Genomic DNA, 118,619 nt, shown 5'->3' on the forward strand with positions numbered 1-118,619 from the left:
GACCATCTTCAGTCATAAGGAACACCTGCTTCACACCTGCATCAAGTGGGAGGCAGTGCCCTTAGGAGAGCAAATTGGGTAACAGGGGAAAGTGAAAAAGGAACCAATGAGCAGAGGTTTACATTAAGAGCAATGATTTTTCCTCCAAAGCTGCAGGGAGTGTTTACCAATGATTTTTCCTCCAAAGCTGCAGGGAGTGTTTACCATAGTCTTTATATTTCCCCCTAGTTATCTGCCATCAGCTACTATCCACCTTGAAAATACATAGGAGAAAAGCAAGCAGACATATCCTAATAATAAGTCCTCACCCAAAACAGACACCTTGGGAGCAGGGATCAAACACAGAGAACAACAGATGGTGTGTGGAGTGGAAAGGCTGAGGGTCACAACTTTCAGAGGCAGCAACTTGAGGAGAAGGAAGAGAGAAAATAGGAAGAAAGAAGAAAATACCTGATCATTATTCAGCAGCACTAAACAGCAACCAACTGTTTCTGAAGGCATCCAGGGGTCCACGAGCTCCCCCCAAGAATGACAAGTGCTGCCACAAGCCAGTAGACATGAAATCTGACCAGGTACTTGTGCATTGATGGAGGTGTCTGGAGCCCCTTCCCTGCTTGCAGACAATTAACAAAACAAGAAGGTTTAATGGCAACAGCCTGCATCTGGAAATGCTTTGCCTGATCATCACCCTCAGCCTGTGGCACTGGGCCATACAGGGCAGTCTTTGGGAGGAAAGCATGCATCGCTTTCCTCATAAATACTCACTGTGTGCTTTACAGAGATAGACCACCATTTTTTTGGGCTCTATCCTTACCTCTACACCCTTCACTTCAATGAAGCTGAGATAACTTATTATATCCATAGCTCTATAGAAAGCTTCTTTTGCAATACTCTAACTTCTCTTTTGGGTAGATTTCCCACCACCGGATATCTATAGCCCATTGCCAGAGAAGAATACGTCATCACGACTGATAGAGCTTGACCTACCCTTCTTACCCATTTACTATTTCATTCTTTGGAATGAATCTTTTAAAAAAAAGATGGATATCACACTCCTGTTGTATACTCTACTGTTTACAGTGTGCCAAGCAACAAGAAGCTCATGTTGAATTTATGACAGTATAATTGGCTGCAGTTTCAAATTTGTGAGGATAAGTAACCTAGCTATAACATCATAACAGCTGCAGGAAAGTAGAGTTACACTGACTAGGAATCATCCTTCTCAAACTAAGTCCTGCGCATAGACAACTGACTGTAAATAGCTGTCTGTTGATTTTGGTTTTGATGAAAAATTGACAGCTGCTAGTCTGTAGAGTAAGGCTCGACAATTTCATTTTTCAAAGATGCAAGATTTTGCTTAGTTCAGACTCCTGAGTCTTTCCTCCCCACCTCCATCCTGCCCATTTCCCCCCAGCAGGGATAGGTTTGAGTACCAGTCTGCACAACTCCCCTGCATATTGATAGCTGGCAGGGCTGGGTTCAAGACCAGAGTATATTTCTGACCAAACAGCCAAAACAGGGATTTATACTTCATTTTTTGTGCTTACACCTCCCCACAAATGCATTTTGCTATCATGGCAAGCTGGGTGTATCCTTATTTTATTCAACATTAAGAGATAACAATAGGATCCTTAGTTGGTCATAACTGATGCAGTTCTGAAGATAATCTTGGCTCTGCACTAACAGTGTCAGGCTAAAGCTGTTTTTAAAAAAGAAAAATCATAAAATAATTGTAAAGGTCTGGTCTAGCCCCTTTTAAAGTTGGGGAAAGTCCCTTGCTCACATCAGCCATTTTAGAAATAGTTCCTACTGTGAAGACAGTAAGGAGACTAACCAGAGTACAGTGAGGGTTTAACTGTATGATCTAAAGTTCAACTGACTTTGAACACAAGTTTAAACAAGTTTTCTTGTTATAAACAGCACATCAAACCAGTTGTTAAAGAACATCTGCCCAGATTTGCAGTTCCACGATGCTGGAGTCCTGCTATGATCTGTACAGCAGTGCAATGCAGAAGAAAGTGCAGCCCCATGCTTCCAACTACGTGCTCTCAGACAGGCTTTCCAGAGCACGGCTTACTGCAGCTATCTTGCATAACACACTTCTGGAAGGGAGCCAGTGCTGCAAACCGATGTAGATTTTTATTAACACACAGATCTCAAACAAGAATCATGTGAAACAAAACTAGCTGGTTTTGTTACTGATTAGAACTTAGAAAACAAATTATGAGATCCAACTAAGTTACTAGATTTTGGGAGGTTTCATTTTTTAATATCAGATCCTAGACAGTTAGGAATTTACTGTTGGAGATGCAGAAGAGTACCAGGTATTGAACAAAAAAAATGAGAACAAATAAAGCATTCCCAACTTTGGAGCCATTATACTACTAGTGAAAAGAACTTTCAGCTGCTCAAGCAAAAAAGAGGTTAAAGAAACTTGTATCTTAGGAAACTGAAAACAATTTTTACTCTGTGATTTTCCACAGTACTGTATTAATGCAGGAAACCAGTTCCCAAATGCTTTAGATTTTTGTTGGAAGTCTTTGGGCTCAGTTCATTGGGGTATCCAAGACACTTGCCTAAGGTTGCATATTTAATCAGACTTTATGGGACCTGTACCCTCCTGGAACAGCAGCTAGAGGCAAGGCAGGAATAACCGAATAATAACAGCCTGGTGCTGTTTGAATTATCCTATGTTATCAGGCAAATGAACTGAGGACTTTCTGGCAAGATTATCTGAAGAGGGAAAAAAAAAAAACAAACCAAACACACATACACACAAAAAAAACAACCCCACAAAAAAAAAAAAAAACTACAAAACAAAACAACACAACACTTTTCTGCAACAGAGCCTTGCAGTTTCTTTCCCTAATAGTTCCACAACTGGCTGAAGTGTACTCCTACCAAATGGACTGTTTCTTTTTGTGCAGATTTTATTCTTCCACAGCTGCTTTCAAGGATGTAATCAGGATTTTTAAGTTCATCAGGCCATAGCTCAAAAAATTGATGCGTAGCAGATGCAGAGAATACAGTATAGTTACATACAGACTCCTCATGGTGAATTATTTGTACCTAAAGGTTTTACCTTTCTGACTTTCACAGCCTCAGCCATTTCTTTTTAAGACATCCCATGCTGTTAAAACTACCCTGCATTTTGGCATTCATGAGGAAACAATATACACCCCATGCCAAATATGTAACAAATTAGCCACTATCGTGACTATTTATACAAGGTTGTGTATGTGCTAGTATATGTGCAAGCATTTAGACTATGAATATGCTAATCTACTTCAAATTCAATTACTTGGCGACTTTGCAAATTGCTGCAGTGCTTATCAGGCATTAATACTTCCTTATTCTTGCTTTAACACCTGCGTCATAGCTTATAAAATAGCCAGCTGAGCCAGTGAAAGTGAGAGTCACCGAGGGTTGCAAAAGTCCTGTGGGACTACTTGGTAAGACTTCAGTCTTCGTCCCAAAGCAGGGTTTGCTTAGCTTTAAGAGATCCCTCAAACATTTGAAATACCACAGGGGCTTTCCTAATTAACACTTGGTTGTACAATTACACATAAAAAGCTCCTGAAGGCTGTGTTTCTCTAATTCAGACACCTTCAGGGAGACCTAAACTCCATTTCTTTCTTTCCAGAGCTGCTGGCAGATACTAGATAATGGCTCCTCTCATCAGACTCTTCTAGGACTCACCAAGAGTGAGCTGCTACTTTGCAATCCTAACAGGTCTCTTACAACAGCACAACACAGCCACAGGGCCAGGGGAGAAAGGAAAAAAGAACTAGAAAGGACTGTTTATGAAGTGTTTTGTTTGGGGTTTTGGCTTTTTGGGTTTTTTTTGTGGGGTTTGTTTCCCCCCCGAAGGTGACATCCCAATGCCTTTATGAGACAGAAATGCATGGGAAATAGAGTCCTGGAGCTACCTGTGCCACAGACTAAAACCAGCTAATTAAACCCGATAGAACTGTGGTTATACCCTCTAAACATCCTGTCTGATAGGATTTTACTTATTGCATTTGCAGCCTCTGATCTCCCTCAAGAATATCTTATTTTTGGCCGAAAGAAAAAAAAAAAAACACACACAAAAAACCACAACCTAACAAAAACAGACCAAAACACACAGAGCAGAAGAGGCTCTGGTTACAGCTGAAGACAATGAAAGACTACTGATGGCCTCTAGAAGAAGATGCCACCCCCACCCTTAGTGGGCAGAGTTTCAATGAGACAAAGCTACCAGGCAGAGAAACCGGACAGTGTTCCAGATACAAACAGCTCTGCTCCTTGCTAAGAAAACCTCCTAACTAAAGACAAAGCCTCAGTTTTCTGGAAGTTAATCAAACAAGTTTAGAGTTGCATGTTTAGAGAAGCAAAAGTTACTTTTCTTGTCAGGATTAGGGAAAGCATTAGTACAATCAAGGCTGATCATGAGGGTGGTAAAACAGCTGCAATGCCATGAACTCAGGGATATCACTGCATGAAGACCAGTCAAAACTCGTTCTCTCTCACTGGAGTAATGCCTGAGAGGAAAAGAATTGGATTGTATGTCAGCAGCATGAGCAGGTGGAAGCAATGAGGTACATTCCTAACAGTAAAACTTTACATCAACTAAACACCTTTCATCCAAAGCATCTTACAAAAGGAAGAAAGCATTACCCTCATTTTACAGAGGACCAAGGAATGCACACTTGGTATAACTCCCTTGGATGTCAGACGGGGATCTGTTTGCACGGCACACTGTGGGCTTCTGCCAAGCAGATGAAAGTTTTTTCAGTTCAGTGCCACGTTGGAAAAAACAAATGTCTGTGTGAGCATGTTAGGACAGCACCAAGCCCAACTTAGCAGAGAAAGCCTTTCACCATGACTTTGTAGCCTCAGGCATGGCACTACCTCAGCTAACACGGTCATCTGGTTTCAAAGCAAAACGTATAGGCAGATATATGCTCAAATCTGCCTCTGTGTCAGAGGCTGGACAAAAAAAAAAAAAAATATTCATGAGCCTGACTCTATAGAAATTAACAAGACCTTGGCTACTAACTCAGCTAAAGCCAGTTGTTTACCACAAAGCTCCGACTTGCATTAGCGCTACCCAAAGTCACTTTGTGGTATAACATGCAATGGGCAGAGACAAATTTCCCAGTGCACAGCCTAGACCACACCAGAGCCCAAGAGTAACTTAGATGTTAGTCCTCTAGCATAAAAAATTGGAAGTGGCAAGGATCCATCTCAGTTTTGTTCAAGACCCAACAAATTTGCACCTGCACTGTCATACCAGCAAGGCTATTTTAATTTAGAAAGCCAACTGGTGCTAAAAATGGGAAAACCCACTCAGAATGCCACGTGCAGACCAAGCTTGTAGAGTAAACATAATGTACTCTAAGAGAAGAGCTTTCTGAGAGAAACCCCTGGGTAATTATCAAGGGAGGTAGCTGTTCTGTTGGTCAGAAAGCCCAGTCCACTATTAAAAAAAAAAAAAAGCCCACTAAACATAATTAAAGCCTATTGTGAAAAGCTCTATATAAAAATAAAATGAAAACAACAGGTCACAGGGTGGGAGGAGTGGCTACACCACCTGGTCCCTACTAGGAATGCTATTTCCTAAGAATTTGCAACTACCTACTCCAACAGAAGATGATGTTCAGATGAACTGCCCTTTATTTGACGACATTCTGATACAGTTTGAAGAATTCAAATTAATTTCTTCCTACACCTCCCTTCACATCATCAACATATTTTTGTTGTTGCATTGGACTGTATCACAAAAATATCCAATTAAAAAAAAAACACAATTGGTCAAAGAGTAGCTGTGCGTAAGGTTTTGGCATCAGTGCTCAACTTTGATTTGTACTGACCCCCAGGAAGAGCTCAAAGCTGCTCTAACGCAATTTACAAACAAGAATACGGTGCTGGTTAACTCATTGTGTGAAAAGAGGCTGTGCTCATAAAACGAATAATGTTATCTGAGAGAGAAGTATGGTGACACAGCACAAAACTAACACACAATCAGACAGACATTGCTAATTGCAAGAACTTTCAGCTAAGCTGCAGCAACATGACAAGTATGTCCCTACTGGATCCACAATATTTTTGAGCCATCTTCCCCCAATATGAACATGAGCAAAAAGCATTTCTATCCCAATAAAGGGGGGGAATTAGATAATTATTTACCTACTGAATCTTTCATACTCCAAATTAGTTACAGACTGTAAAAACAAGCCCATGCTTTTAGGAAGCAAAGACAATATGCACTACTGCTGCTCTGTAACCTTGCCAAGGAGAGTGTTTATGATTCAGAGGGCAACAAAACTTTGGTGTCTGAGCACCATTTCAGGATGTGTGCTATTCAGAACGGCACATTTCAGAGCAGTTCAGAGATGCCATGGTCCGTCATGTCACCCTGAGTCACTGTGACATTTCTGAGATTATGCATCATTGAGATGATAGCCTCAGGGCTATAAACCTTCTTTTTAATACATTATTAATGATAATAGCTGTTACAGACTGCATAGTCTTAACACCTCATTTTTCTCTCAGAAATCTAACCAAGACTATTGTGTGCACTTAGCACAATAATATCTTCCAGGTCTAGATTAGATTTTTCAGGATCACAGAAGATCTGAGAGAGACTCAAGTGTCTTAGCATTAGCTAGTGCCTGCACAAGAAAGTGTAGACTGGGTCCCCAGTTCACTCCCTTGCTCTATGAACCAAAGGACACAGGAACTACAAAGGCACCAATAGCCTTACATATCATCTAACACATATCTTAGATGTAAGATTGTTGTTTCAGGTAGCCCTGCAGTTAGCCTAAGTTGCCCCAACAGTTGTGGCGAAAAAATCAACATACCTGTTCTATACCTAGAAGAAAATGTTTGCCTAGCTCTCAAATTGTACACAGAACTGAAGAGTAACATTAGTAGACTATAAAGGAGACTACACTGAAGGCTGCCTTGAGTGTATCGGGCACACCTTAGCTAGGTTAAAAAAAAAAAAAAAAAATATCCTGTAGCCGTGGGTGGTTTCCAGGAGCAGAGAGACACCATGCAGCTGTAGAGCTTCATGTTCTTGGTACCAAAAAAGAGCTCTGAACAGGTCATCTGATTTTTCCACCTCCCATTGGCTTAAAGCATGTCTTTCAAGGGCTGCGTCCACCTAAGGAGGGCAAGGCTGTGTAGTTTATCCTAAAAATTTAGTGAGCTGGTCCTATTCCCACCTGGGGTTGTGCCCACACACACCACCCCAATCCTATTGGTGGGGGAAAAAAAGCAGCTTACAAATACCCTCTTCCCCTTTGTAATAAAAACAACAGTATTGCTGTTTACTCCTCCAGGTCTTTTTAGTCCACCATGGTTTCCTCCCTCCTCTGTTCACAAGGAAAAAACCTTCTCAGAAGAGCACTAGCTAAATTCCTGCTGCTTGCATGTGCCTTGCTTAGTTGTGGGCAGTGATACAAGTCTGTCTGATGTGGAACCTCCTCTTCTTTTACCTGCCTAATTACATACAGAAGTACAGCTGGGTGGTTTGTTTTTTTTTTTTTTTTTTTTTTAGAAAGACATCGTAAATAAAGGTCAGAAATTTCATATACACCCCTTTTTCTCAGTGGGTTAGTGCAGCCTACATGTTACAAGCAGAAGTGCCTGGCTGAAAGTCTTCCATTATCTCTTGAAAGTCAGCGCTATCTGAATATTAACAACATTACATGGATATTCATCTCATGGTCTGATAAAATTGTTATCTCCCAAGCTCTTGGCTGTAGAAACAGGCTGCTCATACTCCCGCTCAGCTTTGCACATCAAAGGAAAAGCGACAATATCACAGCTTTGAAAAATGCCTCAAACTGGCCAAGTACAGCATTCATAAGCAGACAGAGCGTTCTGTTTATGTGGCAGGCGGGTGCGGCCCCGGCACGCCGTAAGCGCCCAGCCACGAAGGCAGCTGCCAGGAACACCCCTGCGCTGCTCTGACTCAGCGGAAAGCGGCGGGAAAGGAAACGCGCGCTTCGATTTCCTAACCCCACCAAAGGCACGCTCGCCCTCCTCGATGCTGTCATCGCAAAAGAGGAAAGGGGCTCTGCCAGTTTGGTAAAAAAAAAAAAAAAAAAAAAAGATTAGACAAGATCAGGGAGGAGGAAGGAAAAAAAAAAAAGGCACTTGGAAGAAAAAAACACCATATGGCATCAATGCACTTGACTCTTTCTTTGACCTCATGCCGATGCTCATCTTGTACAAGTCAGGAGGAGCAAATAGAGCCACACACCTTCCCCGCCCCAGCAGGAACCTCGGCAGGGCCACAGCAACCCAGTGCTGGCACTGGGAACCGCTCCGCCTCGGTGCTCTCGGCAGCTGAACGACACGGGGGTCAAGGAGGGGGGGGATGAGGGGCAGCCACATAAACACAAAAAAAACCCAAATATGTATGTATTTGCATATGCATGTATACATACCATCATTAAAAAATTGCTTTTGAAGAGCTCTGAGCCACTCACACCATGGGCTCATTCCTGCAGTATGTTTTATACAGCTGACAAGAGTTCAGGAATACGAGGTCAAAATATTTCCACCTTCTCCTATCTTATTCCACAAAATCTCATTTCACTTTTAGACAGATTTTCAGATGTTCAGCTATGTTTTTTCTACACTAATATACAGTATTTTTGATACGTGTTATGCAAGCAGACAAAAAGGCATGACTTTGCAGGAGATGAAGAAACACAGGATAATGAAATAAGAGCAACATAACCGCGCATTTTCTTCTGCCTGCATTTGTTTTGCTCAGCAGAACACCACTTTTCAGGTCCAGCTAATCAGCATTCATCAGTAAAACAAGATATCAGGGAGCAGCGAGAGCCCTAGAGGTGTTTATCTTCCTCTTCTCTGAATCATGAAACTTTACAGTGGGTATTTTCACAAGACAAGAGGATTGTTCATGAGCGTCTTGTAGATCAGCAGCGTGACTTCAGAGTGATTGTTGAAAAGCAGAAATTACAATAGAAATGCTGCATCTCTCGGGAGCCTCTAGCCTTTCCCTATCTGTCTCTTTCTAGATATTTGTGATCTTTTTTATCCCATATCAAAAAGAAACGCCTGTTAATAGGTACCTGGAGATCTAGAAAGATTTTTGTAAAGCTATGAATAGCCAGAGAGGTTCTCTGGCCAGCAAAAGCAGCCCTGTGTTTATACCCAGAGAATGTAGACAGAAGAAGATAATGGTTTGTTTTGTTTAAGGTGGAATGACTTTGGCATAGAACAGTTGTATTGTTACTATTTTTTATACAGTTAAATACAACAACAAAATCTTAAGTGTACATTTCAAGACAGTTACAACACAGACTTAAAGATATCTGAAACAGGTCTTGTATATGCAATCATCAGCATGAATATGTAGACAGAGTCACAGTGATGACAACACTGACAGGGGTGGTTTTTTTTATTATTTGCTTATTTTTGCAGGGGCACACCACTGTACGGTAGTACTCTGAACCTTGTATTCATACAAGAATCTTGCAGAGCTGGGTTGGAGCTGCATGTTGCACATACTTGCACTACAGTAACATTACCTCCTTCAGAAGTCTGCTCCTGCGTAACGCCCCGCTTCCTCTCCTCCAAACCGCTCTCTTGTTTTCATCCAGTCACCCGTCCACAGCTGCTTGGCACAGTTTCAATTCTCCTCCCCATTCTTTTTTTTTTATTATTATTATTATTTTATTTTTACTTTTTTATTTGGAATAGGCTTTGTCAAGTCCATTCCTAAATCTTCCTGTTCATTTTGTTTCAGGGTCATATTTGAGGTGGTTTAATTTAAACAAAAGAAAACCCAGGAGTTACAGGTCAGTTGTTTTCAGGTAAGGCTTACTCATGAAGTCAGCAGCAAGGAGTTACAGCTCAGCTAACAGTGCACATTGCCACATGAGCTACACCAGTTCTCTCACTGCAACTCCAGCACTTCCTGCCATAGCCTCAACTTTGAGATTCAACCTGACTAGCTCTGCAGTGTGCAGCATGTTTAAGGGCCTATAAAGAATGGTTGCCATAATATTGCAGTACAATACTCTAGAGAAGGCATGAAAAACACCACCACCCCCCCAAAATAAACAAAAAGTCTGTGGCCAGAAACAGCCCATAATGAAATACAGTTCAGTAATTCACCCCTGAACTGCTGGTGTTGTGAGACAGCATCTGCTCTCTGGGGCAGTGCCTGCATGCCCCACAGGGATTAGCTAAATCCGTCAGGCTGTGCAAGCCTCCTGCCACCCAGCCCAACCCTAGGCACGTGCTACGGATCCAGTCTCAGTGATCAGGTGCCCCCTATCCCACTTGACTTCCACCCACCAAGCCACATATGCTGATTTCCTACTCCAGCAGAGTACAGTGTCATCTGACTAACATAATGCTTTACATTAGCCCCGAAATTATGTTTAGACTCAATTCCTTCAATCCATTTTATACCAGACCATATTATTCAGAGGGATTCCACCAAGACAGATAAAGAGACCTAAATAGAAGAGTGAGGGGAAAAAAAAAGGAATATAGATATACACATGCACTTAATATTTTCCAAGACGGTGTCCCTGTTAAAAACAGGAGCATAAGCTACACCTTGCCTTGATATGTGTATATGCATAGGTGTGTGTAGTTATTGAAATATATATTCAGGAATACATACCCTGATTAGCTAGAGCACCTCTAGTTAGAAAGCTATGTCAGCCAACTTCACTGGGGTCAGCTTGGTTAGCTTTGCAGGGAGACAAGGCACATTAGTCGAGGAATAGCATCAGGCTAATGTAGCTATGCTGTTTGTCACTGAAGCCAACGTGGCTCGTACTGTGCCATGTGGACATAGCCACCTCAAAGCCAAATAAGGACTCTGAACTTCACTCAGAAGAGTGGATACACCCATATGTTTGCAAAGAATTCCTGTTTGCAATTGATAAGAGCAAAGTACATGCAGGCAGTTAAACTCTCTACAGAAAGGCTTCGGAAACCGTCAAGCTTTTCCACTACAGTTACAAATTGTAGAGGGTACTTAATAAGTAAAATAAAATCACATGACTAAGAAAAAAAAAATCTTCAACCTCATATGGATTAGTGTGTATTAAATCTCAATCTGCAATGGCTTAAGTCAGAGTCATTGTTTATACATACACACACTCCCCCACACCTGCCCCTCCAGCCCCTTACTCAAATCCATTTCCCACCATTCACAAGTACACTGGTCAGAAGAACAATGATAAGACCATGTTTTGGCTTTATTAAACTAGCTTAGACACCACTATGAAAATAAAAAGGTAGAAAAAAAGAATAAGCAAAAACCAAGGTTGGTGGCATCTAAGGCCAAAATGTGATCTATGTTTTTTTGAAAAAAAACAAAAACAAAAAAAACCCAAACAACTCACCAAAAAAAGCCCTACCAACCAGCAAGCTCTGGGAAATGAATTTTCTGTTTGGGGAATCTTTAACCAAGCATTCCTCTTTGGTTTTGACAGGTCACAGGGCTGAGCCTTGAATTACCCCTTCCCTATGTATTACACCAACAGAAATTTGTACTCTTACTCTAGGGCTTCTAGTTTGTCATCCCTGCTGTCATCCCTACCAGGTCACCACCTATGACTAAAAGCAGCACAGAGGGTGTTAGACATAATGCACTCCTGGCTAGAACCTGCCATAAATCGAAGTAACAGACAAATACAACTGGGCACATGCCAACATGTAATAAAATTGTTGCTTCAACAGTGGAAAGTACAAAGCTAACTAACACGACTTCCTAAGGACAGGCAAAGCCATGCACTGCAGAGACTACCACTCTAGCTCATATGACATTGGTAAAGTTCATGTGAGCATTTGCAGTTGTCTCATCCATTCCACATTGGAGTAATATCACTTTGAAGGCAGGTTAATTATAGCAGGATGTGACAAGGTAAAAAAAGGACAGAAGACAACTGTGTGAGCATAAAGCAATTTAAGCCAAACACCACCCACCTACACATTGCAAAGAGGCCTGTGTAGACAAGAACTCATGGAGCCAGACCTCAGATAGAAGTCCAGGAAAATATGCCATTTTAGAACAAGTTTGACTTCATACATTTATTTTAGGTCCAAGTTAACAGCGGTCACTACATTGTGGGTGACCTGTTCATTACTGCATGCTATTTATTTTTCAGAATTAACATGAAATGGGAAGATTCTCCCACAGGCCCAGTAGCCATGTGGTGCTATTGGTGTACTTCATGAAAAATTCATTGCCATTTTATCATAGTGGGTTATTTCAGAGATTGTAGTGATTTATGTTTTATAAGCATAATATTTTCTTCACTTTTGATGTTTGCAAATCTGCTTCAGCATCACAGCTCAACAGATTATGTTCTTTCTGGCTTCATCTTGTGGATTACTAGCAGCCTTGAAGGCAGCAGCAGATGAAAAAAAATCAGTTTTAGTAATAGCTTTATAAAATGGATGTCACAGAGTAGTCTGTTTTCCCAAGCTAAATAAAGCAAAAATCATCAGTGCCAGCGAAACATGTCCAGACATTAAGAGCCACATTACAGCTCCAAACCCTCATTCAGCCACTCAACTCCAACAGAGCTATCTGTCAAGTAACACACAGCTTAGTTTGATGTTCATTATAGCTCAGAGAAATTTTACATTTCTGTCATGTTCTACTTGCAGGAGATTCTGCACCCAGAAGTGTTTTAGCAAGCTGTACAGAGACCAAAATGAAGTTAGTGGGTTAAGGAGTGCTCAGGCTAAATCCCTTCTCATGAGTGCTGGGGGAAGCATCAGCAGTGCAGTAAGTGACTGGGCTTTTAGCTATGTCACGGTTTAAAGCTGGGCCGGCTATTAAACCTGTGGCAGACGCTCTCTGTTAACCCTCCCCCCCCACCCGAAGGGAAAGGGAAAGGGAAAAGGGAAAAGGGAGAGAGACTTAGGGGTTGGAAAGTTAAAACAGTTTTAATAAACTATAGTAATGAAAAAGAGTATAGTAAGAATAATAGAAATAATCAAATATATACAAATATATACAAAACCAAGATCGAGAGCTTGGAAATCCTCCTCAGGCAGAGTTGCTCCCCCAGCACGGGCAGAGGGGAAAATGCAGTAGCTCCCCCTGCCATCACACCTGCAGGCTTTTAACTGGAGATTTGGCAAAGCTGGTACCAATCAGTGGGAGACAGGAGGGCCCCTCCCTCCTGGGCCCCACCTCCAGGAGGCAGTGGGTTAGTGATAAATAGGAAAGTGAGAATGACATGTATGGGATGGAATACCTCGTTGGTCAATCTTGGGCCACCTGCCCTGTCTGCTCCTCCCTGCAGGTGCAACCCCCCTTCGGCTCTTCACTCGTAAGCAGTAAGGAATTTAGCAGTGACCTTGGTTTCTCTAAGACTAATTGGCCTGGTTTGGGCCAAACCAGGACAAGCTAGTAGTCAGAAGCTTGGCTATAACACCTACCCTGATGCTGTCCTGTACCACACCAGTATGAGCTGCCTGTGCTGTGGCTTTTGACTTGGAGCACTTGACTTTTTCTTTCCCCTCCTTCAGGCTAATATGAATAAGGCCGAAAGAATTCGGGTAATATAGCCAGGCAATTCCTTTAATCAGGATGAGAGTGCTTGTGAGAGTTGGCAACACCTGAAGAGTGGGTGTAGAATATGTCCCCAACAATTCAATACTCAACAGGCTGCAATAGGAAGGAGCTACTAAAATTGAGAAGGAAATGAGTGAATATTCATAAGTTCTCATCAAAACCAACATCACCTTTAGCAGTCCCTTTTCATATCTGCAAGTACTTTAATCAGCCCACACAAGACTTCAGTCTCAAGCTCTGCAAGTTACCTCAACCACCAGTATTCATATATGCTAGTAGGGTACACTTTTTTTTCTTAAGTCTTAAAAATATTGCCTTTACCCAAGCAAAATCCCAAGGCAGGTATTTTATTTTGTTAGTTAAAGAAACTAAACAAATTATGTTATAGCCCTGCATGAGTTGATGAGATATCACAAAAGCATGCAGAAACTAGAAGGATGAAAGAAAACAGGAACAGTGCCTGGGTATATAGGGATGGTCCTAGAGAGGCTGAAGCTCCCCTGGAGCCAAAATTAGTAAATAATGCAAGAGGCAACAACAAGGGCTTCTCCTGGTACAGAGCCAGCAACAGCAATTTTAAATAAAACATGGTTCTTTTGCTGTATGGGCTGGGGCACTTGGTGGTAACAGAAGCAGCAAAGGCCTTTACTGGTAAGGTTTGCTCTCAGGCCTTTTTGGTGCCTCTGCCTAATGAAAGAGTCTGGGAGAGCAGACTGAATATTTGTCTAGTCCTATGGGCTCATGTGTCAAATGAGGGCAATGAGCCTGCTGGCCAGCACCATTGAGATGCCACTCAACCACCTTCAAAAGGTCATGGCCATTTCAGGAGGGCCCTGATAACTATAGAAAGGCAAAAGTGTCACATTCCTCTTAAAGAAGAATGATCTTGAGAAACCACAGACTTAATCACAGTCCCTGGAAAGACTGTGGAGCAAGTCTTCAAAGCCATTTCTACGCACAGTAAGGATGAGAAGGTCATGGGGAACAGGCAACAGGGAGTTATCAAAAACAAATAGTGCTCAACTGACCTGATCTCCTTCTATGAAGAGAAAAGTGACTTTGAACAAAGGAAGAGCAGCGGATATCATTTACCTTGACTCTAGCAAAGCTTTCAACAGTCTCCCTCAGTATCCAGATCAGCCAAGTCATAGAGATATGGGTGACGTATAAGGGAATTAGAGAACTGTCTGGACCATTAGGCTGAAAAGGTCAGTCATTAAAAGCCCTTGGCTCCCTTGGAGGAGGGGGATCAAAATAAGGATAACCAAATACTAGACCAGGCTGCCCACGGAGGTTGTAGAATCTCAGTCCTTTGAGATATTCACAACTTGACGGCGCAAGGCTCTGAGCAACTGTACTCACCTTCAGAGCTGGTCCTGCTTTGAGCAGGGAGTTGGACCAGGCCTCCTGCAAGAGTTTGATTGAAAGATCTTGAGTACCAAGACCTAGGCTGTTCTTGTCCAGGAAAGAAGATACTCAAGTACAACCTCACATGAAGTTTCTTTCACCTAAAGGAAGGAAAAAACAACTTGAAGTATGATTTTCAGAGGCACCCACTTCCTCCTACTTCCTTTTTTTTTTTTTTTTTTTTAAGGTGGAAAATTCCAATCTTTTGGAGATTCTGAGCAGAATCCACAAGCAGGCAGATGAGTTCATAAACTGCCAAGTTTGAAAGAGTAAACTATGCAAACTGCAGAACAGCCTGAACTGTTTGCTTTCCTGCACTACAGATGTCTGCATGCTCTAGTTGCTCAGTTGAGCTAGCTTTGCAGGGAGTACCTACACAGCTAAACAATAACAGCAGGAGAGGTAAGAGCCCTCCTACCCTATCATTTCAATAAGATCACCTCAAGATGGTCTCAGGATCATTTACGTGCAAGCCAGTCAGTCAAACAAATCCTTGACTTCAAAAAAACAGTTTCAAGGAGCAGGGAAGAGACTTTCTGCTTTCAATAGTTCTTTCCTGCTTAGGATAGAAAGAGACCATGGCCTCTCTTCACCTGTAGCAATCTTCACAGAGTAACATTATTACCAACTGCTGTGGCATAAGGCAGGTGGCTGGTTTTTGTTAGTTACTGCTTTAAGCTTCTGACAGATCATTTCCCAGGGGAGAGAACGGCGCCATTGCACCTGCATGAATTCTCACAGACTGCTAGCACCTCTTTCCAAAGTCAGCAGCATTAGCATTCAGCTAACAGAAGTGAGAATAATCCCCCTACTTCCTTCCAGTACGTCCTCTGGAACTGCCTTACCCATTCCAGTCTCCAAGGGAATAAAAACTATGAGAGGCTTCAGCACAGTTTTCTAAGGCAGTTTAAGTTTACAGTTCAAAAAAAATCACTATAGTATTCAAAGCACAGTATTTCTATTGGAATGGGTCTAATTTAGATGACAGCACTAGCAAACCTCAGAAGCCAGAGTTGCCCCCATGTTTTGTTTCATTACCAGTATGCTATAGTTGCATCCCAGTTCTGAAGGATGCTGGTCTTACATGAGGCCACATAGCACACCAGCATCTGGTCACTACTTTCTTAGGTTCCTCCCACTTCCCATCACCCTGTATTCCCATCATTCTTATTCCTCTCATTTAAATTATAAAGCTGAGTATTGACATTTTGGGCTGTGTTTGCATAGCCCTTTGCACAATCATGTGCAGGCACATAAGTAGGTCTTAAGCACAACATTCATACAAATTAGACCATTTATATCTACTAACTGGGAGAGAACTGCTCCCATTACAAGTTCTAACATACTTTCTTTAGTGCTTCAGTCACTCTAGTTTATTGTATAACAAGAGCAATCCAAGTGCTGTCCCAATTCTGAGAACAGAGTCACCAGCAATTTGCAATAAAATAATATTCCCACACTCTGCAACTGAACTCCTCTCTCCAAAAAAGGTAAACAGGCTGGCTTGGAAAATTAAGCAATTCAGTCAGTGGTAACCAAGGACAAGAGATTTCAGAGTCAAAAATCCCTTCCAAGGAAAGCTAGAAAGCCTTCGCTAACCTGAGAGTCCTTCTGTTTAACTGTCTCCATCAGTGTCAACCACGATTGCTCATTAGTATTCCCAGTGCTCGACAAGTTTGGTTAACAGCCTAAAGCTCCATCTGTGATAGGCAGCATTTACTTAACAAGGAGATAGCCCACAGGCTTCAGTGGGATTGCGTATTTCTGCTCATGCTGTAGCAGGCCCCAGACACTTTGTACTGATGGAAAGGAAGGAGATAGGATCTGGTCCTCCTTAGCTTACATGAGAGTGTCTTTCTGCTAAGAGGGAACGGAACAAGAATCTAAGTCAACACTCACTGAAATCAGTGGGAAGTCTCCCACCCTTTTCTACCCACTTTTTTTCCCATCTCTCCCCATTTAAAATTCAAGGCTTGATCCAAGCATATGCAAGAAAGAGATATGTTTTACTTCTGGCTACATACATTGAATCAGACCCAGACCTTCAGTTTTGGCTTCTTCAATTTAGTTCATTTTGTTTTCTCAACCAGAGCGAGATGACAATCAGTTTAATAGCTTTTATTGCTTGCAGTAAGTAGATATTTCAGACACCTAGCTCATTTTTAAAAAAAAAAAAAACAACATTCTTCAAACAACAAGCCCTCTACACACATACACACACAATTTGTTAATATTTCCAAGTTTGTTGCAAGAAAGCATCTTCCAGTGCAATAAATTTAAACTTTCACTTTTAAAGGGTCTTAGCTAAATCAAGACTGTTCACAAAAAGATAAATATAGTTTTTATGATAAACACATTCTTACTACAACATTCAATTACAGTGTTACTGTGGTAATACTAGTACATACTTGTACCTCATCACAGCTAAGAAAAAATAAGAGGCTGACTGCCATGCAAGTGCTGAAGCAAAGTTCTTGGATCACATCCAAAAAGAAGTGGTCACATCAGCTGAGGTGGCATTAGGCAATGTGACTGATATTTCAATGACTCACTTTGGTTTTCATTAAGCAAGGAATGCTGATTCATATAAATCCAGCTGTCAGGTTTAGCCAGCTAAGCTGCTGTACAATCATTTCCTCAACCTAAAACTGCCTGTGCACACAGTACTGGACACCATTAGCAGTCATTTGCATCAGGCAGAGCAAGTAGGAGTCCAAGGCTCCTACTACAGGGAGTCCAGAGACTATTGCCCTTTGAGATGTACAGAAAAGACAGATTTCCCCAGAAGTCAATTTAAGTTCAGCAGCAAAGAGACGATACACTTTTACCTGTCTTTCTGAAGGAAAGAGTAACCAAAATTAACTATTTTAAGTGCACTGACCAAGGAAGGGTGCAAAGACCACAGTTTTCCTAAAATCCAGCTGCATTACCTAGTTTCATTCAGGCTCCTTACTGCTTTTGAAACATGCAGTGCTTGCCCTTTGTAGAGAAGACCTGGGCTATTACAGCTGCTTGAGCCAGTCCTGGGATAACTGCTGAAAGGACTTTGCCTCCACTGTGCCCTGGCATGTGCCAAGAAGTTTATATGGCATGGGGGCAGTTAGCCACCCTTTCCTCCCAGGTTTGTCAGAGCCACCCCAAGAGCATTCCAGAGGGTGATAGTAGACTTGGTCAGCAAATGAGACTCTGAGACAAGCCCCAAGTCCACTGTACACAGCCAGGGAGGCAAGTGGTCACAGTGGAGCCATAACATCAAGATGATAATAGCTCAAGGAAGCAAATCTTTGTAGTCACCATGGCAGACAACAGGTTAAGGATGTTGGAAAGGAAAGAGCTAACTTCTTAGGCATCGACAAAGACTTCTCCATACATGCAAGCAGCTATAGCTGTGCTAACAGATGCACCAGCATTGGTCTCATATGCCTTCAAACTGTAGAAGGAAAGAGTCTTCAAGGTGAGCATTTTGTTTCAAGCAGAAGTGACAATCTGTTATTTGAAGTTAATCTTTTCTAACTGTTTATCACCATTAGTTTATATGATCAAATTCATACTAGGTAGGATGAGAAAGACCCACTAAGATCACAGACATACCCAAGACAGACTAGTAAAACTGGAAGGTCCTTCCTTATCTTCAACTTCACATTATGAGCAAAAGCATTTGTTGTGGTATAATGCCTGCCTCACGAGCATAATTATATCAGCACAAGCATTTATTCTGTTGCGATCAAGTCTACAACACCAGTACATGTAACAACATTGCCAGGGTGTCATCCTGCATCAATGCTTTGCCAGGTAAAAAGTTTCAAAGATGGAATCACAAAGCCCAGCACATAAAAGGAGAAACAATAGATACAGAGATACAACTACATCCTTGTTGGATCTGCCTTTTTAATACCCCCTACCCCCCACCAAAGAATTATTGCTGCAAAAAAAGATTACAAAAACAACGGGTGTATGAAAGTACTAACAGTACAACGGTAAGACTAACAGCTGGGGACGGCAAATAGACAAGTCTCCCACGAGAAGGAGCGAGGGAAATGTTCCCAAAGGCAGTACTGATCCCTTACATCTGATCTTATCCCCACATTGTTTTTTGGCAAGATGACAGGTAGATGGAGAACAAGTTAACTTCTCTATCAGTGGTATGGTTTGGCATGGTACAAGAGTCACATATTCTTACAACTACAAAGTGTCAGAAGGCTGAGCAGAACTACCCTGTTTACTTAACAAAGTGACATAAGCCACACAACCACGCAAGCATAGCCTTTGTTCTTTCCTCCAGCTACCCTTGTTTTTCCTCAATGCCCTCCCACTAATTTCAAGTCTAGCAAAGTAGACTGTAAACCCTAAAGCAGCTGCTGCATCTCTTTAATGTCCAAGAATGGTCTGAGTATGCACCAAGAGAGTACCTAATCATGATAAACCTGAATATCATTGTTGGCAATTAGAATGTTTCTAGAAATTCCGTTTTTATATATATATTTTACCATTAATAAATTCTGCTTTAGGAAGTCGAGTGCTTTGAAGAGATGGTCATGCTTCACAAAGTATATATGGACATCTCTTTATACTGAGGAGTTACCAAACAATTAACAGATGGTGTTATACTATCATAAGTTAAATTCTTTATAGTCATGTACATAAAGATGGTGAAGCCTTCTATTGATGCACTTAAGGCATGATACTCACATGTGTAACAAGATTATGGCATCTATTAATCAGTTCTATTGAGGATAAATTCCTGATTTATTAAGTGTGACAGAAAAAACAATTACCTAATACAATAGCAGACTAAGTGGAACATAGCTCAATTGAACTGGAAGATATTTGCCTGTACATCACAAGACAGGCAATTAGGATAATAAAGAGAATCATACCAGTTTTTATTAATATATTTTAAGTCTCAGCAGGCTTGTTTTCAGTCATTACAAGATCATTTCACTACCCAAAGTGACACAGAGATGGCCACAATAGAGTTGGCCAGATTTAAAGGCAGCTCACATCCCTCAGCTAAGACTGTTTTCACTTTAGGTAATGGAGCAGAATGTCATAATCTATCTATTTTTGTCTAAATAAATATACAAAAAGCAAGACTAGACATGAGGCCGTGGGGAACCAAACACAAGTTGTGATTGTTTCCATTTATTACATTATTACTATTTTCCACGTATCAGCCCAGGTTTATGACCTGATGCAAGCAGCGCCACAGCATGCAATGGGGTGAGCCCCAAGTCAGAGTCTGGCTGTGAAGGGGAAAGAGGGACACTGTGGGCTGCAAGCAGTTCCCCTGGCTGGCAGCACTGCCAGGGAGGCTGGGGAACCTGCAGCATCCATCGGGGACAGCCCAAGCTCTAGTGCAGTCACAACAAGGTGTTAATTTAGAAGGGAGTGAAGAAGAGGCTGAAACTTCCTTAAGTACACACACCCACCCCTTTACACCTTAATAAATCACACACAGGAAGCGAGACGATGGTTTACCATGAAAGAGGGAGCTTGTCTGTGTAAGTTCTAGTTTACATAGTCACCAGAGTTGGAGAGTCCTCAGCAGCGAGTCATCAGTTCCCATGGGTCAGAGGTGACCAGCAAGTCAGACAGATGCTCTCTGCCATAGCACCTCCTCATGCCATAGGGAGAGCACTCAAACCATTCAAGGCACCTTGCAGAAAGTGGCACCTTAAAGGCAGCCATTTGGCCTGTCCAGAAGCCCAGGTGCAGTAGCCTTCCAGTACACAGACATTTCCCAGCCCCAGGAACAGCCACTGCTGCCCCTTGCCTCATGGGCTACCCAGCCAGAAAGGGAAGGGAGGGAATGGCAAGGCTGTTGTGCCAGGGGAGATCAATTGCATCCTCCTCCCCAGTGTTATTAGGTAATCTAATTACTAATCTAGGCATTCAACAGACTTACAGTAGCCAATCCTGCCACTACTCCACCTTTTAAAGAGTTATTTATAAACATCTCAAAAGGAGCTACATCTCACCTCCTTCCAAAAGTAAAATAAACACTGTCTGAGCCAACCAAATAGTGTCTCACTTCAAACATTCAGTTCAAAAACATAATGAAACTGGAAGTAAAAGTGACACTTGCTTCTTTATCATCGCAAGCTTTCATACATGTCTAAAATTCTCTAGCCAAGAACCGAGTTGACCAAGATGATTTGAGAAGCTGTCCGCAGACAATATCACTTCAGAAGCTGAACATGAAATTTGAAGACAAAGAATTTAACATCACAATGTAAGATGCAATATTGCTTAATACTCAAGTCAGGTATTGTGTACATTGAACAACCCCACACTAATTGAAGAAACAAAGGTTAAAGATAGGTACCTAGGAATTATGCAAGCACGACATTTCTAAGGTATCATATTTTTTCCCTAGAGCATTGTTGGGAGGAACAAGAAGAAGGAAGGGAAGCATAGGTACCATTAAGATCAATGCCGGCCTTTCTTATGCACCACATCAAGAAATAGTCAAGCAGGCTAAGGTACTGTAGAATGATTTGTCAGAACACACAGTTCCTTGTCCTGAGCCACCATGAGGTCCCTAGGCTTTGTTTGCCAGCCTTCATAGAAGGATTAAGTTCTTATCCTTCTGTCCTTGCAAGTTGTGGGGGAGGGGAAATAACACAAAAACTACAAGAAACAAACACACATCACCACAAAAAAAAAAAAAAAAAGAAAAAAAAAGCCACAGAAACCGTTTTCCAACTCTGACAGTCATCACATCTTGTAATTGACCTCACATACTTCCTGGCACCCCAGAAATTATCAAACATAATAAGAGTTTTCACCCTCCGATTTAATTCTTTTTACTTTCCAGATAGTTATTTTGAAGCTTCAAGCAGGCTTATAACATTATAACCCACTAAATTTCCGTTTTGCAGAAACAAGCTTGTATTTTGATCAATGAATCAGAGTGTGAATCACTATAAATAAGTATAGCAATAGCATACTTACAAAATTTCAGAAACTTAAAATCGTTGAGACTGAAAAAGTGCCATCAGTACACTGTGTTAGAAAATACCAAAACCGCAATCATAAGAAGCCTTTGTAGATTAAGGCTGATACTGTTAGGAATTGAGGTTCACCTCTTTCTTCTGCTTAAAGCAATTTCAGCTCTGTATTTTGGTGATGGCAGCCAGTGAGACCAGTGAAACCTATCTAGGAATCCTTTCGAGTCTGTAATATTTTTTCCAGCTTTTCAAAACAAATGAAGTACCATTTTATTGAATTATATTTTTTATTACATTACTTTGCAAACATCAAGGCTCTAATTCACAATCCAGAATTCTTCAGCAGCAACAGCACTAGTTTAAGGTATTGCCACCATTCAGCCCCATCTTTTGAATCTCTTCATGGCCCCCTCCAGTTGTGCTGCCATAGAGTCCAGCCAGCTGCAGTTTAAACTGATAAACTGGAAGATAACCCAGAGATTTTACTGAAGCCAGATCAGCTCACTGTAAGGGCCATAATACAGCTGCACAGGCAACTGTGCCAGCACAACTACAGGATGCAAGGCAACATTTTTACTGAATACTTTATACCATAAAGATATGGCCAAATAATCCAGCCGTTTACATTTTTAAAAATTTTTTGAACTCTTCTGCCTCATCCTATGAGTATATAGAAGTCAGAGATTCCACTTTAAAAAAAAAAATATCCAGCCTTAATATTGGAAGAGAGCTTAATAAATAGACTGTAATCAAAAGGTTGAATAAGAACCCCAAGTTACTTTTAAGGATCATTAAAAAAAACTGATAAGGAAAAGCTAATACTGGAAATAACATTCTTAAAAGACTGCAAACTTTGGCTACAGGAAAGCCTTTATCCAGACAACAGTCCCCTGGGAGACGCACACTCCACTGGATTATATCCCTTTCACTTCATCACCGTGAAGAAATTTAGAAGCTGTTAATATTTGGAAGCCACAGAAGAGTTTCTAAGAGGAGACACTGAAGGAGCTTGCCATAACAAGACCAGGCACACACTAGAAACCACAGAAATAGCAGTGTGTTTTGTCAAAGCACTAGGAGAAGGTGTCACGTGCATACTGCCTGGACCAGACCCCACCACATGCCTTGGACAGGCAGTGAGGAACAGCAGACCTATCTCCACTTCTCTTCCACAGAATCCTGAGGCAACTTCACATCAGCTATTGTGTCCAGGGCTTGCAGAACAGGAGGCAGCAGCCCCCCATGGGGCTGCACAGTGGAAGTGTTTCAGAGCCACAAGCTGCAATGGGACCCACTGTTCAGGGCAAGGCTCAGGCTTGGCCCACCTCTGCATGGAGCTGGTCTCCAGCCCTGCCTACCAAGACTGGGCAGAAACATTACACAAGACATCCGACTCATCCCCAGCTCATTGCAGACCCTCACACCCATCAGGCTCTCGAGATAAGACTGCCGAGGACCGAGTACACAGGCTGAGCTCTCCCACCCCTCCCAAGGCATGACTGCTGTACAGGAGCAGAGGACTTTGAACCACAGTGGCACCTCCTCAAGCTGTTGCATACCAAGGCTGCACACCGGGTATGTTGGCACAGGACTGCCAGGAGACCTGAGGCCTTGCTGAGTAGAGGGAAGGCATGAGAGCCTGGTGACACTGGTGTTACTGGGATATACCCTGGGACAGGGCAGCACCTCCAGTCCAGCCACCCAGAGGCAGTGGCTTCCCAAGGGTCCCTGCTCTGCACTCCTTTTCCCTGGAGGAGGGCATACACCCATTTGTACCTCTCCAAACATGGCCCAAGAGTTACCAGTGAAAGCATCCAAACAGTAATCATGAGACATTCACTGCTTTTTCCATGACAACTTCAGCAAAAGATGGAGCATTTCACCAAACCAGCACACACTGAAACAGAGCATCACGGTGCACAGAAAGGCAAGTATTGGCACCTACCACCAGCAGCGACAACCACCCCACCACCAGCCCTTCGGAGAGACAGAAATATTACTTTGTTCAACTCTTATCATTGTGCAATAGCCTATGTCAGAGTGACTTTAACTGCTTTCCCCAGGAGAGATTTTGAGCAGTGCAGCACATTTTGGAGTCCACAGAGGTCAGAGGAAGCCTCTGGCTGGTCAGGCAGAGGAGGGCGATGTGGATGGCATTGCTCTGCAGGCCCAGAGACACCAACGCTGACAGTTTCTAGCTCTAGACACCACTGACAACTGACCAATGAAACACAGCAAAGGGCTCTTCAAACACAGTAACAACAAATTAGTCATTAGTCTCCCTATCAAAACATTTCTCAAGAGATCCTATCCTGTTTTTACATTCCTTATGGAAGAGTAGCAAGGTTACTGCAATACCCTCAGTGTTCTCTTTGAGCTCTTTTAAAGGCAAGAAAGAGGGAGAAAATTCAGCAGCCTGCTTGGATACAGTATTATTTGATCCACATCAGGATTTAAAATGAGCTTTTCAGAATCACAGTACAGGACACAGATGGAAACATGTTAGAGTCCAACACCATCACTGCTAGGGACAGGAGTCCAAGGTGTAAGGGGGAATACAGAAACCCGATCCTCATTCACACTGAACTGCTGTTGGCACTATAAGAGCTTTTTACTGCATTGAACACACACTGTTTGGGGCATTCCCACCATCGAGCTGGGTAAGGCAGACTCCCAGAGCTCAAGCAAGTCTAGAGCTTGTCAAAATGAGGGTTCTTAGCTGCTAGCACACAAACCCTGGCTTTGCGACAAAAGTAACCTAACACCCACACATTGACTCAGCAAGCTGAATAAAAGGAGCTCTCCCATGTTTGCTGCCCAGTTCACCAGCCCTGTTACAGAGGGCATCCATGGAGGTTTACTGCTGAAGGCCACTGAACTGAATAGCTTGATCGAAGGAGTACCACTGTAGTCCACTTTGCACGAAAACAAAACACCACACCAAAAACCGCGCACACACCACTCTATAAAGTATTACTGTTACCGAACAAATCCTGGAGTCCCTTGTTTACTGAAGTTCATTTACTAGAAGGCAGTTATTAGGGCCAAATAAACAGATATAAGAAAAGTTTCTATAAGTAAATTTAACTTATTGCCTACCAACTAGTGTTTCCAACCATGTTCAATAGCTTTTTTTTTTTTTTTTTTTTATAATAGCTTCCAAGCATTGTCATATCTTCTTGCAGACTGATTTTGGGGGCGGGGGGTGTGTGTGTGTGTGTGTGTGTGTTTGTTTTTGTTCACACATCTCTACATTTCAATTTGTAATAATAATTACAGCAGGCTCAAAAAAACCCAAAAAGTTAATGGCCCAACAAACAACATTACTACACATAGTAAAAATGAGCCTCACACTTGCTGGATTCCCATCCTAGGAACAGGGAAACTCCTAATCACTCCACCCAAAACATCCAAGTGTAGCCTTGCTGGTCCTCTAGTCCTCTGCAGGAGCATACCCCTAGACCACTCTCCTCTTCTTCAGGACTGAAGACTCTCTGAATCCCAGCAAATTCAGCACTAGTAAGTGGTTGCACTATGTTATGCATTATTAATTCACTGCCACGGGCCTCAGAAGCAAGAGGTAAATGCTTTTCATGCACATCTACAGTGGAAGAGAGAAAGCAAGCTAACAAGCACAATGCAGCTTTTCAGCAGAAGTCTGTTTCAGCTTAGATGCCTTCACAGCCCCGTTTTAATCCACACAATACACAGAGCGAACAGGATGTTTACAGAAGCAGATAGTATCTGCTTTGGAGTCTATGTACAGTTATTTTCTCACTAGAGATAACTGATAGGACATCATAGCACCTGGTCTCACATCAGAGATAACAAGCCTTCAGGAGGTACACCCTTACTGCGCCTTCACATGATGATATGGTGATTTAGGGCATGCAGATCTCCCATTAAGCCTACACAACAGCTTTCTTTTTACGATCAAGCAAGTACCTCAACAAAACAAAAGTCTCACACTTTTTCCCAAAGCTACAGAAATGCACAAAATGCTCACTTTAGTCTTTCACTAAACACCAAAGCTCATAGCACCATACCCTAAATTTTCTACTTTCTAAGTCTCTTCCTTCATTTACTACACCTCCCAGCATTTCAGTTTGGACTCCTAAAGAAATGAGGTATATGTAATTTCAGAGCATTTGCTGTAGGGGCTTTTGAACCCTTTAACCAACAAGATGTTTAACCATAATAGATACTTAAGAAAGTATTAAATTATTACAATTTTCACAACACAGGAACAAGGGAAACCCTTTTTCTTACCCCACCCCCCCTCCCCCCGCCATCAGAAAGGCTATCAGTTACCCATACCTTGTTAGACAAAAGTAGACCCAGAGACACCAGAGCAGTTCATCATTTCCTTTGCTTACTAAGCTCCTTACTCGCATCTAGTTTCTCCACTCAGGTCACCCCTAAATACCAGCTAGCAAACTTTATTTTAACAAATCCCTCTCATCCACTAGCAATTTCAGCCTGATTGCTGGTAGCCTTCCTGTAGTCACACCAGAGCAATTGCAACTCCCAACACATGCAGAAGCAGGCACAGGTGTTGCTAGACTCAATTACAGTATCAACGAGTAGGTAGGGATTTACTTCCATTTCCAAAAAAAAGAAACATAAAGTTTAATATCTAAAAGCTTTTATAGATGGCAGTTTTGTTGCACAATTCTACAGCCTTATCTTGCTCCCAGGAAATTCAATGAAAAAGCTACCTTTGCATACACAAGCAGTTTGACTGAGCCATAAAACACTGTAAGAGGAAGTAATTTGGTTTACTGATTTCTCTAGTGAGAATATCTGGACTGTGAAACGTAGTGTTCACTGTAAATAGAAGCTTTCACTTCACTTCTTCTTAATATATATTATTTAATATACCACTCTTCATATATTTCCTTCTACAAACAGTGTGGTCGTTGACCAGCACCCAGAAGCACTGGGGTGGCTTTGCTAAGGAAAAGCACTGCAAGAGCCTCTCAGCTGTTGCAGATTGACACAGATTTCAAATGTCAGACACCTGCATTTTCCAGCAGAGTAGCTGCACAGATTTGGGGCTATCATTTAGGATACAAGTATAGACAGTTGGTGTAAAAGGCAGGTGTCTGTATTCTAGTTAATCAGCTTATGCTTTCTGTAGAGCAGCGAGAGAAACAAGCTACACCAGAGGGTGATTTATCTGGCCTGCCATAGATACCCCTCCTGAACTAAGATGAATTATACTCTCGACAAACATGTTTCTTCCCTTGAAGTGTAAAAGGATCTAGAGGTGCCTAAATCGGACAAGAATGCCTGATTTTTAGAGGTCTAATATTAGGTAAAATGAATCCTGACTGTTGTGCCTGTATTATACTGAAAACCCACAGCACTGCTCCTGGGAGGGCATTAAAGATGTGGTAAACTTTCCTTAGGGTGGAAAAGAAGAAAGGGCAATCAGGTTGGGTACTCTAAACTTGACCCAAAGCGCTTGAAGTGAGTAAGGATTTTCCAACACAAAATATATAATTATGACCATCCCACTGAATGTGGGAGCTGATATTTGAAAGGAAGCAAGGAGGAAAAAAAAAGTGCGCTTTCTTTTTTTTTTTTTTTTGGACTACATAGGGTTTGTGCTCTCTATAAAATTGGCAGGGCATAGTAAGAGTGAAGACCATGTCTAGTCTTCTGAGCAGATCAACACTCCCTGGTAAGGAAGCGCAAGAGCTGCTCTGTGAAGGTATGTACGCACAGCAAAAATGAATGCAAAGGGAGGATAAAGTATTGCAGATTCAAAGAGCCAGATTCTACACCCCCTGTGCAGAGGCTTAAATGAATCTATAAGGAAAAAGCCAGAAGTGATTTAGGTCAGACTAAAGCCATCATTAATACAGGATCCCTGTAATAGTTCTACCTTTAAGAAAAAATGCTCTTCCATGCAAGAAGATACTATGCCTGTGCAAGTTATGCCCTTAATAACCCTCAGGATAATCTCAGGGTTATCTAGATGGGGTAAGCAAACATCAAAAGATTCAGCATTTCTACTGAGACTAGAGCCTTCTCCAAATTTTTTTTTTTTTGTTATGGTTTAGAAAACAGTCTGGAAATTTTACAAGCACAGGCTTTTCCACAAGACAGAGAAAACCCTACATTTGGTTTACTTTTACACATCACCAGTGCTAAGAAAACGTACTTAGCGAATGAGAGGACTTGAAATTATACATTAAACTAAGGAAAGACATCTCTGTGTTTCTGTTCTCTGTGTATGTCCAACCCTACAATTGTTACTGCATAGGAATAGCTCTACTGACACTGATGAGAGGATTTCACTCACTGTGAGTGAGCTCCACAAGTTTGTGTGATGTGTGTAGGCCTGATTTGCACACACTAACAACTGAAACTTTTAATTTAAGAAAAAATTTTCAGAGGTTTCAGTTTGGAACTGTGAGTTCACACCATTTCTTTTCAATAAACAAAATTAACTTTGATATAGAAAAGGCAGCAAAACACAATAAGCTTATTTGTTGTTTATTTACGTTCCCTTCTAATATACATTTTTATTTAATGTGGTAAAAGGCCAAATTAATACTCCGTGCCAAGTTTCAGACAAGTGTGAAATTTCAAGGCTTGTTAGGTTATTAAGCTTCTGAAATGAGGATTTATATTTACAAAAGAAGTGCTGACACAATCTGAACTCTGAACAGTGGTTGTGCCACCACAACAGCATGGTTCATATGCAGTGTGAATAGCCCAGATTACCTTATCCTAATAAAACGAAAGATTTAAAACAGAGGAAATTATTTCAAACAATCATTTCTAGTGCTCTCATGTTTGCAGTCACATTTGGGTTTAAAAGATGGGAAAACATGAATCTATTTATATATTCTCGTTACACCCACAAAACAGGGTCCCAGAGAAATTCTCACAAACAGGGCTTGCAAGAATACAGCAGAAGTGTGTGTAGGTAGATGTGTGTGCCTAGATGGATTATGTATGTAATCAACATGTAAAGCTCCATAATTCTGAAAATAATAAATTGTTGTGAATGTGTAAGGGTGGAAAGTGCATTTTACATGGATTATCTGCCCTAGTTCCTGTTCTTATTTTTGGAAAGCAATCAGCTCTTCGTGAGAACTCAGCACCACGCTGAGCCACCCTGGGGCTTTTCATGGCCCAGCCCTTCACTTTGCATTATCATCTGTTAGCAGCCACATCCTGTGCAGACTGATTCATTACAGCCAAGAAAGGCAGCGAGAACAGGAGACCCTCTGAATCCTGAGGTCTGAAATCACTCTAACATATTCTCTCACTGTACTATATAAAATAAAGCTATCTTTTCAAAGGAATTTCCAGCCATTTTTGTTACTATTCCAAATAAAAGCTTATTTTAAGATAATGTGTTATTTCAACTCAAGATCTTTGCAAGTCACCTTCACTTGAAAACTTTCATATGCCTGATTTGGAAGACCATATATTTATCCCAATTTAATTCAAACATAAAGCTGAATAATTTTGACTACTTTTGCTTAATAGCCATAGTCAAGTGCAAACAAAAATCAGGTACAGGTGATCCAGTTTATGAATATTTATTCGCTGATGAATATGAAATACATTATTCTTTTCAACTATGGTAATATTTTTGTTTTCTGTGAAGCTGAAGTTCATGTGGTCAGAGATAATACAGTATGTTGAACTTGTATTTTTAAACTCTCAAATGCATTACTTTTGAAATGGTACAATTTCCTGATGCCTAACTATTGAACACAAATATGTTACAAGTCAATCGCAAAATCCAAATTACTGTTACAGTCTTTCTATTACTTTCCATTACTCTGTAGTTCTGTAATATCTTAATATCTCACAGCACTTTCAAGCGTGAATTTAAATGTAAAAGCAACTATAAGATTCTTGATTTACACATAGATGAAGAAATTTCAGGGATAAAATGACCACCGCTCAGTGGCTTGGCTAGACGTACTAATCTTCAGTCTTAAACTTCCAGCTTTCAGTAGTAACTCCAGTACTTCAAATTGCGTAGTTTGATGTATTTGTTTTAAAGTTGCAAAGTACAGCTGAGTCTTTGTACAGAATTTTTTCAAATAGTCCCCTATCATGATTACAGCAATAGCAGGACATAAGCAAACGTTGTATATAAACAAGTTATATGACAGAGTGGAAGAGATACAGTTACTGAACCATATAGAAATACAGTTTGCTGGTACCAGTGCTACCATAGCACACAGTGAGGGATGTATATTGATGTGGCAATAGCAGATCTGTCAAAAAGCATCTGCATGGGCTCAGTCCATGAATCCCATTTGTCTCCAGCATAACATGACTGATTACAGCTGAATTACAGTGACTTTAAACATACAAGTGAATTTTCTAAGCTAATTAAAATCAGGGAGGCTAGTATTTCTAAGGTTAGCACAATTCAGCTCCTACACAAAGTACAGTATAATCAAGAAAAATGGTATATATCTCTCTGATTCAAATGGGAAGTCAACAGCTGGAGTTCAAGCGGAATAGTGCTACTAATGATCTGTAGGTTGCCATTTCACTGTATCACTTATAACAGGAACTAAATAGGAATAAACTATGTTTGCAAAGACATTGATACATTAATCTACATTTCACAAAGAATCAAATTTCTCTGAGAAACTAACTTAATCAAAAGAAACACCTCAAATAGACAGCTAAAAACATGCATCATGGATATATAAACTCAGTATTATGATGGAAACCTTACACTCATGGTCTGCAAACGGTTGAAGGTATCTGAGAGATAATCATGCAATTGCTGTCAAAAAAACAGCAGCAGCCCATGCCTACAACAGCATCCAATAATTATAAGACCATCAGAGTTCAGCTAATGTTAGAAACAAGAAGATAATTTTAGAAAATTTCCCTCTTTTAGGTCATCTTTGTCCATGTTAAGCCAGCTTTACAAACAGACTGGTTTTAGCTAACCAAGTCACTGCAAAGGTGAACACTCTTTCCTGACCCTCTTCACTCACGAACTCATCCTTGTGACACCCAAATCAATGATGTTCCAATATCAAAACTTGGTAAAGCTTTCAGGGCAAATGACATTGGAACAGGAAAGGGATGAAAATGTTATGCTCCCAAGGAAATTATTCTTATTTATCATTCATAAGGTGGTAACAGAAGATAAGCAGTTATAGGGTTGGTGGTACCTCTGGACTTTGTGCGGTGTTTGAGGTATCAGGCTTCACACCTTTACCTCGCCTGACCTAAATTCTACCATTCTGCTATTTTTAGAAAAGACCTTGAAATACAGCAGCTTGTGAGCCGGCCAGGAGCCCTCAGCGCATTTAGCAAGGCTCAACACCCCTGCTAACCTTCTCCCTTCTCCGTGCACTCGGAGATTAACGCGGTGATTAGGTGTCTTTCTTAAATGAGGTATTGTTTCATTTCAGCAATAGGAAAACTACAGTGTATAAAACAATGAAGATTTTAAACCAATTAAGCAGCCTCAAAGCATATCTGTTCCCCTTAGGGATCAATGTGTCTTGGAAAGCTATGAAAACCCAACAGCTTCAAATCTTCTCTCCCTCCACACGCCCCACAGCCAACAACTGTACTCGACCTTCTCCTTTCTAACAGTTCTGTCATCTTTAGCTCTTAATTCTGGCGGAGCAGCTGTGTAAATATAGCTGGAACTAAGAAATCATAATCTTCACAGCTCAGGGATTTATCATCTCTTATCCTCCTGAGCTGTCTGCAAGCAGGCATTTAGTCTGGAAGCACCGTCTGGCCTCCCCTGCCTACTTTTTCTCCTTAGATTTTGGGTTTCCATTTGAGTAAAATCAGTACGTGAATACTGGGTGACAGCCATTCGCTAGGCCCGGGGCGAGCAGGGGCCTGCAGGCAGCATTGCCCAGCCACCGCACAGGGGCCTCAGGTCACTCACAGCCCCCGCCAATACAACAGGACACTGACAGGGAGGAAACTCAAGTCCTTAATTTGCTGTTTGGGGTTTTTTTTTCAGCTAGATCTTTGAAACTGCATGTTTTGCTTCTTTACAGCTGGTTTAAGACAACTAACTAATGCTTTAAAGAAGGGCAAGGTACCAGCTGCATATCACCCCTTTATTTTGTTCTCAGACAGGCAGGGTGGCTGTGGGAGGCCCTACAACAACCCCAGGCATCACCCTGCTGCAAAGTCAGGCTGTGCATTTCCCTTCAGTTTAAAGACACATGCAAGAGTTTATCCACACAGCTCCACAGTCTTGTACTGCTCCTAAAAATAAGCACAGCCTGCAGAGCAGCGTGAGAGGGGCAGGCCTTCACATATCTATGTCACTCAGGATTAAAAAAAAAAAAAAAAAAAAAAAAAAAAAAGCAGCTTTCCTCTAGACAAACAGGAGACGATGCCCATTCATAGCTCCCTACACATCCCTTCCAGCAGCAACAAGAGTTGTTTTGGCTCAGGGACAGCTGTGACCCTCTCAAAAGAGGAGTGACTGAACAGCAAAGTCAAAACACTGATCCAAAAACACCAAGTCATGCCTATATTTCTCTCTCAAAAGAAGTTAAAGAAAGATAGCATTATGAGCACACATTTACTAGCCTTCATGCATTGCAATCTGCACAGATGAATCACGATTGCACGTTAGGGTCAGTGCCCTATGTATAGAGTATCCAGATTGCCTACATTTTCCACACACTGCCTTACGAAAACCTTCTTTGTAGTGTCAATGCAGTATCTAAATCCTCCTCCAATGCTAAGAATGACAGTCTCCTCTCAACAAAAAATTTCAGCCAGACACTAATTAACACCCCGCTATCTGTAAACGACTGATCCAAGATGCAGATAACCCCCTAAGAAGGCAGAGCTGCCTTCACGCAGACCTGCTGGGGTGCAGAAGGGCCTGCTAGCCCCCGGTTGACCAGACTGCTTTCAGCTCCTTGCTGCTCTGTGACCACTGTGTCCCAGGTAATAAACTCCTGCAGGACCAAAGTGCTGCGTAAGGTGGTACAGAAGCACCTCTCTAAGTCAGGCTGGGAACCGTGGGCTGGCTGTGGGTACTGCTTTCCACACAAAGGACCAACCAGGTCTCAATAAAACATGAAAATTTGAAGAGATAAAGGTTTCACTTATCATCTGGCTGAAAACCAATACTTTTTTTTTTCTTTTTCAAATGTAAATGCACATTCAGTACAACACAACTTAAAAGCGATGTCAAGAACTTGGAGGAGTCTCACTGCCCTACAGTATCTTTTCTAGCTGAAATGTTCATAAGCTAATACACAGCTAGGTAACAGAGACCAGATCCTGAAGGCTGGTTAACTTTAAATGATTGCATGTGCATAAACAGCTGAGGCAATGCCATACCAACTTTTGTAAGCTAAGACAACAGCGATAAGGTTACAAGACCTTGTGGCTTGTTCATTTTTAACAGCACTGCACCGATTTAAATGCAATTCCATACCTCCTTAAAGTAGCAGCAGTTTAAGATACTTACCTAGCGTCTTGAAGAACAGTGTCATTTGTAGCCCATTTTACCAAAATTTGTTTTAAAATTTAAGTAGGTAGCTCCAGCATTGTAACTAAGTTACACCTGCTTATTCAGCTCCTCTAAACACGATCTTACACAGACCAGCATTTAGGCCAGAACTGTCAATTCATTGTATGGAAAAACAGTGATCCCAGGCTGATAGAACTATGCCAGTTCTAAGCTGGCAGCTAAGTCAGCTAAGATACCAAATGCTCTACTGCAATCATCATTTTGTTCAAGACTTTATCACAGTAATACAAAACACAGTTTTGGAGATACAGCTACATTTGTGTATTTTACTTAGAACAGTTACTGTAATATTCCAGAAAAACAGTTCTAGTACAGATAAAGGTATAGCTTGAACATAAAACTCATCCCCCACTTAAAATTTTCTACTTCCAAGTCAGTATCATATGGTAACAACCACAACATTTTAGAAACACTACTCTCCACCTTCTCTCACTTCTTCCTCCAGAGTGCTAGAGTACAGATCAGTCATGTCTTTGTATTTAAAATCATTCACTGAAGTTTTTATACAGAGAAGAGTTTAGGGAGACTGTCACCAGATAAACACTAGCATGTTTAATATGCAGAAAAAAATACGGTTGACTTTTTCAAGCAGGATGCCTTTTCAACTATTCCCAATAGAAGCCTAGTGAATACTCAAAATGAAGCAATGATTACTTGGTATTGTACAGTTTGTTTACTGGGTGCAAAGAGCCAGCCTGTTATCTCACCTTCCTCATCCTAGTAGCGCTGTGCACCTCATAGAAAGGAAAATGTTAGCCAGATTATACCCATTACACCCCAAATTCATAGGGCTCAGCATCACCAATATAGCCCTTTCTCAAGACTGACTGTTAGTAACCTACATTTTGATGTGCTATCAGTTACATAAACAGAATGAAAATATGAGGTTTTTGAGAGATAGGTTTGGATATTCTTGTTCAAACTTAGCAATTTTGATTTGCAGGCTTCTAAATGAGATTTGTCTTGTCTATGTTTGGGTCCTGAAACTAATCAGAAGCTTCTGTATCTCTTGCCACATTCTACTCACTGCTGTTAAATCCGAGGAGGAAATTCACCCAAGGCTTAAGTACACGTGAATCCCTCGGAGAGCTTCAGATATATGAGCTTGAAGATACTAAATCAAGTACCACCTGTGAGTACATGTGATAAATGCCCAACATCACCTATTACACATTACATGTAACACAAAACAGGTTCAGCTATATAAAAGATTTTTCGAGTTATGCAAGATCCATCGCTTCAGAAAGGAGTCACTGCAGTTAATATTTCTTCTGTGAACATACAGACATGCCATTGATTTAAAGTTTTTAATGAGATACCCGCAATTCATAACACCGTGATGTTTATCAGCCTCACCATGTTTATAAGACTGGTTTTCAACAGAAATAGCTCTACTGTCACTAGAATCAATATGTGCACAGAGGTTGATGAGAACATACTGCTGCAGTACAAGTCAGACACCTTCTCTCTGCAGGGCTTCTTTTGAATTGTTTATTGAGGTTTAAGAAGTCATCCACATTTCTATAAATATAGACATTACTTGAGTAAGTGACTTACAATGTCACCAGTGCAGGTACATATATAACCAACATATAAAAGCTCCACTGGAAGCTACTTCAGTTTATTCAAAAAGGACCAAGATGCCATAAAAAAACAGCTGTCACTTTCAGTTATTGAAGACACTAAAGTGCATTTTTGGTTACCTCCTGGACTAACAGCTGCTAGTTAAAAAGTCTGATTATTTTTTTTAAACCTAAGTTACACTGATTGACATTCAGGTTTATAGCTGTCATCCTCCTGATACATGGCAGCAGGTAAGAAAAATGTATTACTTTGCTGGTTCAGTAAGAGGAGGAAATACATTTTGCCTTTTTTTTACTTTTTTTTTTTTTTAAACTCTGATATTTCCAACAAAAATTTAAAGAGAATCTAACACTTTGATTAATTTTTACAGCACCACTAAAGTTAGTCTTAAAAATCCAGGCTCTGTTTTAGCCCTTTTAATTGCTAGCCAAGTATCTAAAGAGTCACTTGAAGCCCTGTACCAGTAGGAAAAACTACCCTCCCTTTTCCATCAAGCACTATCCTGCCCAGTTAACACTGTTTGCACACTCTGTAAACATGAACAGCTTAAAGCATAATTAAAGCAGAACACAGGCCCGTCTTGAAAATCCTCTTCCCCCACTCCCCCCCCCCACCCCACCCGCGGCAGTGTCAAATGTTTGAGTGTATAAAGCATTATTACATTCCTAACCACAAAATACTTTAAAAGTCACGATAAAAAAAGGATACGTTGAAAGTGACATAGCAATACCACTTTAATAAAATGGGGTATTTTTGAGAGATACAGGATGTGCTCTGCTAATTTTAACTCTGTCTTTACTTCATTATAATTTTGTTCTATTGCCAGAAAAGTCATCAGCAGAGCTAAGAATGCTGCACTGGTTAGAACCACAACAGCCAGAGTTGTTCTTTATAGCTCCTTTACTACAATTAATTTACCTTTAACTTGATAGTAGGAGGACATAATACTCATCATTCAGAAATAAATTACTAATTTTGAGTAACAGTTTAAACCTGATTAGCACTGTATAGTGATGAATGGCTACTTCTAAAGAGTAAAAACCTTACATACCAAAAACATCCTATACGTTGGGAAACCACTTTTTCATGCTCCAGCATGTTGTTTACATTTTTTACTTGCCAAAAAGTCTTTCTTTTATCAATTTAAGAATCCACAGCACTTAAGTTTCAAGTATTTGAACTGAACATTATTCAATTTCAAAAAGTGCCAAATAAAAAAACCTACACACGTAGCCAAGCTTTCATAGAAATCCCCAAACAAGATAAAAAACAGCCTCTCGAAATACTGGGTTACTAGCTCCATACATGTTTTTAAAGCTGTATAACGTTCACCTAAGCACTCCACTTACGAGCATTAGAATTTTAAAAACACAGAACACCTTCAATGCAAATTTCTTGCAGAGGGCACCCTCAAACATATGAATACAACACTAAGCAGAAAACGCTCATTTTATTTGGCTATTCAGAGATCCATGTCACATATACCCACCCATCCATTTCCTGATAGTATTACATCATCTATTAGGGCTTCTGAAATAACGCAGAGCCATAAAACTCAGAAGAGACTAGTATTTTTTAAAAAATAAAAAAAAAAGTTCCATAACTGCACAGCCTTCCACACGGCAAGGCTGTGCAACTGATTGTTTAACGTAACTAAGCTTAACGGCATCCAAACAAGCAGGACTGGATTTGGAAGCTGTCTTACGTCAAATTTTGACCACGTAACTACTCTAAAATACAAAGGTCAAAACAGAACTCATCTCTTCTTTTTCTGCTGCCTCAACATTTTCCTTCGCTTAATTATCATATCATGTAGTTTCTCCAGTCCCTCTTTGAGTCCATCTCCAATGATTGCACAGGTAGGCTGCAAATGCCAGGGAGTCGAAGAACTCAACTCACTCATTGCTAACATTTTCTCAATTTCAGAAAGAGAGAGAGAGTTCCTCAAGTCCTGCTTGTTAGCAATGATAAGGACAGGCACTCCTTGATTTTCAGATATCCTAGTAATTTTATGAAGTTCTGTTTTGGCCTCCTCCATTCTCTCAACATCGACAGAGTCCACCACAAACACAATGCCATCGGTGCACCTTGTGTACGACTTCCACAGCGGCCTTAGCTTCTCCTGGCCGCCCACATCCCAGAAGTGGAAAGTGACCGTTTTCGAGTTCCCCAGCGTCACTCTGATCTTCTCCGTATTAAATCCTTTAGTGGGGACAGTGTTGACGAACTCATTGAACTGCAGTCTGTAAAGCACGGTCGTCTTTCCAGCGGAGTCCAGTCCCAAGATGACGATGTGAAAACTCTGGAAAGAAGGCAGGCTGGAGAGGATCGGCGTCTGGTCCGAGAGTCCATTCCCCATTGCCAGAAGGTAAGGTGACAGCAGGCTGCCACGAGCAGGGGCCGGCTCCCACGGCTACGCTCGCCGCCGCGCTGGGCTCCGATCCTGCCAACGACACCAGCGGCGTTAGCCCACGGCTGATCATCCCCCCCCACCACCACCTCCGCCTCGGCCGGGGTTTCGCGGCCACAACGCGCCGGCCAGCGCCACCGCCCCGACTGCGGAGGCGGCCGCAGGCAGCACGACGCGGAACTCCACAGGTCCCCCGCCTGGCCCAGCGGGCTCTGCCGCCCCGCGACGCAGCGGCGGCCGCTACCGACACTGCAGCTCGCCGGGCACCTGCACCTGCGCCCCTCACCGCCACCGCCACCACCCGCCAACCGCCGCCCCGCGCCTACCGCTTGGCCCCACCGGCGAGCACGTCCCTCAGCGCGGGGAGGCGAGAGCAGCTCGCGACCCCATGCCCACGCGCCGCGTCCGCCGCACGCGACACCAGTGCTGCCTCTGCTACTGCTTCAGCTGCCGCGACTCCCCCGCATCTGGCGGCTCGAGGCACCTCCCAGCCCGCGCCTAGCCCCGCGCGCCCCGCCCCGCGCTCCCCATTGGCTCCACCGCACGGCGGGGGCGGGGAGGAAGGAGTGCTCCGCCTCACCTATTGGCCGGCAGCACCGGCCACTCATCGGAGAACTCGATTTCTACTGTCCTCAACCAAACGCTGGGCCGAGTGTGGCCGGGGAAGGGGCCGCGGCCTCCACAACGGCGGGGCGCCCCGCTCTCCGCCCACGCCCTGCCTGAGCGGCCCCGCTCCTCCCTCCGCCCCCCGCGGGGCGGGGTTACTGCCTAACACGGCCCCTTCGGGGACAGCTGCCGCCCCCTCCGCCCACGGCGCGCAGGCCCGTGCGCCAACGGGCGGCCGGCACCGGCGGCCTCTCACCCCCTGCGGAGAGCAGGCGGGCGCTAACACCGCGCCGGCCTTAGTGCTCCGCCCCTTCGCCGGAGGCACGTGCATTCATTGGATGTGGGTGCTATCACTCCTGCCCCGCCCCCTAGCAGTCTAGCAGGCGGCTCGGCGGCGCCTCACAGCGCATCTGCGCTACTGCCGGGCTGCGCAGCCCGCGGGGGGGCCGGCGGCAACGCCCTTCTCCGTCCGCCCTTTCCCGCTGAAAGGTGCCCCCGGGAAAGCCTCCCGGCGCGGGGCAGGCACCGCTGAGGCCGCTCCGCTACCCCGGTCTCTGCGTTATTCCTCCCCTACCATCGGCCGCTGGCGCCGCGCGCCCTCCCGTCGCCTAGCAACGGGCTTCAAACCGGCAGCTCGCGGGCCGCCTTCCGCCGGCTGTGCCCACGTGACCCGCCGCGGCCTAGGTGCGGGGCCCCGCCGGACCGCCGAGGGGCTGCCGGCATGGCGGCGCCCTGGGACGGCTCTGGGCAGGCCCGGGTGAAGCGAAGTGCCCCGGACGGCGGGTAGCGCTGTCGGAGCCTCCATAAGTTGCCTTAGAGCTCCTGGTCTGTCGGAGTGACGCAGCAGGTATCCCAGGCGCTACGCCACCGTCGTGCCTCGGCGGCTGCGGAAAAACACCTTGGCTGCCTTGCCCCCGCCACCTGGGACATCTGCAGGCACTGATGCGGGCGAAGTGAGAGGGGAGGGCAGTGCTGTGAGCGGGGTTTCTTGCTGTTGTTGCATAAATAAAGAGTGAGTGGTGCAAGACGCCAGGCCCGGCTGTGTGTTCTTACCGTACTCTTGCCTTTCGCCTGTCCCCCTGAAACAGCAGGCGAACAGTCCGGGAGGAGCAGAGGGTAACTGAGTGGATGAAATCGTCCTGTTAGATGCCTGGTATGTAGAGATAGCAGCAGTGCTCAAGTCTGAATGAACATAAATGTCACCTAGCTTAGTTACAAGGAAGGTTTCCCACAGCACGAGGATATGTTAAATAATTCTGCACTTTAATACCTGAGCCTGATCTGAGCAGTGAAGTCTTTCAAAGTCAGAACTAATTACCAGTGTCTAATAAGACGTTTTTGTATGTTACTGTTTCCAGAGCACACAGGTTCCAGAGGAGGCCTGGAGGAGTATTTTGTCTCAGATGTTCTTGCTGTGTCTCCATTATTATATTCCTTCCTACAACTCTTTTCAGTTACTGCATTTGCTGCTATAGTTTTTATACAGCTGTGGCAATGTACGTGGTTACTCCTGCCTGTGTTGGATGTACACCAACTCAGTGTAAAATACCAATAGCACACAAAAGGATTAGCTATACTGACTTCAGAACAGGGCATACTAGAAAAGTCTTCATCTATAACCCTTAGTTAGATAAAAATTAAATAAATCAATCTTTTTTGATAAAAGGATATGTTTAACTGCTAGTTAAAGTCACTGTGCTGCTTCAGTCTAGCATTCCAAGTGTATGTTTTCTTTACTTTGTACCACAGTCATCCAACTCTTTGACCAGTTGGGCTCCAGTAAAAGAGAAAAGGTGACATTTTCAATATTAACGTTGCATTTTTTTTGTAGAGGACTTTCAAATTTCTTGATGGGGCTGCTGAAAAAGGATGAATTTTTAAGAATATTCTGGCAATCATTTGCTTTTCCCTTGAAAGCATTGTACTTTATATTTTAAACCACAAAGAATTATGATGTATAAAAGAAGTAACTTCATAGTAAAAGGACATTGTACAGCAACAAAAATTCCATAGTGTGCTGTAGGCAAGTTTTCATGTTATTAAAGTGTTAAGATACCCATTATAGTCCTACTAAAAATAGCAAAATTCTCATTTGCTTACATCTGAGATTAATATTTCACTGCTTTTATCTCTATTAGTTACTTACATCCTGATCTTGCAGATGACTGTCTTTGGAGGAAGTGGCCTGTTTGTATAGGAAAGTGATTTTACATCTATGGAAAAGTAGGGGTAAGTTACTACCCCTAAGGCCAACTAGTAAGGTTTCTGATTTGGCAGTATTTTACACTACTTTTGCATAGCATGAAGAACTGCACAGCATACAATGTAATAGAAGGGCATTTATAGTGACAGTAAAAGTGGATCTTAATTATTTCATGGGTGGTTTTTTAGTAATTTAAAATTGGTGGAAACCAGATAGAAGTACCTTGTTAAGGAATATTATTCGAGATAATAGATTTATTCATAAAACTTGACAAGCTAAAATAAATCAAATTGACCTTTATCTCCACCTACAAAATTATGTATTCCCTATTTTTAATGGAAAAATAAGCCTATTAGATATTACAGACTTTTAAACTTTAATGTCTGATTGTTACCAAGATCTGTTCACACTTTAACACAGCTTTACAGTAACATGTTTTACAATTAATTCCACAAGGAGGGATATGGGCCAGCTCCTACTTTCATTGCAGGTATTTTAATTTTAAACATAAAATGCAGAAAGATTGCCTTTATCTCTTGCTCTGCTGAAAATAATCCATAATAATGGATTTTGGTGCCCTTGAAAAGGGAGAGATACAGAACTGATGATTTTCTAGAGTATAGCATATCCAACACACTAGGTGGAGAAGGAATCTCGTAGGTCATGTGTGTCTTTGGAAGAAGAGTTTTATGACATCAGGGAGATCATTTTAAGATTAGAGAGAGATTAACGTCTTCAGCAAAATGAGCATATCTGTATTTGTAAATATGTACATGAAAGTGATCCACACTGTCCAGAACATGCTTGGAGAAGTAGATTGTTCAACTTCTCTTTCCCTCCCTACAGTTAATTTATCTCATCCACCTTGTAACTTCCTATAAAGTGAATTATGAACTCTCTGGGGCAGGGAGTATTTTTCATTGTAAGTCTTCTTAGTGTTCAGCACCTTGATCTTCATTAATGCCTGTAGGCATTTCTGCAAAACAGCTATTAAATAACAATCCCAAGTTGATCAACTCCTCCCATGCACTTCATGCTACTTTAGAAGTCAAACGTGCAGAGTGGGCAGGTGTTCCAGGTGTTATGAAGGGAGTAATGGTGTCTAAATTAGTGGGAGTGTAAGAAAGCTGACACATTCCACCTCTGATAATTGAAGGTAAGGGTGAAGCAAGGCTTTGATTATCCTGTAGAAGTCTTGAATGAAGGAGGTATACAGCAGGAAGTATTCTTACTTTCTTTTCAAATGTCTAGCTAAATGAGGTGGAGTGGGCTGTTCTTAGATGACAGGTGAAAATAACTGCAAGATGTATGAGGAAACAATGGAAAAAGGCTGGAGCCATGTGCAGACTTTGTAATGCAAAATAAGGAGGTGCCTAATTTCTGTGTTGGGGTCATTTCACATACTGATACTTTTCTCACTTCCTATCTAACTAACTTGTCTACGTCTCTGAGTTCTTTCTGGCTCAGCATTTCTTAGCTCATGAAAACAACTGCAACTTCAGCTTCTCTGGGCTAAAAACCTTCTCCGCTTTCTTTGATACCAATTTACCAGGGTAAATGGTAATATATTATTTTCTATGTATGTGTCATACATATAGTCTACATATATTTTTCACACAGAAAAGGTAGCCTGGGGCAAACCTTTGTGTTTCAAGAAAAAGAAGCAGCACCTTCATAACATGCAGCTTCTTCACTGTGATAAAATAGGATTGTTTTTTTAATTCCTAAATGGTCCAGGGATAATTTTGGTTCAAGTCAGGTTTGGGAGGGCCAGGCCTCCAATGCTGCATCTATTAACTGCCTCTGTGAAACTTAGTCCTTATTAGGGATATGGATGATGAAACAGGTTGAAACATTGCCAAGAAAGAATTGGCATAGCATGAAAAGAGAAGACTCTTGGAAATTTTAATATCACTACCCCGCAGAGACTTAGGTTACCTTTTAATACGCATCACCTCATGCGCTGCAGGAGCTATCTCACAGTGCCCAGGTAACAACAGAAACGCAAAGGATCATCAAACATCCACTTGCAAGGCTGCACGTGTACTTCACAAGAAGCCATCTTTCATATGGAAATAGCAACTCATGGAAATTAAAAGCTAGCAGTTCGTGAGAGGTTCCCTGTAGCAAGACATTACATCAGAGCTTTCACGTAGTTCTGGTCATTTTAGAGGTGAATTCCATTTAAGTAGATATGACTGTTGTTACACAACCACATCTAGTGACACAGTAGATGAGAAATTCTTTCCAAAGCAAAGCCAGTGGGCTTGAATTTCCAGATAAGCACAATATTCCTTTTGTTTTGATTAAATATCATCATTCTGTAGAACAGCCTAATGACATTTATTATCCAGTTCAATAGCTAATCACCTTAGCAGTTATTTTTTAATAACACCATGTGTTGTGAGCAGCATGCAAATCAAATGAAAAGTGAAACATAAGACAAATGACCTGAATCCCATCGACTGCAGATGCAGAGGGATACAGCCAGAACTATAGAGCAGTAAAGGACAGAAGCAGATATGAGCAAATGCAGAAGGAGGGAGAGGAAGAAACCAGCTGCATCATGGAGCTAAATTAGTTGTAAAACACAGAGGAATGAAGTCATGAGGAGTATGAAATTATTGCAAGGACTATGCACTGCCAGCTACGGGTAGCTGGCATATAGCGATGGGATCCCAGCACCTCTGTCTTCATGAAAGAGGCATGTTAGCCACCTCACACCACCAATTCTTGCTGCTCCATGTGGGAACCAAGCAGGTATCTCAGTGTGTATAAAAAAGAAAATCAATTGCATTTCAGCACAATGACATGGCAGGCCTCGGCTAGGGTAATATATATTAATGTATATGTAATAACAATAAGAATAATAGTAAGTAGTAGTATTACAGTAACCAACTGTAGCTTGGTTGTACATTTAAAAATTGAAGTTCCTCCTCTTCAGCTATACCCTAGATGTAAGATTAGAGCTAAAAAAGTACGGCTTTGAGATGACATTATATGGTTCTAAAAGAATATCAAGTTCCCACGTAAAATACTACAGCAGTTTCAACATGGATTTTGAGAACCCCCTTGAAAATAAGCAGTAACAATGAAATCGCTGACAAATCGCAGCACATGAAGTTTTGCTCTTAGACTGTCTCTTAAATAGACATACAAAATGTTTTGCACAAAGAAGCCTTTTATCATCTTTGCTATGTCTGCTGAGTTCTTTTATGGTAACTTACATGCTGCACGAATTGTTTTGCTTTGATTGTTAAACAGTAGTCGGTGGTAGAAAATCTGATTTATTTCCTCACAATAAATACCAAAGCTTAGAGCAGTAGGAGACGGAGTCACTGTGTGTTACTGTTTAAGTTACCACTCTGATTAGACCAGTTAATTAAACCTATTCTCATTTCATATGTAGCTTCACATGAAATCTAACATTTACATTTTACTGCTTTCATTTTCATAAATAAACATGATGCCACATAGCAGGCTAACAAACAAAAAGCCTTGTTCTTTGATACTGACAGTCACCCTGAGTTTTACCCTCAGTGCTGCTTAGGTGTGTTAACTGAAAAAATGCTAGCTCGTAAATGTTCTTAGTCTTACTGAACAAGTGTTGTCTCAGGGTGACTAAAATTAACAGTCTTCACCTTCCAAGTTCTGTGAATCTTGGTTGCTTCATCCTCTGATAGGATGGCTGTAACGGCAGGGACTCCAGGTTTGCAGGGCACAGGGAACAGCCTGACCGCTCTCTGTACGCGTGGTTGTGCGAGTAGCACACCTTCTTCCTGCGGGCAGACGGAACAGCAGATCGGCTGTCCCCAACAGCATCTCTGTGTTAAGGACTTGCATCGCAAAACTCTCTACCATACTGATTGTTCATTTAATAGCAGCATGTAATTAATAAAGGTTAAGCATAGATCCTGTCTTCATATTATATAACGTTTATAGGCACAAAATCCAAACCCAGACATACAACTAGTTACGGGGCAGTTTTAAAGAGTAGAAGAAAGCATTGTTGCAAGTACCCCTGGTTTCCAGTCTCCTTACCCCTGCTTCACTAAGCAGCTGGTGCTAAAAGAAACAGCAAAGATATTTCTTTAATAAATTGAAAGATACCTCACAAACTGAAGGACTAAGGTGGGAGGTAAGACTGCCGCACTATGAAAAATTCAGAAGTGTTCAATGTGTGATTGCGTATTTTCTTCAATGGTTTTGTACTGATCATCTGTACTTATATTCACCACAGCAACAGGTTCCCCACCCCGAGTTTCTGATACTATTTTTTCTGACACTATTTTTGTTTTTTTTTTCTAGAACTACTGACTTGAGTCAAACACACTTTTGCTGAGAATGCTGGGCTACTCAATGCTGCTATTTGAAAATCTTTCCAGTTACAGCACTGATTTCAAGAGCATTTTTCCCAATATTTTTTCCCCACAAAAGCCAAGCTTTTTTCTATGCCAGAGTTATTCTAAATAATTTAAAATTCTATCAAGATGAGATTTCAGTATCAGCTAAAATGACCTCACAATGCTTCTTTTGAAGAGGGTTGCACAATTTTTAAGTGTTATCACTTTTCTTTTAATACAATGGAAGCAGTTTGCAAGCATATTAAAAGTACGCAATTTCAAATACAAGGCCAGCATCTGTTTTATTTTGTCCCTGCATAGCTAGATTTAATACATGAAGGTATTTTCCTTACTCTGGAATAATAATGGAAGTAGTAGTAGTATATCAGATACTGCTGTTTGCTTGCGATATTGCTAGCACAGAGTAATGATGAAGAAAAGAGAAAAATACAATTACATTTTTGCTTTTCTAAAGAACTTTCTAAGTATTATATAAGTATTTAACATTTATAAGGGTGCTGGGATTTGCTGGAATTAGAAAAGATCAGATAAACACACCTTGAACATCAGAACTAAGGAGGCTTAGTTTTTGATGAATTTGTATCTCAGTTGATTGAGTGTAGGGGAAGAAGACATACAAATTCTGACTGAGGCTTATGACTAAGTGTTTGTGAGAGGAAACATTAATTTAAGCCAGTTATTTCATAATAATCCAAGCGCTTGCAACAGTTCCTATTTAAAAGCTATGCTTTGTCTTTCAGGTACTGCATCTGTCCAAAAGGAAGTGCAAGGACCGAAGCAGTGTATAGACTAGGAGTTTTGAGCTAAGACTTATGTGTTTTTTCCCCTCTTCCAAGCCAACAGCATTCCAAGGTGCAGCACACACAAACCATGATGTAGTAGCAGCTGTGCAGGTCTACAGCTTTTCCAGGTGTGTGGCAGTCGCATCCAGCCCCTGAACATGTTTGGATTTTGACCAATACATTCAATTCTGCTTTGGATCAGAAAGGTGTTAAAAAAAATCAGCTTTACAGGAGGGAGTGGGAAGAGCAAATACTCCTTTGTTTTGATTTCTAGTATTAAAAGTAGACTTCAGTCAGCAGAATGTGAACCAGAGCTAAGCATTCTAGATTGGATTTTCCTCAAGCCTAAACAGAGTTGTTTGGCTGTAGGTGATAAGAACTACAAAGTTTCAGTGCAAGCAGAGGAATTCTTTCCCCCAGGGTCGTGGACAGTTTCACCAGCTACCCTAATTGCTGCATGAAGGTTTCAGTCTCTCACATGGACACACAATGGGCAATGATACTTGTGTAGTACTGGGTATTTGTTCCAGTTTTTAAAACTTCAGAAAAAAAAAAATTATTATTCTCAGTCACAATACTTAAGAGTTTCAGTGAGAAATCTGAGGCTATTATTGTGTGCTATGTGAACACAGCAAAAGGAAAACCAGCCCTTATCCTAGGGAACTCACAAGCTTGCATTATGGTTAGGTGAAAAAAAGGAGGAAGAAACAAACCAAAGGAGAGAAGGATGAAAGAACAAGGTTTCAGGGAAGACAAACATTGTGTGGGTGGGGAGCAGTAATTTCAGCTCATTGCTCAGCTATAGGCTAGAATTTTTAAGTCTTACCAGCTCACCATGTCTTCTTTTTAAGTTAACAGTAAATCTCAAAATTACTTCAGTGAATGCAAGATTAGGCCTATGTTTGCTGAAGTGTAAAAGCTAAGTCAATTGAAAACTGATTTGAAAGCTGATCATGAGTGTGCTAGGCAGAAAGCTTGCTTTCACGCTCCTAGGTTTCAATTCTTGGATGGAAACAACAGTAAACTCACTTTGAAGACCTTATAAAAGCTGTCTCTGCAAAATCGGTTTTGCTTTCATCTCACAGAGAACACGATTCAAACAAACCATATTACACATTCCAGTTTCATAATATTGAAAAAGAGTAGAGCTCTTTCAGAGAATCTGGCACCTAACAGCTGTTCCCACTAGAGTTGTAAACTCTACTTATGTAAAAACCTGACAAAGTATTATTTTTTAAATACTTACATAGCCTTAAGTTGACATCACAGCTTTTTATCAGAATATAGGTTTCCGCTGTTCTGGCTCTCCTGGCCACACCACACTACTTAGCAGGCTTTAAACAAAGTAAGGAAGGCGGATAAACAAACTCAGGGTGGAACAGATTGTTTAGCTGAGATTTTTATCGCATCACTTAACTCCAGTGAATGGAGACAATACTGCAAGAGCCAGTAGTTCTGAGTTCTGCAAGGGTAAGCTCTGCAGTTTTCATCTCGTCTTTGAAGGCCTTCCTCTACACCTCTACCAGGACAGGACACAGAAAGAAGATTAAGGAAGAGTCCAGGCAGGACTCTAGGAAGCAGAAGCAGGATACTATAAACATAATCTTATTTTTTTTCCAATTTGCTTATTCCATTCAAAGCCTCTCTACTGCTGGGATATAAGAGGAAAATAAAACAAATAATGCCCCTTTATGTAAGGAAAAAATAAGCATGGACATACTGTAAGCAGAAAGGGACTATTTAGGGAATTATTCATGATTTGAAGTCTTTGGATTTCAGATGGCAAGTAATATGGTAGATACATGACGCATACAGCTCATGAGTACATGCAACCCCAATCTGAATCTTCAAAGGAGGCACCAGAAAGCTTTAAAGAGGACAAATGATTGCATCCCTTCCTCCTAATTTAATGATGGAAGGCCTCTGAAACCATAGGTCATTCTGTGAAAGCCTGTTACTAAGTCTCAAGAGATCCTACCTGCTGAGTATCCCTTTGGGATGTTACACAAGGATGCACAGACAACAAGGAATGCAGGTTGCCAGATTCCTTGTTTGCTGCTTTAAATACAGGACAAATTTCCATCACCTTTCCTCATAAAATCTTAAAAACCATCAGTTCAAGCTTTGGAAACTCACATGTGGGATATTTAGTTAGTGGATGCTGGAGTGCATCTGCAAATGCTAGGATGGGACAGAGTCTGGCAGCAGAAGGTGCATGAGATAGCTACTGTTGACTGGGACTATCTAGCAAGAAAGTAGGGGATTGTTAGAGTGGACTTCTTACCTGTTGTTCTTGCTGATAGGATGTTCCCTGCCACTCTTGTCTCTTCTCCCTGCTACAACAATGAACTTCTTACCGAAGTCCAGTAGGAGAGCAGCTGGTTAGTGATGGGAAGGACAGCAGTGTTTGGCACCAGCAAAGATACCTACAGCCCCACTCAGCTGGTTAAACGGGGACTCAGCTGTGCTGTGGTGCCTGTTACAGGAAACCTGTGACCTTTCTGAGCCATCTCTGTAGCAATCTAAGCCCAGAGGGAAATTTGTCTTATGTTCCTCCTAGCAACAGTCTATTTTAATCAGGACTGTTGCCGTAGCTGGTTCTTCTGTAGGAAGGGCACCAGACAACACAAAGCACAGTGAACTGTCAGGTAAATGATGTTAAAATCACCTGATTGCATTCAGCCTTGATGGTAATATTGCCAACTGCTGTGAAATCACCCTGAGTCACCTCTGTGAAGTCTGTTAAAGAAAGAGTGGCAGGGAGAGCTGTGCTCTTGTAGCACTGGTCAAGAGGCTTTGTTAGAATAATCCAAGCGTTATTGCTGCTAAAGCAAACGTGCCTATCTCTGGGCCTCGCGGTGGGATACCGTTCACATTGTCCCAGCCTCAATGCTTGGTTTACTGATACGTTCCCAAAGAAACATTGCACGTACCTTCACTGGCCCACTTGTCCTCATCCAGGTAATTTTCTGAGCAAATGATCTGTAGTCTGCCAAACAATAAAAATTAGTTCGTTTTCACTAGATGCTTTCATTTCATGTGCGCGGAGGCCCACATTTCACTGCTGACTGATGAAATGTGGTGGTAGAAGGTACAATCTTGTGGATCTCAGTACACTGATAGCATCCTTTTGAGGAGAGAGCACGTGCAGGATGTAGATGTGGATGCATTTAAGAAAAAGCTTGGTACAGGCTGATTTCCCTTCTGTCTGCTCCCCTGGCATAACTTGGTTTGCTATTATTTAGAAGAAAAATAAAAATCAGCTTACATGTTCTGTTCTGTAGGGACACTTATTTTTTTCCTGTAATGCAAATATGCTTTAATCTCCAAAGGAAAATGACATGCAGGGGGAGGAGAGCCTGAACAGTCATTGACTGATTTTATGGCATGGTGGGCCTCCCAGTTCCCATTGGTCTGCCCTTCTCCCTTGAAGTGAGTGTAGTTTATTGATTTTTAGCATAAGGTAACGTGTTAATAGTCAGAGGAGGTCAAAGTAACTTTAGGCCAGCCTACAGAGGATACAATGAGACGTTAATCACAGAATCACAGAATGTTAGGGATTGGAAGGGACCTCGAAAGATCATCTAGTCCAATCCCCCTGCCGGAGCAGGATTGCCTAGACCACATCACACAGGAACGCGTTAAGGATGTGTAGTAGATTAAAGATCTGATTGTGTTTTCAATGAAATCAGAAGTTACTTTGATTTTAACAGCAAAAGTCCTAGCCATAAGAAGGGAAAAGTGTACTGTGTCTAAAGACAAAATTATTGTCTTTAAAAAAGAAAAAGCAAGGATTTGGAAAGTCAGCACACTAAAGTATTATCTAACTTTGGTTTATGAGATATTTTTTTTTTGTCTTATGTACTTACATTTGGCACAACTTCAGTGGGATGCTTAGGAGGCAGTTGTATTCTAAAGCAAAGTTTGAAGGTTTTTTTCAAGCTTTCCCATAGAGAAGCGGACTCTGAAGAGCAACTTCAGTCCATGGAAGATAATAGGCTTGTTTTGGCTTATTTTTTTTTTAGCGTTTTTAGATCCAGTAAAAATGAAGACTACAAGAGATCGCAACATTTATAACAAGTGTTCCTGTAGCCTATAGAGGTGTCTGCGAGCATCTCGTGCTATAGTCCTGTGAGCAATATATTTTCTGTATGATTCCTTCGTTCTCCTGTGAGGGATAGTACCACAATCCCACTGTCGACCATCTTCATCATTTCCTTGTTGTTGCAGGTCAAGCCTACGTGAGTCTGAACTGGCAAGAGATCAAACTGTTCAACTGAAATGAGATACATTTAACATAATAATTTATAGCAGATCTGATGCTATATAGCACTATGTGCTATGGTCAAAATGGATATTTAGAGCAGTGATTCCAGAGGCTGGCTCCTCTCCTGTGTACAATCTGTAGTTATATTCTAAGATTATGCTATTTTATGTAAACTACCAATACTATATAGTATTACGAAGTCCTGTTGGCTCTAGGGATTCCTAACATCTTTCTGTTGCAATGAAATTCTATAAAACAAAGATGAAAAATGATGCTGTATTTACAACCAATAGAACGTATGAATACTTGCTGTTTGGTGGCACAATGAAACTGCTAACTCAGGGTCTAATTTTGCCATTACAAATAAAGTGAACATACTATTACTGTGTGATAATAATGCAATATATAGCTTATTCTTGACTGAACTTGACTCTGTCGTATATATCTGCACAATTTTTTCTATTTATTCTGAAAACAAGGCAGATAGGTTTGCTATGTGTATTCATAAAGTTATGTACTTAAATATTTTTTTGAAAACAGCTTAATCTTTAATATTTCCAAGCGCTCATAGTCCATCCTGTCTGCCCTCCCTCTCTCTCTCTTCTTCTTCAGAGGGACAGAGAAAGAAATACATCTTTGTGTGTACTGCACATGTACGTATGAAAAATAAACTTCCTCACTAGCAAGAACAATGTTGGTAGCAGCTGTCGTGCTTAAAGCCCAGTTGAGAACACTGTTCCGTTATGAGCTCTCAATGCTCTTCTTAACATCAGTAATCAATGTGCCAGGACAATGTATTGTAAACCCAAATGCCCAGTCCAGGAGACCACAAAAGCTCCTCTGTCCTGTGCAAGGGAACTGAAAAGAGGCTTTCACAGTGCTGCAGAATATGCTGGCAGACTGCGCCAGGTTCAGAGCCCTCAGTGTTCTGGAAGATATTTATGCACAAGGAGGGCAAATCTTGTCTAATCCTTGGTTAAGAAGCTACTATAACTGTTATTTTTAAAAAATGAGAAGAATCATATGTATGTATCGAAGACAACCATTGGATAATTACAGGCTGCTCAGTGGCTGTATGAAGTGCAGTAGCTGAGGAACTGAAAAGGTCTTTGTGCTCCTTCCAGCAGGAGAAGGACATCTCATCTACTCTCACAAATGAAAAGCAAGACCTATCCTTTAAAAACAAACATACACCTATTTCCTCCTATTTTATAAAATAGTAATTTCTATAGTCAATCATTTTTGCAAACAGAAAAGCCAGAGTTTGATAACAACAATGGTAGTTTTTCTTAAAGATGAAATCATAAGCTAATAAGCACCCAGTTCTTTGATTTTCACTTAGGTTTGTAACTTTAAAGGTATCGGGAAGAGTTAGCTTTCCACTGGGTAAAATGGCACCAAAGTAAAACAACAAAAACTTCTCATTGCATTGTCCATCTAAAACAGAACTTACTGGGGTTTTTGGGCAGTTTTGCTAGACATCAGTGGAAGCACTGAGCAACAATACTTCAGAGAGAGGAAGTTCAGCTGCGTTTAAAATACAGGTTTTTGTAATTTTATTTTGAATGAAATTACATTCAGATACAGCCCAGTTATATTAGCAGAGATTTAAAAAAATGTTTAAAGCTAACAAACTCCTATAATTAATCTCTTAGCCTTACAATTCTTTTGTCATTGATATTGATTATGAGCTCAGACTAAATTCACTCTTATCCAGATTCAAAATCACAATTATGTTAAAAAAAATACAAAAATGTCTAAAATTCCACTTCCCAACCTAACTTATAAAAATAATAAAACTGTTGAAATGCCTTCATTAAAAAGCCACATTGACATGATTTACAGCTGTACAAATTGTTGTTTAAAACAAGCATTACAGGATAAGTGTTCAAAGCAGTACTAAAGATTTGAAGCAGATTTCCCCACTGCCCTTACGTAGCCTTTTCTGGCTAAACTACAAATAAAAAACACTTAGAAAATGTACTCTTAAGTTCACCAGAATAAAAATAATCCAAAATAACTGTGTCTGAGAGAAAAGAGAAGGCCATAGTTTGTTGTGTCTGCTCACACTCCAAATTCCCAGAATGTGGAATGTTACTGAAACAAGGGGTTTCCTTGCGCTTGTTGTACTTGATATTTGATGACGACCTGCATAGAAAATGAGTAGAAACACATCCTGCACCTGACAAGGTGAGCAGTACGTATGCTGAAAAAGAAATGAGTACTGCTGAGTAAGGCAACTGAGACAAAGTATGGCTTAAGTACAATCTGGTTAAGGCAGAGTATGTATTTTTGAAGCTGTTACTTCTTCTGCTTCCACTTAAAAGCACTAGTGCACTAGAATGTGTTTAAGAGCTTTGGTTAAAAAGACCAGGTGGAGCTGGAGGTGGTTCACAGAGGTAAATCTAAAGAAATTCATTACAGTGAGCGAGACAGTCCCTCAAAGAAACCGTTGTCGACTTCATATTCCTACAGCCATTCAGTCCGAAGCTCCAAATATATGTACTAACAAGACAAACAAACATGTTAAGCACAGCTTTCTCAAAATACCCATCCCTTATTTGCCTCCTGCAAGACAAAGTCCCCAGTCTGGATCAGGCATCATCTGAAATTTTACGTGAGTGAGCGTGGCAACATTTTGGCCTAGTAAGTAAATCATGTCCAGTCCTACCCTTGTAACAGATGTAGAATTAGCCCTTTATCAGGGCAAATTCTGCACAATATTATGCTGACCTTAATCTAAAGGAATTTCTTTGGCATTTGTTTGGATTTTTAAGTGAAGGCACAATTTGACCCATTTTAGCACATTAAAATAAACTGATCCACAGCTTCTGTTTGAAGAATCAATAGATTAAACAAAGTATTGGTAGCACTTTCCATATATACTACATGAAAAGCCCCACTCACTCTATTTGACCAGTTTACAATTATCATTTATCCTTTCCAGTGCTAAGAATTTCTAGGTTACTCACAGAAATATATCAAAGCTCAGGAAAGTGTAACATCAGATGCATCATATTGTTGCATAAGCTTATGCTTAGAAATACTAGAAAGTAGCTGGGCTCTGATCATTCTTTGGCTTGAAGCTGCAGCCTCCTCGGATAGATCAGTTCTTCCATTTGTTGGAGTCCCAAGCCAGAAACCAGCCTGTGAATGTTGGGGGTTCGTGCCCCTGCTTCACAATTACAACGGGGGTCCCCTTATCTCTGCCAGAAGGATCTGTTTCAATGTAGCGTTTGGCTAAAAACAGAGGGGAAATAAAACATGTAATATATTAGTTCATTCCTTTGGTATAAAAAATACATTAAAAGCCCTAGTGAAAGAACCCAGGGCTATTATAATGCAGTATTAAATTAAATTATTTCAAAGGCATTGAAATGATCAGGTAATTGCTGATTTTTCCCAGCTGCCACTGAAGGAATTTTCCATGAGGTTAAAACAGAGGGATTGTTGCTCTGATCAGTTCGTTGTCATACAGCTGAGTTTTGGCCCTTGACCAGGAGAAAGCATTTGTTGGTGCTGTGCAGATGCACAAGCTTCATTCCCATTTTTCCCACGTAAAAGCCAGTATAGTTTTCCTTGACCTTGCAACGTGACATCAATACAATTGGAAACACAGCTAGGTAACCCTGGCTGCTCCAGGGAAATACGTGCAAGCGTTTTTAGCAAGAACTTTGTCAGAACGGCCCAGCTACATGAAATCACACCAGAGATGACACGTGATTTTTCAAGGAGGGGTGTTCACCGTGACTTGTTTGGTTTGTTCTGCAATTGGAATTTCCTCCTCCAAATTTAACTCAGTGAAGGGTGGCATTGTAAGGACTTGAGGATTTGTTGGCCTTCCTTTGACTGTATACATTAGTGTAGGGTGCAAGTCAGTAGGTATCTCCTTTAAAATTCTCTTTTCAGTGCAGTTTCTTTTCATGGAGCTTTCCTATATGCTCTTTAAAAAGCTCTGCAGCTTAGTTGATTAGTTTTACTCTTCATAATCTTACAGATAAGAAATATACAATGAGCTTTAAATCACATTTAGAAGAGAAAATCATCTCCAGGATTAAATCCTAATAAACTCAATAACCCTTTTGGACACTGTGAACATAACTAGATTTCTTCTACAACATCTTTTTTACTTCTTCAAGTAATATTGATGCTACTCCACTCAGAATTCTGCCAAATTGATTTGATTTACCAGATTTAACGGATTCCTGTCGCTCAGTTTCATTAGCATCCTTCCCAATCCAGACAAAAACCTGCAAACAGAGGAAAGATTTAGCTCCCATGTTGTTATAAGGATGTTGTGTACAGCAGGTAAAGGACAAAATAGTTGATTCCACTAGAAGGAAGAATAGACACTATGAAAAGACTGCAGAGATACCCAGCTCTCAAAAAGCACAATTGTTTGGGTTTTTTTTCCCTTGTGAGAGACTGTAGCTCTGTCCTGTGAAATCTCTCCACTCTCTTGACACTGGAAGGCCGGACTTTTATGCACTCTGATGAAAAGAACTCTAATTATCTTTTCCATGGATATCTTTTACAGTTTGGCAAGGAAATTGTTCTTTAGCTGTGGGTAAAACACTGAACAGGAGCTGTCTCTGGTTTGAGCTCTGCATGCTCATCAACGCTTGTGCCCTGTGATCAGTGCTACCCAGGGTAACTGCTAGATAACCCACTGAATAACCCAACAACCAGAGCCTCAATCTCCCATCCCCACATTTATTTTTTTTCTGTCAAAGATCCTTTTGGAAACCAGCTCCATGTCCCAGACTTCTTTCCTTCTTACCTGAGTCAGTATGTCCCAACTACTTTCCATCCAGCTCTTCCACCCACCCTCCCCTGTCACTCCTTCCCACGCGGACCTTGGACGTTCCTTCTCATTTCCAAAAACCTCAGCCTTTTTTTGCTTAAGGGTTAGGCTGAAGAAGACAAATAAAGCATGGGATCTGTAGCCTCCTCCCCCTTTCTCTCCAAGGGGAGAGGAAGGGTAGAGACAATATACTGTGAGAAACAGATGTGCCCTCCACACCCACAGTAAGTTTGCCTGTCATCCAAAAAGCTCTCCACATTTTCAGTTTTCAGTGAACCTGGGAAAATGATGAAAATTGTTTCTGTCACCCTCCACCCAGTTCTTCTGGAGAAATCTGTGCAAGGGTCTAGTGTTTGTCCCCTTCTCTAGTAATACTTTTTGTAAGTGTTGCTGCTGCTACATGGATTTTGTGGCTTCCGAATACCTTTTATGCAATAACTTTCTTTTTTAAAATTAATAAATTTTAGTGATAAAGTCAAAAACATTATTGGAGAAGAGAAGACTGAGAGGGGATCTTATCAACACTTACAAATACCTTAGGGGTGGGTGTCAAGACAAGGGGGCCAGACTCTTCTCAGTGGTGCCCAGTGACAGGACAAGGGGCAATGGGGCAATGGGCACAAGCTGAAACACGGGAAGTTCCACCTGAATATGAGGAGGAACTTCTTTACTTTGAGGGTGACAGAGCACTGGAACAGGCTGCCCAGGGAGGATGTGGAGTCTCCTTCTCTGGAGATAATCAAAACCCGCCTGGACGCGACCCTGTGCAATATGCTCTAGGTGAACCTGCTTTGGCAGCGGGTTGGACTAGATGATCTCCAGAGGTCCCTTCCAACCCTTAACCATTCTGTGATTCTGTGTTTCTGTGCCTTTCAGAATGCTGCCGGGGCTTATACTCTTGCAGCCTCCATTGGTTTTAATGGGAAGTGCCTGCCGTGATCTCACATTATGCTTGGAAATTCAATCATGTATGTTCACACTAGCACATCATATAGCTCAAAAAATATGGCTGGTATAATTTAAAGAAAAAAAACCCTCTTCCATTCTCACAAAGATGATTTTTCCTCCCATCTTATGATCTAAGTGGTTAAGAATAAATTATCCTTGTTACCACACAAAGCAGTGGTCAAGTACACAGCTTACCTGCTCCCAAGTGTCCAGCAACATGACATCATCTTCAGCCAAATCGTCCTGAGTGAATTCTCCTGGGACCTCCTCAATCTAAAAGGATATTATGTTTTGTGTTTTTTTGGGTTTTAATGATTTATCAAGATATTCTGATTTTGCACAGACCAAAGATATTTTTAAAAGGATAAGTCCAGAAACTGGTGTGCAATTCTTTTTGCTCCTAAAGGGTCAAGCTCTAAAGTGATTTGATGAATGTGTCAAGGGTGTTTCACTGAAAGGAAACAAATCACATAATTGCACGTCCTATAAAATCAGCTCTCAGTTTGTCAGAGTTGATAGGATATCCTCAGGAGAGGCAGAAGTTTACATTGTAATTGTGACTCTACTTTTAAAGGACTGTCACGTGTTTCGCTATGCTTGGTCATGTAGGAATGCTAAAGGGACGATAAGCAGATGGTGCAAAAGACATTTGTTTTCCCCACCCTGTGTTATGGTGGCCAGAAGGTCAGAGTGATCTGACCTACCTCTTCTGGGGAGCTCTAACAGTGGTGATTCTGTTACTACAGAAATGCTACAGGAAAGAGGGGATTTCACAGAATTTGGAGGGAATTTAAAACAAAACCCAAACAAGTGCACAGCTCCCAGCAGACTGTTACAGAGAGGTTGGTTCCTATTACTGTATTTCACAGGAGTGTTTTAGAAGCTTGTTAGAAGAATACACTTTACTACTCTCATGAGATTTTAAAGTCCTTATTAAAGGATCCTGTTTGTTTTATCCATCTCCAAATGAATGAGCTGTGCCTTCAGGAGACTGCAGAGATGGTAGCCAACTATGTCCCCTACCTAAAAATTAGTGCATCCTTGCCAAACAGTGACACAGCGTTGCCCTCACAGAATACGGTAAGTAATTAAGCCTGAATCACAGGCTTAATACCCAGCACACAGCTCTGGGTATTTGTGCTAAGGAAATAGGTCTTCCTACCTCCTTGAGCACAGGCCAATACCTTAGAGGCATAATTACATGTCTTAAATCTCTATGGAAAATTTCAGACTGCTAGGGACTTTTGGCAAGGGACATTTCTTTTTCTCACCACCACTATCAAACACATAAGGGGCAAGGCACTGACCTGGGCTTTCTCAGCGAAATGACAGCAGTCTGGCAATGCTCTGCAAGAACACAGGTGCTTTTGACTGGGCAAACACCTTATCTTTTTGCAACTGCAAGCCTCTAGTCCCAGGCTGGAGCAGGCTCTGCATGCAACCTCTGCAATATTAATTCTTCTGTCCATCCTTTGCATTTGGATTGATTTAAAGCACCAAACCTCAACTCTCTAGCTCTTGCCAAGCATGGCTAACTAAGCCAGAGGCCCAAATTAATTTAATGTCTGCTGATCCCCAAGGCAAAATATACCAGAAACTATATAATTAAACAGAGAGGAAAGTATCCCTCATATACTCACAATAAATCTGCCAGTCTTATTAGAACAACCATACAGGCGAGGGGGATGATCTTCAGCCTTCGTGAAGAGTTGTGATGAAGTCTGATATTTTTTTCTACCTCCAAGTGCTTTCCAGAAATCCTCTGAAATACACAATATATAATTTATTCAGCAGTGGATTTATCATTTGGCATTTTAGCTTGTTAGATACTGTTTCAAGAATCCCCAAACAATATCTTTGCTGTCTCAAAGATGAGTGTGATTTCTTACTGTTCTTCCTGCGGTTTGCCAAAATAACAATAAAAATATCACTTGCAGACCTAGACAGAGCAATGTGCTATGTCTTTCTCCCCTCCTAGGCATTCAGGGTAAAGAAAGGACTGCATTCCTCTGCAGCTCCTGCTACTGTCCTACAGACTTCCAGGGCATGACAGGCTTGTGCATCAGCCAGTTCTGGATGGATCTCCATGGTAAATGTCAGGTTGGATTTTCAAAGGGAGAGAGTGAGCATATGCTTCTGCTTACAAAATATATGATCACAAAAACCATTTAGGCTGTATTTCCATGCAGTGCTGTGTATTTTCAGCTGCCTATTAGCAACCGCATGGCCTCATACTAACCAGGTTCCTGGCCTTCATTAATCTTAGCAGTCTGGCATTTAAGAACGCTGGCAATGTATTGAGCTCCTTGTTCCTCTTCTTTGTTTGCTCCTTTTCCTACCCATGTGTAGCCAGAGTTGTTTGGCAGTTTCAGAACGAAGACATCATTAGAGTTTAGTGACATTGCATCAACATCGACCTAGATCAAAAAAGAAATTGTTTTATTCTTCATATTTTCAAATAAAGTGATCACTGTTTTGCATGGTTATACAAATTGTGTAGATAAATGTTAATCAGCTATGCTTTTTTTTTCTTCAATTTTCACCTAGATTTATACTGATGTAAATTAGAGAAGAACTGAACTTGAGACAGGGAACTGACTTGAAGGGCAAAACTTAGGACCGTTTGGCAGTAGGAAAGACTATCTCGTAAGGGTTGCTGATTTCTTGTCTATTTTTTGTCAGCTGACTGTTTGCTACACATTTTCTTACAGTTTCCTCTGAAAGATGCAGATTTGTTGCAGCCTGTTACAGCATATTCTCTTTGATTTATTAGATGAGTTGGTGACATAGAGCAGTGGATTTGATTTGGAGTTCTGTGTTCCTACCAGATGTGACTACCCAACAAGATTAGTAGGAGAGGCTCGTGGCAGCTCTACCATTTCCCATGCGGAATAGTTGGTTTACTTAGCGGGTGACCTTACCTCCGCAATCCTAGTAATGGCTGCCAGGTTCCTGCGGATTTGGAAGAGTCGTGTGGGTGGAGCAGGTTTCTGACCTTCCTTCTTGGATGTCCCATCCTTGTAGACAATAAACGGTTTGTTTTTGAACAAGCTCAGTAAATGTGCAGGTTCTTTGCCTTGGCTGACTCGGATCTGTACATATGTAAAGAAATGCAATAAAAGAAACAAAAGGACACAAGTAGTTATTTTTGGTCTTTGATGACTAGCATAGGGGAGACAATAACGCTAAGTATGTAACACGAATGAGAAGTGGCAAGCTGAGAAGATCTAAAAATATAATTCCAGACACATTAAAGTTAGAGCATTTGTGAGATTTTTTGTCAATCATGCTGACAAAAAGGCAAGATTCAAACTTCTAAGATAATGTTTAGCTGATTAAAATGGCTGCTATCTACTGTAATATTAAAATTACTCTTTTTTCAAAAGAACTGTCATTTTGTAGAGTTTTACAGTGACTTAATTCCCCGGAAAAACTATCTTGGAAGTTTAGGTGCCCTATATTTAAGCAGAGGAGAATGGTTATTCATCCTGTTCATTATTTCTGTGTGTATTTTACCTGCAAGAGGGTGAAAAAGATGAGCATAAATCTGTCTTGAAGAGCATAACATGGATGACAAAAATGAACTTCCATTAGAGAAGCAAAATGATGTTACTGCAAATCTCAGAGAAGCAGAAGCAGGTGCTTTTGCTTATCTCACCGCTGGATAGACTGGTACAGTTGCCTGATAAGGATACCCTAGGACACGTATTCTTGTAGGTACCAAACTGCGGCAGGATTTTACAAAAAAAAATCCGACAGAAAAAAAACCCAGCCCTGTGGAGAGAAACGGATTCCTGCAAAACAAACAGGGGACCGACTTTTGAATAGTCATTTGTACTGTAGTGCCATCTAGTGACCACAAAATACTACATTTAAACCTTTCAAATAATGCTAATACAGACATTCAGCACAGGTAATATATTCTAAGTAGCCGTGTACATGCATACAAATGCACACGTGCGTATATACATATCCGTGTGTATATATACACATACATATATAGACACATAAATATATTCCTAAATTCGTTGCAGGCTAAAAGTACTTTTAAGTATCACGTCCACTGCAGCGAGATGGATCTCCTTCAGCTTTAATAAAAAGGCTTTTTAAGCACATTATTATTGCAGCTGTTAGTAGTAATATTATTATTACTTTAGTGTTAGTATTGGCCTTAGGTATGAGGCAGGACCATATTGTGCTGAACTCTGTCCAAACAGAACAGGTGTTAGGAATATTTCAAGAAGTAATTACCTAGAAGTGTTCTAATCCTTCCTTAATATAATTTCAATCATAAATCATAACAGATTAATAGCTAAAAGTATGGTCTGCAATCTAAATTAACTGTACCTTGGTGGGTGGGGAAAGCCCTTTACTTTGGTAATTAAGAAATGGGAAGCACACAATTATCTTCTGATGCCTAGAAAATCTCTGCCTGTCCCTAGTCATCTTCCAGCTCTAGCCTTTCTGTGAAAACAGGAGATCTCTCACCTCTCCACCTACCCACCACTTCTCGTTGGTGATGAAAGGAGAGCACACACCCTAGTCATGCGAGGACTAGCTTATCTCCTCACGGCTTTTAGCTGCCAGTGTCCTGTGCCTTGCCTTGCACACCCCATTTCTGCATGTGGAGATTGTGTCTCCTGCTTTCACGGAGCTGCAAGCACTATGGGATGGGAAAACCCAAGTTACGTTCCTCACTACGGCAGGGACAAACCAGACCCTGTAGCACAGTTCTGGCAGGCTCTCCAATTCCGACTGTCATGTGGCTTTCATGTCTCCCAGTTTTGGCCCTCTAGAAGTCAGGCGTTTTGTCTGGGCTAAACATCGCAGCTTCCTACATAATCAAAAAGAGACAGGAAAGCTCACGCAGGGCTATCGCCCTGACAGGCACCTGCTGCAGAGTGAGTTGCCCTGGGAGGATCTTATCCTTCGGTCTCCACTGACCATGTACAGAGTTTGTAAGGCTACACAGGACTAAAACCTAATTTTTAGACAGTGAAAGTCAAAGCAAAGCAAAGGCAGTTTTACGTTGTGTTATATCTGTATTCTTTTGGACATCTACACTCAGAAAGGATGACTCAAATGGGAAATCTCCGGTGGCTTTAAAAGGAGCCCATGGTGCTTGGCTCGATACAGACCATGAGCAGTTGATATTCCCAGTCTTCAAATGCTACCTGCTTCTTTCAGTTCTCATTGAAATTTGCATATATTGCATGCTCTGTTGAATTCTATCCAAAAGACACTAACCTGCACAGCCTGACCATTCAATAACCGATCCAGCTGAACAGTCAGAAATGCAGACGCAGTCAGTTCATCTTTTGTAGTATGGGCTCCTTGCCTGAGAAAGACAAGGAGAAAGACAATGGTTAAGTCCAGTTTCAAAACACTCCAGAGCTTATACTGCATGACAAATGCACAGTAAAGAACCTTGCATTTACACATGGATCTACTCATAAGGACATAAAGTCAGCATAAAATAATATCCATATGCTGGAGGTCTGTGCAAAGCTGACCAAACATACCACGTGTAGATGATCTGCCCTTTAGGGTAAGTGTAGAGGATAACATAACAGTCACCACCATAGAATTGTCCGTACGTCTCAGGTCCCACGGGAACTCTGCCGCTGCTTTCTACACGCCAGATCTGGGGAAACAGAAATCACTGGAGAATGCTGAACTTCATCCTGAGACTCTTCAAGAAGCAATTTATTGTGTCATCCCTTGAGTGACCTTTGTTTCTGTTCACAAGTGTTATGGAACAAAAGCAGGAAGAATTCTTCATGAAGTAGATAGATACACCCTGCACCCACTGAATGAATAATGACCATCAACAAGCCATTGCAGTACACTTCTCTTTGTCTTGATGCTTTAATGCCACATGATCACCTCATAATGCTATGTTAAACTCACTTTTTTAACATCTTAAGGTGATAACATGATATGAATGGCACAACATTATGATTCATCATAGAACTATCTTGTCATTTGGGAGAGGCACACTGTAGTCAGATAACACACTGTTATGCAGATTTATTCCTATTTGATTCACTACAGCCCACTTCAGTTAACAAATGCTCTCCAAAAACGTGTTGCTAAAATTGTACAGCAAAAAATGCTTCAGCTGCTTTGGCTCAAGCCTACAGACATATGAGGTTAGAAATCTAGAAAATAGACCAATGAGACTATAGATATTTCTCTTTTTCTTCCAGAATTCTAACATGGAGACCTGTATTCAACAGGCTGTGTTGGTACAATGCCAAACCAGCCCTGTGTAGTCCAAAGATATTCCTGCAGTGGGGTATGGATAGATCTAGAAAGACCGTACAGTCAGTCATCTTTTTCTCTCTAAGTCCAGGCTACCTGAGAGACACGCTAGGGATGAAGAAGGTTCCTCTAGAAAGCAGACTGCATACATACATAAAGACATGGAAGGAATTTCTGACTTCAAGGGCAAGTTTTCCCATTCCAGATTTCAAGACGATGTGGGCTAGTAGTTTTTCTTTAGGTTAAGGATCATATTTAAAGTATACCTTTAAAAGGTATTGTGTAAAAGCAGAAATGTTTCTACTGTTTGATTTCTACTGATGACTGGTACACCTTTCATAAGCACCATAAAAACATGACCCAGCATACAATCGGCAAAGAGATTCACTTTCCATTTCAAAGTACCTTTTCTGATGGTAGAAGTAACAGTGCCACTAATGCAGTGTTACTCTACACAACAGTGTAAATGGCAAAACATAGAGTAGCAGATTATCCCGCTACAAGTAACAGAATAAATTAGGTAGGTGGGATACAATTTAATAGAACACAAAAATTACCTCTACTTTTCCTGAACCGTCATCTACCATGTTATGCTGGGCAGCCATTTGTGGAGACTCATGTAACTTGGTAGCATCAAATTCAATCTGCTCAATTTTAGCCACTCTCTCTGTGACGTATACTTTGCCAAAGCCATCGCTTTGATCTGTATCCTTCCAGTCTTTGAAAAATTGTTTGAAAATCGGCGTTTCACCTCCTTCAGGAAGGACTTGAATCTGAAATGAAGCAAGACATATGAAATGGAAGGAAAACAAAACTGACACAGTAACTCGAACAGAAACGTTTCTGAATTATCTGTTAGTGAAACGTTGCCCTTATAAGCCTTTAAAATTTATTTTTTTTTCTGATTTAAGACCAAAGTCTTTTAACAGAGCTCATGCTTTCCTGGTATCATCTCATAAATAGATCGCACCTGTGTGTTGGCAGGATAATTCATCTGCTGTATGAATTGTTCAGCATTTTTCATGGCAGCTTTTCTCTCTTGTGTGTTAGCATCTTTGCCTGGTTAAAACAGAAGGATAACAATACATGGGAAAGGGCAATGAACTCACAGATCCTTCAAAAACAATATGTCCTTGAGCCAGGTTTTCTTTGACATTGCTCTTGCCTCAGTCTTGGACAAACACAAATGCTGGACATCGCATGAGCAATAAGATTCACACAAAGTTGAATGGCCAAAACAGAACCTCAGTGGCTTTGAAAACAGTTGAAATAAAATAATTTTTTTTTAAAAAAAAGGAAAAAGGGGGCATTGTTTTCTGCTTAGTGTGTGTGTTTCTATCAAAAAATGCTGTTTGTAATACCTGCTTCGTTTAAGGTACAAGAACATCCTGGCAATTTTCTCTGAATCTTCCCTTGCTGGGCTGCAATGTGGTAAATAAAGCTGCTGTCAAGAGCTGCCATCACCTCTTCAGACAGTGCCAAAGTCTGAGTAAAAGAAACTCCCATTTTGTCTTGCTGGGCTGTGCAATTTACCACCACCCTTCCCCATCCATTGCTCCTTGTTCAGGCTTGCTCAGTGTAGGACATCTCTGAAAGTCTCTGTGGGATGATATTGTGTGTCAGGTCTGTGTCCCAGATGGCTGTCAATGACTATACTCCAAACGCCTCTTGGTCTAATAAGATGCTCTGGCATGCTATTCATTGTATTCCATTTTGAGTGAGACTGTTAGCAAAGGAATTCACACTCCTCAGCTTAGCGGTCTGAAGACTTCCAGCAGAGATGATAACTGCCGCCTCCCAGTGCAAGGGTGAGACTCACAGTCTAAGGGGGCTTTTCCACACATTACTATTACCAACAGTAGCAAAGTGAGGATGCACAGAGGAGCACGGAGGGCCACATTCAAAGGGCTTAAATTGTATTTTATTTATTTTACGCCTGATCCTATTGGCTTGGTTTTCCTAGGAGCTGTCAGGTAGAGGGTGAAAACCAGGAATCAGGGGGGTTAGGTAGACCTTAGGCCATCTGAGCACAATACTTCCAAAATGCTCTCTTTTAAAGGATGTTTCGCTAATGGCAAATAAAGTTTTCAAGCAAAATGCTTACAATGCTTCCTGGCCTGACTTCACCAGTTTGACAACTGCATCGATTAATTATTTGCTACTGCACATGGTAGAAAGAAATGCAAATGCCAGAGAATAATTTATACACTGCCTCAGACAAAAAAAGGCGAGGTACTCAGCACTGGATGCCATGACAGCACAACAACAATCCAGCTACTAGGTGTCCAGACCTAATTCCCCAGTAGGAGTATTCCCCTGGGAAATGTTCAGTCAAAGCAATTGCAGACACTCCTACAAGCATTGACGATACCACAGAGAAATATTCACAAGAAAAAGAGAAGCATCAAAGTCTTTGCAAGGTTATGCTTTTTGTTGATGTCTGGGACACTCACCTTTCAATTTCACACCTCTGTGGAGCAATGTATGAAAATATAATATCTACCCTTTATCAAACCTTCACTGTCCAGATTTTGTCCCAGAAGATAGGGATTTGATGACAATATACAGAACTTGTACAATTCTTTATGTTTGCTTTGTAATTGCCACTTAGATAAGCATTTAAGAACCCAAGATTACAGGTACCTCAAAAACAGCCAGGATCCTTAGACAAGACTCGGTCTTGAGGCCCTTCCCCAAGTAAGCAATCCTTGTCCACTGACCGCACCAAGGAAGAACTGTGTGCAGGGTACTGTGTCCAGCCAGTATTAAATTCTTGCTAGTGTCCCGAGGGTGTTGTGTCAACTTCTTAGATATGTCTGTGTAGCTTCTGCATTTGCAACAGAAGTGTTCTCTTACCTTTCCACACAAAGATCTTCCTTGCAGCACCATTGTCCAAAATGAAACACTCCTCAGATAAAAGCAGAGCTATGGAGAAGGGGTTTTCCTCTGCTACCATGGACACCTTCATGGATCCACTTGCATCTGACACCTAAGAGAGCAATAATTTCAAATATAGATCAGCTCTGGCTTTTATAACCAAATTAATTTCTGCTCCCAAAATTACTATAAAAATCAATCGCCATTCGTATATAAATGGCTGTATGAAATTTGAGTGCTGCTGGAAAGTAAGGTAGGCTGATTATTTTTTTTGTTTCATTTCATTTTACGTCCAGTAGAGGGAGATGTAATGTTAATTTTAGTGAGTTTGTTGGATCCCTGTCTCACAACTGCTTAAAATAGATCTGTTCTCTTCCACTTTCAATTCAACTGCTAATTGACTGAACACCTCACAGTTAAAAATCTGTATTTTCTTCAGCCTCTGCTATATGCTCAGCTGAACTGGTGAAGTCCCTAGATGACATCTTCTTCTACCAAGCAACCCGCACTGAAGCCAAAGGTACACGTACGTGCTGAACAAGAACATTTGAAATTATAATAAAATAATCCTACAGTGATATTAACAAGTGAAATACCTACATTTATAACCTACAGTTCTTTAATTGGAAACTGTAATATAAGACCTGTTGCAGAATCTGTAACCTCTGCCACCACTGTAAGGTCATGTAGACCTTTAAAACCTTTTAAACCTCACTCCTGCATGGCTGAGAAGACCAGTTATTACTACTGAAAAGTTATCAGTATTGTAATAACTTCTCTAGCAGTCTTTACTTTACCACTGCATACAAGAAATAAAAATCAACTATTATACCTACTGTGAGGGCTTACTGTAGACCTGTCTCCTGACTTTGACACTCACTGTTATATTGCAGCACATTTAAATTTAGCTAACAGAGCTCTGTTAGCAGGACTCATATACTTAGAGGAATTTATTAGATATCCACAGAATTTTCTGAGCGTTCTTAGGATTCCAAAATTCACTGCAAGCACTTTTCTCTAGTATTGTCTTACTACAATGGTCTTTGATCATACATGCAGGCCTTCTTTTTCTTCTATTTCTTTCTTTTTTTTTTTCCCCCTAAACCCCTGCTACAAAGATAAATATGTGCCAGATTTTTTGTCAAGAATGGAATGATTAATGGGAACTAAACACAGCATGTAGACAACAAGGACTAAAAAAGGCCTTGTAACTGATCACCTCATACAGGCTTCTCGTAAACCCCAGCCACAGATACAGGTAGGGGAAGAATCACGTAACAGACAGGGAGAGAGGTGGCTCCACCCTGCTGTGGTCTGTGGGATGCAGGAGCTGCAGAGGGAGCAACTCATCCTCTCTCACACTTCACAGCAGCTTCGAAGCTACCGTAGATGGCACCGAGAAGGTCACACACACGGGGATCCCGTAGCACTTGGTGCTGTCAGAGTGCTGCCACTTGTTGAGCAAACCCTTCTCGTTGCATGACTATGGGGAAGGGAAGAAAGTACGGAAAGTACATGGTAGGCCAGCGGAAGATTCTTTTCTAGCACACAAGGCAACCTTGTTACATGAGTCAGAGTGAAAAGTGCTGAAGAGAAAGGTCCAGCTCTGAGTGCTAATGAGGGCTTGTAAAAAAAATACTCTTCTTGCAATCTTCATGAGAAAATATTTTTTTTTTCCTTGGGAGAGGGGATAAAAGTCTTTTCTAGATTTCATTAAAAACATCCCCTTTTCTAAATACTTTTTCACTTCTTTTCTCAAGTGGAAGAATCTAAAAGGAAGGGGAGCTGTGAAAAAAAAAAAAAAAAGAAAAAAAAGAGAATATACAGGCCTGAAAATAGTTTGTTTTTTTCCAGTTCTGTGGCTTCTTCCAATGAAATGGAATGTCTACACATTTTAATTTCAAAACATTTTTTTTTGTGTGAGAAAGGATCAAATACAAAAACCCAAGTCTGCTTTGGCACTGCTAATGAACAAACATTTTGGAGTAATAGTTATCTACTAAAGTTAATCACAGACTATTTGTTGAGTTATGTATTCCATGAATGTAATCATAAAATTCCTACTGATTTAAATGGAGTAAAAAATTTATCCATTTTGTTTACATTTTTCTGACATTGACACTGTCCTAGTCAGTGATAAGCCACTGCAGGTGAGGACGGAGGAAAAGGGCATTGCAAAAGAAAGGAGTTCTGCATTCAAATTCCATTGGATTTTGATTTGAAAAATGTAATATAACTGCTATCTCTCAAAACTCTGCCAAGAATAACTAAATCATATATGACTACTAAAACTCCCACTTTTAAAATCAAGAAGACAGGAAATACAGTTTAAGACCAGTTAATTCTTCTTTGACCTGCACTGTGTGGTTCATGGGCCACACTTAACTTGTTTCCTGCGTAAACAGGACTGTAATCCATTCTATTTTCTCAGATTACCTGGGCTGTCTTGACTGACATCCTTTGAGAAACTTGTCCATTGGCTGCAAGTCAACTAACACAACTGCAGTTCCATAACTGAAGCCAGAACTCCATAAATGAGGGCACTACGTACACGTATACTGTTGAGTGTACCTAACTAAAAAAAATATAAATTACTTACCATATATAGTTTAGCACTTCTCCTGTTTGTAATATCAGCCAGCTCATCATCATCATCACCACATTCAGGAAGCGCTGGCTTGCTCCCTAAAACCTGTACAAGAGAATAACAAATTCAATGCAGAGAGACAGTAGCTTCTGTAGTATAAATACCTAAACACTGTAATGTGTTGACCCAGTAATTGATTAGTCCGGGTCATCTTTACATGTAATCCAATCTAAATCCAGACTGATGTATGACTTGTTCACAAATATATGTGTAAGTTTAAATAACTGTGTCAGATGTCCAGCAGCGTTAGATCTACATGCTGTCTTTCCTGCAAGCCAACTTGCTGGTTGTCTATAGACTAAGATAGGAAATGATATAGGGGAAAACAGCTTCAAAGGATACAAACACACACACATACGCAGAATAGATGTTTACGTGATACTGCTCTATGTGTGCGTTTAAATGTCTGTCTTCCCCTTTTCCTCCCGGTAACTTCTGAACTGTCAGCAAGCAAATCTTACATTTTTTTGAATGACATTACCCTTAAAATGTTTGAAAATACTAAAATTAAAGTAGACAAAGTGAAATATATGAGTTGAAATTGTCTTTAAAAATATTTCAATTGACACTATAAAATATCCGATTATAAGTTAAAAAAAATCTAAAAAATTACAGATTCTTAATCCTATTTTAAGGAAGAAAAATTAGCTAAGGTCTTGAAAAAAATTTATGGAGTGAGAAAAACATTTTCTTGCTCCACCACCAGAATGTCAATTTTAACACAGTAGTTTTACATAACAGTAGTTTTACACTGTAGTAGTTTTATACCATGGGTAACCTTATAAAAACTATCACTACAAGAAATTTACAGAGGTTCATCAAGAATACGTAACAGTCAGGTAGTCACTATTAGATCCTAGTTACTCATTCTTAATGATCTTTCATTAAGATATGATTCACATATGACCAGATCCAAAAGTTACATACAGAATTTTATGGATTTCCATGAAATTATGTCCCAGAGTGAAGGTAGTAGTAATTGATACGTCTGAGTAACTAAGTATCAAGTACAAGGGTACTGCCACCCTTCTGTACTGGGTTTGAGTGGCAAGGTTTTGCTAGCTGGGGGGCTACAGGGTGGCTTCTGTGAGAAGCTGCTAGAAGCTCCCCCCATGTCTGACAGAGCCAATGCCAGCCGGCTCCAAGGGGGACCCGCTGCTGGCCAAGGCTGAGTCCATCAGCAACGATGGTAGCGCCTCTGGGATAACATATTTAAGAAGGGGAAAAAAAAAAACCTGTGCAATTGCAGCCAGAGAGAGGAGTGAGAATATGTGAGAGAAACAACTCTGCAGGCAACAACGTCAGTGAAGAAGGAGGGGGGGGAGGTGCTCCAGGCGCCAGAGCAGAGATGCCCCTGCAGCCCGTGGTGAAGATCATGATGAGGCAGGCTGTCCCCCTGCAGCCCATGGAGGTCCACGGTGGAGCAGATAACCACCTGCAGCCCATGGAGGGCCCCACACCAGAGCAGGTGGATGTGCCCAAAGGAGGCTGTGACCCCATGGGAAGCCTGTGCTGGAGCAGGCTCCTGGTAGGACCTGTGGACCCGTGGAGAGAAGCCCACGCTGGAGCAGGTTTGCTGGCAGGACTTGTGACCCCGTGGGGGACCCACGCTGAAGCAGTCTGTTCCTGAAGAACTGCACCCTGTGGAAGGGACCCGCACTGGAGCAGTTAATGAAGAACTGCAGCCCATGGGAAGGGTCCATGTTGAAGAAGTTCATGGAGGACTGTCTCCCATGGGAGGGACCCCACACTGGAGCAGGGGAAGAGTGTGAGGAGTCCTCCCCCAAGGAGGAAGGAGCAGCAGAGACAACGTGTGATGAACTGACCACAACCCCCATTGCCCGTCCCCCTGCGATGCTGAGGAGGAGGAAGTAGAGAATTCAGGAATGAAGTTGAGCCTGGGAAGAAGGGAGGGGTGGGGGGAAGGTGTTTTTAGATTTGGTTTTATTTCTCATTATCCTACTCTGATTTGATTGGTAATAAATTAAACTAATTTCTCCAAGTCGAAGCTGTTTTGCCCATGACAGTAATTCATGAGTGATCTCTCCCTGCTCTTATCTTGACCCACGAGCCTTTCATTATATTTTCTCTCCCTTGTCCAGTTGAGGAGGTAAGTGATAGAGAGGCTTTGGTGGCCACCTGGCTCCAGCCAGGATCAACCCATCACACCTTCTTATTGACACAGTACATTTGCTTATAACATAGACTCACATGCAATAACACTGTAAATATTTGATAACAGGGAAACCTGACAAAGCATACAGCTGCAATTTGGAAAAAAACCCACAATATATCCTAAATATTTAATATAAATCTGCCATCTGTGGAGTTTCCTGAGCTGGCAAAGCCAGTAAAATACTTGGCCTTGGTAAGTGTGATCGCTCCAGTTTAATCTAAAATATTTTACTCGTTGAAGAAGAAAAAGTAATGTCCTGAGTGTTTAAGAAAGATGTTACCAGTAGCTTTTCAGTAGCTATCAGTCAGCTTTTCCTGAGTTTACGCTACATGGCTGCAGATTTACTAATGTATAGGCCAAGCAGGGTCATAGCAGACTGCCACCACACTGGTGAATGGCTAAAAACAATGGGCGTGTGTGGCATATCAGCACAAGTTTCTTAAAGTGTTTCCCTTTCTAGGTTTTCACACTAACCAGCAGCCTACACACATGGTGTAGAGCACCAAGAATAATGTTGTCTTTGCAATGCAAGGGTCAGAAAATTGCCAATTGACAGGCATGCTGCTTTACCCGAACAGACACTGAATAGGTTTGAGGGTTTTATATTTGACTTTCAGTGATGTTTATGAGGATAAAGAGTCCTGTTAATAAAACTTCCAGAAGTCCATACTCACAAGTTCTCTGCTTAATTGTTTCCAGCAAAAAAAAAAAAACAAACCCACACAAATTGTGGTTCCTGATACAGTTAAAGCCAGCATTTTCCCTTGCTGTGCACATAGAATACAGGTGGCACCACAATTATTTTGCAGCTTCATTGTAAGTCACTTAAAGTGATATAAAATAAACTGCTCTTAAAATTTTCTGCTTGCCCAGGGGTCTTTGAAAACTATGCGAGTGCCACTGTATATTTTTAAACAAGGCAAAATAGTGCCTGATAGTGTTTGTGAAAGCATTTGACAGAAGCAGCCTCTCAGTTCACAGCACGGTCTAGGCGCTCCACTCTGGTGGCAATCAAACGAAGCAGCCTCTATGATTTAAAAACTGGGCTTTAAAATTGGCCTCAGCACAGTTCAGATTGCTGGCCTAACCTGTTGGTGTCTTAAAGCTGCATGTAGAAATGTTTTTCTGAACTAGATAGAGAATTATTGTCAGACTCCCTAAGTCTTATCTTAGGAAATCTCAGTTCATCAGTACCAGCACAGAGAGAAGGGTCAAAACCTCGTTTGCGCGGGTGCAGTTACAGGTATGAGATGAACTGCCCTGGAAAGGGCAAAGACATTGTTGTTCTGGGGAAATCCATTCACAGTTCACTGAACAGCAACTTGCTCCGTAGCTTCTCTGGCCAAAGCTAGCCCTGTGCTTCAGCATAAGCAAGCAGAAAAGGAACATTACTCATTTTTGTGATTCTTCTGCAGTTTCTCAGAGGAGCCCAAATATAAATGGAGAAGCCTTAAGGGTGCCCCCTTCTTCTGCGTTTAAAGTCACAGTTGCTTGTAGATCCTGGCATTTTGGTGACCTTTGCTAAGTAGGGACAAGATATGCTTCTCCTCCCACCAGATAAGAAAACCCAGGACTTGTGAGGAGGGCTGTGCAGCCAACACAGCCGTTAGAATAAGCCTTGAGCTGAATCACTAATGGATATGTATTCCTGTGTGTGTTGGTGTCAAAACCAGAAGATGATAGAAAGTTAAAATTACCTAAGGCATGTGAAGACCCCAATTGTGAAGAGACACAGCGTGCACTATATATATTCAATATGAAGTGATACAGTATGAAATACATATAGTCAGTACACTTTTGTGTTGCTAGGAACAACTTACGTCATTCCCAACATGCAATAATTTCAGCTAGTTTGTCTTATAGACCGGAGGATGAGACAGATCATGGAAGGAAAAATTATGTGCTTAAACAGAAAGCAACTTATGCTGAAAAAAATGTTAAGTTCTGTCCCAAAGAAATTCCTTACAGAGAAGTTGTCTTTCTGCCTTCTAAGGCAAACTCCCGTGCCATGGCTGGGTCCACACGCAGCCACGTATATGCCTGGATGTTATCACAACTGATAATTTTATCAATAAGATTACAAAGTGTGTATTGAACAACAGCTAACTGCTATGCTGGAATTGGGCTGTATCATTGCCTAAGCATATGGCTGGCTGAGTTGCAGCTCTCGAGGGCACTTCACTTTTATATAGATGATGTTCATGTGATACATGAAAACAAGAACAAATAATGTCAGCTGAGGCTATAGTTAAAGGCTCCTAAAGTTTTCAGGAGGGTTTCCCAATAAAATGACTTAAATCATCAGTTTAAAGGACATTGAATCTTACGATCCTTATCTACATATACTCTTAGTTTCACCAAACCCTGTGGCAGTCACATACATAGGGCCTTGCGCGTATAATTCTCCCTATACACAGGCTGCTCCACTAGGTCTCCATGTCTTAGGACCCAGTGTAGTGACAACCCTAGGCTGGTTCTACTGGGCTGCTCTGAGATTTGAGACCCTGACTTGCAAATCTGCGAAGAATTCAGACACACATATCCACTCTACACACCTGAAAATAGCAGTGCTCTCTTGGGGACACAAAACAGCCTAGCCACACTTTTCCCTGGACATCAAACCATATTGGCAACTTCAAACCATACCTGTCATTAATACGTAGGTGCACACAGAGGTTTTGAAACCACTTTTAAAATCATTATTATTATTAACTGCAGTAGAAATCATCTAAAGAATAATTAGGGGCCCTAAAACTATACCCATGTCCCAGCTTCTTCATTCTTTGGGCTTAGCGCCTTTCTTTGCAGCTGCTGATTTCCAAACCACAGAGACTCTTCATATCACTTCTTCTTATCTGCCATTGACAGATTAAGGTGCCAAACCACCCCTCGCTTTCTGTTGCTCCACCACAGAATGATGCTTATCCTCTCCCCACCATTGCTTCCTGCGTGCAGGTTTATCAGAGTCCTGGAGAAAAGCATGAGTAACTCCGGCCTCAGCGATGGTGCACACAGGCGTAGCGCCGCTATTCTGCAATGACCGCCGGTGTGCACACTCTAACCTCACAGTACATGTGAGGTTGTTTAACCACTTCAGGCTTAATCTGCTTCACAGGTCTTTCAGAATAAGACATGCCCATAGCTGGCTACAGCAGAGCCTACCTTGCTTTACATGGCTATCGCCTAATGCCAGCTTATCTCTCAGTGAGAGCATCAGACTACCAAGTTAGCATTGTTTTAGCAAAAGTATTCATTGACTCCACACCTAGATATTGTCTATGGGGGTATAACAGGAAGTCAACCTGCATTAATTTTAAAAGTTTTGTCTTTTAAGTTCTGTTAAACCTTTGTGTTGACACTCAGGTTAGTGCAAGAATATCGTAGTGGAAACCAACAGAACATCAGTTCCCCCACAACAACTGCCCAAGTTCATTCTTATCTTGTGGTAAACGCAGTGTAGTTTATCCTGCCTGCAAAACCATAATCCCTTCTCATATTCTCACGTGCACGAGTTCTTCTCTGTAAATACCTGCACCCCCTCAGAGAATTGCAAAATACAAAGCCAAAGCTTTTACTGACAAGTGAATGAAATTCCACTCTGTTGCCCTTAAAAAAGAATAGAAGTCATCACAGACAAAAGGTTTCTGATCTGTAGGAATTTGACAAAGTAAATAATTTAAAATAAACTCATCAAAATAAGAAATTTAGCAAACATTGTCTTCATAACTGGAGAAGCCAGCTCTGCATCATAAAAATAGTTGATATTAATTTAATGGGAGCAAGAAGTTTAAAGAGTTTAGTGAGGCTGAAAATCCAACTAGGAAAACAATACTTGAAGAACATGTCAGGTGAAGGTTAATTAAGAGAGAAAACCAGTTTCGTACAGTTTAACTTGTGTACACTAGCGCTGTGTTTGTGTTTCTTCTTACTACACGCAGTTTGGGTTAGGTTTCTGGGTCTGAAACTGAACTATTTGTTGTGGCTGTGATCCCAAACACATTCAAATTCCCCTCTTTATATGCTAAGAGCAATAGAAAGAAAAGCAAGACATTTACATAGCTTAAAGCTGTCTTGTGGGCCTGACATTTTATTACTTAATACTTTTGGAAAACAATCATGTTTAGTAGCTCATCATTTACTTTCTTGCACGCTCCAAGATAAGCAAGTATACCCTGCTCCTGCAAACTCAAAGTACATGTGCAGGCTGTGACAGAGAATAAATCCTCCATGCAGGACAATAGGTCTGAATATAGGCACAGTGTGAACCCATTGGTAGATAAAGGTTTAGATTTTTATTAACCTTCAAAGCAGAGAAGAATATTACAATGAATATCTCTCTGAAATAAATACTGTCTCAAAGAACTACTCCAGTAGCCAGCAAAAGTTAAAAATCCAGCAGAGAGAGGAAAGGATGAACATGATGCAGGGCTAGTCACCATCTGTCTGGGCCTGGGTACCAGCGCAGACATACACCCAGAGGTTCATCGGGCAAAGGTGGCTTTAGGGCTTTGCTGCTAAACTAACAGCCACAGTTTCATTTCCAATCATTTTGGCTTGCTGGTTCTCCTGCCACAGCACAACCACTGCAGAGGATATTCTGGTCCAGACAAAAACGACTTTTGACCTTGGTCGGATTATGAATAGCTGAATATGCTTATTTCACTGGTTATTATAACTTGGAGCTCTTTCCATCAATCTGAGCAAACAGTCATAGTCTTACAAAAAATACACTCCCACCAGGAGAAAAAAATCCTTTCGCTAAACTGCTCCCAGGTAGCTAGCAGGATTTCTGCCTGAAATTGCCTCTCACTAGCAATTCCAGCAACAACAGATGTCATTACACACTCACCTTGAGCAGGAGACCTCCCACCTGCCTGAACAGAGACTGAAATAAGAAGGAAACAGCCATAACATACTGAGAAGTGGACACAAGGATGTTTTATGCTAACAAACAGTTCTGGCATGTTGTTAATTTTTTTTAGCTTTACCATGTAATTTATCAAAAGGACTTCCTGGTACTAAGGTCTAAACCTGATCTGTCTGCATTCAGCTTGCTATAAAACAGCAAAACGCATCAATTGCTCGTGGCACTTTTGATGCATAAATTATGGCCTACCTTTTTAGTCAGTTTCTGTTGGCTCAGGAATTTCAAATGCAAATCATAATTTTATTCATAGCTCTATGCTTAACTTCCTAAAAATAGGGCATTAGGTTTTGGCAGTTTTTCATACAATATTTGCAACTTTGCATGTCTGTCTGGGATAATTTGAATATAAAGCCTTTATTGGTATGACAACAATATTCTAACATTAATTTTCTGCTCTGTGAAACAGGCCATGGATAATGTGTTCACCAAAAAAGTATCTAGATCAGTCCTGAGAGTACAAATTCGATGTTTTTCAATAGTTTGCCTCTGAGGTAAAACAAGCATCCTTCTGTCCTGCTGGGACTGCACAGCTGGTGGTACCTAAGCTAGCTATTTACCCTGAGATTGGGTATGCATGAAATGAGTTGAGGAAACTCCCAGCCTAGGTTATTTTCAAATGTCTGGCTTTTAGGATGCCTCCAAGATGAACAGTGATCCCACACTAAAGAAACCGGGAGGGTGAATGGTAGTAACTATGCAAACACAGGAGACTTTTTGTAACCAGTACTGCACCTGAAGATTGAGAATTGAGCTGTTCAGTGACCTGCCTACCTGAAGCATAATTAAAAATACAATAAGTAATCACCCCTACATCTTTTTTGCATTTATACTAATACTTTCTACCTCATTTTTTTTATCTTACTCCTTTGTTACATCCTCCTCTGATACCAGCAGAAGTATTAGAAATGAGACCCAAATCCTGCAGAGACTTGCACATGTGCTTGAGATGTCTGGTTTTTCTGCTTTATTGGGACATAAAGTTAGGCACACACTGAAGTCTTTGTAGCTTTGCAGATCTCTGTTTGAAAGCCTTGTGGATAAAAAAATCTTATGTGATGCATGTTAGTGCATGCTTGAGTGTTGGAAAATAATGGAAATAAATCAGTAACTAATGCCAAGAGGGAGCCTCAGACATAAAGAATATTTATCTGCTAAAATCCACAAAACTCCCAGCTTTTCGTTCCTTAAGTGCCTCCACTTTTGCAGCAGGGCATTTGCAGTGCTCCCACACAGGCTGGTCCCGAGGCTGTGGCAGGCTGGACCATACCAATATTGGGGTAAAAAGAGGAGTATGGCAAATACTCTGTGAAGCTTGAAGCAGCGGGGAATGAGCTGGAGGAAGCAGCAGCAGGTGATGGGCAACCAGTGACCCCACTAGAAAACCTGTGTTCCCAGGGGATCTATAGTGGCTGGAGGGACAGGCAGGCAGCCGTGATACATAGCAGCATTAGGGCGAGCAGAGGGACCTGCAGCAAGGTGTTTCAGCACTCAGTCCATGCAATGGGAAGGTGGAAAAAGCTACTCAGGGCACTGAAATATTTTCCCAGTGCACCACTGGCTGTATTCACAAGCTCAGAATTTCCAGTCCCATATAGCCCAAAAGATCAGGTATGCCAGGGGATCCTCTCTGGTATGACACCCAAACACTTGCATGCAAGACAGAGCACAGATTTGGAAATCTAATGGTTAAGCAAGCAAATCAGAGAGTATTTTGATAGATTTTCTCTAATGCCTCCTGCTGAATCTTTAAATAAATTAAATATTTATCAGGACAGAAAGAGAGAGCAAGAATGTTTCTTTCACCCAGTTGTAGAGGAGATATGTCCTGCTTAGCTCTTTGAAAATAATTTCTTCCTGCTAGTTTAGGTCACCTCCACTATCTGATTTCTGTTTTTAAGTTCCCACATCTCCTCAAATTTTGTGTAAAGGAGCCAAAATGTTCAACAAGGGGGCTATGATTCTACCTCTTACTTCTACAGGCAAAGCCAGGTAGTATCAAAGTCATAAGCAGTTATGTAAGCAAAAGACCTGGCCCTAATAACCTGCTTTGCAGTAAATACAATAATTATATTTACATATTTCTTCAGTGTTACACACTCAGTGGTGGTGGAAATACTGAACTGATCTCAGAACATGTGGAACAGTTTCTTGTATACAGCTGTTCTGTACCCTTGCCCTGACATGAGAGGACTTTTACTCCAGTGTTATATGGCCTGGATAGGGAACAGCAATCTGTGCATACGCAGACTCCTCTGAAAAAAAACCTATAAAGTTTTTCTCCCTGAGCCCTTCCTGCACTGCAGAACTTGCAATAAAGAAAATTCAAAGGCAACCTTGAGCAGAGATCCTGTGAGAGTTGCTCTGCACAGGGGCTGACATGAGGCAGACCTGGTGGGAAAAAAAAAAAAGGAAAAAAAAAATTTCCTTTCAAGGTATATCTGTCTTGGGGAGATGTGGGGTTCCAGTAATAGAATATCTCTGAGCTTTTTATACAGCAAGGAAACTCTGCCCTTTCAGTTCTTCTCCATGAAATTCCCCCATTGCTAGAAAGTACATGGAAATAACTGCTAACAACTCCATGTAGAGATAACTGCTAACGACTCTTTTCTTTGGCCTTGTCTTCTTAATTATGCTCATTTAATAACTGAAAATTATAGTGGTTTTTCATCAATAGATTTCTTGATAGTCTAGCACAGAAAGGAAAAAAGCCATTACAAACTCCATTAATATTCTAACGTGTAATTATAAGATTATAATTGGCTAATATGGTAACCCTGCAAGCACTATAGCTGCTGAAGAAGAAAACATAACAAAGATGAGTGGTTTTCTCACCCACAAGAATGCAAACGAGACACATTATAATTGAATGGCAAGCACTTCCAGAAATTAATTGGTTTTAGAAATTCACTAAAATATCTAGCATAGAAGCATCTTTCCTAGCATAAAAAATTAAGTTTTCGACCATCTATTATTAGAGCTGTTCATAAACGATTTAGTTCATGCCATGCAGTAGGATATGCTGAACATTTTCCAAAGTAAATTTCTAATGCAGGCACGGAAATTCGTCTTTAGAGACGTAATTAAAAGCCTGACTTTCAGATGTACTTGCCACCTGCAGCTCCTATTCAGTTCACTGTCATTTAAGAAACTGGCTTCAGGCAGCCAAGATTGAAAACTGCAGCTTGAAGAACATTATGGGTAACTCACAACATTACTGAAGAGTCCTCCTACTACCCTCTGCTGTTCTCAGGCAAAACCCCTGCTGATTTTCTACCTTGGCCTGGGGAAAACACTGGGCCAGACGCTCAGCTGGTGCAAAGCAGTGAAGCTATACTGAAATCCAAGCCATGCGTGTTTTGTCTGAGTATAGGTTGCATAATTAAGTCCTTTAAATGGAAATTTGCATCAAGAAAAAGGACTGTCCTTAATGAAGGAGATACACTCATTAATTAGAAAGAAAACAGGACGCCCAGTTTTGACAGCTTGAAACTGGCTCCCTGCAGAGCAAGGGGCTTGTACTTTCTATCCACATTCATAGCTCATCAAAAATTGTAATTAAACAGTGTAATGATTAATAAACTTCCACTGCTCAGATTGGACAGATGTTGCTGTGAAACGTGCACGAGCATGCCTAGTATTTTCCCCCTGGACTATTTTGAGTTTGTATCCTACAAACTCTTACTGTTCAAAATGTGAAGACTCAAATTGTGTTCTTGCTGACACCTGCATATATCCAAAACCATTCCAGGGAAGAAGTGTATTTGTTTTCCTGAGGGGTAAATTTGACCCATCTGAGTAGCTTATGCAACTATAGCTAGTAAGTACACCTAGTAGTTTTGCTATTTTCTGCCCATTAGCTTTCTTAAGTCTTTGCATTCTCATGAAAACATAGCTACCTTCTCTGTGTGTGTCTGACTGCATAGCTCAGTCTTTGCACTGGGAACTGGTACAATTTCCATTGTCCTCACCCCCCTCTCAATGCATTCATTTTTCTTTGTACATGACTCTTCAATACTGTCTCTGCCCTGGGACTGAAATTAATTTGTAGTATTTATTTCACAAAAATCCCTGGAAGCTTGTCCATTTTTTCCAACTGTCTCAATTTAGATAATAAAAGATACTACTTTGGTTACATATTCCCAAAGCCATGCATATTTGGCCTGATGTGACTTGTGTATTTTCATATTGGGTATTTTCTTGCTAGTGAACAGGTCAGGCTGGACCATAATAGTTACATGCAATTCATACCATATGAATTCATAGCATTTGAGTAAAACTGTGTACAAGCTACAAGATTAAAGAATTGTTCAATCCCTAACAAATACCTGGAATTTGATTACCCCTCCTCCTCTTCCTCCTGCGTAGCCCTCACCCACACTGTTCCTTCACTCCTCTGTATACCAAACAAATAAACCTCTCCTTAGCATGACTCAACCTCATGATACAACCAAAAGCAAGAGAACAAGAAGAAATGCAAATGTTATGACAGCAGCAATAGCAAATTTTGCTTTTACAGAGCTGTGATGGCAGATCCTACTCTTGCTGGCTCTGGGAAAGAAGCAGGTATCAAACTAGCAGGGCACATGCTGCTCTTCGAGCCTTATGCAATGATCCATGTGACAGGACCAGAGACCACAGGAACCTGCCTAGCTCCGTCAGAGAAGCATGCCCTTGCACTGTCAAACCCATTTATGCTAGTCACAAGTCACAGCAAGCCTCAGTTTTTCTCAGCTACCTCCCTGTGCTCTGTGCTGCCCTTGGAAATGATCTTTGTTCTGTAGCAAATAATTTTTAGGGGCTTGAATTTAACAAGAAAGGAGAGGGTGGTCCTGCTCTTCTGTCCATATGCCCAGACACCTGTCCAGCTCATTTAAGGTTTACTGGAGCTTGACGACATGGTGATGTTTGCATTATTTGGGTCTCTAGAGAAGCAGCCTCTGTAACTTGCATTTGCGATGGGCACTTAGTTTCCATGCTCGACTTTTTATCCACATGACTTTAGCTTAGAGAAGAGGAGACTGAGGGGTGACCTCATTAATGTTTATAAAGATGTAAAGGGCAAGTGTCATGAGGATGGAGCCAGGCTCTTCTCAGTGACATCCCTTGACAGGACAAGGGGCAATGGGTGCAAGCTGGAACACAGGAGGTTCCACATAAATATGAGGAAAAACTTCTTTACGGTGAGGGTGACCGAACACTGGCACAGGCTGCCCAGAGAGGTTGTGGAGTCTCCTTCTCTGGAGACATTCAAAACCCGCCTGGACGCGTTCCTGTGTGATATGGTCTAGGCGATCCTGCCCCGGCAGGGGGATTGGACTAGATGATCTTTCGAGGTCCCTTCCAATCCCTAACATTCTGTGATTCTGTGATTCTGTGATTACTGCAAGCAGCTTCAGCTTGCTGACTGACTAGAAAACTTCACAAAACCAGCCATTTCTGATTTCTGGTTTCTCTAATTTGCCATTACTCTGAAAGCAGAGGCAGAGCTTACGCATTCAGTAGCCAAACAGTGGACAATAACTTCACTGAAGAAAGGAAACAGGGTATCTCAGTCATTCACTCATCCCACTCACCATTTCCCCTAATGCTAAATAATGAGATCATGGGAAACTATTTTTAAAATTTAGCTTCCCCAGTTTCGTCCTCTCTTCAGAATTAGAGCAGAGATTCCAACTACAGTTAGAAAGTTGTCTGTCCTCAGCACAGCTACCTGTTACTGTGGCTGCTCTCAAACCTCAGTGATCTCTGGGGTATGCAAACACAATGCTGTGAGATCTCTGCTTACCACTGCAAACAGGAACGACAAGAATCAGCGTCAGTGCCATAGGCCCAAGGGGGTTTCTGACAGGGCTAGCAACTGACCCTAGAAGATTTTGGTCCTAGGCTAGCTTTGAAACCATATATTTAGTGTTTCTTTTGGTTAAAGTAAGAAAAAAAGTAGTGTAGTTAGCCCTAACCCTAACGTGGTCACTCTAGAGTGACCAAACTGACTCAAGCACTAAGACCTATTTTTTCGTTGGTCCCATGCAGATGAAAAATTTCCTGTAACACAATTTGAACATTCAAGCCTATCATTCAGCAGAATGAGTAACCCTATTCAGCTGTTTACATGAGAAAATCAGATCAGAGTTGGCATCTGGTGAATTTTACTATGGGTAACTGTGACTGTGGAGACCAGTCACAGTTACTGAGCAGTAACAGCAGCAATTTGCCTAACGTGGTCAGTTTATTTTTTAAATTTCCAAGGCAGCAACCCTATACAGCACTGCTTATTTAAACCTGCCCGTCAGTACCTCACCTAAAGTGCAAACACGGAGGTGAAACTAGGTAGATTAAATACCTTTGGTGTGCTTGCACAGAAAGTTTCTGCCTCATCTTCACAGTCAAAGAGCTGCAAAGTCAAAGTGATTCCTGCAGCACCTTATGAGACCTTCTGTGCACCCATTGCACGTCTGAGCTTCCCAGACATGCCATGCTTCCCAAGTGCGAGCACAGGACAGTCACTGTGTTCCCAAGTGGCCCCTGGTCACTACAGCAGATGAAAAAAGGGCTTGCTGCTGTCAAAACTACTCACGTACCCAGCTTCTAGCCACTCTCCTTTCCCAGGGCAAGCAAGCTGTATCATGCTGGCCTGCCACAGCAATTCATCCAGCCCTACAGCGTGCTCCAGACAGCTCTCTCCCATGGACAAGTTGTTCAAGCATTGCCAGCCTATTCCCAGGTCCTTGCTAAAAATGGTAGTTGATAGCAAGCAACTGCCCTTGTCAGGCTGGTTCACCTCACCCACAGCTCCCCAGCTCCCAACGGGAAAGCAGGCAGGCTGGGAAACACCAGCCTGGCACAGCCACTGCTGCCGCTGCTAATCCCATAGCAGGAGAGAAGTCTGGCAGGGTTTGTTGAATCAGCCTGCGTGTCTTGCTTCCGTGGCGGGGCGTAGGCACAGCAGTCTTGCTTTGCTGATTGGGAGACACAACTCTCTGCTTACGGAGTAGGGGTAAGAACACTATTGGCTCTTTATGTTGGTACTTGTGGTGGGTATGTCAGCCTCTGCCTGGTGAACACTTTTCTAGCAGCGCTGCACAAGCAAGTTAGGCCACTGATATGGATGCAAATTTCTAGCTTACAGGAGGGGGAATCATTCCTGACATTTATCAAAGGAGATAATTTTAGGAAATGTCATTCTGATTTCAGTGGCATATTGGGTGACAAAATGAATATTTAAAGAATGTGATTCTTTTCCCTAGGAAAAAAATCAACCTTTTGCTAAGAAAGCTGGAGATGGCAAAAATCCATCCTTCCTGATGCAGAGGGAAGAAACAAGCATAATGGTAGTTTCAGAGGAGTCAGCCTGGGCAAGTGCTACAGCAAGTTAGAGACACTTTTGTGGGAGCAAGGAGAAACCAAAATGAAGAACACCAGGAACTGTATACAATTTTAGCAAGAATAGGGATTAATAGTTTTTATACATTTGTGAGGTTAACTACTTTCCTGGCTTATTAGCAGCACATTTCAGAGCTCAGACTGGGATAGCTACAGCCAAGCTGCAAACCCCATTTTGTGAGCAGCCCTTCCAAAAGCAAGGCTACCCAGCACGATGCAGGCTAGAAGGTAAGCCCTGGCTGCCGACAAACGCCATGAACCTACTTGCATTGAACCACCCATTTTTCTTCCCTCTATATTAACAATCCAAAAGGAAAAGCAGAAGCTTCTTCATACGCTGCTGAGCAAGTGAAGAAAAGATTTATTCCCTGACACAATAACAATGCACTAGAGGATCAAAATGCAACCTTGGCCTTTTTCCTGCTCTTAATCATGTGTCAAGGTTGCTACAAAACAACAGTTGCACCCAGCCGAAAAAGTCTGGCAAACAGATGCAGGGGCGAGGCCAGCATATCCCTGCCGCTCATGGCCCGTCAGGGGTGTTACGACCTGGTCGCAACCAGTTCATAAATCCCTTGGAGTAAATTAAGGTGAAACGACACCAAATAACTGGTATGAAATTAAGAACAATTTATTAATACAGGGAAAGTGGCATGGTTGTAAGTGTCTTGGGTTTCTAAAGGCATTGAGAAAAGAGAAAAAAGGGAAAAAGAAAAGAGAAAGAGGATAGAGACTATGAGAGAGAGAAAAAGAGAGATCACCACCTTTGGATCCAGCAATGTAAGTTGTCTGTAGAGTTGGTAAATTGCTTGCAGAGTTGCTCCTCCGGTAAATCGCTTGCAGGATTGGTCCTCAGGTGGCGGGAGGGAGCGTGCCAGCATCTCAAGTGAGAAGGTCTAAATACTTTAGGTCATTTGCATGTGAGATAGGAGAGGGTGGTAACATCCCTCTTGTCTCCCCCCCCTCTGCTCGCTTCCCATGCTAATTGGGATGCCTGCGCTTGTAGTCTTAGATTGTTCTCGAAATGAGTCGGTGGTCCCCCAAGGGGTGCCTGGTGGTCGTGATCCGCTAGTTGTGGTGTCCGCTGTATGACCCCACTTCTGCACAAGCGTGGCTGAGGCCTTGCAAAGTTGTTGCACATGTAGGCTGGCCCCAAGGGAAAGATACCATCCCTCCTCCTCCGCAGGACTTACCTCTTCCTCCAGCCAGAGTTGTAAATCACAACAATTAAGGCACAGCAGGGGTATTGTTCTATTCCCAAGACCCTTATCTCTTGCCAGACTTGCAGGCCTCTGTAGTACACATACCCTCCTCCAGCCAGAGTTGTCAAACAAGTTGTTTAAGGCATAAAAACTCTGTCCATCACAAGGGGAGGAGGCAGCTGGCCTCCTGACGGCCATCCCAAAGGCGGTGGGCCCGTGTCCTCACTGCCGCGGCACCGAAGTCTGACTTTGCCTCTGCATCTGTGCCTTAGTTGGGCAAGAGGTGCAAAGTACAGCTGTTCTAGTCAATGCTCCCAACTCGCACGTGAGCTTATCGGAAGCCCCTTGAGCAGTAACCCCGGGATGGGCTTGGCAGTAGGAGGCTGCTGCCAGGGGACCGTGCCAGCAGGTTCCCACGGTGCCACCCAGCCATGGCCCGCAGCGGACTGCAACCCAATACCATGATTCAAATAAGGAGCAGGAGGTTGGGCTCTAATTGTCAACCTGTGCTCTTTTCATAGAAATTATAGGCGTAAAAATCTGCCACATCAGAGCCAGTGTGAGAAGCCTGTACAAGGAAGTAAAAAGCCAGATAGAGGATTGGTTTTTTTTTCCTTCAAAAATCTGCAATGCACTGGGTGCCACCTCCCCTACTTCTGAGTGCAGCCACATCTGTACTCACATCCACAGGCAAAAAGTCTTCACGAGCAGATGGACAGATCATCCAAAGGGCTCACCACAGCTAGCGTGGCCAAGGGCTGCCAGCTCAGCACCCGGCATGTTTTGCTGCTTAGGCAATAACTAGTTCTAGCCCATACGAGAAAACCAAATGTAAGCACCATCAAAAATAATGGCATACCTTCATGCACCATTAGTATTACTTCCTGAAGTTAATCTGAAGTGCAACATAATATTCTAACTGTACATTTTCCATTTTATTGAAGGACTGCTTTATGACCCTGCTTCCCTCTTCCTTCTTTTTAGAGAATGCATGGAAAAAGCTTAATTTAGCACACAAATGCCAAGTGACAATGCTTTTATTAGTATATGGCCTGCAACAACGTATCAGTGCTTGTTAATTTTTTCAAGATCTGAAAACTCCATAAATTGGGTGGGTTTTTTTTTTTGCAATCTACTTTGATCAACTTGGTCATGAAATCTAAATTCTGCTTTTTAAGTAAACAGTTAAACTTTCTAAACATACAAGAAAGGGACTCAGTAGGGTTCCTAGAGGCTAGGTGCATAGGAGTTTGTAATAGAAATGGTTCTGCAAAGCACTGCGCTTGACCCCATGCAATTTGCTACATTTGTTGACATCCTAGACATAGTAATTCTATGTCTTTCCTCCTGTTTGGTGCTCTCCCACCTTGATGCTGCTCTTTCCTCTTACGGAGCAGATAGTGTTGTTCAGGTATGAGCTGTGCTCTTAATTCAGTCACGCCACAGCTAATTCAAAAAAAAACAAACATTTAGTTCTTGAAACGGTATTCTCAGATGATTCATTATCTCAGACTCTACTGCCCAATAAATTTAACACTGCTTGGATAAGGAGGGAAAAGAAGTATAAACTGGCCTACCACAACCTAAATCTGAGTTCCTGGAGTCCTTGAAGAACATAATGTTTGAGCCCAATTGTATTTAGTTCCTGAGGTGTTAAAACGATTTGTTCACAGCAATGTCAGTAACTGGTATGCATGTTACAATACCTGTATGAGCCGGTCTGGTTCACTCCCTTCTTCCACGGTAATTAATTTAGACCTTCCATTTCGTTCATTGTCCCGAATGCCAACAGCAACCTGAGTAGCCTTCAACCGCTCATATTTATTGCACGATGAGCCACACCACTGATAGATTTCCTAAAATAATTAAAAGCACACAAACATTAGCAATAAGATTCAACACTGAGCAAAATTATGAAAGTAATATTTTATTAATAATTATCTTACTGGATCTAAACTACCAGAATATCAGTGAAGCTACATCTTTTCTAAATACTTTCCAGAAGAAATTTTCTAAGTCACCTAGATATTCGTAATATGCAAGATATTTATGCAATGTAGTTTAGCATCCACATATTAAGTGACAGCTCAGTCTCAGAATAGGCAGAGTTTTGGTTTGACTGAGTTTTATCCCAAATACAGATATATCTTCTGCTATCTAAAGAACCTGAAACTCATAAATTTGCTACTGAAAATTGTTTTTATTTTATATCTGTCAGTTCCTCTTCGATGCTACTTCAGCAGTGCTGGTTCTCATCTGTGGCAAGAAACAAAGGAATTTCAAAATCTCAAGGAAAACCCAAAGGTGAAGTTAGATCTTTCAACCCAGTTTTTATTTTAGTGACTTTTTGCTGTATAATGATATTTGTCACGCACTCTGCTGTATCAAACCACAAAAACCAGCTCAAATGCAACCAGGTGACAGGTGTTTTCAAAAGAAAGTCTTCTTCACTGGAAGGTTTTTCCTCAGTGTACAGCTGATCCAAAGCTCATAAAAGTTTATTAACCTCAGATTAATGCAATCCCTTCCAACTGTAGTTATCACAAATGTCTTTATAAATTACTTCTAAAGATTTACAGATCAGGAATACGCAGTTTTTCTGGTCAGGTAACCACCAAGTGTCTCCCCAGCAGAAGACTGACATACACCTGGTCCCTCTTCCTGCCTCAGGAACAGACTAAAATAAAGACAAGAGACACATCTGTAAAAGATGCCTCCATTCAGGAGACACAGCAGCTAGGAGTATGCTGCTGCCACAGGGGCACTCCGTCCCATTGTGGTTGCCAGCTTTACAAGGAGCTCCCCTGACACCACAGCAGTGGCACTTCATGTTGAGCAAGCACTTGGGTAGCAGTAGCCCACTCCTCTAGGGGCCTTCAAGGCCTTCCTTTCATCTGTCTGAATCGGTAGTGAATGGGTATGCCCTGCACATGACAGGGAAAGCACAATTCAACTAGAATGGAGCATGTTCCCAAGGCACCTCTCAGGAAGGAGGGCCACCATGCCAGCCTAAGACAGGTCACCTAATCTAGTCACACCACAGACCAAGAACCCCCAGCTTTGGCAAATCCTGTTATTCATCCTGAATGCAAAGCATTTCAGAATAAAGAAATTAGATTTCAGTCTTGAGGAATCAATTACGAAGAGCAGGCAGAATATCAGCTGCAGAGCTGCTAGAGGCTGAGCTGGAAGGAGCTAGTCAAAGGAAATTAGCTTGGCTGGTTGCTTTTTTTCCTCCCTCCTTTCTTCTGGAAGAAAGTAATTTGATTTTTCTTCACATGATTCTACCAAATAGTCCAAACAGTACAGCAATAAAGGCACACAGTCATTTTCAACTTTAAAAAGGGTTGAACTGGTTTGTGTTAATCTACAATGCAGATAACAAGGATTTAATCAGAGCCCTCACTGAGTAAATTACTGGGGTCTTAGTTTTACGATGTATATACAACTGTATAAAACTTAGATTTTGGATGAAAACCTGTTTTGTTCAAAAAAAGCTTTTTAAGCTATTTCTGCTGACCACTATTGTTATTTAATAGTACCTGAAATGGTGGCTTGAGACAAATAAGAGAGTACTAGCAAATGCAAACTTTTCTTAGAAGACAGCTAATGTTGATGGTGTCTGCATGCAAAACAGCACTAGTAGCTTCTGATATTTACTTTTCACCAATTTGGACACAAAAAAAAAACCCCAAACTCAGTGATCTCACAGCCAAGTTCCCTTCCCTTCCCTTTGGAAGCATCCTTCAAAGACGAAGTTTTAAGCTTACGTCAGGATTACACAGATTCCCAGAACTGGATCCCTTTCAACTTGCAGATGTTATGCAATGAAAGCTGTGAGGTTTTCAGCTTGTCTTTACCAACACAACTGTAGGCTTAAGACAAGAAAAAAAAAAAGCTGCTTCCAAGTTCTAGTTTAAGTACTGTCAGCTTACTAAGAATCCAGAATCTGGAGACATACTTAGTTTCAGGTCTGAACCTTATCTTAAATCTGATTTTCAGCATTTCCACAGGAAAAAAAAATATCTGTGCATACTCAGGGAAACAGAATTTTCTTAAAAAATAATGAAAGACTGCCTTGAGTTTGTAGAAAATCAAACATTTCAATTTAAGCAGATTTTTTAATGTAGTTATTACAGCCATGCACTACTTCAGCCATCTTCTCCCAGATTTTTGGAGACTTCCCAAAACACAGACTCCTTTAGTTTCTGAGAATTTCAGCACTCAATCTTACTCATTCTCATCTTGGCCCACCTCCTACTGATTGAGTTTATTTGAAATTACGTGAGACAACAGGAGTCACTAGAGATATAGCAGCAATAAATAGGAATCCTTTATTTCTCACAGTGTATAGAAGTAATAAGGAAGAGGAAGAAGACATATATAGAGAATTAGCTGAAGAGGTTAGGCAGCTATTGGCTTATCTCAGTGCATATGCTGCAATTCCTGGAGATTACTTGTTCAGAAAGGTTAAAAGTTCAGTTTCAGTTGTACATGCCAGCCTTCTCTTGGTCTTTTGGTAATTGGCCATGCAACCTCAAACAAATATTCTCAGCTAAAAAATGAATAGTATTTACTGTACTGACCACAAAGGATATTGTGAGAATTAAATTGTCACTGCAAATTACAAAGACCTTTACTTCTCAGACAATAAATTCACATTTTCTTTTCGCAGCATCTCCTAAAGGTCCCACTGCACAGTGTGCCCTGGTTACCCCACATTCACAGCGTATTCTCCCACTTTGCCTTCAATTAGCAAGTGACTAAACAGAGCTCTCCTACAGTCCACTGGCTCTAGGCTTCAAATCAGCCTGCAGAAGGAGAAAGACCTTTAAAAACCTACAGCAATGGATTTCAGATTTTTTGATTTGCAGATTTCTTTATTTTCCTTATGGAGTCCACCTTCCTACAGAAACATTCCCACAAAATAATGTGGCCTAAATACTTTTGTCATAAACTAAAATAAATAAAAAATGTTGTTAGCTGTAACCTTGAGAAACCTTGTGTGGTAAGGTTTTCTCCTGCTGCATAAAAAAAACTTGAATCAACAAGCAGTGTCTGAAAACATCCTTGATCTGGACTTCACATGAACAAGCCATACTATTCCTATAAGCTCCATCTTCCCTGGTTATTTAAAAAAATAGTGATTTTAAAAGCTAGAGAAACAAGAATCTGATTCTTTTCAGCACTAGAGAATAAATACAGTGTTCTTTATTAAAACCCTGAAAGCTAAATTTCATTTACTGTGTAATTTAATAGTAGGAAGTGAGCAGCCACAAGTCATGAAAGTGTCCCAAAGTGTATAATATTTTACTGTATCTACTATGAGCACTAAACAAATCTCTTAAGCATTCAGTGCTACAAGCCTTCAGGAGCTTAGATTTAGTTAATTTTCTCTTCTGAAGTAAAATCATCTTCTCAATTATTTTTAAATGTATCTAATTTTGAGGCCTCATGGTAGAAGTTCAGCTGGATATTTACAAGTTTGTCTTCCTGATATAACTTAACCATTTCAATCTCTAGGCAGATTGGGTTTTGAACAATTTAAAGCCACAAAATGATATTTTTAAAAGTTAAAGCCACTTCTTGACAAGGCTAATATTTAGATCTGCATTTACCTGAAATACAGTCAGTTAGTTATCTAACCATGGTCAACAGACCACTGAGCTTTTGGCCTGTGTTTTATTATTCATGTATGTATTTTTAGACACATATATATATAAAGTGCTCAACTAGGGCCATAATATGGTATGTAGCTTTAGCTCACTCAGTGCTTTCACACTTCCTTAGCTGTACTAAACCTTCACTATTTTTAGGCTTGTTTTGCTAACCTTATTTTGAATTGGCGGGCTGACAAAAAAATGTTTCCATTAAAATGAAAATAGACTTCAAGTGTTCACTCCCTTCCAAAAAAAAAAAAAAGTAACTTCATTCACCAGTAATTCCTGTGCCAAGCCCAGTTTATTTTCAGAAGTTTGTGCTAGCAGTATTTATTTATTTTTTAATATCTTTAACAGAGTTTGAGAGATGCTATGGAAGTGAGCTATTCTGCTACCTGATAGTAATGGTTGTCGATATCAATATACTTGTCAGATCACAGTGGGACAATTAGCAGCTGAGGGTGAGAAAATGTTACCATGAATAATCACAATGATCACCCTAGGGTTCCTGAGGGAGGTCAGGAAGGCAAACCAGGTCTGTGCCATGCATGCTGTGGACATAGCAAGGTCTCTCCTCAGCTGCACATTTTGGGGGATGCAGTTTGGTCTTCTAATCATAGACTAGCAGGATTTGCTGCTTTTATTTCTGATTGCTTCTCGCCTGCAGAGTCACCTTGAGCAAGTCACATGAGATTTCTACAGCACATTAAAAATGACCCGACACTTAGTTTCTATGCAGAAGTGTGTGGCAGGATGATTATGTACGGCTTGTATTACTTTTACTCAGAGTACCTTTGCACTTTTCCCTGTATGGAGAGGGGCTGTGAAAGTACAACTCCTGCCTTCCTGCTCCAGTCCCAAATGACACATAGAGCAAAAGAAGGAAAAATACACAAAAAATTTTGGTTATTTCAGAAGTGAAATAAAAACAAATTTTCCTTTCTAACACACAGACACCTCTGTATTCAACCAGCAGCCTGCTCAGTTTGGAAGCAAATGAAGATATACTGTGCCCTGGTGTCTTTTCTACAAATCTTAGCCAGGACTATGAAAGCAAAACCAAGAAGCTTAAATCTGTGAAGAACTCGCAATTTTGTTCTAGTTACAAACATATCCTCAACATAAGTGTTTTAATCCTATATCTTTGTTGAAGTACCTATTAATTTTCAGGCCCATGCTGTAACTGCTGATTTGCGTTCTCTTACATGAAGAGACATCAAAAAGCTAAACAAATTAAATAGGCTTCAAAACCTCTATTTGAAGCAAATTCATTGCAAAACTTCAATTTTTGTACAAAATGACAGTGAAATGCTTAAGAGATTGAGTCCCACTGATCTTAAAATAAAAATTTAAGCTTCCACTAAGGAAAGGCTTTAAGCCAAGTATCACAAGCCAGTGTGCCTCTATTCCTTGTTGGCAGGCCCTGATGTACCCTAAGCGTGTCCAGCTTTGCCTGCATCTACACCAGAACATGCTCCCTGCATGTAATTGCACGTCAATTAAAAAAATTACCACTCTTAGTTAAGAGTCAGCTAAATCTATAGTGTGAATAGTGTCATGCCAACATGATGTAGCTTATGCTGACTTAACGTATGTCAGTCAGGATGCTGTCTTCTGTTCCTCTAAACCACAACATTAGGTATAGAGGCATGGCTATGAAGCAAAGGGGCTTAGCACAAAAAAAGACCTTCAGCTAAACCTGGTCATTCATGTGAAACACCATACCACACTCTCTTTACCCCCACAACTCATACAAAATGGCTAAAAGCAAGAAAAGAAGGTTTGTGAAGTTATCACTGCCTTAATTTCTCTCTTCTCCTAGGCTTAGCTGCTTCTGTTTATTAGACAGCATCAGATCAGAGCCTGAGCAAATAACCACATCACAGAAAGCCACTGTAGTGGTTTCACAGTGCGTAGGTATGAGAAAGGCTGACAAGGCTTGTAAAGAAAGGTGGGTCAGGAGGAAAGGTGCAGGAGCACCCAAAGAAGTCTGCACTCCTAATATTCACATGTGAGTGAACCTAAGATACCACTTCTTAAGGGAAGTAGAAAAAAAACTAGCAAAGCTAGAGGCAGATTGAAGATGCACAGATATTGGCAAAGCTTTTATACATATCTTACCATGCTTCTATGTTTGTATTGAAATAATTGGCATGCACTCAGCTGTGACTCTATTCATTCTTATCATGGTCATTAATAAACAGCTGTTCTGATAAGGCAAGAGTTCATTTTATCTGAAACTGTTCTTTGTTGAACACTAGTCTCTTTAATTAAAGTTAACAGATTTAAAGGAAAAATGCCAATATAAAATACAAATAGACTTGGAAAAAGTTTTTATATGAACTGCAAGCAACAGAAATGCTTCCAGTGCCTTCAATTCTCAGTACAAGTATTTGTAAAACAAATGCACATTACCTTGGTGTTTGTAATCCAAACACCAAGCTTTTGGAAACTAAATGGAGAGTCCTAAAGCAAGAGTGTGGAGCTTTTTTTTTTTTTAAGCAAAAAAAGAGTGCTAAATCAAGAAAAAGTCCAAATGGTGGGGAAAATAACTGAACAGTAAAACTGAATAAAAGTGACTAGGATACAGCACTTTTTGTCAGTTCACTGACATTCAGTTTTTTAGGAACTGACATATATATTGAGAAGAATGTTTGGATTGTACCAGGTTAATATAGGCTTCTGGAGACACTTTTCTCCTTAAATTATTCAATGTATTCTCCTGTCTCGACTCTTGAATTCTTGATACAGGCAGGGGAAAGAAAAAAAAAAAATCATTTCACATATTCATCAAATCTGCCTTTTACGTTTGTTGAAACTGTAATACAGTGAACCATTGAAAGTTGTGGAGTTTTGATAATCCAAAATAAACTCTGAATTCATTCAGCCAGAATGTTGCTGAGGCCACCACAAGCGTGGCCCTAGTATAATTACAACAGTGTCTTTGTAATCGGTCTTGGAGTCTCCCATTTGACTCAACTGTAACAAATTGTCAGAATAAAAATAAGCCAGATGTACCACAGTCATACACTCACTACATTCATTTTTCCTCACACACCTGTTTTGATAGTATGTTCTGGGAATAGATGTTGCTATACCACAGTGTACTAAAGGGTGAGTCCCAGAAGGATATTAATTCTAAATAACAGCAGCTCATGCAGCAAAACATCTGGATTTCCTACAGCATCAGGAAGAAAAGTAACCTAAATGAATCCTTGTGCATACAGGTATGTCATGTCCACCTGAAGCTTTAATGATGGTCTCTGTTTCAACCACTTTTCTGCATGCAAGTGGGGGCGAGGGGAAGCTTTCCAGTCCAGAGTGTGAAGGAAAGCTACATATCCTGAATATTCTAACTGAAGTGGGGAAAGAAAAAAAAAAAGGCTTAGAATTCCTTTTTCCCCATCTGATGATGTTGGGACTATAACAAATTCCAGAATGCTGGAGTTTACACTACTGGAGCTGTAAAAGTAATTGGTTCACAGATTTACAGAAAAATGAGATGCTTGCTTACTAAGATACACTGTGCATAGATATAGCCACATTTTTAAGCTGTTAATAAGTCCATAAAGTTAATAAAGAACTAAAGCTGTTTAGTTCTTCAAGCTCTGCTACTTGTTTGGCAACTCCCTGCTACAGCATGAGCAATAGTTTAACTCTCAGCTGGGGAAACAGGGGAAGAGGTTAGTTGTAGCAGAAACATGTGAATGAAAAACATGAAAAAACGACATGACTAGTCAGTTGTTAGTGCCAGGGAAAGCAACTAGAAAGAGAAACTTACAGTGATGAATTCCAACATGCAAGAATCTGCTCTTCCAGTCCTGTTTATACCCAAACAGTGACTTTAATAAAGTGATTAATATGCTGATTGTGAGCTCGTTTGTCTACAGGAAGAGAAGCAAAGCCACTAGAAGAGATGGTGCAGGCAAGAAAGCAGGGAGATTACAGAAATAAGCAAAACTACAACTGTGCTTAAGGCTGCAATGTGATGCTGAATCATACCCCACAGTCATAATCATAAAGCAAGTATCTGTCCTCTTGGTCTTTTACTGTTAAAAAGCCGAAGTTAATTTTCTTTTTGTAAACATAATTTAATCTATAGCAAGTTAACAGTTTCTATGAAAAGCAGCTGTCAAAAGAGCCAGCCTTTTTGCTTGATGTATTTTTTTCTAGTGTCTGTGCAAGACAGCAGTCTTTTCTTTTGACATACCCGTTATGTCAGGAGTTCAAGTAGGAGCATACTGACAGATACATGACCACAACAGCTTTATTCAGTCTCATACTTTGGAGTTCTAACATCAGAATGTTCACTTGTGATTTAGGAAGCCCTTGAGAAGTACATACACATTGCTGGATGGCACAACAAGTTGTTTTTAAGCACACTGCAGGCTCTTAAATTTCCAACCAGCAACCTCTTGGCTGTTTATAAATGTTTGTAAGCATCACTATAGGAATGGGAAGGATGGACAACTGAGTGCAGTTTATCTTCAGTCTTCACTTAACTTGAGCTATAGTTATCACCACACCATCTGCATTCTTCCTTTGGGAAGAAGGGTAACATTTCATTAGCAGAACTTTGATTGTACTGACAAAATTTTCCAGCCTCAAACAGGCCCAAGCTCAGAACTGCTTGGTACTTATCAATCACGTCATCCCCCTCCCCTTATTTTAAGAACCATCTCGTAATTTCTTCCAGGAGGCTGAGTGGTACGCAGCCCTGTCCCTGTCCTCTGCAGTCACTTGGTTCCCATCAAGAGGGAAGTCAGCCAGAGAGAATGAAGTCTTACATTTTACAAAGCTCTATCTGAACAAATGCATAGAGGATATTTTTGCTGGTCTCTAAGGATACAACTTTAGACAGCCTTCATACAGCAGAGCTTCCCAAACTGAGCTGAGAAGCTTTCAGTAAAATCAGTTGATCGCTTCACGTTGTTTTATTGTATTGCTACTCCCATTACTTCTGCTCCATGTTTTGATAACTACTCAAATTATCAACACCTCTCAACATTCACATTCGGTACATCACCAGTGTACACCAATGTACGAACTTCACAATACTGATGTTTCCTTCCCACTTTAAACCAATCACTAAGAAAATTGACAAAACAGATGAAAGTCTTTAGCACATCTTATCAGAAATACATATATATAAGCTATATTAACATACATATCTGGAAAATACTAAAATAGCCTGGGAAACAGTGTGTATGTTTTTCAATGAATGGCACAATGACTAATCTTTTTCCTTCCCTTCCATGATCATTTTCCATGCCCTCTCATGCTCCTTGCTGTTTTGAGAATTTGTCTTAGTGATGGAGGAAGAAAGAACAATGTGGCTGGAGGATGGGGTGATGCATCTGGAGGTAAAGGGGACAGCACAGAGCAAGGCCAGACAGTTTATGGCCACCAAGAACTGCCAAACACATCCTGGTGCCTCTCAGGTGGGATACCAGGATGAGCTCAGCACCATCCAGCCAGAAGGATGGGATGGGAAGTGTGGCAGAAGACTATGGCTTCTGGGAGGGTTTGAACACAGCTCTGCCAGGACAGGATGCGCTAAGCAGCACCTGATGAGGTAAGGTATGCTTTACTCCAGGCCTGTACGAAACTTCCTCAGCAACTGCCTTGCACTTGTCTTGCCTGCCCTGTCCCAAAGGCTCCCTTACAGGGAGATTCCCAGGTTCATCAAGGAGGTGTCCTGGAAATCCCTTGTAGGAAAAAAAAAAAAAAAAAAAAAAAGATGATAAATCAGGATCTGGCACCTCAGGCACCCTCCTGGATCACTCATTGCACTGGAACATCAGTCTGGTAGTTACAGCGCTCATGTCATGATCTTACAGAAGATTGTTAAAGGTCTTTGCACATAACTCACAGCTAATGACTCCCCTCATATCAAAGACAGGGTTTTCTCTGCCATCTGCAGCTATTTTCTGTTGCAGCCTAGCGAGTTCAAAGGAGGCAAGATAAGACCTGGGCAGTATATTTGAAGAGCTGTAAATGTGGTTTAGTAACATATCTAGGTATGAGGAAACCATCAGAACCTGAACTGTAAATACGTGAACCTAGCTGGAAATGCACACAAATGCTTTTTACTTAAGGCATTATCACCGTGAGGGAAACCTTAGAGACTTCAATGATTTTATTCCTGATAATTACTACCTTTCTCAATTTTCTCTTATCTTTTCAAACCACAGGTCTAAAATACTGCTGTAATTGAGCTCAGTGGGAAAACTGAAATGATTTTTCATTGTGTTAGATAAGTGGCTTGATAAAATGTAACAGGGAATGGACTGCACAAGCAGTTTTGCAGTAACATGGAGACCATCTTTCTTGTTAGCTAAGAGACTTGGGAAAGTAAGTCTTGGAAATTCATCTTATTTGACATGCTACAATAATTTGATATTAAAAGCACTGACCATAAGCTCATTATTTCATGCAATTACTGCCCATTATTCTCAGACAATGACTCAGTAGTGCCCTGAGATAAAACCCAAGACGCAAGAGCAACTCTATTTAAGATTCATTTTATTTCAATTAAGTACAGGAATCTACTTGAGCCAAAATCATTTTCTCTTGTTTTTAAAAAGACCCCTAAATTCAATTAAGAGCTCCTGTAAAGACTCACCCCTTTACATGGACATCTAGTCATGGAAAATTGCAATCTGAAATGCAGTTATTTCAGCTTGAAATATAGTTCTTATAAAACTTGCTCAAGATTTCCACTGTGACAGTGTATTTTCTACCGCACCTAATTCTCTACAGGCTCTTCACTAGACTTGCATATCTTCATCTTGAAGTACGTCACACATTGCCTTTTCATCTCCCACAAGAAAGGTCTGGTTTACACAATAATCTATGATGAAATTACTACAAATGTGTGGATGCTGAAACACTTTTTTCCTTAACTTGTTAATACACCCAAGAAAACCCATCCCTCGTATACCACTGACATCACAAGACCAAGAACTGTTATTAGTCATGTGATTTGACTGACGTTTCCCATAGCGTGGTAAAGAAAAGATCTAGATGCTGTTCTTATCTAATCTTTGTTCCTACAAAGGCACAGGGCTGCGTTGCTGCTTGACCTCTGTCTTGTCAAACAGGAAATCAGAAACCAGAGTGATGCTATACTAAAAAAGTAAAAGGCTCACAATGTACGTTCAGTATTAGAAATCAGGACTCTAAAGCCATATTACATTTAAATCACGTAGTGACAGCGCTTTCCTCTCCACAAATCTCATAAAACGGCATGGACCCCAAGCTATACACGTAACACCACTATATACCCATAGTGCATTTCATCAGTGTCATTGCCATGTCTGCAGTGTGACCTGAATAATTACTTTAGGTGAACTAGGTAACTGTGACATAATAAGGGTCAGGACAAGTCAAATTCATGGGGTACACCCAGTTCCACAAGGTGTCCATAGGAGGTTAACTCCAAACCAGAAGACTCAAGCCCTATGACAGACTGACCGCAAAAGTAGCACTTTCTATCAATACACAGTTCCAACTTTCCTATCTCCCATGGGTTAGCTCTGAAAGGTAATAGATGATTTGAGTCTTCTATGCATCCTAAACACAAAGTGACGTTGAGAGATAGCTGTTTAGATACTGATCACTTGGCTGTTTCAGATGATTAGACCACAGTGCCATAAAAGGAATGGGATAATATTAGGAAAACACTGGTTGTTGTTCTATCTGAAGGCTGCTAAGCATGATAAAATTCTAATAGACAGAATCAATATAGCTACTTGATACCAATATCTTCAATTATCACACCAGGGGATGCTTTTCAGAAGAAATGGCCAAACCCCTAACATGAGTTCAGAACAGCTCCTCTTTTAAAGAGGTCAGGGAACCCTTCTCCGAAATCTTGCTGAAGTAGCTGACCGCTTCCTTGTGAAGCACTACAGTTAAGACCAACTGCAGTTGCTGCCTTGAAGATAAACTATTTTCTTTCATATGCTTTTAAATTTTATACATGTCAGCATATCAGGCATGGGAATAACTTCAAACTGATAACTAGTATCAAACTAGAGTGGACTATATCCCAGCTGCTACTTTTAGAATTCATTTTTAGACTTTTTGATACTAAGGTGACAGTACTATATTTTAAGTTATCTGAAGCAAGCAAAATTATCTTATCTGTCCATATGCTTCTGCACTAAGTCTCTTTACTTGCTTTCAGCAGAAAGTCTTGAAGTATGGGATTGCTTCTCAAGTGATCTCTTGAAATACTCAAGTAGTTTTATAACACATTATATGACAAGTTTATTATGACAACTTCTTTTGCAGCTATTTCTTTAGGGTCAATTGTCACTATCAATGTTTTATGAATATGAAGAAATGATCTTAAGAGAAAGGTCCAATCTGTGTTCTGCTCTGAACCCTAGCACTGATCCCATTCAGCTGGTAGACAGTGTCAAAGTCAGAGAGGACTTACTGTGAACAGCTTCAGGTTCAAACATCAGTAGTAAAAAATCCCAGTTCCTTGAGTGAGAAAGAGAACTGTTTCCTGAAGGATAATATGTGCATACTTCAGAAAACATTTAGGGCAGTTTTGGACCTTCAAAGTGTTGTGACACTAAAACTGATTTTCTAAAGCAGATTCTTTCTGTCAGTTTGGATGAGTGACAAAATAAGTTGCGTATTTTAGGGGATGATTCAGACTTTAGAATGATGCTGCATCTCTTACTTTTAACTCCGTTTTGCTCTAGGAAAGACTTACAGTTCCGAGGTCAATAATGAAACAATCTCCTCTGTTGAAGCTGGTCCAAGCCAGGGGAACTTCTGTGGCTCTTACAACTCTCCGGCCCTTGATATGCAGAAGCCTCTGAGCACTCAGATCATTAGTAACAATGTGGTTAAATCCAGAGGCAACACCACCTGCCTGAATAGAACAAAACAACAAAGCACCAAGCTTTAATTCAGTTTGATTTCTGCAAATTTACCTTTTTGCTACAGCTGAAGAGCTAGCAGGCAAAAAAAATAGTTTATGTAGTAAGAGGTGAGCCAAAATAATATACTGTTTAACAGTGCTGACCACAAGACCAGAGAAACTTGGGGAACATAGCTGCTGATGAACTCTCAGGTGTGAGCCTTTATCTGAGGGAGCAGATGTCACCCTGCTTCAAAGAGTTTTCAGATGAATGGGGAAAGGGAAAGCACAGGATTTACCACACTTTTCCGCATCATCCAGAGGTTAAGGTAACGCTGAACCACACTGTTAGGACAAAAGTCAGTAGGTTATCAAATAAGGACTGAGGGAAAGCAGAGCAATATGCAACTCCTGTACAAGTTTTCACAACTTCCTTAAATTCTGAAGTCTGGGTGTTTTTAGTGCCTGGTTATGTGTAGAGAGAGGAGTCATTCCACAGCAGCTCTGTAATTTTCTGAAAGGAATATTTGCAGCTTAGGAGGCAACCTAGCAAAGAGCACCAAACTGGAGGAAGAGAGACCAAACTATTGATTTACAATCTATAAAGTGTAAGTTTAAGCCTAACTTATTCCTGTAAACTGGCTTGGCTGTCTGCCTCTATGAGGCAGCATTCCCCACTCCTCCAGGAGACCCAGATCTTGGGTTGGAATAGAAAGTGTCTCTTGAAATTACAAAGAAAAAAAAGTAAGAGTGGGCAGGTCACTGTCAAGCTCTCTTAGGCAAGCAGAGTTAAAAGGTTCAAATTGCTCATGTAGACCATGACAAGTTACAAACCTCCATAATGGGAAAAAGGCTGACAGAGCAATGGCTCCCAGAGCTCCTACTACAAGGAGCTTCTCAGGAGATACATTACTTTACTCTTAAAAAACACAGATGTCAAAATTTCCTTCCAAAGATTCTGTTTCTTGTAGTGACGTAACAGGGTGGCTGACACTACAGCTTTTTAAAACAAAATTTTCATTAAAAGTATTTGGGAGTTTTTTAACCTACCTTAAAGAAAATAACTGCAATAGGACTGCAAAAGCACCATTTTTAGACCAAAGTGAGGTTTTGGTCTTTTCCACTCTGCTCAAGTTTTTAACCACTTCAGCACATTGGGTTCTGCATTTGAATAAAATGATTCAGTCCACAAAGTAGAAATGGTTTATGTGAAACTTACTGCCTCCCAAACAGAGTCCCTACTGTGAGCGCCCTTAGACACACAAGTATGAAATCTCAGGATAGCTTGATTTGTAGGGGAAAAAAAAAATTAAATTACTGGGACAGGTTTTCAGTTATCAGAAGAGACACTGGTAAACAAGCTGCTGCTTTCTGTACAAGTACTGGGACTCCTGTAGTTTAGGATAGGTAGTTCAGATCTAAACCCACTGAATATTAAGAAAGAATTTTTAAACTTTCAGTAACAGATACAAAGCAAAAGATTTTACTTGGGGGACAATGTTACATATAGGTTTAAAATATATTTTGACAGCTGGCTCTTTACCTTGTATTTAATTCCTCCTTTGAAGTAGCCCACAAACTCAGTAGACTCATATCCTTGAATTTCTCTACTCTGCACAGGCTTTCCTCCTAAATAGTCATCCATTTGAACAGCGAAGATAGCTGCAGCTGTGCTTTCATCCTGGGTACATTCTTTCCCTGAAATAAGATGACATGTTATGTCTATAGAGCACTAATATTGAAATATGTTGGAGAAATTGTTTCTGTGACAATCAGGCACTGCCTGCAGCAGGTTGTGCAGCCCACATATATGTTGCAACAAAGCACAACATCATAACCTTGTTCACCAACAAATGCATGACCATCCAGACCATTTCTTAACTACCTGTGGAACTGCATTCATAAGAAAAAAAGTGAAAAATAGCCAAGTTCGTCTTCTCTCAGCCTCTTTGAACAATAGAACATTTTAATTGAGTTTAGCATGACAAGTGTCTACAGTAATGATTTTTGGACTTTGAGTTGAAGCGCAAAGACCAAGTAAGGTCTTATCAAAGGACTGATTAGATGGTAAACCATATATTTATGCTAAGAGCAACTCGCCAAGCCATAAAGTGAAAATAACTCAGGAGTATTGACACTATAATGCAAGCAAAGGGTATTTTGCTTAAAGATCTTTTAATAGATTGCCTGGTACAGCTGGGAGAAAGAAATGCAGCTTTGGGGCTCAGATATTTGCTTCATGAGGTCACACTGTTTTGTACCTTTCAGAGATTAGCCTCTTCTCAGGACTGTGGCAAAATGGCCTCCGTAACTGCAGCGTGATTAGGCCATCAACACAATAAAGTAGGCTGCATATCAAAAGAAAACTTTTAGCATGGGCCCATTCGTTTTTGATGAACATTTTCAGCAGTTTTGATTGCTTCAAGATGAGAGCAAGTAGGATTGAGTGTCAAAAAATTGGCTTCTCAAGAACTTTTGAAGAGTAAGGAAAAGCGAGGTTTTCCTTTTAGTATGTATTTTTTTCTTTATAAATAACAGGGAGATGCTGGTATACAAGCAACTGTTCTCAAGAGCAGCTTCTCACTTACATTAACCATTTCCTTGCTTCTAGGTGACTGAGTGGAAAAATACCACAGAGGTCCAGACAGTCCACACAGAAATACCTCTCACAGACTGTGGGAAAAGGGGAAGTGCATAGTGAGGTCTTGGTGTCACCTCAGGGTATAGTGAGTCACTGGTGTCACAGGAAGCCTGATGGTAAGGTATTAGGAAAGAAAAAAGCATAGGAGAAGGGGGATGACAGTTATCACAGACCTAGCTCCTCTCTCAGGGACAATGAGTGCCCTATTCATGGCCCAGCAGTGCAAACGCCACAAGACAACTCCCCTCTGCTCACCAACAACTGTGCTTCTCCCAGGAGCAGTGTCACCACTGCTACCACCACAGCTTTTGTGGGGACATAGGTGCAATGGAAGCCTCCAGAAAGCAGCAAGGATGAAATAGGGAAGGGATCCAAAGAATAATGGAGGTATAGGGAATAGAAGAGCATGAGGCCTGCCAAAAAAAAGGTAAAAAAATTATTGAAAGCAGGATGTAACACAAGAACCTCTGGAAAAAAAAAAAAAAAAAATCCCCATCACTCAGTGACAAAAGACCTTGTTATGTGGCAATATGCTTTCTCAGACCTGAGTACCACCTTAAATTTGGTGGTAAAGTTTTGGGTTTGTTTGGTGGTTTGGGGGGTTTTTGTTTGGTTGGTTTTTTGTTGGTTTTTTTTGGTGTGGTTTTTTTTTTTTTTTTTTTAAATAGAGTTATTCATGTCCATTAGGACTAGGATCCTTCAGATTTATTGCTTGCAATTACACAACAGGGTTCAGAGTCAAAGAAAACTGGTTTTGGAACACTGTTAGAGATAAGAACCACTACCAGGCTTGGTCTCACAGCTGCTATGCAATAAAATACCTAGTGAAACCCTGTTTAAAAAAAAAAACAAGTGAGCACCAATCCAAGTGTAGGTGATTCAAGCTTGTAAGAAAAATAAATTTATGCTGTAGTCTGAGGCACAAACAGCTATAAGTAAGCCAGAGTGTACAGGAAAGAACAAAATTTCTGCCACACTAGATCCTAGTTCACATGGATAAGTCTTATCACTTAATCTCTGGGGAAAAGGTTAAAAAATAGTTAAAAAAACCACCATGCATGATTTTATTAAACATACTGTGGGAGTAAGACTGGCTATACCCCATTTAAGTAGCCTCATACTGGCATAGTACATGCTGTTTTCACTAGTAATAGTTTCAAGTTGAGACAGCTCCCTTCGGATTAGTAGTTTAGCTACTAAGACATCCCTCAAGTGCCAGTGCAGACAACCCAACCAGGGTCTCTGAGCAAAGTTAAAAAAGGATACAGCTCCCACATCACAGATCCACAGTGATTGCCTGGCCATGCCAACATCATTGCAGCACCAGAGTTAGCTTGTTCAGAAATTATCTGACCTGGACAGCACTTCACCGTAAGCGAGATATTTCGTAAAACAGTGGCTGTCACACAGGAAGCTTCATGCCAATAGAAAAACTGTTTGGTCACTTTAACCCTTGAATGCCAGTCACAGCATGAGACTGTCAACACATCAAGGTCACAGACCATCCTCCCATGGTCTAGACCTCCTTCTAACACTTTGTGTATGCCCAAGCAAGGTATTAGGAGGAAGTTTGCCACTACATAATATGAAAATTCAATGCTCTGCTTTTATTCTGAATTCGGGGTCTTTTTTGAAGTCAGAATCCGTTCAGACTCAAACCCTGTGTATGAGTCCCACACAATAACACATGCCACAGATGACAGACAGGAGTAGGACTGTGTCACCAAATGGCAAGGCCCTTGCAAGTATCTAAGCCCAAAGTCTGCAGTGTTTCCACCAATCTAATTTCACAAGAGTTCTCTCCATCCCAAAGTCTGACTGTTAGTGACTGCTGCAGCTGTTCAGAGAGAGCTTATGGGAAGTCTTTAGAGAGACCCTACTGAGGTTTTCCTGGCCCACAGGCTACACAGCCTTTGCTCATGAGGGAAAAGCTTGGTGTATGTAACAGTGGTGACAATCAAGTCAGCAGAAGTTCCAAAATGATTCAAACTCTTGCCCTGGGTGTGACTGCCCTTCCCCATACACCTTGTATGAACTTCTGGTCTCCTGTTGCTATTAAGCTTGCATTAGTGTTTGGGCATCTCCATCCCACTACTGGAGTATCTTGCAAGGAGGAAGGGATTTCCCAGCAGTTAGCCATGCTGCTGCCAACCTGCCAGCTGCATAAGAACAATGTGTGCTCAGATTACCTGAGGCTATTTACAAGATCTGGATATCACCACATCAGCACGAGATGTGCATCAGTGTGTACAACTAAAGCTCTTCAGACAACAGCAAAGAGGTTTTAACTAGTGCAAATGTCATTCACTGTTTTGACTTCACTTCTAGTTGCAAAGAGTCCTTGCATCTTTCCCAGGGAAGTGTCTACTATAACTTAACTACTCCATAAATAGTTCTAGCTTCATTAACAAAGGTCTAAATGCCAAACCCTGCTATTAACTAGCAGTGCTGTTGACATAAGAACATTTGACAGAAACTCATTTACGCTGCCATCTACAATTATACTCTTGTCAGAGACAGACACTACCCCACATGCCAGCTGGATAACTCATAGCACATGCAAAACTAAACAAGCTTCAAACATTTACGCAGAAACAATCCCAGCTTTATCTGCTATTCTCTTCCAATGCATTCAAAAGGACAATGAGAACCACGGCAATTCACATTAATGTTAATGCACATTGACCTGTCTTTATGTGCATTCACAGAGATGATTGCCTACAAACACAAATCTGATGGTGAAACGAGAACAAAGGAATAGATTTGAGGCAGCTACACAGCAACCACTGTGGTCGGATGACTTGGTGACCAAACAAGGAAGTCTCAAGAAACTTCCAAAAGATGAGGAGGTCACTTAAAATGCATCCTTATGTCAAACTTCTATTTTACTGTAAACACTGTGCTAATCAAGGTTGAAGGCAAAAGACATCAGCCCAATTCCAGTGTTCCCAGTTGCTTCAGGAGGGGCTTCACTAGGCTGTCAGACTGGTATTAAAGAGAAGAGGTTTTACAGAAAACCTGGTGACTTTGCCTCCAATCTCTGTATCATCAGAAAGCAAGATTAGTCTAGCTGAAAAAGGCAACATCTGGACACAAAGTTGTGCAACAATGCCAGAGGGAGACAGCTGAGATGAAGTTTTGGTCCTAGTGGGAACAAAGGCAAGAAAACTCTTCCTCTGAATGAAGGCAGGATTTTGCTTGAGTCTGGGTTGACTGCTGCCAAGACTTGACTTTAACCCTTCACCACTTTTCCAAACTAACATCATAAAGCGAGCAAACATTCACCTTTCTGTCATACCGCACTTTCTTATCCCCGAAGCCCCTTAGCATGACCACACCAGAAGCGGTGATACTCGGCATCGCCCAGATCCTTGGCTGTAGCCCTGTTTCTGTTATTTCAGTGCCTCAACTTGGACGCTGCACACACGCGGCACTTCTCAGAAGGGAGGGGGAAAAATTCAGCTCCCGAGCCCCCGAAGCCCAGCGAAGCCGCAGGAAACTTCAGCGACAAGGACACGCACCGCGGGCCTGCGCAACCCCCCGGCCCCGCGCCGCCCCGCTGCCTACCGAGCCAGTAGTGGAGGCGGTACGCGGCGGGGCCGGCGGCGGGTCGGACGGTGCGCAGCACCAGGTACGCGTCCCCCACGAAGAAGTCGCCGTGGCGGCTGGCGGGCACCGGCACCAGCTCCAGCCGCTCGACGCGCCACACCTGCAGCCCGCTCTGCTGCCCGGCCTCGGCGAAGGCCGACAGGGGCCGCTCGAGAGCCATGGCAGGTAAGCGGCACAGCCGCCTGGCCCGCACCGCCTTTATAGCGCTCGGCCCGGCCCCCGGGCGGAGCGGGGCCGGCCCCGCCCAGGTGGGAGCGCGGCCGCCGCACCGCCGCCGAGCCCGGGGCGGGGAGCGGCCGGTCCCCGCGGCGCAGCGGGATGCGCCTTCCCCGCCCGGCTGCGCTGGCGGCCCGGTGCGGGCTGCCTGAGCTGTTGGCTGGTTGGTTGGTAGTGTTTAACACGCCTACAGAACTGACCCGGCACACCTTTTCTGTCTGTGCCCCACAGCCGTTGCTGGGGTGTTATAAATAATCAGCATCCCTTGCTGCAAACGGGGAATTTTTCTCTATTCTAAAATGAAAACAAAACAAAAAAAAAAGGAAAGCAAAGCACAACCGGCCTAACCCAGTAGCTCCGGCTGTTACTGTGCTGTGCATTTTGCTCATGTAATTATCACACCTGCCTTGTTTTTGTAAGCTGCTCATACCGGAATGCAAAGAGTTTCTATAGCTTATGCTTTCTGCTGGGCTCTTCTTTTACCCCAGATTGGAATGGCAGAGCACAGCTCTCATTCTCCATCCAGTAATTTCACTTTGTTTGTCCAATATTGCCAGGAATCTTGTTTTAGGGGGAAAAATCTGGGGTTTTTCTGAAGATTCCAGATGAAGCCTAGAATTTGTATAAATTTCCCTTTCTCAGAAAATGGAAATCATTGTGCTGCTGTTTTTCCAAGACCATACAGCAACAACCCAAAAGGGTTAAACCCACTTCCTACCTGTCCTTTTTAAATGGTTGGTAGGTCATCCTGGCAGGTCGTTACAACATGAAAATTATAGCAAATCACTGCTTTCACCTGATATTGGCAGGAGATAGATTAATCTGGATAGGATACAGATAGGTACAGCTCAAGCTGTCAGTATATCAGAAGATACATTTCAGAGAGGGTTGTGTTTAGGTCCATTATCTTATCCACCTGGATTGATTTTGAGGCTTGTGATTTCCCCACTAGTTTGTTTTAGCAAGTTAGCACAGGCAGAGCGCAAGTCTCCACCCACGGGGGGATCTGGGCTACCTCAGTGAGGAGAGAGAGGCACTGCTAAATGCAACAGAGCAGCTGGAGAGCATCTTCTCTGGCAAAAAGTTAAAAAAGCACCACGTCTAAGAAATACTTTTAAGTATCTTCCCTGCCTTTTTTTCATACTGTCTGGTGTACAGTTTAGCTATTGAGGGACAAGATGCCATTACACAATGAGTACCTACTACCACCTCCCATTTTGGTGAGCATCCTGTCATCAGTTTGCCAGACAGAGGTGTACAGGCACCCTAAGCTCTATCCCCACTGTTTAAAAAAGGAACCTGAGGGTGTTCTGCTTTGTGCGAGGTCCAGCTGAACATGTTACAGCTCATCTTCACTAGTTCACGGCCAAGCATTTTATCCCTCATTCTGCCGGGCTGAGGACTTGGTGATACTGAGCCTGCTTGATAAAGCACTATGCCTCCCTAATGAAATACATTTCTCCAGATTGTTCACCATATGAAGAAGAAAAAAACTTTAGGAAGAGGAGCCAAAAAATTCCAGCAGTTCAAGTTTCGATATGGTATCAGACATTTCGAAATATTCATAAGTGGTTTCTCAGATTTACCCTTCCATCTGTGCCAGTTGTTCTTCTTTTCATTTTTACTCACTTACAATAAGCGATTTTGCTTTTTCTCATTGCATGCCTTTTTGCATTCTTGTGCACTAGTTCGCTTTAGTCAGCGTGGATAGAACTTACCACATACTCTATAATTGTATGGATTTACTTGTGGAAGACCCTCAGCCTGCAGAGAGCTGTGCTTTACTTGGGGAGCATAAGATTTGCTTGGGAACACTGCGCTGAGAATAGTTTTTGCTTGCTTCTGAGATAAAGGAGCCGAGGCCAGTTCACAGGGCTCTTTGAGGCATGTAACAAGTAAACATGTGTTGAAGGTCAGTTCTGAACACAGAGCTGAAAACAGGAATGGTTGTTGATGTTTTGAGCCCAGGACACTGTGGGCTCTTCCCAGGATGGGTGATGAGTGCTTAGCATGTGAATGTTGATGTTATCTTGAACTGCCTAGTCTGGCTCCTGCATTGTAGCAGTTAAATAGGGTAGTAGCATAACAATAAAAAGCCTTAGGCCTTTCGGCTTCAGGCCCTTGCATCCTCAATCTCAGAGTCTGTGCCTTCCTTGCCGCCCGCCACAAATGGCGCCCGAACAAGGTTGAAGATTAACAAAGAAGTGGCGGCGACTCTGATCGAAGGATTGTCAGGGGCTAGCGCGCGCCAGGACCGGAGACTCCCCAGGACCTGAGAGTCCCCAGGACCGGAGAATCCCCAGGATCAGAGAATCCCCAGGACCAGAGAGTACCCAGGACCGGAGAGTCCCCAGGACCGGAGAGTCCCCAGGATCGGAGAATCCCCAGGATCAGAGAATCCCCAGGACCAGAGAGTCCCCAGGACCTGAGAGTCCCCAGGATCGGAGAATCCCCAGGATCAGAGAATCCCCAGGACCGGAGAGTCCCCAGGACCGGAGAGTGAGTCTCCAGGACCGGAGAGTCCCCAGGACCAGAGAGTCCTCGTTGGCTACCTGCGAGATGCGTGAAGCCATACCATGAGCTGGAGAAACCACAACCAGAACCCGGTACCAGAAATGCAGACGCTGAAAGCACAGGGACCACGCAAGCGACGTAGAACAGTCAACCTGACACCCAGCATTACTTGGGGAACAACAGGAACCTGTATATGAAACAGTCTTCGGAGAATCAGACGATCCTTACGATCTTGATTTCACAGATCCAGACATACAGTCCAATTTATACCTGCCATTAACATCGGTAAAAGAAACGGCTGCAGCCGTCCCTTCGGTGCGGGGGGTCTCGCAGCCGGCAGCAGCAGCGGCAGCGGCTACGGGCAGAGCACAGTTAACACCAACAGCTCCTCCGTATCCTGCGTCTGCCGAGCCACCTATTGGCTTTGCTGAAAAGGCATCAGAGTCTCATGTAACGAAATACAAAACGCTGGCAGAAAATTGTAGGAGGAAGCTGCTCGTAAAGGAGATTTTGCCATGCTGACGGCGATGCCGGTAATCTATCGTCCAAATCATTCTCCTGAGTATCAATACCTTAGTTATGAAATGATTAAGGAAGTACGGGCCGTGGTGAGAGACTATGGTTTGCACAGTAACTATACTTCAAATTTAGTAACAGTCATTGGGGAATCCTATACTATGACTCCACATGATTGGAAGTCACTTTTACGGATGATTTTAACACCTGCACAATATTCATTGTGGCTGGCAGAGTACCAGGAGGCTGCTTCTGCAGACACTTTGGAAAATAGGCAAGAATATTTTGGAGTTAATCAGTATGCAACACCAGAGGTACAGGCACGGTTACCTCAGCAGCGTTTAGAACAGATCTCTGCATTGGCTTTAAAGTGCCTGAAACGCGTTCCGGAGGCAGGGAAACGCCAGCCCTCTTTTGCGGCAGTCAGGCAAGGAGCTCAAGAACCCTATGTTACATTTATTGATCGTTTACAAACAGCACTGAGCAGGCAGATTGATGATGAAAATAGAGTAGAAACGCTGTTATTACAATTGGCTTATGAAAATGCAAATGCAGATTGTCAAAGAATTTTGGGCCCTCTAAAAAACTCTTACACAAGTATAGCAGAATTTATTAAAGCCTGTCAGAACGTGGGTTCTGAAGAGCATAAAGCTACTTTACTTGCAAGTGCCTTGGCTCAGCAACTCGTTGTGGGACGAGCAGAAATGAAATGTTTTGAGTGTAATCAAATGGGACATATTAGAAAGAACTGCCCAAAGCCGACAGTAAAGAAAAAAGATGAGCAGAAAGGAAGGTTCTCCCACAGGGCGTGATGAACAGTCCCACAATTTGTCAGTTAGTGGTCTCTGCTGCAATAGAGCCGACTCGAAGTATTTTTAAACAGTCTCTTATTTACCATTATATGGATGACATTCTCATTGCAGCTTTGACACAGACAGAACTGATGAAAACTGTAAATCATCTAAAAGACTCTCTACAACAATTTGGGCTTCATATTTCCCCAGAAAAAATACAAACAGAACCGCCCTGGAAGTATTTGGGATGGGTACTGTTTACCAGAACCTCATGGCCACAACAACTTCGTTTGGTAAACAATATCTCTACATTAAATGATTTGCAGCAACTACTAGGGACAATTAATTGGATTCTTCCTGTGCTGGGTATTTCTACTGAACAGTTAAGTACCCTGTTTAACACCTTGAAGGGGGATTCAGATTTAACTTCGCCTCGAATCCTTTCTGACAAAGCAAAACAGGAATTGGCATTGGTAATTCAAAAACTTACAACTTCCCAAGCAGGACGTATAATCTTACACTTGCCTCTTCTATTTTTTGTGATTCACACGAAATTCCAGCCTTATGGGCTATTTGCACAATTGACAGAATCACAGCAATTAGTTACCCTGGAATGGATTTTCTTATCAGACACCTTTACAAAAACAATTACGACTCCTTTGGAGATGGTCATTATAGTGATTCAGAAAGGACGGTTTAGGATACAGCAGCTGACAGGTCGAGACCCTGACATTATTTACCTACCCTTTCATAAGGAATTGCACATTACTCTGATGAGGGACAGCCTTGAATTTCAGGCTGCTCTGGCTGATTATTTGAATGATATCCATTTTACTTTGCCACAGAATAAAATCTTGCAAGCCTTACCTTCCCTCTGTTTACAACCACAGAGAGTGATAGTGCCTCACCCTATACCAAATGCAAAAACGGTTTTTACAGACGGCTCAGGTAAAACAAAGAAGGCCGTAGTAGCCGGGAAAGAAAAGGCACAATGGCAACACACATCAATTACTGTGGAAGCGTCCACTCAGATTGTTGAATTGTCTGCAATACATTTAGCTCTGACATTGTTTGCAAGCGAACCTATTAATATTGTATCAGATTCACTATATGCTGTTGGCGCTATTAACCGCTTAGAAGCTGCATTTATCAAAGATATTCGCAATCAAGAGCTGTATAAACTTTTCCTTGCTATTGCAACTCTGCTTCAGCAACGACAGCATCCTTGCTTTATTGTTCATATTAGGTCTCACACTCGCTTGCCAGGACCTCTGGTAGAAGGGAATGCAGTAGCTGATAAGTACACTGTTTTGCCCATAACATCATCCTCCCTTACTCAACGATTTCAACATGCACAATTATCTCACTCCTTTTTCCATCAAAATGCTCGCAGTTTTCAGAAAGAATTTGCTCTCACAAAAACGCAGGCTCGTGATATTTTTCGGGCATGTAACGATTGTCAATTATATAATACTGCAGCTTATCATGATGGTGTAAATGTCAGGGGACTGAAGGCTGATGAAATTTGGCAAACAGATGTTACACATTATCCACCTTTTGGCAGGCAAAAGTATGTTCATGTTACTGTGGATACCTTTTCTGGTTATGTTGTTGCTTCTGCAGCTACAGGGGAAAAGACTCAGGATGTTAAGAAACATTGGACAAGGTGCTTTGCACTTATGGGCCTCCCTAAACAAATAAAAACAGACAATGGACCCGCTTATGTATCTCAAGCAGCGGCCTTATTCCTACAACAGTGGGGTGTGTCTCACGTTACAGGTATCCCGCACACCCCCACCGGACAAGCCATAATTGAACGGACACATCAAAACTTGAAACACATGTTACAAAAACAAAAAAGGGGGAGTGTAGCCACAACTCCTCAAGAACAATTAGATATGGCTGTGTTCACTTTAAATTTTCTAAATCGGTCATCTTCTCGATTAGATACCACGGCAGTGGAACGACATTTTCAGGGTAAAGTTCCCTTTACACAAAATCCTAAGGTTTGGTATAAAGATCTGCCAGGCCCAACTGATTGGCGTGCTGAAATGACTGGATGAGCACGCAAGTAGCATGCTGCGAGAGGTCTTGGGTGGTCTCTGGTGGTCGTGGTCCCCCCATAGTTGTGCTGTCTGCTGTGTGACTTCGCTTCCACGCAAGCGTGGTTAAGGCCTTTCTGTTGACACATGCAGGTGGCTCTGAGGAGAAGATACTGTTTTGGTTCTCACAGCAGTTATCTCTTCTAGAGCGTGTGAATCAAGTAAATTTGGACACTACAGGGATGTTGTTCACAGTCTTGTTTATCTTTGGCCCTTCTTTGTAATTAGTGATGCTACAGCATTATTGTATAGATATCTATGTTTATTCCTTTTTCTATATGTATTTATTGTGTGCCTCTGTAGATTACTCTGCTCTACACTCCGCAAGCCAAATGTGCACGTCCAGCTTTGCACTCCCCAGGAGAAGCAGTCTCATGAGCGAGGGGGTAGAATGTGGGAATATAGCAGAAGATTGGTGAGGAGGATTGTGGGCACGCTCGGGTGGCTTGCACCTGGGATGTCGAGGAACACGTATATCGTGCTACTGACTTGTTTAGTCTTGTGTGCTGGACAAGTAGAGCATCTGCATTCGGATGGCGTGGGCCTGTGGTGAGGCTCAGGGGCACCTGATGGTTTATGCCTGGGATTCCTGACATGCTGTGGGGGGGATCGGGGCACGGTGGAGGGCTGCCGCCTGCCAGAGATCCCTGGTGTGCAGGCGAGGGCGGCGGGCCCGGAATCTCTCTCGCTCTCTCTCTAGCAGGAACTGAACTCCGCGGTGCCTGCGTCCCTGCTTGTGTGCCTTTACCCCGGGTGCTGCTTCAGAGATCTCTCGGTTTGCAAGTTCTTGACTTTACCTGGTCTGCAATCAGAGGACTCTGAAAAGCCGAAGCCCACATCATGACCACACTTGTCATCAAATAAACAAAAAAGGGGGAAATGTGGAAGACCCTCAGCCTGCAAAGAGCTGTGCTTTACTTGGGGAGCATAAGATTTGCTTGGGAACACTGCACTGAGAATAGTTTTTGCTTGCTTCTGAGATAAAGGAGCCGAGACCAGTTCACAGGGCTCTTTGAGGCATGTAACAAGTAAACATGTGTTGAAGGTCAGTTCTGAACACAGAACTGAAAACAGGGAATGGTTGTTGATGTTTTGAGCCCAGGACACTGTGGGCTCTTCCCAGGATGGGTGATGAGTGCTTAGCATGTGAATGTTGATGTTATCTTGAACTGCCTAGTCTGGCTCCTGCATTGTAGCAGTTAAATAGGGTAGTAGCATAACAATAAAAAGCCTTAGGCCTTTCGGCTTCAGGCCCTTGCATCCTCAATCTCAGAGTCTGTGCCTTCCTTGCCGCCCGCCGCATTTACTATTTCTTCTGAAGTTGTTAAGTTGCACTCGCTTTGGAAGTGTGCTGGGTTTTGCCCATACATGAGCTCAAACCAGCCCGGTGTTATGCAGCCTCGTGTCTCCTACCTGTTCTGCCTGTCTTGCCAAGCTAAGGTTGTGTGCAGATTGCACAGGCCAGTTGAGTCAAATTCGCATCTCCTTACTCTAGCTTTAAATGTTCAATCGACAGATCAAATACTACTCTCAGCTGTAATCCCCCTTGCTGTCATGAGATGCACGCTAATGTTATTTCTTCAGCATTGACTGTGCCCGGTATCACACACTGATGGACAAAGGTCAAAGGCACAAGAACAGTTTAATTGTTTTGTCTCAGTCTGTGGCACTACTCAGACACAAAGGATATTAGTACTGACGGCAAATTTTTCTCATGCCCAAGTTTGTCTTACTAGGATTATGTACTATGTAATCACTTACTGGCTGCTAGCAAAGAAAATCTGGTGTTGAAATTTGTATTGTAAGTGCCAGGATATTTGTTTGTACTCTTCAATATTAATTTTTGCCTGTTTGCAAATCTTGCTTTTGCAATCTCACTCCTGTTATGAAAGTTGTACTGTCTTTAGTCTTGATCCATTTTCATCTATTTTTTGTAGCAAAAATAAGCACTGTCATTGTTAACATCACACAGATTTTCGTAACATTTTAAATTATCGAAAGCTTTCTAACATGCAGTTATTCAAAAGTGAAATCTTGGAGAAAAAAAGAAGTATCCTAGGATTTGTACATTCAGGAAGAATATTTAAAATTACTTTTTATGTGCTTTTGCATGTTGTTTGATGTAGTAATTCAAGTGGAGAGTAGTACAAAACAACATTGGTTTTGTGACTCAGAAGTCCTGGGTCAAATTGTAATTACTACACTTATTAAGAATTGCACTAGAATGGAATTTCAGACTATCTTAACATTTCAAATAATTCTGTTCTAATTTCCTAAAGATTATATTTTGCTGATAAAGTATGGCTTTCTCAGAAGGATGGCAAAAGCCTAGTGCTGTTTTAGCTTTGGAGTAACAAAGGGAAATAATTTTGCCTCATTCTCTTTCCTCAGGGGGAGGTTGGATGTAGCAATCAGCTGCTGTTGCAGACCAGGAACACAGTCCACAGTCATGGAGTAAAGATGTAGATTTCTACCTGCTTGACTGCACTGTTTGAAGTATGGGCATCTTAAAATGCTCACTTTTTTTTTTCCAAGTCCTGATAGGTCACACAGGAGTGTCAGAAGGTGTTCCTGCTCCCCATCTAGTCCTTAAAACAGCAGAGATTCAAACTTGTATTAAATTTAAAGCTTTGGTATGACTCAGAAAATTCGAGGACTTATGGAAAACTCTGCCGTTTAATTTTGCTAATTTACTTCCAAAGTATTTTGTTATATTGGTTAAGGGATCTTTTTCCCTTAAAGTATTACAGAATCACAGAATCACAGAATATTAGGGATTGGAAGGGACCACGCCAATCCCCCTGCCGGAGCAGGATTGCCTAGATCATATCACACAGGAACGCGTCCAGGCAGGTTTTGAATGTCTCCAGAGAAGGAGACTCCACAACCTCTCTGGGCAGCCTGTTCCAGTGTTCAGTCACCCTCACCGTAAAGAAGTTTTTCCTCATATTTATGCGGAACCTCCTGTGTTCCAGCTTGCACCCATTGCCCCTTGTCCTGTCAAGGGATGTCACTGAGAAGAGCCTGGCTCCATCCTCATGACACTTGCCCTTTACATCTTTATAAACATTAATGAGGTCACCCCTCAGTCTCCTCTTCTCTAAGCTAAAGAGACCCAGCTCCCTCAGCCTCTCCTCATAAGGGAGATGTTCCACTCCCTTAATCATCTTCGTGGCTCTGCGCTGGACTCTCTCTAGCGGTTCCCTGTCCTTCTTGAACTGAGGGGCCCAGAACTGGACACAATATTCCAGATGCGGCCTCACCAGGGCAGAGTAGAGGGGGAGGAGAACCTCTCTCGACCTGCTAACCACACCCCTTCTAATACAGCCCAGGATGCCATTGGCCTTCTTGACCACAAGGGCACACTGCTGGCTCATGGTCATCCTGCTGTCCACTAGGACCCCCAGGTCCATTTCCCCTACGCTGCTCTCCAACAGGTCTGTCCCCAACTTGTACTGGTACATGGGGTTGTTCTTGCCCAGATGCAGGACTTTACACTTGCCCTTGTTATATTTCCTTAAATTTCTCCCCGCCCAACTCTCCAGCCTGTCTAGGTCCCTCTGAATGTCTGCGCAGCCTTCCGTTGTGTTGTCATATACTGCATATATGCAGGGTGTGGGTGTGTATACACATATGAAAAAACAGAACTCAATGTACTGAGTTTTGATTTTTATACTGATCAGGATTGCAACAAAACAAGGTGGTGTTTCCAGTTGATGCACATAAGGACTCCAAAAGGGCTCCCTGAAGCTGAGCTCCAGCATCTTTCCCAGTGGGAATAACTCTCAGTATGGATTGTTTAAGTCTAAGGTTTAAGTCCGTCTACAAGGCTAATGCCCAGCATTGAATTGCAGTTCCAGGAACTAACAATGGAGGGAATAAAAAGGGAATGTGAGGAGAGAATATTTTCAAATGTCACAAGTGTTTCCTTCTACAAAGCTTATTTCTTCTTCACCACGTATGCCAAATACCCTCCAGAACTCTGCGACTCTACCTCAACAATGGGATTACAGATGTTTAGTTTTTCCTCCAGTTTCACATTGCAAAGTTTGCTGTACACAGAGCATATGTGTCAAAAGCACCCTCTTGTCCAAACAGTCGCAGAGGTCAACCCCCATTCTCATCTGTTCTGTTTCTGAATTGTGAATCAATAGTTATTTCAGATTCACCCTAAATACAGTAAGTCAGTTCACAGATCTGAGCTAAATGCTTATTTCCATACACTTCTAAAAAAAAAAAATCACTGATACTGTATGAGCAGAAGGAGAATTAGACCATACAGCTTTAAAAACCAAGTTGTCAAAACCAGGCTATAGAATTATGTTACCACTTACCAATTCTCTCCATTCTCTCATCGTCCCTCAAACCATCCTGCTTGGTAGCCCAGCTTCAACAGGAGAGGCTTTAGCAAAGCCAGAACATGCTGAAGAAATACTGAAACCTAGCTTTCCTCCTTAGTGGGAAAGCTTGAGTCATGAGGCTACCAGATGAGAGATATGCAGAATCCCAATCAGTCCCTTGACATAAAAGTAATAAGTCCTCCTTTACCTTCAAGAAAGGAGTCTGGTTTTAATTCTCCAAGTCCAGAGCACATAAAGGGTCTTTGTGTGTAGCTTTGAGGGAGGTGTGTGAGGCATAGAGAGGGCAGGATCACAGTTATACTATGTGCTCCACTTGGCAACTGGCTGGCTCCTTCCTACCTACGTCCTGCTCTGCTTGTGTGAGCACTCTCTCACTCACTACAGCAGTGTCAGTGCTCCCTGTGCAGGCAATGAGGGGTTCTTCACTGGCACCCACTGCTCCCAGGTGTGCAGGTAAGGACACTGCATGCCCAGCAGCTGAGGAGCTCTGACTCTCCAAATTCCTTCTTCGGCAATGATGCCGCCTAAGTAGGGCATGCAGAGGAAGCAATCTGAATGTTGGCTTCAGTCAAAGAATGTAGGAAAACATTTTTGACACTGAGATAGTGAGAAGTGAAGTGTTAATTATTAAGTATGTTATAGCTCCCTGCATTTTTGTTATGTTCTTCCCCTGAAATATTCAATGAGCAGCATAAAAGTTTAATCAAGAAATTCTGATTATTTGTTCATCCTAAGCCACAGTATATTATATCTCAAGGAGTCAGAGAGAGGGAATTGAAGCAATACCCTATTTTCCAAGAGACAGAAGGTCTCCTTTATGTTTGTAACACATGGCATTTCATTGCACGGTCATGGGAGTAGACAAGATTCAGAAAAACATTCTCAGACTCATCGTTTTACCCACCTTGGCTACCTAGACAGAGAAATACTGTCATTATTCACATCAATGATTTACCAGCCTGTTCACGTTTCCTGCTTATTTGGTCTACCATAGGAATAAATCATGCTGTTCTCTATGGATATATGGCTCAGTAAGTGTCACCAAAATCATCCCACTGATCCTTAAGTTTGCTTCCTTATATTTAGATATAGTGGTCTCAGGTCTGGTGGGGAAAATCTCCAGCTCTTTGCAAAGAGTTCAAGTTCAAGTTCTCAATGAATCAGTGTATCTTGTTTGGAAACAGAAAAATGGAAAGGCCATTCTTTATTAAGAAAGATTCAGAGGTATTGGCCAGAAATTATTACTCAGAAAGTTTAATTAAAACAAGGCTACTTTATATCAGTTGATAACTTTGATTATTGCTACAAAACCTCTTTCACTCTCTTTTATCAATTTCCACAGTATTGCTGGGATTCCACTGCACACTGCTTTGTGAAACAAGATACCCCATGAAAAATGGTTGTCTCCATTCATGTCATTCACATGGTGCACTAGAGGTTATACCCTGTCATAAGGCACAAGTCAGTATCAGCTGATTACTCCAGCTCTGTCCATTTGTTTTGTGTAAGTGGTAATGTGTCAGATTGGTGACTTTTTTTCCATTACAAAAGATAATGTGACATCACTTTACATTACAGAGGATGGAAGGCAGTAGGGAGTTAAACCCCGATTTGTTTCTTTCTTTCTTGTGTAAAGTTCAAAGACATAGCCTAAAAGGGCTATGTATGAGGTAGTCACAGAATTTGTCTGCATAGACTGTCATTCTGTAAGTGTCAAAGAGTGATGTTTACCCATTTCGAATTTGAAAATAGTGCAATTTTGGTCTGACTATAATTTCAGAATGATCTTTTGAGTGCCAAGGAGTAATAATTGAAGTTTCTTATTTGTATATTGCAGCATGGAGGATTTGATGACAGTTTAAGTTATTTTTGAATACGTGGAAAAGAGGGATGAGAAAACTGCCACATTCCCACTTGCCATCAGTGCAATAATTAAAGTTAAAAGCATCTAAGTAAAACTGAGGAAAAGAGGTTTACCCAAACACAAGAAATCAGCAACAATTTGAAGAAAGCACAATCATCTTCTGGACCCATTAATTAAATATGCAACATCCATTAAGCTCATAGATCAACTCTCCAAGAAGAGATTCTTAACTCTGTGGAAGGAGTGCCTGAAGTATTGGATATGGCAAGGAAGGGAGTGGAGAGGACCCAGAGAAAACAACCTTCTCCATCTGCATAAACCAGTGGCTCTTCTAGACATCTACTCACAAAGCGGGAAGGGGGAACAATCAAATCTGTAGAAAAGTGGTAAAAAGCAAAACTACTGGTAGTTATCTAAACCGAGGTAGGATTTCAGTTTAATTTATTTCACGGCCTTCTTCAAATGGTAAATGTTTCTCTCATTAATTCCTTCATACTAGTTTGTCTGAGAGGGTTACTAAATTTAATATAAAAAAGAACAATCTTTGTGAGACATTAAACTAAGATCCTAAGGAAAGAATATTTTTGCCAAGATTCTAATTGCAGGTGTATTTTGAAATAAAGTTATTATGAGATAGCTTTTTCTCTTGAGTGAAGATAATATGTCAATGCCTTTATGCATTTAAAGGCAGTGTTTGTGAAAAGCAGAATACTCAAAGCATGTGCATCTCCTACCTCCCTTTAGCAAGTAGTGCCTCGGAATTCTCAGAGAAGGAATGAACTCATTTGTTGTAGCTGATTTTTGTGGTAGGTATCCATGGAGCAGGCCACATTCTCTTATTACAGGCAAAACAGTTGTAAGATTAATTTAACTATTAATAAAAATAGGATTTAAGCTTCTTTACATTCACAGAATAACACAGGTTGGTGTAGTGGTATGGCTGCTTTTTAAATACAGAGTAGCTCCTCATTAATAGATATCTGCAAGTATTGAGATAAGTACTTAAAATTACATTTTTCATCAAATCTCACATATGAACTTATTCTGGATTTGGAAACCATGTATTGAAACTATTTTTTTCAAAACATTAATTGACCTTCACGTAAAATTTGAATCACTTTCTAACAATTTTTTTCACTTTTTAATTCACTGACCCTGAACACTTACTTAAATCACTCAAACATCTGAAACAGAAAAGAAGGGGAGGGAAATGTGGGAAAGAAGGGAAATAATTTCTGTTTTCTGACCTTCTGAAAAAAGTCTGTTTGAAGGCTTCTTGAATTTGGTACACCAACCTGGGAAAATAAACATTTTCTAGATTGTTCAAAACATCCAGTTCTTACCAAGCTCATACAGGAGAGTATTTATACCTCCCACTTGCTTTCTTAAAGCACAAGTGTATTGTTATACTTCAACTAATGAAAGGCTAAGGTGGTTTCAAACTCTCTGAGAATAACACATTTGAGAATTATGAGTTTTGTTACTGTGTGTCAGCTTTTATGTATTAGCCAAGTTTAATAATACCAGCACAAAACACTAAGTTCACTAACAAGAATCCTGTTGCAGCATTTTAAAATTAAAACTCTCAGCATTGCTTCAGTTTGAAGAGGGCAGGGAAGTTTCCTTTATCAGCCTTCCCAAATTAGGTGAGTAATTTCTAAGATCACTGACATTTATTGAGGATCTGCCCATTAAGTTTAGCAGATCTAAAGGCAAAGCTGTCTGAAGGAGAACAAAGGCATCCATAAATGTGTTTCTGTATCAGGGTCACCAGATTTACAAAATTAACTTCTTCCTTTTCTCTGAAATATTGAAAGTATACTAATTCACTAAAAAGCTGCTGAGATCTGCAAACCTGCCAGAGGCTTTAAAATAGTTATGTTTTGGTAGCACATGTTCAAGACGGTGTCTTGATATTGCCCAAGAGGTCTACAGAAAGATCTATTTTAAATCAAAGCTTGGGACTGATTCCTATTTCAAGAGTCTGAGGCATACTTACTGGAAAAGGACCTAACCTCTGTTTTCTGATTAGCACTATGCATAGAAAGCATGGAGGTGCCTCAACATTAAAAGCTGTACTGTCAACACAACATTTATTTCAAAGTTGATTTCATAAATCTAAGTGACAAGGAAAGACACAGACCAATATTTTCTCAGGTTTTTTGCCACTCATCAGGAACAAGTTTTTTCATGAGAAAGTCTGAAGAACCCACATTTCATACCAACTCAAGTCTGATTAGTAAATCATGCAACTCCCTCAGCCCTAGACTCCAAGGAAAAAATTAATCTTATGGGAATCAATACATTTTCTTAATGTCTTGTTTTAAGGAGCCTATTATTCTAGAGAAGGCATGTCCTCAAGAACACAAGTGTATTATCTTTGCAGAGCCTGTTCTCCTGACCCTCTTCTAATTTGCTTGTCCACTTACAAAGGGCAGATACTAGCTAAAATAAAGTGTGAGGTAAAATGCATAATTGATGTGAGACAGTGAAGTGCGCAGATTATGTACACACCCTCAATCCTAGCTAGCATTAGGCATAGTACCCAGAATAAATG

General features: G+C 41.5%; 2 protein-coding genes across 3 annotated transcripts; both read right to left on the reverse strand.

Moving 5' to 3' along the window:
- Positions 1 to 34,940: 34,940 nt before the first annotated feature.
- Positions 34,941 to 38,295, reverse strand: ARL4A (ADP ribosylation factor like GTPase 4A). Of its 2 annotated transcripts, none has more exons than XM_068404736.1 (2): positions 38,038 to 38,295; positions 34,941 to 37,490 (listed from the first exon to the last, which is right to left on the reverse strand). In XM_068404736.1, exon 2 carries the CDS (start codon positions 37,404 to 37,406, stop codon positions 36,804 to 36,806), a length of 603 nt encoding a protein of 200 aa, XP_068260837.1. In that variant the 5' UTR covers positions 37,407 to 37,490; positions 38,038 to 38,295; the 3' UTR covers positions 34,941 to 36,803. The 2 variants fall into 2 exon arrangements, with proteins under 2 accessions (XP_068260837.1, XP_068260835.1); XM_068404734.1 differs by lacking the exon at positions 38,038 to 38,295 and adding an exon at positions 37,784 to 37,932.
- A 14,306-nt stretch (positions 38,296 to 52,601) lies between these two features.
- Positions 52,602 to 103,855, reverse strand: SCIN (scinderin). Its single transcript, XM_068404674.1, has 16 exons — positions 103,654 to 103,855; positions 98,989 to 99,143; positions 97,296 to 97,457; positions 84,611 to 84,760; positions 67,172 to 67,264; positions 64,552 to 64,684; positions 62,666 to 62,754; positions 62,253 to 62,468; positions 60,954 to 61,075; positions 60,679 to 60,769; positions 58,353 to 58,523; positions 57,671 to 57,848; positions 57,072 to 57,193; positions 55,627 to 55,704; positions 53,869 to 53,929; positions 52,602 to 52,919 (listed from the first exon to the last, which is right to left on the reverse strand). Exons 1-16 carry the CDS (start codon positions 103,853 to 103,855, stop codon positions 52,786 to 52,788), a joined length of 2,157 nt encoding a protein of 718 aa, XP_068260775.1. The 3' UTR covers positions 52,602 to 52,785.
- Positions 103,856 to 118,619: the final 14,764 nt, after the last annotated feature.

This window comes from Nyctibius grandis, chromosome 7 (genome assembly GCF_013368605.1).
Source record: "Nyctibius grandis isolate bNycGra1 chromosome 7, bNycGra1.pri, whole genome shotgun sequence".
NCBI lineage: Eukaryota > Metazoa > Chordata > Aves > Nyctibiiformes > Nyctibiidae > Nyctibius > Nyctibius grandis.

What these genes read in the sequence shown, in the direction of transcription:
- SCIN (XM_068404674.1), bottom strand. Translation starts at nt 103,855, where the DNA reads ATGGCTCTCGAGCGGCCCCTGTCGGCCTTCGCCGAGGCCGGGCAGCAG. An exon ending in CCGCCTCCACTACTGGCTCG is followed by an intron (nt 99,144 to 103,653) that starts GTAGGCAGCGGG and finishes ATCTTATTTCAG; the next exon opens with GGAAAGAATGTACCCAGGAT. An exon ending in TGCTGGACACTTGGGAGCAG is followed by an intron (nt 53,930 to 55,626) that starts GTAAGCTGTGTA and finishes CTCTGTTTGCAG; the next exon opens with GTTTTTGTCTGGATTGGGAA.
- ARL4A (XM_068404736.1), bottom strand. Translation starts at nt 37,406, where the DNA reads ATGGGGAATGGACTCTCGGACCAGACGCCGATCCTCTCCAGCCTGCCT.